At 44.8% G+C, this 144179-nt stretch overlaps 1 protein-coding gene across 2 annotated transcripts; it reads left to right on the forward strand.

The window, feature by feature from the left end:
* Positions 1-4071: 4071 nt before the first annotated feature.
* spata17 (spermatogenesis associated 17) lies at positions 4072-61272 on the forward strand. Of its 2 annotated transcripts, XM_029713863.1 has the most exons (10): positions 4072-4188; positions 4479-4568; positions 5517-5598; positions 6835-6885; positions 10866-10969; positions 16231-16354; positions 18140-18349; positions 26132-26280; positions 34904-35039; positions 61030-61272. In XM_029713863.1, the coding sequence occupies exons 1-10, from the start codon at positions 4121-4123 to the stop codon at positions 61108-61110; spliced, it is 1095 nt and encodes a 364-aa protein (XP_029569723.1). In that variant the 5' UTR covers positions 4072-4120; the 3' UTR covers positions 61111-61272. The 2 variants fall into 2 exon arrangements, with proteins under 2 accessions (XP_029569723.1, XP_029569724.1); XM_029713864.1 differs by lacking the exon at positions 5517-5598 and having other exon boundaries at positions 4093-4188.
* Positions 61273-144179: the final 82907 nt, after the last annotated feature.

A 144179-nucleotide genomic window follows, 5' to 3' on the forward strand; every position in this document is an offset into this window, starting at 1 on the left:
CTGCATGCACACACACGAACACGAACACACACACACATGCACACTGATGGACAAACAGCTCTCTCTTAGCAAGCTAACAAGAGAGGAAGACAGACAGGCCAGTGTGTGTGTGTGTATGTGTTTGAGTGTATGTATGCAAACCTGTTTGTGTGTGTGTCGTTGTGTGTGTGTGTCAGTTCTGATTGCTCATGACTTCATTAATCTCTGCACCGCGGTTATGATTAGCTTTCCCAGCTACGCTAGAGGACGTCCAACGCCTCACCTGACAGGGCGGTGGCACACAAACACACACACACACACACACACACACACACACACACACACACACACAGAGAGGTCTATGGTCGTCGCTGCCATGATCCCCAATTAGTCCTGGCAGAGAGAAATGGAGGGCTGCCACGACAGATCCAACCGCCTGCCACGGCTACATTGGGGATGGATGGATGAAGGGATGGAAAAGAGGGGAAGAGAAAAGAGGGAGACACGTAACCCTGTAGCCATATAGACTGGCTACTGTTATTGTTGTTTTGTTGTCTGTGTTGCAGCCTTTGTTCAGGTCCCGGCGTTTACTGCTCTAATACAGACTCCCTGCCATTACAGAGAGAGAGAGAGAGAGATAGAGAGAGAGCAGAGAGAGAGAGATAGAGAGAGAGCAGAGGGAGAGAGAGAAAGCAGAGAGAAAGCAGAGAGAGAGATAGAGAGAGCAGAGAGAGAGAGATAGAGAGAGAGAGGGAGAGGGCAGAGAGAGAGAGAGAGGGAGGCAGATAAACAGCATGAGAGAGGGGAGTGGAAGGAACAGACAGAGAGAAAATATCAAAAGAGAGAACAATTGATTTCTGAATCATAAAATGATATAGAGGGAAGGCAGGCAGTGGTGGCTCAGATGGAAGCTATAAGCCCGGTGGTGATCAGAGCAGGATAAGATTATTCATTTTCTCTTCGGTCCGCTGCGGAGTCAGGCCGCGCAAATATCTCTTTTCCATTAACCACCCAGGGTATTATTTTGGCCACATAAAGCCAGTCTGCTTGTGATGAAGAGAGAGAGGGAGGGGAGGATGAGGGGGGATAGAGGGTCAGTGGAGACTGGAGGGAGACTCAGACAGCAGTCCTGCGTCTCTCCTCCCCTCTGCTATCCTCTGTGAGTGACACAGTAATACAGTGAGTGACACAGTCATACAGTGAGTGGCACAGGGATACAGTGACTGACACAGTGGTACAGTGTGACCCCTCAGCTCGGGGAAACCTCAATCAGAAGCCGACTGAGCATTTTTTTGCAGACATCAAATGCAGGATCCCCCGATCTCCTATTATTGCTACCAAGAAAAATAAAAGGGAGGGAGGGGGGGAGAATGTCTAGAGTCACTTGGATGATGATGGGGTGTTCACGAGTGGGGAGGAGGCAGAGAAATAATTGTGTGTGTGTGTGCGGTGATGAATTTCCCGCTGTGACGGTGGGGCCGGCAGCAGCGAATGTCCTTCTGAGTGGGACACACACACACACACACACACACACACACACACACTGAGGATCATCATCGGACCTGCATGGCGGCGGCCATCTTAACAGATCACCCCTGTCTGCACGCACTCCGCCACAAATAATGATAGAACACCCCTACATTAAACTATTTTAAACAATGCCCAATTCATTACCCCCTCCCACCTCCTCTATGGGCAATGGTGAGCTAATAAAGATATCATTTTTCTTTTACTCCGCCGGCAAAATCACACTTTTTATCCATTAGTAGGATATTAGGGTGAGTTGAAGGGAGGGATGAGAGAAAGAGAGAGAGAGAGAGAGATACAGAGAGAGAGAGAGGTTCAAATTGGTCTAAAAGCATTGGGAAAGAATGGAAAACTAGAGGTATTAAAAAAAGTCATAATGGATTTCAATTAGGTGATCCCTGGGATGTGAGGGATGCCTAGCCACATGGATTAATGTGCTGCAGGCAGATGTTTAATAATGGTAGTCTGGTCCTGGAGAGAGCACTCCATCCACCACACCCCATGCCCCCTGGAACACACACACACACACACAGTCTGCAGACAGACAGTGTGTGTGCGCCGTGTCTGTCTGTGCGTGGGTGCATATGAGAATGCGTGCACGTGTGTGTGTGCCTGCATGTGTTTACCAGCTATATGAGCAGCCCTGGCCCCAGCCCTTGTGGTCCTCATTAAGAGACAATGGGCAGGAAGGAGGATGAGTGTTAGGATGAGTGTTCTGGCTGTGAGAGGTGACCAGAGGATTGGTAAATGACATGCACAATGTGGCCCTAGCCTGGAGCTGGCTATTTCATCTGCCTTACCTCAGTAAAGACCACGGCTTACACACACAGGCCTAATGCAGGCCTACGGCACAACAGGCAAAATAAAATGTATATGGGTTAGTTGATAAGTTATATGAAAAATAATTGTATACCGTTAGAACAATATACTATATAAAGATATGTGTGCCTGTGTGTAATTGGGCACATGGCTGTATTCACACTGTTTGGGGAGGTGTTGAGGTGTGTGTCTGCGTCTCCGGCGGTCTCAATCTGGGCAGAAGTGGGTCACCTGGCGCCGTGTAAACAGCCTGCCTCTCCACAGCCTCTCCAGGTGACACCTCATCAACGTGCGCCAGGAGTGATGGCTTACACCCGTCTGCCTTGTCAAAACAACACTTCCAGGGCAATTACCAGGGTGGCCAGCACACTGCAGCCCCCGATGGATGGGCCTGGCTGCCATGGGGTCACCCTTCTCCCCATAACTCTACCGGCCAGCACCGCAGTGGAGGGACAGCAAATTGGCCTGCGTCTTTCCGCTTGCTGAGCCCGTCCTCGCTGGTTATCTGTATTGCACGAAGGGAGGGAGTGAGGGAGGAAGCTGGCGGATGGACACCTTGCCTCTATTGCCAAGGCAGAATATTTGACGTGTGGATAGAGGGGAAAGAGGGGAGGGAGGGATGGAAAGGGGGGAAGAATAAACTGATAACTCTGCGATGAGGGGCGATAACGTCGGGATGGAGCAGGCTGAGAGTTGGTGAGCACTGACAGATCAATCGTCACTCCGACATTCTGCATCCTGGGATCTGTCAGCATTTAAAACGAGGGAAAGAGAGTAGAGAGAGAGAGTAGAGAGTAAGAGAGAGAGAGTAAGAGAGAGAGAGAGAGAGAGAGAGAGAGAGAGAGAGAGAGAGAGAGAGAGAGAGAGAAGAAGGGGAATGTGACCAAGAAGAGGTGCTCTCCACAGAGGTAGATGTTCAGTGGCTCGATGTGGTGATTGAAAACCGTCAGAACACTGACAGACTGTAGAGAACACAGAATAAGTATGACTTCGTACCTACCTGCTGTCCTCCATTTTCAGTGTTGGCCTAAATGCTTGTTGTGAGGCAGGCAGCTCAATGGCAAAGAGCTGAAGTTCACTAAAGAGTGTTTTGCTAGAAAGATTATATTCTAGCTGTATGCATCTTATTTTTCTGGATCCATTTTGTAAAATGTAAATTGAACTGCCTACTGCTATCACCTCGCTGTAGACCTAAATAAAACACCTGACTTCATCTAAAAGATGTTGTCCAGCACCTTCCTTTAACGTGTGACATGTTACTTTCTCACAGCAGGTAAATATAGGTATTACAATAGCATAGTACTATGTTAGTAATTTCAGTCAGATACAATAAATAATCCATCAATTTACCTTCATTTTTCTTGCTGTAAATATAATTGATAAAACACATGATTTGAAAAACACAGGTAACCTACACAATGCGTGCAATATTCAGATAATAGATAACTATAATTTCCATATAACATTCAAACGCATTTCCCCCATCTGATACAATTCGCTAGGCTACAAGACTGAGCAAATATGCAAGGGTGTAAAAATAAATGCACACACAACAGCGTCCTCTAGTAATTCACTGGTCCACAAAAAAAAAATCATTCTCCAGTGCTTATTCAGCCAAACAACGGCCGAACTACCGTACAAGTTGACTCTCTGACGAGAAGAGAAAAACATTTCGACAAAACGCCCGGTGCCCACGACTTTCCCACCAATAAGAGACGCGCAAATGAATAAGGAAACGGTTGTCTCTCTCGTTGTCAGGGAAACATGTCAACTCTTGTGTCTTGGTCCGGAGAGCATGGCTCGGTTGGTCAGGTTGAAGAATGAGATTGAACGAATTAAAGAAGAATATTTCACCAGGAACAGGTAGCGTTAATGCAGCTGTTGCATCATGCACGTTTCACGTGTAACCTACACTCTGTCACACGGCGAACTATTTCTAACGGTACCTGGCATAACTGTTTTAAGTCGAGAGAAAAACTAAAAATAGCTACTGCAGCTAGCTCACGTTAGCTAGTTACTGTACCGGTAGCTAGCTAGTTAGGCAGCTCTGCTAACAACAACAACAACAGATGCCTTTTATAGTATGAATAACAAACAATTGACTTGGTTGAATCGTACATTTCTGCATTTGCTGTGTTGGCGTGCGTCTGTAGGATAGCCGAGGAGAACAGACAGAGAGAGAACGAAGCAGCCATCCAAATACAGAGTTTGTTCAGGGGATGTCGGGTGCGGGCCTACCTCAGGTGAGAGATGTGTGTGTGGGAGTTTAAAATAGCTCATTTTGTTGCAAAAGGGTTTTCTTGGTACATAAATTAACTTTGACAATGTAACAATAATTATAACACAAACTCCTAATTTCATCTCTAAAATATAAATATTACCATGCATGCAATTTCAAAGAATGAATGAATACACCTAATTTGTAGTATTCTTTATCAAAACACTGCACCTTTTCTTCACTCCAAATAAAAATTGACCTTCAGCCGCGTTACCCTGAGAAGACCCCCCTCCCCCCAAAACCTAAATTATTACTTTACAGTATGAAATGACCCCCTCTTGGTGTTAAGAGAGCTGTGCAAATGGCTGAGGGAAATAAAGGCCTATTCCACTCTCTGCCTTGTACTGTGACCCTAACACCATTTTGCAGGGTCAGCTGACAAACTTCCAGACTGCAGGTTAATTCAGATTACTTTAGTTAATTGATCAATGTGTTAAGTGGCTAATTAGCCACATTTTGAGCTTCTTAAGTGCAACTCCTGGGTTACCATATCCCCCCTATAAGCATTGATTTTCTGGGCATATAAATGGCCTTTTGGAAATTGATGGCCTCGTTGAAGCTGGAATAGCAGTAGACTTGTATTTAGAGTATGTTTGATGATGAATACAAATGTCCGCTTGCACTGGGAGCCATGATCGCTGGACATAATTGAAAAGCCTTAAGTAAAGGTTGCTGTGCATTGTCCTGTGTGCAGGGGGGTGGACTATTTCTTATCGTGACCTTTCAACTCAACCAAAAAAAACTGATTTTTACATATTTCTTTCCTTTTCCTTTTTTCTGCAGATTATCGGCAAATCGAAATACTAGTCCACATACTGTACATAGTATATCCCATATTGTCTTCTACCAATAAATGAATCTCTTCATATTTCTTCTTTGTAAAAGCATATGTTTTCGTGACCATTTCTCCCAGTCACCTACACAGGAAGGCCACCATTATTCAGAAGATATGGCGAGGATTCACAGCAAGGGCACATTTCAGACAAATGGTGAAGGTACGTTAGCCGCTGAAATGCTACGGATATATTGATTATGTTATGATAGCATACATTAAAATTCAATTGCTATATTCAGAAGCCGCAACTCTGACCCGAAGACATATAATTCACCTATTACACATTTGGAAATGAGCACTTAGGAATACGAAGTCATATGGTATGGAATTGCAGCACCATTGCTTCTGGAATGCATAAACGAGAGAGTAAAGGAGTAAAGAGGGGGGGGATGGTGGAAGGGTTTAGATTGCCTCCCAACTGCTTCTTAATTGAACAGATTGTTGATACAAAATCCAATCCCCACTGCTCTCACAAATAATTTTCTCTGGATTGAGTTTTGTAAACAAATCACAACAGCTATTTATCACCTCCTAAATTGACTGTTTGGTAAAGCATAACTGCCAGGCACATTTGGGAAGCTTTCACGAGCTGGAATCTGGGGATCAACCCTGATTTAATGTTAGGTAAAGGACATGTCACCAGACACACACAGTGTCTGAAAAATAAAACGGAACTCATTGAATCTCTCAAAATGACCAAAACAATGTTTTTATGACTTGAGAGTTTAGACTTTGCAGAGTTTAACTTGCATTATTATACATGACTCAAAACCAACACCCTTATTTTCCCTCTGAACTCTCATCTCCGCATTAAGGCCAAACTTCCTCTCGTCTTTCACGTCTTTGTCTTCCTCCCTGAGCGTTCCCTCTTTCTTATGTCGTTATTAAAAAGAGACATGTTTGAGATATGAATTCCTTTTATATAGTTCTCTCAAGTTTGCTCCTGTATATGTGCCCCCAGTGGTCTGGGCACAGCGAAACGAGGCGTGAGGCGAGCCGTGTGAATATTCTGGCCTTTGTTAGTCTATCCTGGCTGGAGCGTCATTGGTTATCAAACCCAGCGGAGAGCACTGGGCCATCATACATCTCCATTAGCTCTCAGCTTGACTACCATAGATTTTCTTGGCCTTGTCTGCATTATGTATTAAGAGAGGAGCCCCGTCCCCTCAATACAAAGTCTGACTTATACCTCCCTCTCCCTCGACACACACACACACACTCTTTCCCTCCCTCTCTCTCTTTCCCTCCCTCTCTCTCTCTCTCTCTCTCCGTGGTGTCTATGAGACTTATTATGTATAAGGTATAAAGACTTCTTTATCTCCGGGCTGCTCAGGACAGATCAGAGAGCCTGGATAAGGCGACAGAGATGTAACGCTGTCTCTCCTTTTGTTCACAGGCCGCATATTTTATCATGAAGATGAATTTCTACCACGAGATGTCCGTCAGGGTAAATATCAGACTGTCTGTTTTAGCAAATGGAGTGTCCCCTGGTCTCACAATGGGATCCCCACGAGTAGTTCTGCAGTGCTGTTTCATTTCACCACCAGTGTCTCTGTCCCTATGTGGGGGGGGGGGGGGGCACAGTAGAAATACTACATATCCTGGATATTTCTACCTATATACCATACAGGAATTGATTGTAATGGAATGTTATCAGTATTATTTTGCATTGGATGGGCAAAATTCTTATTACATTTAGTCTAGATTTTAATATGCAGTTTTGATCAGACAATCTTATTTAAATTAAATTCAGGTCTTTTTCCGGATCAAAACGGTGGGCGCGGTGGTAGGCGCGGCAGGGGTGTGGCAGGGGACGCGGTCGGCCCGTCGGCGCTGCTGAATCTTAGAGAACATTTTGCACACCTCCGTCTTAGCGGTGTAGCGACATCTTAGCATTTTTGAGCCGATTCACTGCAATTCGACACATTTCTCTATTAAAGGTAGACTCCGCGGTTTTGACGTAGATGCAGAAAGTAAACGGTATAGTGGGTCAATTTACGCAAACAACTAAGAGCGTTGAAGCGCGAGGCTTAACTTCTCTGCTGTTTTGGTGCCCTGGTTACCACGCTGTGAACAGCATGAAGCGAACTTGTGCACAAGCACAGATACTGCGTGACTGTATGGGAGCGAAGTCTTGCATCTCGCTCATTTCAATATCTGCGGTGCTGCTCGTGGCAACGTCATTTCGCTGAGTCTACCATTAAGCTGAGACAAATTTGAGCAGTTTTAAAGCAAATTTCCTGCAATTCTACACATTTTGCCATGCAGCTGAGGGAAAATGTTGAGGTTTTAAAGCTAATTCCCAGCAATTATGTGTTATTTTGCTCAAACATAATAAGAAAATCTATACTGCTAAATTCATTGTTTTTGGAATTTTCAATTGTCCCTGACTGTCTCTTTTATTTTGGTAATTGTTAGTTATCAAAGATAGGTCCATTATCTTTTCTACATAACTTAAACGACTGAAACCACATATAAAGTAACGTTGAAAGCATTTTTGTCACGACTCCTACCGAAGGTGCCGCCCCCTCCTGCTCGGGTGGCGCTCGGCGGTCGTCGTCACCGGCCTACTAGCTGCCACTGATTCCCTTTTTGCTTTCCCTTCTTTTCGTTATTAGGTGCACCTGTTCCAAGTTGGGCTGATTAGCGTGCTTTATTAGCCAGCAGGCCCGCCTGCTCTTTGTGCGGGATTGTTTCTCTGTTTGCTTTGCTTGGTGTCACTCTGATTTTGTCACTCAGAGGTCTTCCCTGTGGCTCAGTTGGTAGAGCATGGTGTTTGCAACGCCAGCATGGTGTGTGCAACGCCAGGGTACTGGGTTCGATTCCCATGGGGCCAGTACAAAAAATAAAAAATAAATAAAAATGCATGAAATGAAATGTATGCATTCACTACTGTAAGTCGCTCTGGATAAGAGTGTCTGCTAAAATGTAAATGTAAATGTATTTTGCAGTAGTGCGTGTGTTTGCGCCAACAGTGTTTTGTCCCCTGTGTTTGTGGCACCTTATTTTGTTGTGCTCTTTGATCGCTGTTTTGGGAAGGCTTGTGTTTTAGCCGTTATGCTTATTGAAGCCACTACCCTGTATCGCTGCTTCCTGCATTTGATTCCTCCAGTACGACACCCAAGCTTTACAATTTTTCCATCCCAAAAATGAATTAACACTGTTTGGACTTGGGCGACCCGAAAAAACACTTAGGCCCAAAGATTTCAATGGCAGAAAAATCCCTGAAATTATATTATACCCTTTTGCACAGGCATTTATGTTGAAACTAAATGGAATAGTTGTACTCAGTTATGCTAAACCAGTCAGGAGAGAAGTTAGCATGTGTGGCCTTATTATTAGCATTTTAAGCTAAGCTGTGACAAATATCTGATTTAAAAACTTTTCTGCTGGCTTTTCCTCTAGAGCAGCGATACAGTCTCTCTGTCACGGCCCACATCGTCATAAGTCCCATTTGACCAGTTTAACAACTCCTTCCACACAACCTATAAATCAAAAGCCTTTGCATTTGAGTGATGCTTTGGCACTTTTATGCGAGGATATCGCATCGAAACCTTATATTTTACAATTCCATATAGGAGCTCTTTTCCACCCCAAGTGAAATTTTTTAAGATTTTTTTATAAGCCCACAAAATTCTATGCTTTATTGAAGAAGGGCATATTACCAGTGAGTTGTTTGGACATTCGCTGAAACCACTGAAATTTGAGGAAAAGTTTTATGACAGACAGTTATCCAAACAAATAAAGAAGTCCAGGCCCAGTGTTTGTCAGGCTCATGTTACGTGCAGCCATCTGGGTCTGACCAAGTGCCTGAGGTCACAGGGCCAAAGGTTAAGGGTCATGTCGGCACTTAGAGGAGAACAGAAGCTTCGCAGCAGGATAGACCTGCTTTATTACTCCTGTAAAACATGTCATATGTTCAGGAATCTGAATGGATGTCAAAATCTGATCAAATAAAAAAAGGAAGGATTATTGTAAAAATGGTTGTTGTAAAATGCTGGGGGGTCTTGAAAGGCCTAAGCATTTAATTCAAATTATACAAAATGTTATCCTCAAATGAAACAAATAGGTCCTTGTGCTAATGTTTTGGTTTTATTTATATTCATTTCTTTAAAAAATAATGTTTTACGTAACTACACGATTTGTATTTGTAAGTGGGAAGATTTAAACTGTACATGTACTGTACACTGCTGGCCATATCAGCGACTCTCATATTTGAGTTGTACATTTCTCAACCTTCTTATATCACGATGAAGTCGGGTTTAAACCTGGTCAAATCAATGCAGTGAATCACCAGCCCACCAACTGATGAGAGGGGTAAGGAAGGAACACCAACATGTGGATATCATAAGGTCAATGCACCGCTCTGGATAAGAGCGTCTGCTAAATGACGTAAATGTAGTACAATCATGTTTACTGAGATGCTGTTTTTAGAATAATCTACATTGAAAATGTTGTGACATTTTCATGGGTAGTGTGTCCAACCCACCGGTTTCGGTGTGTAGACGCTATTTAAAAAAAAAAAAGGGCCCAGTGAAAAAGCTGCACACACAGGTGGAGTAAACTTTGGACCAACGCGGAGTATGTTGTGTGTGATAAACTCAGTCTCTCACTCTGTGTGTGTGTGTGTGTGTGAAGGACATCTCCACCCACTGCCTCTCATTGACCAGAAAAAAAAAAAGATACAATCATCTCTGAATCCCCTTGTGGCACTTCCTTTTCAATCAATTTTTATTCTAGTCCTTTTTCTTCCTCTTCCTCCGATGTCTTTATCGTCGTCGCTCTAGCAAAGGCTAATGTATTAGCACGTTAATAGAAAAACAGTGTTTACAAGAGGCCCGAGACTTTTGATTAGATTTAACCCGGCCAATATTCATCATTGATTTCACTAGTCAAAAAAGGTCAACAAGAACTTTGAGTTGCGAGCCGGGCAATTACTTTATTTAAAATGATCTATTGACTGCGGATCAATCGCAATTCTCATTTTGGTCTTATTTATTTTCTACTGGCTCCCCTCTTCTGATAATTCTTTTACCTGCTATTGTTTAATCTTCTAATTAGAGTGAAGGACATCCGCTCCCCTCTGTTTAGAGAACTGGCCCCAGCTTAGGGGCACACTCGTTGTGTGTGGGTGTTTGCGTGTGTGCGCTTGTCCATACTGTGCATGCATACGTGTGTGTGTGTGTGTGTGTGTGTCAAGTCAAACTGACATAAATGCAAGGGACCTCTAAAGCAAGTGTTGCCAGTCCAGTTTGCATAAAGTTGTATTTTATACCATTACATTTTATTTTTTTAAATTTTTTTAAATCTGAAGATCAACTGTTGTAGTGATGTTGACACTAAAATTGTCAGTTTGGTCCCATCTCATCTAACTGGTGGATTGTTAAGTAAACTATAGATGTGTGTCGCTGTGTTTTTCTCCTACAGATACAGCAGAGGTGGAGAGGTTACTGCGTGAGGAAATACAGCCATAACTACTACGCATGCAAGAGATACATGGAGGGACTGGCCCGCAAAAACAAACAGATCAGGTACTGCACATTAAGAGGAGTGATAGAACCCATCTGTCTATAGTAGGTAACATACCAGAGATATTAACAGAGGTAAATAGTCAATATCTAGCTTTGTACGATACAAATGTCTCTGGTGAGTTCTCTATCTCTTTTTCAGTCGATTCAGTACATACCCAATTATGTATTCATTATTCCAGTTTGTATTTTTATTTCGGAGGACAAGTTGTAGGATATTGGAATAGATGTGCTTTCTTTACAGAGTGCTACATCACTCGTCCTATTGGCCAGCCTTTGCCGTGTGAAAGAAAGTCTGAGAAGGTCTGGGTGTTATGCTAATGTGTATCGTGGCACCAAAAGACTCCTATTAGTTAACGTGGAGCAGACTTTATGCTTAACAGGAATTCACTCTGGGTGCTTGGGCAGAGATGAATTGATCTGATTAATCTAGAGGAGGAGAGTATGATCGCTGTACATGTGTACCGGTAACCTGAAGGAGGAGAAAAAGTATTCAGAAGTGCCTTGGGTGGCCAGCGAACGACTTGACGAAATAAAACAATGTGTCTGTGATTTTTTTATTTTTTTTACAGCGAGAGCTCTGGCATTAATTAAACATGCTAGGCTCCAGGGGCTGAAAAATATGCCATCGTTTATTTTATACAGTAAAAAAAAAAAATACAAAAAAATGTACGCTTAAGTCACTTTTTTTTATGTCGCTAATATATTTTCGTGGGGGGGGTAAAAATATCTTAAGGCTTCAGCTAAAATGAAATGTAAATTTGTTAAGTGCTCGTCGGATCACTGACTCCCCCCTCCCTCCAGAGGTAGGCAGGCCCGGTGAGAAGTAATGAGGTTTGTCACCTCTGAGTTGTTTCACCGCATACACCTGCACAGCTACAGCAGACTTACAGTACTAGGTTACACTGTATGTGTGCAGCGGGATAGCCAGGGACATGATGGGTATGGTAGAACCTGGTCACATTTGCATTTTCGTGACGTCTCTGTATGATTCTAGCACGACGACCCACACGTCACCTGTCTTCTTTATGAGCATTTGTTAGTCCTCAAACACAGTGGTTCTGTGGTGTTGAGAGGGTAACACAAACACCAGGTAGATGACCGTTGTGACGTTTAACCTGGAAGCCTGCTTCCCCGTTTAAGGTACAGGACACACAAAATGGCCAAATACGTAGAGATTTCAATTAGGCCTGTTCCCCTATATTCAACCTCGGTATTTACCAGTATTTATCTGGACTCATAGGCCAAATATGATCTGATTCATAGACCAAATAGGTTGTTGGGAGGCAGACTATGTGTTGTGATAAACTGGCTGTGGGTGAGAGGGGATGAGAGTGGATGAGATGGTTGTGGGTAAGGGTGGGAGATGTCGGTGAGAGTCAGGAGGATGTTGCCATCTCAATGTTTTCCTGTCTATCATTCCCAGAGAGACACACACACACACACACACACGGCCATTGAGCCCCTCCTCTCTGGCTGCTCCTCTCCATGGAGAGGTCGTCCTCTCGCCAGTTAATCACTTGTTTATTTAGTGCTTCTGGGGCCGCGATCAATTAACGCAGCGCCACGTTTATTTAAAATATCCTTTCTGTGTTCGCCAGGGCCCCTCGGATCGCACACTGCCCGATCACTCACCCCGCAAAGGTCCGCTTTTTAATCCGCCGCTCCCTCCCTCCCACCCTCCCTCCACCCCTCTGTCTGTCCGCTGCATAAATTATTCAAAGTTTTACTAATGGCTCCCATTTAGTGCAGGTCGACTGGCCTGGCATGCCAATGACGGGAGACGGCCCGACGGGAGGACCATCTCTTTCTCACTCTCTCTCTCTTTCTTCCTGCTCCTCACTGACGGATCTCCCCGTACAATACCATCTGTGTCATTTCATTAACCGCACCGCCCAACGCTCTCTCTCTCTCTCTCCCTCCTTCCCTCTCTCCCCCTGGCCGGGGTTCACCATGTTAGCGTGTCCATCTTCATGGAGCTGTCCCCTCCTGCATAGCCTAATGAAGTCAGGACCTCTCGGCACCACTGTAATTCAAGCGACTACAGTTGGTGCAACACAACAATTTATCACTTGTCAGGAAGACACTTAAAGTTGTGCTGCTTAATAAGGGCATCCTGCGAGCCTGGGCAATTAGGAGGGAGCCGTTTGCATATTTACTAAATGCGGAGTGTCATTGCCACCACGGCCTGTTGCCTGCATGAATTATTATTCTATCTGCAATAAACAGCTGGGTAATTATTACTGCCATAATCAGATAAATTCTCTCTGTAATGTTCTAACGTGGCAAAATCTTTTAACTCATCGCGGGCTGAGGGAAATTTATGGACTCGGAGTGGTGAGGCTGAGGGGATTTTACTCTCTGTGTGACGTCCCGGTTCTCGGCTCAAGGACATCCATGAAAGGAGATCTGGGAGGACCGGTCCTCCAGTTAGCTCATACACACTTCCTGACGCTACACCAGGGGTGTAGAGGAGGTCACGTACACACTGGCTTTGATTGGAGGGTTTTGTCTCCGTGTGAAAAGTCTGTTGCTCTCCAGTGTTCAGTCACTGACTCGTTAGGAAGTACCTCGCTACAGGAAGGAAAGTGATGAAAAAATATTTATTTTGGTTGTAATCACACAATCAATTTTTGTGTTTTTTGTTTTTTGGGGGTTTGGTATTTTTGTTTACGTTTGACACCTCGCCCTGGAAATCCTCTGTTTCTTTTGGTTACAGGAGGGAATCTGTTGAATAAACAAACCTGGTTAACTTCTGTTTTGTGATTTATTAATTTTTTTCTGGTTTTGTGGTTCTATATAATGGCAGTAAACTTGTCTTGTTGATGGCGATGATGTTGTGTGTCCTCTGCTGTGGTCGGGTTACAGGTTGGTCAGGGTTGAGGCCTGCTCTATTAGAGGTCATAGGTCAGAGGTCAATATATTGAGTCAGACACTGGAAGTTAATGGACTGCTGAATATTCCCTCCCTGCCAGCTATTGAATTATTTAATTGGAACAATTAAAACAGCCAATCGGCTTGTACGGTCATTAAATATTTAGGAGAGCCAATTAGCTGCTCCGGTGTTGGCCTGGAGGACTGGTGGGCCGGCCTGCTACCCCACCCCGCTACCCCACAATGCACCAGGCTGCGATTTCCCCATCATCCCACTCTCCCTGTACCCAGCTCTATGCCCTAAGATTTTAAATATAGATAAAGCAGCTGTATGCATGTCTTTACGCTGTAGTACACTGTCATCATAGTTTCAACAGGGACTACAGAACAGCTGCTGGGATCTGATAGTTCACATGTACAACATGAAAAGGAGATTTGTGTTCCAATACGGATCCAACACTGTTGATTAGGAAATGTTTTCATTGAAGTAGTATTTCCTTGACATCCTATTGGATCCTTTAAACAGGTCAAATGTTGTTAACAGTATTTTGTAAATTAGTTGTATGTATACTATATGTTATATTTAATGACCTGTTTTTTTTGTTTATATGCTTTGTAATTAATATACGTGTATGACGAGGGCTATATGATTTTACAATGAAAATGTTTCATCAAATCATATCAAGCTTTATTTAAAGCACATTTAACAGTCTCGACACAAAAACAAAGATTAACAATGTCTAACAGACAAGTACAAATTCTCATAAAAGACAGATTTGTGAGAATATATCACAGATATCTGGAACATCTAGTACAAATACGTTATTGGACACTCTGACCACTGTAATATTTCTCTCCTATCTGATTTTCTTTCCTTAATTGCTAATTGTCATTAATGTGCTTCTACAGTTGAAGTTGAGCACGGGACAACTTTCCTAAAAGAGAGGTTAACCCCTAGAAAAGTGTTCCGGCCAACTTCTGCCCAGCTTTGACTGAACTTCTCTCCTGTGTGAGTTGAGTGTTGAGGACGCGGAAAGGTCACGCGTGTTGGGCCGCTTCCGTGCCCCCCCCCCCCCCCCCACCCCCACCCCCCATGACCATCAGAAGTAATGAGGGTTGTATGTTCTCCTGCTCAGCCGTGACACAGATCGAGGTCCCTTCAGCCGTTACAAATCTGTTTGGCTTTTGTCCACTACACCGCAATTAATAATAAACCTGGGATATAGGGAGACAAAGGTCACCGACACAGCCACCAGCATACAGCGGTGCACACACACACACACACACACACACACCGGTGGCCGGAGACGGCGGAAAAAGAGAGGGGAGAGAAATCTGAAACAGACTGTCCCACAACTTCATCTTTTCACATTAATAAGCAATTTCCCCTTCACCAGGTGGCCAAATGGGGGCCACGCTACTCTGCATATTTCATTTATTTTGTCATTTAATCTTGTGTGGAGGGAGGAATGAAAATGCTGCGACGCAAAGGGAAATGGTGGTGATTTTTAAATGTCAATACGGCGGTGTGTGTAACCTTACGTTAGGACGGTATGAATATTCTCCTTTGTGAGCGCATAATTGAAAACTGAGAGCAGCTTGGGAACGAAAGCCTGATGAGCAATGGTTACCGTTTCATATCTCTCGCTTTCTGATGAATTGGATGGGCTTTTCTTTTAGTCTAATGTCTTTGTGCGTTTGCGCGTGTGTGGGCGCGCATTGTCATGTCCGTTTTGTGTGTGCGCCTGTTTGACTGCGCCGTTGTGTTGGCGTGCGGGCGTGTGTATGTTTTAGTAATTGTTTCCGATTCCCCTTAAGTTATTACCCCACACAGTAACAGTGTGTGATTGTAAAATGAGATTGCGTATGGGCTTTTAATGTGTCCCATTTAGACAGCTCGGATAGCAGATGTCATGGAGCGCCTTGGCTATACTGATGGAATATATTCATCATCCCACGGCCTGGCATGCTGACGGCTTCACTCTCTCCCTCTTTCTCTCTCGTTCTCTCTCTTTCTCTTACTCTCTCACTCTCCCCCCCCTCTCTCTCCCTCTCTCTCTCACTCTCCCCCCTCTCCCTCTTACTCTCCCCCCTCTCCCTTTCTCTCTCTCAGCCCTGATTGGAGTCATTAAGCATGTGTTTTCTGCTAGAGGAGAGATCAGGGATTCACTTGTAGCAAGAAACTCCCTGATCCCTGATCACTGTGTACTCAGTCTTTCTCCCTCACACACATCCGCGCGCACACACACAAAACACACACACACTCAAGCGGGTAAATGGTCACTAAACAAACTGCAAACAATATTTTCTCTCTGTGTGTGTGTGTGTGTGTGTGTGTGTGTGTGTGTGTGTGTGTGTGTGTGTGTGTGTGTGTGTGTGTGTGTGTGTAGGAGGGATCTGGAGGAGTTTTCAGAGTTCCAGAGGAGAGAAAGGGAGCGTCTTGCCATGGAGAGAGAGGAGCAGGAGAAGACTGTCCAGGCTCAGAGGATGCACTTCCTACTCAGCACAAAGCAGGTACACACACACACACACACTGGATTCCATGCGTACTGCCACTGACAAGCCTTCATGTTCCTTTTAGCGGGGGTGGCTTTGGCAGTAATTGAGAAGGGGATGTATAATTTAGGGGGCACGTCCAGTAGCGTGTGTGTGTTTGTGTGTTTGTGGGCTGTAGGCGGCTGTAGGTATCTGCTGAGTGGGAGGTTTACACGGCTGCTCTCTCCTGGCACCCCTGTGTGCTCATAATGAAGATGAAGTAGTGTGTTGCTGGTCAGTGGGTGTGGGTGGGTGGGTGTGTCTCCACCGGGTAGTCATTTCCTTGGTGCCTGTACACTCTTTTCGTCGTCATCATCTTTCCAGCAGATTCTGATGTCTGTGTCCGTCCGCCTGTCCACTGACCTGTCCTGCTTCCATAATCACCCCCACTCCGGTAAAGGAATGTTCACACGGGCGTCGTGACAAACGTTGCCCGGGAATCACTGGGTTTGAAAAGGACCGCAACTGTGACATTTGACCGAAGCTGTTAAAGATGGGGCATAAAAGAGGCTGATTGTGAGAGAGAGAGTGAACGAGACAATGAACTCCATGGGGCTGTGCGTATGGCGGGAGAGAGGAGGAGAAGGAAAGAGAGTGGGAGAGAGATGGGGAAAAAAAGTGGAAGAGTATAAAAAAAATAGTTAGCCAAATGTCTCTCTGTGGCACTGCGCTGTGGACACGGTGGGAGAGAGAGAGCAGAAGGAAATAGCTACAAGAAAAAGAGAGTGAAGAGAGAGAGAGTTAAGTGTCTCTGGGTGGTAGTGGGTGGTAGTGGGCTGTGCATATGGTCGCGGGACTCCTTTCCTCTCCACTGTCTGACCTTGTCACCAGGAAATGGATGGGTCTCCCACAGTTCATCCTTAACGCCAGCCACTCCGCTGGACACAAGTGGCCGCTCTGACATAGATTTACTTCCCCTGTTCAGGGGGTCAACATCATTGCTCTTCCCCAGCGCAGCGCGGTGGCCAGTCGGGGTGAGTTCACAGTGTGTTACCCCCTGCTACGATGCTACACCACCCTACAAGTCCCTCTACCCACAGTGGCCAGGAACTAGCAGCTACATGCAAGCACAGACACACACACACACACACACACACATTCCACCCTGCCCTGTCCTTCTTCAGTGGCCAGGCAACAGTAGTAGCACCAAGGCAGTCTCACTCCTAGTCTGGCCTAAAAAAGGAAGTTATTAGCATATATAGTAGCTAGCTAGCAGAGCTCCTCAAAGCTTTGGTCTCCTAATTAAAGCAGAGCAGTGGATCAGTCTGATGTGAATAATTATTATTTCTCGGCCTGCCTGTCTGTGTCTGTCTGTCTGTCTGTCTGTCTGTCTGTCTGTCTGTCTGTCTGTGACCAATCTCTCTATTTAATGGGATTTGAGTCTGAGGCTAGGGCTTGGACAATACGTTCTTAGTCTGTGTGAACTTACATTGGCCCTGTGTTGGAGTTATAGCTGGAGTGGCCAACTCTAATCTCGGAGGGACACTGTGCGTGCAGGCTTTTGTTCCTGCTCAGCACTAACACACTAGCAAACAGTCATTTGTTACAAAACATTTAATCACTTGGTAATTCTCTCTTTTCCTCATATGTCCAGTGTAACTGGTACAACTATTGTAAAGCGTAAGTAATGGCTGGTGTATGGCAAAGTGTTAAAAAAAAGTTCCTGTTTATTCTCCCATACTGTATTTCTAGATAATGCATTGGTTATACGATACTGTACATTCCCTGTCTTTCCTTTCACTCTATCCTGTTCTTCCTCTGCAGTGCCCTGGAGTATTCAACTCTCCATTCAGACCTGGGCCAGATGAGATGGAGCTGAGGCTCCGGAGGACCAAGCCCCTGCCACACAGAAACTTTCCCAGGGACAGAGCCTCTCTCCTGGGTAACACCAGCCCCTCAGCCCCCTCCTTTCCGGGAGTCCCTAGTGCCTTTGGAGCCAAGCCCCTGCCTCCCATTCCCAGCAAGAAACCACAGGTGAGACATACTCAGCAATGAAAGGAAAGAGAAATATCATTGCACTATATTCCCAATCTAGTAGTGTTATTAGTAACAGTATAGCAGTCAAGTACCAGAATAGGACCAGTATAGTTGCCTTATTAGTATCATTATAGTATCATTATAGTAACAGTAGAGCAGTCAAGTACCAGTATAGTTGTCTTATTAGTATCATTATAGTAACAGTATAGCAGTCAAGTATCATTATAGTAACAGTATAGCAGTCAAGTACCAGAATAGGACCAGTATAGTTGCCTTATTAGTATCATTATAGTATCATTATAGTAACAGTATAGCAGTCAAGTACCAGTATAGTTGTCTTATTAGTATCATTATAGTAACAGTATAGCAGTCAAGTACCAGTATAGTTATGTTATTAGTATCATTATAGTAACAGTATAGCAGTCAAGTACCAGAATAGGACCAGTATAGTTGTCTTATTAGTATCATTATAGTAACAGTATAGCAGTCAAGTACCAGTATAGGACCAGTATAGTTGTCTTATTAGTATCATTATAGTAACAGTATAGCAGTCAAGTACCAGTATAGTTATGTTATTAGTATCATTATAGTAACAGTATAGCAGTCAAGTACCAGTATAAGACCAGTATAGTTGTCTTATTAGTATCATTATAGTAACAGTATAGCAGTCAAGTACCAGTATAGGACCAGTATAGTTGTCTTATTAGTATCATTATAGTAACAGTATAGCAGTCAAGTACCAGTATAGTTATCTTATTAGTATCATTATAGTAACAGTATAGCAGTCAAGTACCAGTATAAGACCAGTATAGTTGTCTTATTAGTATCATTATAGTAACAGTATAGCAGTAACAAGCAAAACACTAGTTGTATTAGTAACAGTATTGGTACCAGTATAGCAGTCTTATTTGTAACTTAGTACCAGACTAGTATGCTGCAGGGTTGGGGTCAATTATATTTCAGTTCCAATTTTCCTCAGTGCTTTTCAATGAGGAACATTTCTAATTGGAATTAAAATTGGGTTTATTTTCAGAATTGACTGGAATTTAAATGGAATTGACCCCAACCCTGGTTTGCAGTCTTATTAGTAACTTAGTAACAGTTTTAGTACCAGTATAGCAATCTTATTATTAACAGTATTAGTACCAGTATAGCACTATTATTTATAATTTAGTATCAGGATACCAATCTTATTAGTAACTTAGTACTAGTAGAGCAGTCTTATTAGTACCAGTATAGCAATCTTATTAGTAACAGTATTAGTACAATTATAGCAGTCTTATTAGTAACAGTATTAGTACCAGTATAGCAATCTTATTAGTAACAGTATTAGTACCTGTATATCTGTCATATTAGCAACAGTATTAGTACCATTATAGCAGTCTTATTAGTAACAGTATTAGTACCAGTATAGTGATCGTATTTGTATCTTAGTATCAGTATATCATTCTTACTAGTAACAGTATTAGTACCAGTATATCAGTCTTATTAGTAACAGTATTAGTATCAGTATATCATTCTTACTAGTAACAGTATTAGTACCAGTATATCAGTCTTATTAGTAACAGTATCAGTATATCATTCTTACTAGTAACAGTATTAGTACTGTTATAGCAATCTTAGCTGTAACAGTATTAGTACCAGTATAGTAATCGTATTAGTAACTTAGTACCAGTATAGCAGTCTTATTAGAAACGTAGTATCAGTATAGCAGTCCTAATAGTAACAGTATTAGTACCAGTATAGCATTCTTTCTAGTTTAGTTTGTTTGCACAAATAGAAAGACGGTTTGTAACAGTAAAAAAACAACAACAGTATGCAAGAGGGGGAAAAAAGCCCAAAAGGGCTTAAATCACACAGATTCCGCAGTGTGGACAAACAAACAAACAATAAAATAAAAACTAGACGCAAAAGAGATAAAAGAATAGAAAATCTAAACAGACAGTCAAGCTACTGCAGTGTAGAACTGTGATGGACAGTATGTGCCTCTTAAATTTGTTTTAAACAACGACAGGGATAGTTTGGCAAAATCAGGCTGGAATGAGTTCCAGATCATAGGTCATTCAGAATTGGTTGTTCTTGAATATGGGTGACATAGCTGTTGTCTGAATTATGGAATTAATATATGTGTCACAGGCGTCGTATTGATGAGACCAAGGCGCAGCGTGTAGAGTGCTCATTCTTACTTATTTATTTTAAGAGAACACTTAAACAAAGAAAAACAAACGACAGCAAACAGTTCCGTAACGTTCAGACTATACGGAAAACAACCACCCACAAAACCCAAAGGAAAACAGGCTGCCTAAGTATGGCTTCCAATCAGAGACAACGAAAGACACCTGCCTCTGATTGGAAACCATACTCGGCCAAACCTGGAAAATGAAACATAGAAAATGAAAACTAAAACACATCCCCTAGAAGAAAAAAAACACACAAAACAACCCCCCTGCCACGCCCTGACCGTTCTACTATGGCAAATGACCCTTTTTCCTGGTCAGGACGTGACAGTACCCCCCCCCCCTCTGGCTCCGGGCGTAGCCCCTTTTCTGCGCTGCCGACCGCCGCTGGAGGCCCCGGGCTGCAGACCGCCGCTGGAGGCCCCGGGCTGCAGACCGCCGCTGGAGGCCCCGGGCTGCAGACCGCCGCTGGAGGCCCCGGGCTGCAGTCCGCCGCTGGAGGCCCCGGGCTGCAGACCGCCGCTGGAGGCCCCGGGCTGCAGACCGCCGCTGGAGGCCCCGGGCTGCAGACCGCCGCTGGAGGCCCCGGGCTGCAGACCGCCGCTGGAGGCCCCGGGCTGCAGACCGCCGCTGGAGGCCCCGGGCTGCAGACCGCCGCTGGAGGCCCCGGGCTGCAGACCGCCGCTGGAGGCCCCGGGCTGGGAGGCGTCGCTGGAGGCTCCGGACTGAAGAGCGTCTCTGTAGGTTCCAGACCGGGGACCTTCGCTGCAGGCTCCTCACTGGATGCTCCGGGCCATGGATCCTCACTGGAGGCTCCGGGCCATGGATCATCACTGGAGGCTCCGTGCCACGGATCATCCCTACAGGCTCCGGGCCACGGATCAACTCAGGAGGCTTCGTGCCACGGATTAACACTACAGGCTCCGGCCCATGGATCATCACTGGAGGCTTCGTGCCATGGATTATTGCTGGAGACGTCGGACCATTGACCATCACTAGAGGCTTCCTACGGAGCGCTGGAACTGGTCTCATCAGACTGGGGAGACGCACTGCGTACCGCGTGCTCAAAGCAGGCACCGGCCTTACCGGGCTATGGAAGCACACTGGAGGTCTGCTACGTGGGACTGGCATGGGAGGCGCCAGGCTAGTAACACGCACCTTCGGGCTAGTGCGGGGAGCAGGAACAGGACGTACTGGGCTATGGTGGCGCACTGGAGGAAGAGTACGCGAAGCAGGCACACAGGGTACACTGGGTCTTGGAGATGCACTGGAGGTCTGGAGCGCACGGCCTGCACAACCCGTCCTGGCTGGATGGTCAACTGTAGCCCGGCACGGGCGGAGCGCTGGCACAGGGCGAACTGGGCTGTGCTGGGGAATGAGGGCTGCCGTGCGTAGAGCAGGCGCAGGATAAACTGGGCCGAGGAGACGCACTGGCGGCCAGATGCGCTGAGCAGGCACACTCCTTCCTGGCTGAGTGCCAACTCTAGCACGGAAACGCTGCGGAGCCCGTACCGACCGCACCGGACTGTGCGTGCGGATGGGCGAGATAGTGCGCATCACCCCGTAATGCATCGCTCGCCCCTCTGCACGCCTGCTCAGTCGTGCCCTCTCCGCCAGTACCTCCCTCCGGAATCTCGTGTCAAGCTCCGTGCTTGACTCCATTCTTGGCTCCGGTTTGCTCCACGGCTCTCTCCTGCACGCCCGGAAAGTTAAGTCAGGGCTCCCCCCTGACCTAGCCAAACTCCTCGTATGCCCCCCCCCAAAAATAAATGTTGGGGCTGCCTCTCAGTCTTGCCTTTCTGTGCATATAACGCCTCGTAGTATCGTCGCTCCTCTTTCGCTGCTTGGATCTCCTCCCTCGGACGACGATACTCCCCAGCCTGCCGCCATGGTCCTTTACCATCCAGAATCTCCTCTCAAGTCCATTCCTCCAGATACCTCTGCTGCTCCTTACCAAGCTGTTTGGTCTTCTTTTGGTGGGTGGTTCTGTCACAGGCGTCATATTGATGAGACCAAGGCGCAGCGTGTAGAGTGCTCATTCTTACTTATTTATTTTAAGAAAACACTTAAACAAAGAAAAACAAACGACAGCAAACAGTTCCGTAACGTTCAGACTATACGGAAAACAACCACCCACAAAACCCAAAGGAAAACAGGCTGCCTATGTATGGCTTCCAATCAGAGACAATGAAAGACACCTGCCTCTGATTGGAAACCATACTCGGCCAAACCTGGAAAATGAAACATAGAAAATGAAAACTAAAACACATCCCCTAGAAGAAAAAAAACACACACAAAACAACCCCCCTGCCACGCCTTGACCGTTCTACTATGGCAAAAGACCCCTTTTACTGGTCAGGACGTGACAATATGGCTAGAAAATAGTTTTTGAGTGATTTAAAGTGGCATAAACAAATTGAGCTACTTGAAAAAAACTTATTTGATAAATATTCAGGAGTCCTAATTTTTTGAAAAGTGGTGCTAAAACCAGCAGATTATATTATTCTTACAAAACGTTTCTGCAGGTGATAGATTGATGGTAGTTTGGTATGGTGTGTGCTGGCCCATATAATGTTACAGTAACTGATGGATAGGAAGATCATTGTGTAATAGAGATTAATTTGTCCAAGTATCCCTGTAATTTTGGCGATCTGAGAGGGTATTGCCTTTATGTGTGACAATTCATCATCAATCAGAATACTAAGAAAGCGGGTTGTACAGGCCTGATCAACAGATATATTATCAATATGGACCCCTATATATCTTTTCGTTGGACCAAATAATAAAACATTCTTTTCTTTTTTTTTATTCAGTGACAATTTGTTAATTTTAAACCACTTTGAGATATTACATAGGTCATCATTAACAACATTAATAAGGTCATTTAAATCTTTGTGAGGTTAAAACACACTTGTATAATCAGCAAATAATATCTGAGAGAGCACTTTGGATACATTGGGCAAATCATTTATATAAATCAGAAATAATAGTGGTCCAAGAATTGATCCCTGCGGCACACCACACTTTTTAAAATTTTATTGAACCTTTATTTAAATAGGCAAGTCAGTTAAGAACAAATTATTATTTACAATGACCGCAAACCCCGGCCAAACTCTAACCCGGATGACGCTGGGCCAATTGTGCGGTTGTGATACAGCCTGGAATCGAACCAGGGTCTTTAGTGACGCCTCTACTGTAGCACTGAGATGCAGTGCCTTAGACCGATGCGGTGGGAATCTGGTGGGAATCTATTCCTTTGAAAGTCACATATTGCTTTCTATCCTTTAGATAGCTGGAGAACCAAAGAGGTCATGCCCATAGTTTCACGTTTATGTATCAAATGCTTTTGAGAGATCCCCAAAAATATCTAATGTATGATCTTTGCGGTCATTTGCCTCATGTATTTCGTCAATTAAGTAAGTAACAGCCATGTAGGGCGAGTGAGATTTTCTGAACCATACTGATGTTTGTTGACAAAATTTCTATAGAAGTAGTAACAGTATTAGTATTGAAGTCTTACTAGGAACTTAGTAACAGTACTACTACCAGTATAGCAGTATATCTGTAAAGTCTCAGGCCTCTTAGAGGAAACAGATGTGTTCACTGACTTCCTCTGACTGGTCCAATCAGGCTCCAGAGATGGGGATAACAAAGTGTCATAGCAATTATCAGAGGAGCTCTCCCCCTGGTGAGGATGATGAAAGGGGGCGCGTGGTGCCGTGAGATGATTCTTTAAACTCCCCTTAAAAAAGAATGATATCATTAAAACATGGCGGCGTGTCTCTCGCGGGGCCACTGGAAGACGTTTAGACCCTCCGATCCAGGCAGATCAGCAGGTCCTGTCAGCCCAAGCTGCCGCTATTAAAGTGAGCCCATCAAACCAGGCCTCCGCCAGGGAATACTCCGCCATTTAAAACAGCCTTGATGAAGAATTCTTTAAGTACCCCTGGATTCCGGCGTGTCATCCCGTCCAGCTGTGAGAAAGATTTGATGAGAAGCGTTTGCCATTTGTGTTATTTACGGTCCAAGGCTTTTATGGTAACTGGTTCCTATTATTGGTTTCTATTAATGTAAAACATAAGTGAGCAGAAATGAGGCGTGGATCATCTCTTTTTATTAGCCCAGAGTCCCTCACCCCGGGCACTGAGATGGTGCACACACACACACACACACACACACACACACACACACACACACACACACACACACACACACACACACACACACACACTCTCTCTCTTATGCACACCCTGCTCCGGCTCCATCTGGCTCTTGCTAACAGGAATTCATTATAGAAGGCTGGGATGTCTAACACTGCTCCATGGATGAGATGAGCCTACATTATTTATCTGTGTTTTACCCTCACTAAGGACAGGGTTCACCCCCATTTCCTCTCCTCCCTCCGCCTCATCCCTCTCTTTATCTCTCCCTCTTCTCTCTCCTCCCCCTCACGCTCTTTCTATTGCTTCCTACCACTGCCTCTACCAACCTCTCTGTCTCCCTCCCTTCTTCTCTCCTTCCCTTTATCTTTCCCAGTCTCTCCCTTTGACTTATTGTCACCCTTTTCTCTTCACTTCTCTCCCTCCCTCTCTTTCTCTCCCTCCCTCCCTCTCACTCCCTCTCTTCCTCTTTCTTTCCCTCCCTGTGTTTCCCAGTGTTCTTGGTGTGTGTATTCTCCAGTAGTGTGAGTCCTGGCCTGTCCCCAGTGTGATAACATCAGTGGTGATGGATAGGTGGAGGTGGTTGTTTGGGAAGTGTTTGGGTCTGGTCAGGCCAGGGTGCTGATCCTGTGGTGATAGGACCAAGGACAGGGGCTCCCTGCTAGCTACTCTCCCCAACCAACCAACAGCAACAACAGCTGAAGGTCACTCCACTAAACAGCAGCTACTCAACAACACAACCACATTGAGAGAAGTTACAGGACTAAGGAAAGTTAAAGGACTACAGGAAGTTAGTGGAGACAAGGGGAAGTTACTAAACTAGACTGAGGAAAGTTACTTAACTGCACAAAGTAAAGGTACTTAACCAAACTAAAGAAAGCTCCTTAACTACACTAAGGAAAGTTACTAAACTTTAGTAACCAAGGAAAGTTACTAAACTTTAGTAACCAAGGAAAGTTACTAAACTTTAGTAACCAAGGAAAGTTACTAAACTTTAGTAACCAAGACTAAGGAAAGTTACTAAACTAGTCCAAGACTAAGGGAAGTTACTAATTAGATGAAGGAATTAGACTAAATTGGCTGTGGGTTTACTGCTAAGCCATAACTACCTGTGGGGGGACGGATCAGAGAGAGGAGAAAGAGAGAAAGAGAATGATAGAAAGAGTTGGAGAAATAGAAAGAGGGATAGAGGGAAAGAGATGGAGAAAGATGCAGAGAAAAGGAGAGAGAGCCGGGAGAGAATGAGGGAGAGACTAGAGACAAAGTGCCTCTGATTAAGACGTGATATCTAACAGATGAAAACCGGGAAAGACCACTGCAGGGCTTCTGACTTACATTACAGCATGTTTGATCAATGGAAAATGTTTTGAATGTTGGGAATGTATTTGTCATGCCCGCTAGTGTCTGTATAATGGCTTCCCCATCTTTCTCCTGTGTGTTAGGGTCCGTTCCGTGAGCCAGCGGAGGTGTGGGCTCAGAGACAGCGTGGTCTCGAGCCATCTCTGAGAGTCCAGACCTCCATCTCTGACCTGGAGCAGGCCCAGGACCAGCTACGCTCTGAAGAATGGAGGAACCGCACCATGGAGACCATGTAAGTACACACAAACACAGATGCAGCCTTTTGTCCTAATGGATAGCAGTTATATGCTACTTTTCATCACATGAAAAAGGGCAGTGTGTGTGTGTGTGTGTGTGTGTGGATAATGGACTTCATCCACCTCCTATGTGTGTGTGTGTGGCTCACACCTGAGCCTTTTGGGGAGACTGACAGCGCAACTGCAGCACTACAGCAGCACTACAGCAGCACTACAGCAGCACTACAGCAGCACTACAGCAGCACTACAGCAACACTACAGCAACACTACAGCAGCACTACAGCAGCACTACAGCAACACTACAGCAACACTACAGCAGCACTACAGCAGCACTACAGCAACACTACAGCAGCAACAGCACTACAGCAGCAACAGCACTACAGCAGCAACAGCAGCACTACAGCAGCAACAGCAGCACTACAGCAGCAACAGCAGCACTACAGCAGCAACAGCACCACAGCAGCAACAGCACCACAGCAGCAACAGCACCACAGCAGCAACAGCACCACAGCAGCAACAGCACTACAGCAGCAACAGCACTACAGCAGCAACAGCACTACAGCAGCAACAGCACTACAGCAGCAACAGCACCACAGCAGCAACAGCACTACAGCAGCAACAGCACTACAGCAGCAACAGCATTACAGCATCTGAAGCATCAGAACACATTCCTTCCACAACAGAACATAATCACAGTATAACAGAGGGTTATCATCACCCCACTTTAGACTAGAATGGCTATTTAACTCTGTAGTTTAATTACCAGCTCACTGTGTTATATTCAGACTATATTCAAACACAACCCTATTACCACAGCGTGCACACACACACATGAATGCATGATCCTACACACACACTATGCACACAGAAACACCACAGATAGTTAATGTGGGAATCCGATTATTCTCGGTATGTGTGTGTGAGTGTGTGTGTGTGTATCTGTCTGTGTGTGTGCGTCTGTTCGTGGGCAAAGAGAGACGCCATTAACCCCCTGTGTGATCCACCAGCCGCCAACACACACACACTCATTTCAACTAGACGTTTCAAGGGACCACACTGAACTTGCCTGTGTCCCCTCCTTGTCTCCCCCACTCTCTCTCCGTTTCCAGTTGAATGTGTCTCTAATGAGTTATCAGACTCTCCAGTGTAGCGTGATGATGATGGTTTTGGGGGGGGTTAAACAGTTAAAGTGGCTGAGGTGACAACTTCACATCTGAAGAGAACACTGTTACAGTACTGTAGGTCTGTAACGGGAGAATAGGGTTACTGTAACACGCAGGTTTGTTTCACAGGCAGGTTGACGTTTATTTTCATAAGTCTTGTCTTGGAGGCAGTACGGAGCGATTTCCCCTTAAAGTCAAAATTGGCTATATTGTAAAAATTCGTGTGCTTTTTGGTCTTAATTTAAAGTTAGGGTTGGGCATTAGGGTTAGCAGTGTGGTTAATGTTAGGGTTAGGGTTGCACATTTTGGGGAATATTCAGAGGTGGAAACTTTCCGTGGGAATTAATGGGAATTAACGGGAATATATGTGAATTAACGGAAATATGCAAATTAATATTAATACCATTTAAATGTAGATGTTTTTTGCATTGGATATATTTACCATATCATATGGAGACAAACATAAACCTTTTACCTTATCATAAGTAGACATAATTGCAAATGATTAAATCCTTCCAATAGAAAAAAATATATATATATATTTAGTTTACAAATTGAACTTTAACAAATTAGTTGACTCTTCACATGGGATGATTTCACTGAACAACAAAAGAAAGGGAATATTGAATGATCCCCAATGATCCATCGCATCTCCTAAAAACGTTTTCAACATACATCTGTAAAATGATAGTCTAGAAACTAAAGCTTTGGTTGTCTTCCTCTCAGGCTTCCATGTCTTGTCCCTGGACCTCCTCAATGTCCACCTCTTGATCAGACTCTGAGGCCTCATCTTCACTGTCACTTTCCAACCTGATTGAGGATGGCTCGTTGTCAGGCTCAAAAAGCCAAAGATTTGCCCGGATGGCCACCAATTTTTCAACCCTTGTATTGGTCAGCCTGTTCCGTGCTTTGGTGTCTGTGTTCGTAAACAAGGACCCGTTGCGCTCTGAGGCGGCTGATGTTGGTGGGATTTGGAGGATGATGGAGGCAACAGAGGAAAGAGCCTCAGATCCACAAAGTCCCTTCCACCAGGTGGCTGATGAGATATGTTGGCACGACTGCCATATTGCATCTCCATCCCAAAGCCCTTGCTTGGAAGTGTACTTCGCCAGACTGCCAAGAACCTTGCCCTCATCCAGGCCAATGTGGCGAGACACGGTAGTGATGACACCATAGGCCTTGTTGATCTCTGCACCAGACAGGATGCTAATGCCAGCATACATGGGGTCCAACATGTACGCTGCGGTGTGTATGGGCTTCAGGCAGAAGTCTTCACGCTTTTTGATGTATTTCAGAACTGCAGTTTCCTCTGCTTGGAGCAACAGTGAAGTTGGCAGGGCAGTACGGATTTTTTCTCTTACATCTGCAAGCAGAGTCTGAGCATCAGACAGGATGGCATTGTCTCCCTCAATCCGTGCAATTGCTACTGATATAGGTTTCAGGAGTTTCAGGCTGCTTACCACTCTCTCCCAAAATACATCATCCAGGAGGATCCTCTTGATGGGGCTGTGCATATCCTTATTCTTCTCACTTTACTTGGTGAGGTAGATTTCTGCTATAACTTGATGACCCGTCACATACCTAACCATTTCCTTGGCTCTCTTGTAGAGTGTATCCATTGTTTTCAGTGCCATGATGTCCTTCCGGAGCAGATTCAATGCATGAACAGCATGGCCAATGGGTGTGATGTGAGGGTAGGACTCCTCCACTTTAGACCAAGCAGTCTTCATGTTTGCAGCATTGTCTGTCACCAATGCAAATACCTTCTGTGGTATTTGCCCACAAACATTCGACCACCCATCAGAGATGATTGCAATACAGTCTGCTTTCTTTGCTTGACATTCACTTGAACTCTGTTGAACTCTGCATCCAGCAAATTAGTAGATAAAGCATGTCTGGTTGGAGGGGTGTATGCTGGGCGAAGAACATTCAGAAATCTCTTCCAATACACATTGCCTGTGAGCATCAGAGGTGAACCAGTTGCATACACAGCTCGAGCAAGACATTCATCAGTATTTCTCTGACTACGTTCCTCCATTGAGTCAAAAAAAACTTCTGATTCCAGGAGGACCATGAGCTGTTGCTATCGATAAGGTGTCCGATTCATCATTTTCACCTCGAATTAGAAGTAGAGGGACTTTTGTCAGAGATTGCTTGTTGTGAGCTCTGAGGGAACTTTATGCACTTGGCCAGATGATTCTGCATCTTTGCATTCTTCACATATGATTTGGCACAGTATTTGCAAATGTACACAGTTTTTCCTTCTACATTAACTGCAGTGAAATGTCTTCACACATCAGATAGTGCCCGTGGCATTTTCCTGTAAAGATTAGAAAAAAAATGTAAAAAAACCCCATACAATTCCATGTACAGATAAATAGTTAAGCAGTTAGATTAAACAACTCCTTGGTAAGATAAATGTGATAAAATGAAACATGTATGGAAACAGGTGAATTAACACTCCTCAGTTAACAGGCTCAAGCAAGCTAAAACCCACATGGTAGCAAAAACTAACTAGCAGAATTTGTTAACAAGTTAAAAAAATGATTTAAACACTCTTTGCTGTAAGCTACTATTTACTAGTTAACAAAAAAACATGTAGGTCATATTGTAATGGGCCTGTGTGTAGCTGGTGTAGAGAGTCAGGCGCAGGACAGCAGATATGAGTAATCAACGTATTTACTCATGTAATCACAAAATACAAACACGATATACCGAGCCCACAATAACGGACCGTGTACAAGACAAACAATTACTCACAAACAGGGGAACAGAGGGTTAAATAATCAATAAGTAATTGGGGGATTGAAACCAGGTGTGTAAGACAAAACAAAACAAATGGAAAATGAAAAGTGGATCGCGATGGCTAGAAGGCCGGTGATGTCGACCGCCGAACGCCGCCCGAACAAGGAGAGGGACCGACTTCGGCGGAAGTCATGACACATATAAAATATATTCACCCCGCCCAGTATTGTAATCAAAACTTACCAGAAAGCATGTAGTCCTTGGCTCAGACAGTGTAGTAGTGTGGGCTCAATAGCATCTCATTAGTGTGCAAGATCTTGAGAATCAGCTGTACATGTGATGGAAAAATGCATTGTGCATGCAGAGGGTTTGCAATTCCATTGAATTGGGGATAGTTTAAACAAAATATGCCACAAGACCTAGAATTGCCTTATGTGTATCCCACAAAAAAGGTCCACTGTTATGAGCTAACTTTTTTGATGAATTCATGCAAAATTCTCAAAATTCCAGGACTTAACTTCCCATTCTGACCACTCTGCAGTGCTGCCTCCAGAACAAGATTCATGACAAAAAAACGCTTCACGAATGCTAGTGGGTCGTTGTCTTCAGTACATGCTCAGATGGGAGTGTATACATATGGCCACTTATTGAACAGGATGTTACCAAATGAAGACTACTGAATACAAGCTATAGTACAGGACAAGTGAGCTCTGCCTAGACCCAGAGAAGACAAAGAGACTGGAGATGTGAGAAAGAAAGCGATGCAGTTCTTTCGTACCCTGGTCACACACAGCCTAAAGCATCTGAGAGTCCAGGTTTAACAGGCACATTATCAGTCTCAGTTGACTGAAACAACACAGTTTGCACACACACACACACACACACACACACACACACACACACGTCTGTCTCAGTTGACTGAAACAGCACAGCTTATGTAGTCACACACGGACACGGGAGACTGATCAACTCAACAACCTCCCCCTGCTCCTCTCTCTCTCTCTCTCTCTCTCTCATTTTCCTATCCTCACCCTCTGCCGGTTTTTGGTGGCAGTGTCTGTGTGTGTGTGCTCGTATGCCCATGTGTGTGCACGTATGCCCGTGTGTGTGTGTGTGTTGTCACCGGGCCCGGCAGCTCGGCCTCAGCCCAAAGATCCCTGGTGAGGAGTCAAACTTTCCTTAATAGCCCTGAATGAATAAAAACTAGCCTATTAAAAGGCAATCGGGAGGCAATAAGAGCTGTGAGTGGAACCAGCCGGCGAGGCATGCCCGGGCCCAGTGCAGCCTGGGACATTGGGGCCACATTAATATCACGCCGCTGATGTCCCTCCCATGTGCACATTAGCTAGGACTGCTGGGTAATCTGTCTTGTAGGGTCTCTGGTGGCCACAGTGTCTTTGGCTGTGTTTGTGTTTGTGTGTAGACGTGTGTGTGTGTGTGTGTGTGCGCGCGTGCAGGACCATCGCTTTAACTGACCAATTCCAGGCTTGTCATGCCACCTTGTGTGGTGTACACGTCCCTCTCTCTTCCTTGTCTCTCTATAAATATGTATAGTAGGAAATGAGTTCACTAGCTCTTGAATACATCACACTAGTGATAGATGCTGATTATTTATTTGCTACATGCATTATATTATTGGCAAACACAATTTCCACACAGACTGAGATGTTAATGTAAGTACTATTTTATTTAACTAGGCAAGCCAGTTAAGAACAAATTCTTATTTACAATGACGGCCTACCCCGGCCAAACCCTAACCTGGATGACGCTGTCCCAATTGTGCGCCGCCCTATGGAGGACTCCCAATCATGGCCAGTTGTGATACAGACTGGAATCGAACCAGGGTCTGTAGTGACGCCTCTAGCACTGAGATACAGTGCCTTAGAGCGCTGCGCCACTTGTGAGCCCACTATACATACGCCGACGCTACTATACATACGCCATATCTAAAAAAGTCAATGTGGAAAGAGTATCTATTGAGTAGTGTTTTAATACTAACCCAGCTAGCACATTTGGTTCCTTGACAGTTCTGGGAACGTAAGATTTTGGTCTCCCATTGGTTCTGGGAACGAAGCCATAAGTTTCGTGACCGGTAACGTTTTTAAACGCTCTGAGAACGGAAGTGATTATTTTGCCTGTTCTGGGAACATACATTTTTAGGTTGCAGGGAGGTTCTAAGAATGTTTTACTATGGTTCCCTGAGAACATTTTTCAGTAAAATGTTGAATAACATTGTTACTTTAGGTTAACTGCTTTGAGCTCAGATAGGACACTTGGAAATTAATTTGCTTAGGTATTAATCATGCAAACCTATTTCTTTTTTTATTCTGGCACTGCGTCAGTGAGATTCAAACCTTTTGAACTTCTGCTCTTTATCCATAGAATTAGTATACTGCGCCACCAGGATGGCAGGCAGGTCACCTGTAATAAAAATAAGTATTTGGTGTCCATCCATGTCTGAGGATGTCGGAAGATGACATGGAAACTGACCACTAGGGGCAACAGTGAGTAATGGAATCCAGGTGAGTTCGGTGAAGCGCTGGTGCGACTAACGATGGTGACAGGTGTGTAATGATTAGCAGGCTGGCGACGTCGAGCACCAGAGGGGAAGCGGGAGCAGACGTGACAGTACCCCCCCCACACCCACCCACCCCCCTCTAGGGGCTCCACCTGGCGTCCTACCTGGACGAGCCTGACCGGCCGAGGCGTGGGAGCCAGCCGAGGCGTGGGAGCCCGACGAGCTGGCTGAGGCGTGGTGTGGGAACCTGTCGAGCCAACCGAGGCTTGTGAGCCTCTCGGGCCAGCTGAGGCATGGGAGCCTGACAAGCCGGCTGAGGCATCCCGGTTGCTTCGGCAGCAGCACCCGGACCCAACATCACCAACAAAAAAACTCCATGATGCTTCCAATTGTGGTGTATGCATTCTGTAACGGTTCCGTAACTACAGACGCTGTGAGATGGGAAGCAAGTATAGGGTGAGGATTTAGACATGAAACTAAACAAGAACAGTGTCTGGACAAGAGAAACAAAACAACATCAATGCAGATATGGGAATGAAACTGAGGGAGTGACAGATATAGAGGAGGCAATCAATGACGTGATGGAGTCCAGGTGAGTCCGATGAAGCACTGACGCGCGTAATGATGGTGACAGGTGTGCGTAATGATGAGCAGCGTGGCAACCTCGAGCGCCAGAGAGGGGGAGCGGCGGCAGATGTGACAATCTAATTCTGACGTGAGACTATGAGAGTTTGTAAAGGATGGGTCTAGCATACCATGTTTTTTTTTTAAATCATACAAAGCTGTTCATTTTAGTCGATTCAAACAGACCCCATTTCAAAGGAAACAAGCACTCAACAAGCACCCACCTGAACAAACTTAATAAGATAGAGGCTATGGAGAGTTTGTTGGCGCTGATAACAGAATGTGTATGTTTTTAAATAACATTCTTATAACGTTATTTGAATGTTACTAATGTTGTAGTTTTAATGGAAAGTGTTCTTAATGTTCTGAGAACATTACTTTAAACAGAACCATGAGGAAACCTGTATGAAACAATATGCTGAATTACTGAAACCACCTAAAAAACATATGGTTCTCAGAACGTTATGTGCTAGCTGGGTATCCTGCACCATTCCCAGAACTTTCGTGGGAAAGTTGTTTGCAAAATAACCATAGGACAACCACACTCTCACCAAGCTCTAAGAAACATATGGTTCTCAGATCGTTATGTGCTAGCTGGGTAGTGCCTAGGTAGTGTGTTTGTTTGTTTGTTTGTTTGTTTAGTGATGTACTCAAGTTGACCCCCCCCCCCCACACACACACACACCTAGTGCACAGGATAAATATTCCCCCAAGCAATGTGTCTGGGGTGTAATTACAAAATCAACCTGATGGAAATTAACAGCTGGCTTTCCTCCTCAGCAATAGCGATTTACTCTGAACACCAGCAAGCAACAAAAAACAACCACACACACACACACCTAACTCTTATATATAGTGATAAGCTCTGCAGACAAGAAGTCCCATTTGGCTGCAAAAACACACACTATAGAGCAGGGATGGGCAACTCCAGTCCTCAGGGGCCTGATTGGTGTCACACTTTGTCTCCATCCCTAGCAAACACAGCTGATTTAATCAAATTGCATTCTAAACTGAAGATCATGATTAGGTGATTATTGGAGTCAGGTGTGTTAGCTGGGGCAAAACTGTGATACCAATCAGGCCCCTGAGGACTGGAATTGCCCACCCCTGCTACAGAGGCTCTTTTGAGTGTGTGGGGGGAATTTGGATGGAAATCAAACGCGTGTGTGTGTGTGTGTGTGTGTGTTCAAAGGGAGTAGTGATGGTGTGTTTCCTGGGTCATTTCCACTGTGTGGTCCAAAGCAGAGATACAGAGAGACATGAGACAAGGCCTACATCATTAGACTGGACCAGCAGGCATTCATGTAATATCAGACTGGGATGGAGATGAAGAGAGGACCCTGCCATCATGGAGGGAAGCGGGATGAAAGGATAGAGGGATCGAATAGGAGGCCCATACTGAATGTTGTGTCTAGGAATTGTCTTAGAGATGGGGCTTAGGTTTACAGAGATTGGACTGTATTTTGTTTTGAAGGTGCACTGGATTCTATCGAAAACAAGTAGATACCTCATGACATTATTGTCGATGTTGTTGACATGAGACTTCATAGGTCCTCTCCTTCTCTCCAGGTTCCAGCCGTTCTCTAAGGCCCATCAGAACAGGAGTTATGAGAGGATGCTCCACACCTCCTCTTCCTTCCAGCCTGTCCCCTACGGGACCAAATACTTCAGAGAGGAACACCAGGAGAACCTGCAGGGGAAACAGGTACCAATATTGTTTTCTTTGTGTATGTGTTTTCCCCCTGGGAATTCCTGTTCTTCGCACATCATCCTCTATTCATTGTGTATTATTGAAGACAACCTTTTTTGTTGTTTGGACATCCCGCTATCTTTTTGACTCTATTGTTATTTGAGATATGAGTCCGTTCAATATCTGAAGACACACACAGCCTCAGTTTTAAGAAACAACACTCGCTTTTACCATGGAGAGCACTCTAACACAACCTCCCAACTTCAGCTATACACATTTGTCAAACCTGACAGCAATTTAATAAATCCATGCACTCTCTCACGCGCAAATGCACACACACACACATACACACAATCACAACCCACACATACGCCCTGGCCACAGTCAAATCCCAACCCCCCCCCCCCCCCCCCCCACACACACACACACAATCACAACCCACACATACGCCCTGGCCACAGTCAAATCCCCACACACACACACACACTCACACACACCTGCGGGGATGCATACGTAAATGAGTGGGCTGTGGCAGCAGCAGTGTGGTCGGCCCCCCGGCCCCAGGCATTAGGTAATTGAGTGTGTCTTTGCTCAAGGCCTTTCATGGATCAGGGTTTTTTATTAGCTCTGTTCCCAGCAGCCACAGCCCCGCAGCGCACACACACACACACACACACACACACACACACACACACACACACACACACACACACCAATTGCCTGGAAACGAGGCAAATGAGAGAACACTTTGCCCAGAATGAGATAAACAAGGCGGCACGCCACAGGGTCTCCCGCCGCTGACGGCAGGGGCAGGATATGTCGCGTGTCTCAGCAACACTGGACACTTTGCTAGGGGGATGTGCGTGTTGCGATGTGTCACGCAGGGTTTCCGTCATGAAAATGTTGCGTCGGACATTTGACCGGCAGCATTTTAATTGACCAGACATTTGAGAAATTTACCGGACCCATAATGCATTGGGTGCGTAATCTGATTAGGGCGTCTACCCACGCTGCTCAGAGTGACAGAAGTCACAGTCACATGTAGATTATGGTAATTCATATTAACAGAACATGCAAGTCTAGGATGCAACTATGTACGTCCTTCTTACCGAATTCCGATGTGCACTTTAAAGATGTTAGATTCACTTTCCACATGTACTTTTCCTCAGCCAACAAGATGAGTAACGAACAGCAAATCCCAAGCATATATCAATCTACTATCCCCCATAGTAGAATAGTTAACCAATTATATTGGTCAGCTTGTCGAGAAAAAATTGCCTATACCAAACAGACTCTCGGATGGTTGTGGGACAATAGATCCCAAATGCGTACAACCAATAGAAACAGGCTACAGTAAATAAAACAAATTAAAAAGCAATGATTCTGATGCAACAGATCAGAACATTTAGCTTCAAATGTTGCAAAACGATTATTTCTTCACATTATAAGCGCAGCAATGCGCACCATACCATAGGCTACGCCCAAATTTTGGTTTCATAATACAATTAGCGGGAAAACACCATTGTCAAAATGAGAAATTTAGAAAGAGGGGAAATCTAAAGATGCAAGAACTATAGATTGCTAATATGACTAGGATTGTGCCTTTTGGCTACTGGACACTGAAGGAAAGTTGATGACCAATAGAAGCTGAGAGAGAGAGAGGGGCTACTGGTTTCAATGGCATATGGAAGTCTTTATAAAATAATTGCCTCCACGGATATGATCGGACTTTGCCAAGGCTACTTTGAAGCAACGTAAAACATGCCTCATAATATGTCGTAAAACGTTCAGGTTTCAAACAATGAATATATGTTTTCAAAATGCATTCTGCCTCCAGCTCGTTGCAAAAGTGGTGTGTGACGTGCTGATGAAGCCTTCCTTCCATTGCCTATGCGTTTGAATAGCGAATGGAAAGAGCGCATCATTTAAGATACCAGTTGAGAAATAGGCCTAGAAATCGTAGCTCTTTTTAATCGTGGCCGTCCAAACTTTTTTTTAACACACGATTGCATTTGGAATTGTTGCGCAGTGATGGGGCTTATAAAAGCGCTGTCTGACAGATTGTCAACTCAAAGGCTCTGGATCTGTATGCTGTGTGTTTGTGATAAATACGATACATAACGAATATACACACGGCAATTTAATTCCACTAAATTATGCAAATGAACCCATAGACCAATAAGCATGACCGGCCAAATGTATTTACACACGACTGGTATTTCCATCAATTAATAGGCTTAAAAGCAATATTTCGCAAAGGGATTTTTTTTTCTTCTCACGGATAATCAATCAAGTTGATTTAGAAACCCCTTTTTAAGTCAGCAGTCATTAAGTGCTTATACAGAAACCAAACCTGAAACCCCAGAGAGCAAGCAATGCGGCTGTTGAAGCACGGTGACTAGGAAAAACTCTCTAGAAAGGCTGGGGAAAGGCCGTCCCCAGTCCATCAGCACAACCAGATGGACTGGGGACGGGGACAGCCAGGAGTATAGTCAGGCCAGGTAGTCCTGAGATATGGTCCTAAGCCTCAGGTCTTCCGGGAGGGAGGGAGAGAGAGCGAGATGGGAGAATTAGAGGGAGCATACCAAAGATCACACGGAACACTAGATGAGAGAGAGAAAAAAAACAGCAAGTCTGGGACAAGGTAGCATGACTGATGAACAGGTCAGGGTTCCATAGCCGCAGGCAGAACAGCATAAACTGGATCATCAGCACGACCAGATGGACTGGGGACGGGGACAGCCAGGAGTAGTCAGGCCAGGTAGTCCTGAGATATGGTCCTAAGCCTCAGGTCTTCCGGGAGAGAGAGAGAGAGAGAGAGAGAGAGATGGGAGAATTAGAGGGAGCATACCTAAGATCACACGAAACACCAAATAAGACAGGAGAATTACACCACATATGACAGACTGACCCTACCCCCCTGGCAGACTATTGCAGCATAGATGCTAGAGACTGAGACAGGGGGGTCAGGGGACACTGTGGCCTCGTCCAAAGTTACCCCCGGACAGGGCCAACCACGCAGGATATAACCTCACCCACTTTGCCAAAGCACAGCCCCCACACCACCAAAGGGATATCAACAGAGTATAGCCCACGAAGATCTCTACCACCGCATGAGCCCGAGGACAGAAAGGCAGTGACTCAACCAGGTCGAGTATAGCGAAAAGCCTGGCACGACGTGATGCACCCCTCCTAGGGACGGCATGGGAGAGCGCGAGCAAGCCAGTGACTCAGCCCCCGTAATAGGGTCAGAGGCAGAGAATCCCAGTGGAGAGAGGGGAGCCAGCCAGGCAGAGACAGCAAGGGTGGTTTGTCACTCCAGTGCCTTGCCGTTCACCTTCACACTCCTCAATCATAGGACCTACTGAAGAGATCAGTCTTCAGTGAAGACTTAAAGATCGAGACAGAGTCTGCGTCTCTCACATGGATCGACAGACCATTCCATAAAAATGGAGCTCTATAGGAGAAAGCCCTGCCTCCAAAAAGACTGCATCTTGTGACCGTAGCGTAGGTGTTGGTATGTACGGCAGGACCAAATCGGAGAGATAGGTAGGAGCAAGTCCATGTAATGCTTTGTAGGTTAGCAGTAAAACCTTGAAAAATTGTCTTCTAGTCAAGATTCTAGCAGTCGTATTTGGCACTAGCTGAACTTTATTTAGTGCCTTATCTGGGTAGCCAGAGAGTTGGGCATTGCAGTAGTCTAATGTTAATGTGACAAAAGCAGGGTTTTTGGTTAACCGTAAAAATCTAAAGGGACATGATTAGAGAGATCATGGGAAAAAGCCACACTTGACCGTTGCACTTGAATCATTCCCACGGTGAATAGCTAGGCCTGCTACGCTATGAAACCACACAGTATTGCAGAGACTTTGATGTTACCGGCCACAATTGATATGGTGAAAACAATGCGTGGGGAGGCAGAGGCGCAGAAACTCACATCAATACCTTTGTCAGATAACACCGTTGAACAAAGAATTTATCCTATTGCTAGCAATCAAGAGGAATCTCTGACGGAACGACTCAAAAAATTCCCAGCTTATGCGCTCCAAATGAACGTAATGCCCATAGATTGACCTTTGTTTGCTACACGTGCTATTCACGAGAACATTGTTCTGTCTCACGATTCCCCGAGCATGAAAAGGCACAGGGGATGTTCAGTGTGCTCCGTGGCTATATTGGTGAAAAACAGATTCCATGGGATCGAATGGTGGGCTTTTACACAGATGGGGCTCTATCTAAAGCGGGATGGCGAGCAGGCCTCTGCACTCTAGTTATGAATGTGTGAGAGCAACTGGTGGCAACAGAGCTGAGCACAGAACTCAGAGATATACTGCAGCAGGTAACTTCGATTGGAAACTACATCAAACCACATCCACTGCACACACCTGTTCACAAAACTATGTGGAGATATGGGATCAAAGCATGCCAACTTTCTATTTCACACCGAGGCTTGGTGGTTATCGAGGGGGAGTGTGGGAAAGATTTTTCGCGTTGACAGAGGAACTGTTTGTTCTTAACTGACTTGCCTAGTTAAATAAAGGTAAAAAAATTATTAAAAAAATAAAAAAGATAGGCTAATTGACATAATTTGAGTCAATCAGAAGTTTCTTAAGCCATGACATAATTTTCTGGAATTTTCCAAGCTGTTTACAGGCACAGTCAACTTAGTGTATGTAAACTTCTGACCCACTGGAATTGTGAAACAGTGAATTCTAAGTGAAATAATCTGTCTGTAAACAATTGTTGGAAAAATGACTTGTGTCATGCACAAAGTAGATGTCCTAACCGACTTGACAAAACTATAGTTTGTTAACAAGAAATTTGTGGAGTGGTTGAAAAACAAGTTTTAATGACTCCAACCTAAGTTTATGTAAACGTCCGACTTCACCTGTATATTGTTATTTTTTACTGCTCCTCTTTAATTACTTGTTACTTTTATCTCTTATTCCGTATTTTTAAAACTTAAAACTGCACTGTCGGTTAGGGGCATTTCACTGTAAGGTGACTACACCTGTTGTATTCAGCGCATGTGACTAATACAATTTGATTTATTGGAGAGAGAATCTTTCAGAAGCAAACAATGCCCCCTTTCCCTCGGCAGTGCATGTTTCTAACAGAAAACAGCATCAGTAAGTGTCCCACACGAGTGATGACTGCTCACCTCCAGCAGTTGGAAGAGGACTTTGGGGCCTACTTCCCAATCCACTTGACTGTGATCCTGGCTCAGTTGACATGCCAGTAAGTGAAATTGAACAGCTGATTGAGCTGTCATGTGACCGAATGCTGCAGACAACGCATTCCCGGGTCACTACGGAGGAGTTTTGGTTCTTGACTCAAAGGGAATAAATCCCCTGCCATCTCCCTCTGAGATTTAATGCCGCTTTCAAAACAACTAGGACCTGGGCGCTTGGAAAACTCTGACTTCCCGACTTCAGTGCGTTCAAGACAACTGGGAAAAATGGTTTTGAACGGTCATCCAACTCGGAATTCCTTTCTAGAGCTCCGACTTTCCCACCTGAAGATCACTGACGTCATGATTTGACCTTGGATTTTTCTGAGTTCCCAGTTGTCTTGAAAGCGCCATAAAACTCATGGTACCCTTCGCCAACTCATATCCGTGTGAAGCTGGATTCATTGCTCTCGTCTGCATTGAAACCAAATATCGATCCAGGTTGGATGTGACAGCAGAGATGAGGTGTGCACTGTCGACCACGCCCCCTGACTTTGAGAATCTCCGCACACGACATGGATCAAGCACACCCATCTCATTAGTGGTGGTGAGATAAGATACATTATGTCAGACTAATTAGCAATTGACTGCCATAGCCCCATATAAAAAAAAAGTAAACATTGGCTGTTAATTACATGATTATTTTCACCCGGTTGGTGTCGCGCGAATTTTCAGATATCAAAATGGGGTCATGGGCCAAAACGTTTGGTAACAAACACCAGGTGTAGGTTAAAAGGCATTTTGGGAATATGTTTTGATGTGGGTGTATTTTATGGTTCAGGGGACTGGTTTATTCCTCTCTCTCCCTCTCTCTCTCTCTCTCTCTCTCTCTCTCTGTCCTCTCCGTCTCTCTCTCTCTCTATCTCTCTCAATTAAATTGCCTTTATTGGCATGGGAAACATGTTTACATTGCCAAAGCAAGTGAAATACATAAACAAAAGTGAAATAAACAATATTCTCTCTCTCTAGCTCCCTCTCGCTCGGTCTGTTCTCTCTAACTTTAGAGGTGACTGGGGGAATGTGTGTTTGTTGCAGTGTGTGTGTTTCTGTTTGTTGTTGTTGTTGTTATTGTGAGCCCACAGGCTGGCCTGATCAGTTAGCCTGCTGGAGAGCTAGCAGCCCACCGCTGATTAACACACGGCGTGGAGGAGACGCAGCGCTTTGACTGGATTAGGGAGCACACGCGAACATGCACGCACACATGTTTTTGAATTCAGACTTTTTTGGTGGTTTTGTAAGTGAGCACAACCACAGATGCACTGTTCCGACAGACTGCGTTTGTTGCGAGTGTTACCACATAGCTGGCTACTTGGAGATCTCGCTTACGATATTCTAGTCATTCTGTCTCTCACTTCACTTGTGTTGCGACGAAATCCGGTTCCCCCAAAACACAGGTACAACCATGGTAAGTACTCAATGTGAATGTACACACGGTGTATAACTCAACGTACAGTATGAAGCTATCAAATAAACACATGGCTCACACTTGACCACTTGGTCTGGCCATTTGTCTGGCCTACTCTGGTCGGATTGTGTTCTCTGATACTCTCTGAGGAAAACTCAACAGTCCTATTTCACCCAGACGGAGGAAGTGAAGATACCACTCACAGTTTAATCAGAAACCACCGAGTCATTACCTCACTCCAGTCTGCCTCTACTTCTACCTCTTATGGAAAAGGGCTTTTTTGACTCCTTCATTTCTCAGCAGGGAAGCTTTTTTTTCCCATGATGATGATGATCCCAAGCTGGGAAACATAAATTGATTCTAAAGAGGAAATTAGATGGTGCTTATTACACTGTCTAACTAGTAATCCTCTGTCATTCGTCTGGCGTGTGATGAATGTCCTGCTTTCTGCCTACCTCTCCTGCTTACCAATCAGGTGGCGTCAGAGAGAGCCTGCGCGCACACACACACACATACTGAAACACACACACATACTGAAACACACACACACAGTGATGCTTTGATACACACAGTGAAACAGACACTCTCACGCACACACACCTACCTGGCTGTCTAATGAATCTCTATCGGCCTGCGCTCCTCTCCCATTGACTGAGGAGAAGATAATGATGGATATGGTGATTTTCAAGTGCATTTCTGATTAAATTATACCCATTTTTCTATTCTCTCTCGCTCTCTCTCTCTCTCTCTTTATTCTTACTACCTCTTTTCTCCTCTGTGTGATGTGTGTGTGTGCTTGCACGTGCGTGCATGCGTTCGCACGTCTCTCTGTGTGTGTGTTTGTGTATTTGTGCATGTGTGTGACACACACACACACCAACCTCGATCAGTGTTATTTCCCCAGATTAGCATGCGTTAACCCAGGGAGCAGGCAGGCAGGGTGATTTATCTGAATGCAGCAGGTAGATAAAAGAGGAGATGCAGCAGGATTACAGCAGATCCACTGTGGCTCTGTCTACAGTATCTCTGATACATGGCTAGTGACCTTTACACTGACACATTCTACAGCACTCAGACCACAAACTCAGACCACAAACTCGCACCACAAACTCGCACCACAAACTCGCACCACAAACTCACACCACAAACTCAGACCACAAACTCAGACCACTAACTCAGACCACAAACTCAGACCACAAACTCAGACCACAAACTCAGACCACAAACTCAGACCACCAACTCAGACCACCAACTCAGACCACCAACTCAGACCACTAACTCAGACCACTAACTCACCCTACTAACTCACCCTACTAACTCACCCTACTAACTCACCCCACTAACTCACCCCACTAACTCAACTGTTCTGAGAGCAACCAGGGCTGAGGAAATGACCCTGTTGGATTGAAGCAACTCTTTTGTTGGGCTTTCTTTTTTTAACATAGGTGTAGTTTGCCTAGGCTGATTGAAGTCGATTTTTCTTGGAAGTCGTTTGAAATAAAAATGATTTCTATTTGGTATTTCTATGTCATGGTAATATATCATGGATAAGCCATGACAACAAACCCATTTCAACTCATTCAACAGTCTTGTATAAAAGCAATGGTTATTTTAGGGGAGCTATCCACATACCCCTAGCCCTCCATGTTCTGCCATATATTCATTGGTTTCTGGTATCAAAAGAAAAGGAAGAGTACTTTATTGATCCAGTTTCCTTACAGTCCATGAAATCTACTTTTTCCCAACCCCTCCTAGTCTGGGTCAGCGATGTTGTGTGGGTGCCATTTCTCCCGTCTCTTCTCCAGTAGGATCTTCATTTGATCACTCTGTTGCAGGATATCTTTCCTGCACTCTTCTTAGTCATTTAGCAGACACTTTTATGACTGCAATGCAGGAAATGGAAAACTTGTCGTGTATTTGAGGTTTAAAAAGGCTTCTGAAGTTTGACATTTCAGACTTGATTTTCCCTTACAAAAAATGTATCAACTCCTACAAAAATGTCCATGAATTATAATCCATATAATAATTCACATTTCCTGTTGCTGCAGGATTATGAACTAAATGACTACCGCCCTGTAGCACTCACTTTTCCTGGACTTTGACGGGCCGCCCCCAGGTGGTAAAGGTAGGAAACAACATCTCCACTTAGCTGACCCTCAACACTGGGGCCCCACAAGGGTGCGTGCTCAGTCCCGTCCTGTACTCCCTGTTCACCCACAACTGCGTGGCCATGCACGTCTCCAACTCAATCATCAAGTTTGCAGACAACACAACGGTAGTGGGCTTGATTACCAACAACTACGAGACAGCCTACAGGGAGGAGGTGAGAGCACTCGGAGTGTGGTGTCAGGAAACAACCTCTCACTCAACATCAACAAAACAAAGGAGATGATCGTGGACTTCAGGAAACAGCAGAGGGAGCACCCTCTGAGGCTGCTGTCTACATTGAAACCCAAACACCGGCTACTTTAATAAATGGATCTCACTAGTCACTCTAACAATGCCACTTTAAACAATGCCACTTTAATAATGTTTACATATCTTACATTACTCATGTCATATGTATATACTGTATTTTATACCATCTATTGCGCCTTGTCTATGCCGCTCGGCCATCGCTCATCCATATATTTAAATTGACATATTCTCATTCACCCCTTTTTAGATTTGTGTGAATTAGGTAGTTGTTGGGAAATTGTTAGATTATCTGTTAGATATTACTACACTGTCGGAACTAGAAGCAAAAGCATTTCACTACACTCGCATTAACATCTGCTAACCATGTGTATGTGAGCAATACAATTTGATTTGATTTGATGTTCCTGCTGTAGCAAATTGGCTCCAATTAAGATCCTACATCTGTATACGGCAAAACACACCGTAATTAAAACAGCAACACACTCCATAATCTACAGACGGCACCACTGCACTCCATCAATTAAAAGGGCAAGACACTCCATGTCTCTGTTGCCTGCGGTGGAGGTTGCGTTGCCGTGTGTGTGTGTGTGTGTGTGTGTCAGTGAGCACCATCTCTTCCCTCTCTCATGTGGCTGTCTCACTGTTGATTGCTGCTCTGCAGTGACAGCACTCAGCTCACCTAATGACCTCTCATCCCCCTGGTGATGCTAGCCATGATGATGAGGAGGATGATGATGATGAGGAGGATGATGATTATTTCCTGTCATCGTCAGTGAAGGTCCCCAGCTCTGCCACGTCAGGCTGCTGTCACCGAGATGAGATGCGGATAGAAAGTCCCCTCTATCTTTCCCTCGCTCTCTCCATCTCTCACTCTCTCTCTCCATCTCTCTCTCTCCTTTGCTTTCTCTCTCTCTCTGGTAATTAGTGTGTTTGCTTACCGCGTGTGTCACCGGCAGCAAACGGAGAGCACAGCCCCTGTATCAGGCTCAGAGGGCTGCTAGAGTGGACAACCTCAACCCTGGTGTCTCCCCAAATCTCCCTCACCCCTCACCCCTTCAGCCCTCACCAAGCCACCCTTCCCCCTTGCTCATCACTGTAACTAAGATGTCATCTTTCCTGATTCATTAGGTATTCCTGATATGTTGCCCTCTAAGCATCAGTAGTATTTTCCCTTTCTTACATCTCTATCATATCATTAAAATGTATGTCTAGTATTTTCCTAAATGTATATATATATATTGCCGTTACAGTTCTGTATATCCCCAGCCTCATACCAATGCGTACCCAGCCTCATACCAATGCGTACCCAGCCCCATACCAATGCGTACCCAGCCCCATACCAATGCGTACCCAGCCCCATACCAATGCGTACCCAGCCCCATACCAATGCGTACCCAGCCCCATACCAATGCGTACCCAGCCCCATACCAATGCGTACCCAGCCCCATACCAATGCGTACCCAGCCCCATACCAATGCGTACCCAGCCCCATGGTCCTTACCTTAGCCGCCAGTGACAAGGCAGCAGACCTAGATCCCAGCCCAACTTCCATTCCCTGTCCGGGTCCGCCTGTCCTTGCCCTTGCCCCAGCCCCTGTTTCCAACCTCCAGCCCAGGCTCATATCCTACCTCTAACCCAATGCATCCCCAAGCCCAATCCCCAGCCCTCTCCCTGGCCTTTGATGTTGTGACATTAAGCTAACGGTAGCTAGCGTTCTTACCACCAGTGCTGTCTAATGGTGGACGGTGGCTAATTACAGTGTCTAATGAAGTGCACGTAGTGGGCACGTCTGGCCGCCTCTCCTCTCCTTCCCCTCGCATTAGGCTTTCATCCATCAGCCCGCTCAACTGATGCCTCTACACCACTGCCTAGACCCACTGCCTAGTGCTAGACACAAACATTTGCACACACGCACACATGCATGCGCACACAAACGCACGTGCGCTGATATAAAGACATAAATACACGCACACACATTTACACACACACACACACACACACACAAACATGACCTGGCACATACACATGCTCTCATATGCACACACTTTCACGAACGCACACACACACACACACACACCGTTGTTAACGTTGCTTCAGTAATTGCTTGTTTTACTCCTCCATCCTTTCTAGTCCCCCTCCTCCAACCCTCCTCCTCTCGCCCCCCCCCTCCCAGCCACACATTTTATTAGGATCATTATTGTGGAGCCAGGCTCCAGGCTTGTGGTAGGACAGGACAGGACAGGACAGGGGGAAAAAATGTTTCATCTGAAGATGATGCTTTGCTGCGGCCTCCTCTTGTTAATTATCCTGGGCGTAATGCATCAACGTGACGTGTGTGATACACGAGCTGTGTTTAAATACCAATGATATTCATTATGAGCCATTAATAAGTAAAATAAAGTAGGCCACTGGTAAGGATGGGGAGGCGGGGAGGGGGCAGTCTGTGTATTGTGTGTCTGTGTGTGTATTGTGTGTGTGTGTGTGTGTGAGCTTTGGGCTGTGTGGTACAACGTATTTTACTATGTACCGGTATTGATTTGAATTTACCTTCTATAACGGTATTTGAATGTTTGTTTTGTTAAATGTGATACGCCATGTGTAATGTTAATTTTTATAGTTTACTTCGCTTCTTGAGTCATCCCTCTCCGCTCTTTCTCTCTATGCGGCTTTCCACACAGACCAAGCCACGCCCCCTGTCACTCAAGGAGCGCATTTGATGTTCCTCAACCACGAGACACTTGCGTTCAGTCTGCATGGTTAATGCAGCACATGCAACAATGTTGATGACAACAATGCTGTTTTCACTTGTCTTCTTAATATAAATCTACTAGCATTCTATAATGACACTATTAGTTTGTGTTTCTTACATCAGCAAACAGGAACTACCTGTTTGCTGATGTAAGAAACACAAACTAATAGTCTTTTCTTAGCAAGTTGGGCCTAAATCTTGTTAGCCGCTAATGTTAATCGCTAGTTAGCTAGCTAGCTAACTAGCGATTATAGGGTCTCCTAGGAAACACTTATCAACACTTTGGTTCCTACCCTGTCACAATAAGTCCTCCCTGGCATTTTAATTTGTTGTCAGAATAGCGAAATACCCATTGAAATCACTTGTATGTGTTGCCACCCTTGGCTCACGCACTACTCATAAAGCACATTTTTAAAGTAAACTTTTATTATTAAAAAACATAATACCGTCAAATACTGTCTTATTGTCCAATTTCTTTTAAATACCATGATATGATATTTTGGCCATATCGTCCAGCCCAAGTGTGAGCGTGCGTGTGTGAGACGGTGCCTCTGTCCCGTCCATCCCCATCCGACCCCGTCCCCAATCCTCTCTCCAGCCTCTCCATGTACATTAGCATCCAGGCAGACGAAAGAGGGCTAATTCACCATAACGGTTTTACTGCGGCGTAAAACTCCCCGACTCCTTCATTTGCAGTGTAATAAAGCATTCCCCTGACATGCTCCTTCCTTCTCTTCCCCGTATATTTATCAATTAACCCCACACGTTTCTCCATTATGTCAGCATTTCCCCCTCCAGACTTGCATACTGAGTAACCAGGCAGAGACAGGAGACGGGGAGAGGAGAGGAGGAGAGGCCAGAGGCGTTATAGCTGCCTGGTGCTTTAAAAGGGGTCCCTCTCTGACACGGGATGCACTTTTTATACACGCAGTGATCCGCCATCAGCAGCACGTAGTATAGATATCACAGCTTTCACTGTCATATTAAAATGGGTCCATGTAAAAACAGAGCTGACATTGTCAATCTGTGCTGAGAATGTCATCTTCATTTTGATATTTGATCAAAAATCACTACCATATCTACCATTACCAAATGTATTTTTAAGAATGCACTTGTTTCAATTTTGTTGATATTTGAATAGGCCAGATCATCATAATATTAACATATATTTAGGCATGGTGTTTTTGCTGCAATTAAAATGTTTTAATAATTTATAGCCCTTACTCAGCACGTCACGGTAATTTACTAATAGACGCGGAGAAGATTCACCCTCAACATTTATTTTCAAGGTGAAGCATTTTATTTACTGAACAAAAGTATAAACGCAACATGCAACAATTTCAAAGATCTTACTGAGTTACAGTTCATATGAGGAAATCAGTCAAATGAAATAAATGAATTAGGCCCTAATCTATGAATTTTACATGACTGGGAATACAGATATGCAGCTGTTGTTCGATGATAACTTTAATAAATGGGCCTCACTATGGGCCTCAGGATCTCTTCAGGGTACTTCTGTGTATTCAAATTGCCATCGATAAAATGCAATTATGTTTGTTGTCCGTATCTTAAGCCTGCCCATACCATAACCCCGCCGCCACCATGAGGAACTGTTCACAATGTTGACATCAGCAAACAGCTCGCCCACACGACACCATACACGTGGCCTGCGGTTGTCAGGCTGGTTTGATGTACTGCCAAATTCTCGAAAACAATGTTGGAGGCGGCTTATGGTACAGAAATTAACATTCCATTCTCTGGCAAGAGCTCTGGTGGACATTCCTGCAGACAGCATGCCAATTGCTCGCTCTCTCTTGTGTGACAAAACTTCACATTTTATAGCGGCCTTTTATTGTCCCAAGTACAAGGTGCACCTGTGTAATGATCACACGCTGTTTAATCTGCTTCTTGATATGCCACACCTGTCAGGTGGATGAATTATCTTGACAAAGGACAAATGCTCACTAACAGGGATGTAAAGAAGTGGGCTTTTTGTGCATATGGAACATTTCTGGAATCTTTTATTTTCCGCTAATGAAACATGGGACCAACACTTTACGTGTTGCGTTTATGCTTCTGTTCAGTGTACATAAAAGCAATTTACCCCATATTCTATGGAAATCCAAATGGCTACGTATACTATAGTACGAAATACGCAAAACTAGCTGTAGAATAACCAGTGAATTCCTGAATAAAAGCAGGTTGTTGGAGAAGTCATATGCTTGATGTTGGAGGTATATTTAGATATGGGAGATATTTCACCCAGTGTACATGCAAAACAGAGCCATAAGGATAAGACTAGGTGTGTTTTAATTGAGCCAGCAGGCCTGTGAGAGGGGCTATGCTCCAGTGAAGCTTGCAATACTAGCCTGTCTGTATCCCCTCTCCCTGGCCGGCCCTGACACACATTCTGCAGCAGCAGACACATCACCAGAACAGGAACATGACAGCCTTCATATGGACTGTGTCTATGATCAGAGTTCAGCAGGGGAGAGAGAGAGAGAGAGAGAGAGAGAGAGAGAGAGGTAGACACAGAGAGAGAGAGAGAGAATGTAGATGCTGTTTTAGTTATAGACATGCAGGATGTTGTGGACAGGATACACATATGCATACACACACACACACGCACATTAAATACACACGCATGCACACACACACACATATTAAGCAAGTGTATGCAGGTGCACACACACACGTACACACTTCTGAACACTCAAAGAGAAAAGACAGTACATCCATGTCACATTAAACAAAAAACAAACCATGTTTCATGTATTTGCTGCGTTGCTTGCGTATTTGTTCTCTTTTAAAGCACTCATTAATTGTGTCAATTATTTCCTGTGTCATAAGGACACAAGATGAGAGTGTTGCTATCATTGTGGCATTCTATATTTCCCACTTTTAGATATTGCAATGATGTAGTATTATTAGTAATGGGGGAAAAATGTATACAGTTTACATTTCGGGATATTATTTTTGCACCTGCATCAAAACTACAAAGCTTGTTCTCCATCTTCTTTTTAAAAAGGGAGGCAATTTGTTTTCACCACTTTTATTTCCATGACTGATCAACACTCGTTTTCTCATAGCTCTCTCTCTTTTCCTTCTGCAGCAGACATATGGTGAGCAATATGATTGGAACATCGAATCGCAATAAAGTCGCAGTATCAAATCACAATACTGTACATATAGAATTGTGAGAATCATAATGCAGTAAGTATCGTGATCTCCCTGGTAATTCCCAGCCTGGTAAACATTGCTGTTGTTTTAGTGTGTGACCAGAATCCTGTTGGACCTGTGTCTTCCGTATGGTAGAGTGGAATGAGATCTGATCACACACACACACACTTACACACGGCACTAGGGGGGAAGCAATCGCAAACACTTACAGCTGCAAATGGCCATTGTGTCATGCTAAAAGGTGTGTTGACGAATGAGGCCGCTAACCCTGGCTGAGAGAGCCCAGCGTTGGGATTAGATGGAGACGGCTGATCACATCGCCTCCGTTGCCGCCTGCTTTGCATGGGAATTGTGCATATTTAATCTGTGTGTTGCGGACGGGCGGGTAGACAGGCGTGTTGCGCCCAGACCAAGCCGTCTTTCTGTTTCTCATTACAGCGCTAACCGTCTGTCTGCGGAGCTGTCCCTAATAACGCCCCAGCAACCAGCCACACATCACAGAGGGTACACTCTTAGAAAATAGGTTTCCGAAAGGGTTATTCGGCTGTCCCCGTAGGAGAACCTTTTTGGTTCCAGGTGGAACCCTCTGTGTGAAGGGGTCTACAGTACATGGAACTCAAAAGGGTTCTGCGTGGAACCAAAATGGTTCTACCTGGAGCCAAAAAGAGTTCTTCAAAGAGTTCTCTTATGGGGACAGCCTGAAGAGCCCTTTTAGGTTCTAGATAGCACCTTTTTGTTCTAAGAGTGTAGCTTCAGCTTCAGTAGACCAGTAAAGCACGTGTGTCGATGTTGAGATCAGCTGGGATGCTCACATTGGAAAACAGTGTTAATCTAGCCCACACAGCTAACATAAAGAGTGGTCGGATTTTGTGGAGGAATTAGGCTAGTCAAAGAATTAACCAGTGATATCTTTATTAAAACATCAATACCATATTTCATGTGGAGCTAAGTGCGAACAGGCTTTACAATGAGGGAATAGGCTTAATGTGACTGGGATTGTTATTTGCAGTGTGTTTGTAGACATGCGTCTGGGTCTGAGATGGTAACTTAAGTTTAGTATTCTGTTTCAGTCTGCTCATTAATGTGATCGCGTGTCAGTGAACACAACTCTATCAATCCTATCCCTCTCTCTTCCTCCCTCTCTCATCTCGTTCTTATCCGTCTTACACTTCTGTTGGGAGGGGGGGATTACAATTAATGTTCTTTTTTTTCACCCTTCTTCGCCTTCTCCTTCCTCTCCCTTCTTCTTCCTCTCTTCTTCTTCCTCTCTTCTTCTTCTTTCACTTCTTCAGAGGACTTTGTATTCTCATGCATCTCATATATTACGGAATACAAAAAAAAAAAAAAGTTTTTTTTATTTTTATTTTTTACGGAGGCCCCTCGCTGTGCGTGTAATTTCTTGTTTGTGTGGCGCTCCGTCGTGTCGCTCCTCGTCTCGCTCGGCCCTCTGCGAAAGCCTCTGGTGTGGACGAGAGCGAGGGAGAGAGAAAAAAAGAGAGAAAAATACAGGATGATAACAAAGGCAGCTCGGATTTCACAAACGCATATTTCATCAATCATGTGAATGCGTGTGAGTGATTATGCATAGCCGTGGCAGGGTTAGGCCTGATTACCATGCACCATAAAGGCTGCTTTCTTATCTCATACACACTGATTAGTTTCTGTCTGCAGATAGCCTCTACCCTCCTCCACACACACACACACACACACACACACACACACACTTGCTAAAGCCAGTGAAATAGACTCATTTCCCTGAAATGACGTCCCACTCTCCCAGCCTCGGATTAGATAGTTGTAGATCCAGGGAAAGGCCTAATTCAGGTTTAGTTAATCAGGGACTAGGATATGAGATATAGATGAACCTTGGATTACAGCCCTCTGAACTACACACTCTGAGAACTTTGTTAAATGAGCCTTAGCTATATCCAAGGCTAGATTAGCACATGTCCATGATAACCTAATTAAATCAGCCATTTACCTCAAGAGCAACCTTCATCTGGAGCTGGTTGGTTTTGGTAGAACGACCTGTATTTTAGTCATATACACTGAACACATTTGATGGCCACATAGGAACCATTGTCATGCACTGAACTGAACTTGATGATCTGTTTTTCCGTCCAGGCGTTAATTTTGTTTTAAGGCCTCTCAACATTCTGTGGTTGATACGAGTGGTGTGTTGTGTCACGGAGGCCCCTCTTAAAGGAGAAATGTTCTGAGAACGCCCCGTGCGTTATACTCAAAAGAATGTGTCGTCTTTTCTGTATTGTGTCACGTTGGCGTCACAGTGTCCTGGACATGCTTGACAATCAAACAGAGAGAGAAAGAGAGAGAGGGAAAGGGAGAGACAAGAGAGGGATGAAGAGCGAGAGGTTGAGGCAGAATTAGCCATGTATGAAAGGCCTCAGTTCCAGCCTCAACCAGGAAATTAGAAATTACTCTGTCAACTCTCCCTCTCTCTCTCTCCCTCTCTCCCTCTCTCTCTCTCTCTCTCTCTCTCTCTGAGTGGTTGAAGTAAAGTAACTCATTTTGGCTGGGCCGGGGCCGGTGTCGGGGTGTCTGAATGGTAGAAGTGTGCGGGACGCATTAGGACTTGACAGGGCCCTTCGTGAAATAAGTGAAATTAATGGAGCTCTTTTCATGTTGGACAAGGCCGCGGCACCCCTTTCACGCCGCTTACAGTCACCGAAAGTCAATAGTTTTTTATTACTCCTCGGTCGACCTACATTCCACACTACAAGTGCTAGACCCACTAATTGGTTTCAGTTTGTGGAAAGGGAGAGAGAGAGAGAGAGAGAGAGAGAGAGGAAAAAAAAACTTCAACCCAAAGAACACTGAAGCAAATAAATCAATCTCATATTTTTTCCCCTGTCTTTTTTCATTGAGTTGGAGGGAGAGAGGAGGGGGAGCGAGCTAGGGAGGGAGAGAGGAGGGGGAGAGTGAAAGAGAGGATAAATGCTTGGTTAGAGCACTGGTCCCAGGAGGTAACAATATCTCGGGTGTTAATGGAGGGGTCTGGTTAAAGTGCTCTGGACTGATGAGGTGACCTAAACCTATGGGGTTTCCATTCCAGTACGTCAGGGCTTTACCTCAGGCTCAAAAGAACGTAAAGTCCTTTGAAAAACAATAAATAATCATTATTCATCATTTCAAAATATGCTGTTACCATGGTATTAGCATTTAGCCCTCATTAGGCTACACCACGTATCCTATGCCAAACCGAAACAGCACAGAGACATACAGGCAGTGAATGACAAGATGACTGAAATTCCGTCACTTGAAGAGTTGAATCGAAATCCAATTCAGGATAACTGTCATTCATTTTCAATGAACATTTAAGTGTTTTATCCTTGAATTGAGGATGGAATTGACCCCAACCCAGATACAAGTAAAAGCCGTATACTAAAGCCTTTTGTGGTAGTGATTTATCAGCTGTGCTGTGTTCCAGTGTGCGGTCAGTTCTTCTGCTGGACAGACAGACGGTGTCAAGCTAAACTAAACTGAAGTGACAGTGGTTAGCCTCTTCAAGAAATGCCACCACAGCCACAAATTGATATGACACTTTGACCCCCTCCCTCTATGTTTGTGTTGCGTTCCAGGAGCGTTGCTGTGTCTCTCTTCCTGCTTTCACAGCTCTGGTGGTGTGTGTGTGTGTGTGTGTGTGTGTGTGTGTGTGTGTGTGTGTGTGTGTGTGGGATCGGGGTACCCGGGTGCAAAGGAAGCTGTCACACGAAGCTCCAGTCATGGTCCTCTCTGCCTCAGCCTGACAAGTCCCTGCCTACTACCCACTGGTTACCACACCACAGAGAGATGGAGCCACGCACACGCACTGACACACACTCTCCACCGACACACACGCATCCACATGACACATATCTCCACACACACTGACCTGCCGTATTCTGCACTCCATCCACATGGCACATATCTCCACACACACTGACCTGCCATATTCTGCACTCCGTCCACATGGCACATATCTCCACACACACTGACCTTCCGTATTCTGCACTCCATCCACATGGCACATATCTCCACACACACTGACCTGCCGTATTCTGCACTCCATCCACATGGCACATATCTCCACACACACTGACCTTCCGTATTCTGCACTCCATCCACATGGCATATATCTCCACACACACTGACCTGCCGTATTCTGCACTCCATCCACATGGCACATATCTCCACACACACTGACCTGCCGTATTCTGCACTCCATCCACATGACACATATCTCCACACACACTGACCTGCCGTATTCTGCACTCCATCCACATGACACATATCTCCACACACACTGACCTGCCGTATTCTGCACTCCATCCACATGGCACATATCTCCACACACACTGACCTGCCGTATTCTGCACTCCATCCACATGACACATATCTCCACACACACTGACCTGCCGTATTCTGCACTCCATCCACATGACACATATCTCCACACACACTGACCTGCCGTATTCTGCACTCCATCCACATGGCACATATCTCCACACACACTGACCTGCCGTATTCTGCACTCCATCCACACGCACATTAAACACATTAACTCACCATAGTGACACCAACATGGCCACTTTGGTCAGCTTCACACATCACAAGTAACGGGAACAAAATCCACTTAGTAATCTAGTGATTGACCTTTCAGAGCCCTAAGTTAGTCAAAGATCACATCATGCTACTAGCCAAGACTTGGATGGGTTTCTGATCTCTAATGGATTTTGACTGAGAGAGCTGTCTTAGATGTTTTAACTGTATGATCAGTTTGCAGAGGATATGTGTATTTGGTGGTGACAGCATGCGCGCGCGTGTGTGTGTGTGTGCGCGCGTGCACATGTGTGCGCACTGCTCTTCCGTCGTTAGTGTCAGTGTGCGGAGGGGGGCTCCTGTTTACAAGGACAGGCTTGTCCCCGCCCCCCAGGCGTCGGTCGGCATGGCGATGATTGTCATGGCGATGGAGTGTGAGTGACAGGGCGATCACATGTTTACCCCGAGAGCAGGAAGTACACAGCGCCCCAGTCTCTGACATTAGTTTGTCCTTCCTCAACTTCTACTAACTACATATAGAAATAAATAACTAAACCCCTTCCCTCCCTCCCTCCCTCCCTCTCTCTCTCTCTCTCTCTCTCTCTCTCTCTCTCTCTCTCTCTCTCTCTCTCTCCCTCCCTCTCTCCCTCCTTCCCTTAGCGGCCAGCTCTAATTCCGAGGCGCCACTTTGTTCTGGGTTGTGGCCGCTGCCGCGCTGCAAAGGTTGCTGGGTAATCACAGGGCCTGGACGAGGGGTCAGAGTTCACACCAGGTCACTCTCTGGTGTGTGTGGAGGCGGGGGAAGGCATGGACATCAGACCACACACACACACACATGCAGTCACTACACAGGAACTCACATACATATATATATTTATATATACATATACCTACACACACTCTCTCACAGTCACCTACAGACACGTACAACTACACATACACACTTACCTGGTGGTGTGGCGTTCCCTAGCATGTAGGCCAGTTATAAAGTGGGCTCAGGCCCAGCTATAAATACCCCGGCAGCCTTTTCTGCAGCGCAGCAGAAAAGGAGGTCAGGGTTTGAGCGGAGACTCTGCATTCATCATTAGCGGGCTGCCGCTGCCGGTAATTCGCCCGTTACAGCCGTGATTAAGGGCCCGGTTAGTTTCAGCAGCCGCTCCACTCTGCTACCGTTCCTCACCGACCATAGCGCCATCGACCGCCAGAGGTTACGGCCATGTTACGGTTCTGCTCCTACAGGAACACGCGGTCGCATGGTCAGAGAGATGTAGAGAGCAAGAGACTGATTGTATCGGTGTATGTCTGTATATGTGTATGCGTGAGTGTCTGTGTGTGCAGGGTTGGGTTGGGTAGATTACTTTCTAAATGTAATCCATTACAGTTACTAGTTACCTGTCCAAAATCGTAATCAGTAATGTAACTTTTGGATTACCCAAGCTCAGTAACGTAATTGAATTACTTTCAGTAACTTTTAGATGACTTTCCCCTTAAGAGGCATTAGAAGAAGACAAAAATGTATGTTACCAATTGAACAACATCTATTTCAGGATAAATCAATGTGAAAGTTTACATAGCTGGTCATATATGGATGTTACATTTTACTTTATGGGTTGGTTATGTAGGCTTCTTCTAACCCATCGCTTTCTACTACATATAAAGATACAATTAGGCTATATTTGATTTAGATTTATTAGGATCTCCATTAGCCACAGCTAGTCTTACCGGGGTCTGACACATAACGAAAATACATTACAGACAAAAGACTTTATACAATTTATGTACATTTAAAAACATTAACAGGTAGTGTGTGTGTGCGTGCGCGCGTGCGTGCGTACATCTATCAGTTCCACATACATGTCAGTACACACAACAAATAGGTCAGGGGTTGGAGAGTTGTTGTGCCGTGAGGTGTTGCTTTATTTGTTTTTTGAAACCAAGTTTGCTGTTTCCTCATGGCTCTGAATAATACTGTGTTTTCTTGATGCAATCCATTTGGAATTTCCAACAGGTTAATGTTTCTTAAGAAAACAAGAAGCTCTTAACCAAGAGAGACTGGCATGCATAGTATTGATATTAGTCTTCTGATTACAATTTAGAGCAAGACGTGCCGCTCTGTTCTGGGCCAGCTGCAGCTTAACTAGGTCCTTTGCGGCACTTGACCACATGACTGGACAATAATCAAGATAAGATCGAACTAGAGCCTGCAGGACTTGCTTTCTGGAGTGTGGTGTCAAAAAAGCAGAACGTCTCTTTATTACCGACAGACCTCTCCCCATCTTTACAACCGTTCAGTATATTTTGACCATCACAGTTTACAATCTAAGGTAACGCCAAGTCATTTAGTCTCCTCAACTTGTTCAACAGCCACACCATTCATTACCAGATTCAGCTGAGGTCTAGAACTTAGGGAATGATTTATACCAAATACAATGCTCTTAGTTTTAGAGATGTTCAGGACCAGTTTAGTACTGACTGCAGCTCTTTGATTGGGGTTGCAGTGATTTCACTAGCTGTGGTTGAATCATCAGCATACATGGACACACAGGCTGATCTATAACAGTGCAGCTCTCACAATCTTCATGTTGTCAATTTATTTCAACCAGTCATCAGTCAATTGTCTCAGTGCAGTACATGTTGAATGCCCTTCTCTGAAAGTCTGTTGTTCATTTGTTTCTAGATAAATACCATTGCACTGGAATGACTTTGGCTTCCCTCCAGGCCTGAGGACAAATACTTTCTTTACATTCAAAACCAAAGTGTGTCAGATTTCCAGTCATTCCGATTGATTTTATACCCCTTGGTCTTCAAGAACAGAACTTGTAAATTTGGAAATATAGATTATCCAAATTGTTTTACATGAGCATAACCCAAAAGCTAAGAGCGTATCAGCCTCCTCTGTTGTTTATGCTGCTCTCATGGAATGGCATGCTTGAGCACTACATGTAACGAGGGTCGTATAAAGGGGACCAAGGCGCAGCATGTAGAGTGCTCATACTTTACTTTAATGAAAACACTAAACAAAAACAACAAAACGACAGCCAACAGTTCCGTCAGGTATACTTACAAAACGGAAAACAACTACCAACACAGGAAAACAGGCTGCCTAAGTATGGCTTCCAACCAGAGACAACGATAGACAGCTGCCTCTGATTGGAAACCATACCTGGCCAAAACATAGAAAACAAAAACATAGAATGCCCACCCAACTATCACACCCTGACCTAACTAAACAGAGAAAACACAGCTCTCCTAGGTCAGAGCGTGACAGTAGCCCCCCCCAAAGGTGCGGACGGTCCGGGTGGGCATCCATATTTGGCGGCGGCTCTGGTTCCGGGCGTAGCACCCCCCCCCCCCCCCCCCCCCCGCCCACTGATCCCCCCGCTTCTTTGTGTCCGGAGGAACCAGACCGTGGGTCATCGCCGGAGGCTCTGAAACGCCAACCGCCACTGAAGACTCTGAGCTGAAAGCCGCCGCTGAAGACTCTGGGCTGCAGACCACCGTTGCAGACTCTGGGCTGCAGACCGTCAATGAAGACTCGGGGCTGCAGACCGTCTCTGAAGACTCGGGGCTGCAGACCGTCTCTGAAGACTCGGGACTGCAGACCGTCTCTGAAGACTCGGGACTGCAGACCGTCTCTGAAGACTCGGGACTGCAGACCGTCTCTGAAGACTCGGGACTGCAGACCGTCTCTGAAGACTCGGGCTGCAGACCGTCTCTGAAGACTCCAGGTTGCGGACCGTCGCTGAAGGCTCCGGACTGGGGAGCATCGCTGGAGGCTCCGGACTGGGGAGCGTCGCTGGAGGCTCCGTGCTGAGGAGCGTCGCCGGGGGCTCCGTGCTGAGGAGCGTCGCCGGGGGCTCCGTGCTGAGGAGCGTCGCCGGAGGCTCCGTGCTGAGGAGCGTCGCCGGGGGCTCCGTGCTGAGGAGCGTCGCCGGGGGCTCCGGACTGAGGAGCATAGCCGGAGGCTCCGGACTGGGAAGTGTCATTATAGGTTCCGGACTAGTGACCGTTGCTGCTGGCTCCATGCCATGGATCATCTCTACCGGTTCCGCGCCATGGATCATCACTGGAGGCTTCGTACCCTGGATTATCTCTACAGGTGCCGGGCCATGGATTATTCCTACAGGCTTCGTGCCATGGATTATCCCTACAGGCTCCGGACCATTTATAATCCCTACAGGCTTTTTGCCAAGGATTATCTCTTCAAGCTCCAGGCCATGGATTACCTCTGGAGGCTTTGTGCCATGGAATATCCCTACAGGCTCCGGGCCATGGATCATCACTAGAGGCTTCGTGCCATGGATCATCTCTACAGGCTTCAGACCATCGATTATCACTGGAGGCTTTATTCGTGGAGCTGGAACAGGTCTCACCGGACTGGGGAGACGCACTGAGGGCCGAGTGCTCAAAGCAGGCACCGGCCTTACTGGGTTATGGATGCGCACTGGAGGGAGAGTGCGAGGAGCAGGCACAGGACGTACTGGACTATGGAGGGAGAGTGCGAGGAGCAGGCACAGGACTTACTGGACTATGGAGGCGCACTGGAGGGAGAGCGCGAGGAGCAGGCACAGGACGTACTGGGCTATGGAGGCGCACTGGAGGGAGAGCGCGAGGAGCAGGCACAGGACGTACTGGGCTATGGAGGCGCACTGGAGGGAGAGCGCGAGGAGCAGGCACAGGACGTACTGGGCTATGGAGGTGCACTGGAGAGAGAGTGCGAGAGGCAGGCACATGCTCACCACAATAAGCACGGGGAGTTGGCTCAGGTCTCACCCCTGGCCCAGCCAAACTACCCGTGTGCCCCCCCCCCAAATAAAATTTGGGGGCTGCCTCTCGTTCTTCCCCGGTAGGCTCCAATATCTCTCTATTACCTGGCCCCAAGTCCATTTTCTCCTTTCCGTCCACTCCTTATGTGACCAGGTGTCCATTTCTGCCTGGGCACGCCGCTTGATCCAAGCATGGTGGGTAGTTCTGTAACGAGGGTCGTATAAAGGGGACCAAGGCGCAGCGTGTAGAGTGCTTATACTTTACTTTAATGAAAACACTAAACAAAAACAACAAAACGACAGCCAACAGTTCCGTCAGGTATACTTACAAAACGGAAAACAACTACCAACACAGGAAAACAGGCTGCCTAAGTATGGCTTCCAATCAGAGACAACGATAGACAGCTGCCTCTGATTGGAAACCATACCTGGCCAAAACATAGAAAACAAAAACATAGAATGCCCACCCACCTATCACACCCTGACCTAACTAAACAGAGAAAACACAGCTCTCCTAGGTCAGAGCGTGACACTACACTCTTAGAAAAAAGGGTTCCAAAAGGGTTCTTCGGCTGTCCCCATAGGAGAACCCCTTTTTGGTCCCAGGTAGAATCCTTTTTGGGTTCCATATAGAACCCTCTGTGGAAGGGATTCTACCTGAACCAAAAAGGGTTCTTCAGAGGGTTCTCCTATGGGGACAGCTGAAGAACCCTTTGACAGTATGTTCTAGATAGCACCTTCTTTTTCTAAAAGTGTACCGAAAACTGCCGTATGTGAAGAATGCATGTCATATGCTGCATTTACAATAGGCCTATTGTTTACCTTTTTGTTTGGTGACACTTTGTCTCGATAAGCTGTTGAAGTCTAGCAAAAGTGTGCGAGTTTGAGCATGTGTCCGTTAGGCCTATAGAAGAAAAAAAATTATCAGCACGAATGAGATTGAGCAACAAAAGCCCCACTCGTGGCCGTCTTAAATGAAACTTGTTGTTGACATTATGGAGGACAATACCACTGAAGAGTTTAGAAGGGAGGAACTCCCTCAAACATTTATTCCATAGGCTGGGATCTGTACTATGCAGCTGTTGCAAGAGCACATTTTTCACTGGCTGTCCACAGGTCGCAAAAACAATGACAGGCAGCTTAAAATCATTTCAAAGTAATCGTCAAAGTAATCATCTAGTTTTTCAAAAGTATTTGTAATCTGATTACAATATTTGTGCTGGTAACGTAACAGATTCTAGTTATGTTTTTTTTGTAATCTGTTACATTTCACGGATTCCATGGAATCCGTTACTCCCCAACCCTGTATCTGTGTGTGCATGAAGTTATTTTCCTGAGTCTGTGTGTGTAGTTATTGTGTTCTGTGTTGGGTTGTTGGGGTGTTGTAGCAGTACGTCCATGCCCTCTGTGAGAGGCTTGGGGGGCCGATGACAGGCCTGTCACAATCACTCATGAAAAGAGCATTCACTGCCGAAGACACACACACACAGGAACACACACAGGCTTTATGAGGAGAACATGCTCTATGGGGACTTAATGCTTCATTGAATATGTTTCTGAATAATGACAGATTTATGTTATTTCCCACTTTGACATCTCTCATAGCTACTCCTCGATGACGACAGCTAAAACCGGAAGTGAGTAACTTTGTGTGTTTCCTCTCTCTCTCTCTCTCTCTCTCTCTCTCTCTCTCTCTCTCTCTCTCTCTCTCTCTCTAGCCATTCAAGACAGTCTTCACCACTTGTCATGTGTTTGATAAGTTTGGACGCCTCTACTCCAACGCTGGGAAGATTGTATGAAACTATCGTTCAGTAAGAAAACTCAACTCTACATTATCACACTGAGAAGTGTGGACTTGTATTGGTAACCGCATTACTTTGTATCCCTTTTTGTTTGTATGTCTTACTGTATCTGGACGGAAATTCACAAAATGAATTAAATTCACGATCACAAGAAATTTACATAATGTGATGATGAGCATTTTCTTCTACCTATGTTCAAGTTCAACTTAACCTAATGATAGTGTTTCATAATACCATGCATTTTATACACACACACACACACCTCTCTCTTCCAAGAAACGCCTCATTCTGTCAACCGCCATCCCAACACACAAACACACACAGCACATAAAGTCGACTACCTCATCCCTCTACTCATTTTTCCCGTCCTGGAATCAGGCTAATGCGGACGTTTTTCCACAGAGCGGGGCCACACTTGGCGGCCCAAAATAAATGTGCTTTAATTTGAGAGAGTGGAGCAACTCATCTGCCTATAGCTCCCTGATTTCATTTCCACACCTCATACTGAGTGCTTTGTTCTGTCTGGGGCGGGTGTGTGTTGTCTGGTGATGAGTCCAGGGCACCAGTGTGTAATCTGGAGATTCAGTAGAGTGATTGTTGTGCTCTGGCCTAGTCCATCACTTCCCAATAACTCAGCCTGTGCTGACTGTGTGTGTGTGTGTGCATGTGTGTCTTTATATGTGGATGTGCACGCATGTGTGTAGTCCAAGCTTGCTGGTTGGGGGGGGGGGGGGGGGGGGGTCTATTTTCTGTGTGTGTGTGTCAGGGAGGGGGGTGTAGGGATACGGGGTCAGGGGTGTGACAGGGGAGTGACGGGCTGTCTCAGCACACTGCAGCCTCACAGCAGGAGAACGTCAGAGACACACACACACACACACACACACACACACACACACGTTCCTGACACACCTGACCTTCCAGTCCACACACATGCACACACCCTTTCTGCCCACCACCCCACCTGCCTGTCTCAAGCTCACCTGTCGGACACATTCAGTTTCTAAAGTGTTTGTTAAAGTGACACTCCAGAACTTTTGTATAATTTCAGCCGGTAGTTTTAAAAGTGGGTTTGTAAGTGGTTTGTGGTCTGTTAATAATCTGTTGATAATCTGTTGATAATCTGTTGATAATCTGTTGATTGTGGAGTGAGAGAGATGGGTTGAGAAGGGGAGGGGTAAAGAGGGTGAGGAGTGAAAACATCGTTGTCAGGCTGAGACGGGGTGAGGCAACACGATCTCGTAGTTTCCGTATAATGGATGAACGTCTATTTTTTGACTCCTTTAATTCCGTGTGGTTACAGGTTTATAACAGAAACAACTCAAAGGTTAACAGTTTAGGCATCGTTTCAGCGGGGTTAAGGTTAGGGCTATGGTTTGAGGAACGCTTAAAACGAAATCATTTAAAATGACTCGCTCTTACCATCGAGTATCATCAATTATTCTCACGGATTTCTCGAGTATTTGACCCAGATCTGGTTTATAAAGCAGCTAATGGATGGGTGTTGATCAGACAACATTCAGGTCCCAGCGTCTCAGTCTCCATAGAAAGCACTTAGCATGTTTGTGTGGAGCAATGTGAATGACTTTGGACCGTTTTTAAAAGTGTCTCTCTCCTCTTTCTATCTTCTCCTTCCTCTCGCTCTCTCTTTCTCTCTCTCTCTCTCTCTCTCTCTTCTCCTTTCCTTCCTCTCTCTCCCAAGTCCCTCACAGTCCCTTGGGTCTGTGGTAGACTGTGAGGGGAGAGATGGAGCGTTTTGTAATGGTCTCTTAATGGACGTGTAGACAGAAACATTAGGGTGGGTAGTACCAGGCAGCGGGCACAGACGAGCTGGCTGCCAGCTGCCAGACCAGATGTGGGTGAGCTGAGGATCACTCACGCTCTCGTTTGTAATTACATTTCTCATGCAGATACAGCCCAGGCGTCGCGATGCTCTCTCTCTCTCTCTCTCTCTCTCTCGCTCTCTCTATCCTCCTCCGTCGCGTCCCTCTCCTCCTTCCCTCTGTCCTGCTTTCTCTCTGTTCCTTCTCTGTTCCCTCTTTCCTGTGTCATCTCCCCTCCCATCTTCCCTTCTCCCTGTTCCTCTGTTCCCCTTTCTTTGTTTTAGTAACCACTGATCTAATATGAGCCGAATAATCCCAGGGTTCTACTACATAGCTTTCATAGATCCAGTCATGTCATCAGAGATCAGTTCAAGGAAAATAATGGTTGGAAAGTATTTAGGTCTCATGTCATGTTAAAGGTTTCCAGTTGGAGGCGCCATTTCTCACCTGTTCCATTGTGTCTCTGCAAAGGCTTTCAATGCAGCAATTATGATAATGCCCCTTTGTGTGTGTGTGTGTGTGTGTGTGTGTCTGTGTGTGTTCTCACAGTCATTGTCCTCAGACAGGAAAAGGTCCCTTTTGTCTCCCCTCTGATCAGAAGTCCAGAACATGTGGCGTCTCAACCATACACACACACACACACACCTCTTCAAGCTGAATCAGCGATGACGGGAGTTGATCAGTGCGGTTAGGGCTATTGGCAGGTGATTGTTGTGAGAGGTGATGAGTACGGAGGCAGGTGTCTGTCTCTGGAGCTGCTGTATTGACAGCTGTCCCGGCCTGCCGATTGTGCTGTGGGTTGACTGGCAGCACACTATTGATGGACAGGATATGCTGACGTTCCTTTAGAACCAACTATAACCTCCACACAACGTCTGCACAACTCTCAAGGTCCTGAAGCACAATGCCCTGCCTCACATTGGTTTGCGGTGGTGAGATACACAGACTCACTTCTGATCTTGGCAACAGTCTCATATTTTCTCCCCTCTGATCATGTAGTGCAATAGCAGCGATCCAGGATCTAAGTGAAAAACCGTCCTGGCTCGCTGCGTTTGTTTTTGTAGTCTCGTATTGTCCAGGGCCAGTGGAGTTGAGTTAAACAGAGACCGACAGTAGCTCTCAGCTAGCACCCTGCCTCCCAGACACACACACGCACACATACAACACACACACACACATTATGCGTTGGCGCAGGACATGGAATTGAAATGGTATAAAATACCTCTGTGAGAGAAGAGGGTGAAGAAAGGACCTAAAAAGTCTAAATCACTTTCTTTCTTTCTTTTTTTGCTTTCGGGTTTTATCAGCGTTTGATTTTTTTTTTGTGCGAGCAGCATTTTCCAACGCTCTCTTCCCTCTGACCTTCCGCTCTATCACACACACAGACACACACCCCGTCACACACTGACACACGCAACCTAAGTCTGTGTCTTGCAGCACCTCAGGAAACTTGTGGCTAATTTCATTATTTGGGGGGGAGAGGAATGCAAATGAGCGCAGACAGCTGGTGTAGACCTGGTAGCAGGGAGTGATGGAAGGCCTGGGGGCTGGCGCCACACACACACGTAGAGTCACACACACACGGCTCATCAGTGGCCCCTATCAGACAGACACCGCTGGGTAGGCAAGGCAGGGGTTAGTGGGGGCTCCAACGGAGGACCAGATGGTCTGTGTGTGTGTGTGTGTGTGTGTGTGTGTGTGTGTGTGTGTGTGTGTGTGTGTGTGTGTGTGTGTGTGTGTGTGTGTGTGTGTGTGTGTGTGTGTGTGTGTGTGAGAGAGAGAGAGAGAGGTTTGTGGCTCATTCTGTTAATGTACTGGTCTCTGTACTGACCACCTGGGCAGCTTGGATGTGGCTAGGTGGCTAAGTAACTATTCTCAGAATGCACACACATATAAACCATGTCCGTATGGCGGGGCAGCTCACTTGCAGACAGGCATGGTTCACACACGGGGGGGGGGGAATCGGCCCTCCCGTCAATCACATACTGGTCGCCGTGACTACTGCCTTCTGCTCTGTCGCGCCGCGCCATTGGTCATCATGTGGGTTGTCGTGGCGCTGTGCTATCTGCTGTGTGATTGGTGCACGGGCCGTCGTGGCACGTGTGCCTGTCTCGTCTCACTGTACAGGGGATAGCACTGTGGTATTTCTGCTAAATTACAGTCATCATTAGGAGACAGCAAGTGGTTTCATTCTAACTCGATCTACTCACAAAGGCCCCTTTCACACTCGAGTTGTACAACCGATGTACAACGCATTTGGCTCAATGGTTGTGATTCACAGACGTTTTTCTGCAGAAAAGTTATTACACAAGCATTGTGGAGATTCCGTCCAATGGTTGGGTAAACAGTTTTGTGCTGACAAACTCTCCATTGTATCATGAAAATGTCATTTATATCATAATCATTGTGCCAAATATGTTGTAGATCAGTTCTACAGCCTGAGTGTGTATGGGGCCCATACTGTATATCTGTGTGGTTTTTATTCTGTTGGTTTGGTATTACATTCAGTGTCCCAGTCAGCCCTGTAGCAGTGTGGTCAGACATATACTATCGCTCAAAGGTTTGGAGTCACTTAGAAATGTCCTTGTTTTTGAAAGAAAAGCACATTTTTTTGTCCATTAAAATAACATCAACTTGATCAGAAATACAGTGTAGACATTGTTAATGTTGTAAATGACTATTGTAGCTGGAAAAGGCAGATTTTTTTAATGGAATATCTACATAGGCATACAGAGGCCCATTATCAGCAACCATCACTCCTGTGTTCCAATGGCACGTTGTGTTAGCTAATCCAAGTTTATCATTTTAAAAGGCTAATTGATCATTAGAAAACCCTTTTGCAATTATGTTAGCACAGCTGAAAACTGTTGTCCTGATTAAAGAAGCAATAAAACTGGCCTTCTTTAGACTATTTGAGTAACTGGAGCATCAGCATTTGTGGGTTCGATTACATGCTCAAAATGGCTAGAAACAAAGAACTTTCTTCTGAAACTGTCACGACTTCCGCCGAAGTCGGGTCCTCTCCTTGTTCGGGTGGCGCTCGGCGTCGCCGGTCTTCTAGCCATCATCGATCCACTTTTCATTTTCCATGTGTTTTGTCTTGTTTTTCCTCACACCTGGTTTCAATTCCCTCAATTACTTGTTGTGTATTTAACCCTCTGTTCCCCCCATGTCTTTGTGTAGGATTGTTTATTGGTTTATTGTAGTGCTTGTGCACGTTCCCCGTGAGCGCACGACGGGTTATTTTTGTCTCCATTTATCTTGTTGTTCTGGATACCGTTGGTTTTGCTTAATAAATCTCCGGTTATTACCCAGTTCTGGCCTGACTTCTCTGCCACCCATTACGCACCCCGCTACAGAAACTCGTCAGTCTATTCTTGTTCTGGCAGCTTCATTAAATAGTACCCGCAAAACACCAGTTTCAACGTCAACAGAGTTGCAAAGAAAAAGCCATATCTCAGACTGGCCAATAAAAATAAAATATTAAGATGGACAAAAGAACACAGACACTGGACAGAGGAACTCTGCCTAGAAGGCCAGCATCCCGGAGTCGACGTTGAGACTGGTGTTTTGCGGGTACTATTTAATGAAGCTGCCAGTTGAGGACTTGTGAGGCGTCTGTTCTCAAACTAGACACTCTAATGTACTTGTCCTCTTGCTCAGTTGTGCACTGGGGCCTCCCACTCGTCTTTCTATTCTGGTTAGAGCCAGTTTGCGCTGTTCTGTGAAGGGAGTAGTACACAGCATTGTACCAGATCTTCAGTTTCTTGGCAATTTCTCGCATGGAATAGCCTTCACTTCTCAGAACAAGAGTAGACTGACAAGTTTCAGAAGAAAGTTCTTTGTTTCTGGCCATTTTGAGCCTGTAATCGAACCCACAAATGCTGATGCTTGTCTAAAGAAGGCCAGTTTTATTGCTTCTTTAATCAGGACAACAGTTTTCAGCTGTGCTAACATAATTGCAAAGGGGTTTTCTAATGATCAATTAGACTTTTAACATTATAAACTTGGATTAGCTAACACAACGTGCCATTGGAACACAGGAGTGATGGTTGCTGATAATGGGCCTCTGTACGCCTATGTAGATATTCCATTAAAAAAATCAGCCGTTTCCAGCTACAATAGTCATTTACAACATTAACAATGTCTACACTGTATTTCTGATCAATTTGATGTCATTTTAATGGACAAAAAACGTGATTTTCTTTCAAAAACAAGGACATTTCTAAGTGACCCCAAACTTTTGAACGATAGTGTACTCTTAATACACTGAGTGTATAAAACATCTCATTCCATGACATAGACTGACCAGGTAAATCCAGGTGAAAGCTATGATCCCTTATTGATGTCACTTTTTAAATCCACTTCAATCAGTGTAGAAGAAGGAGAGGAGACAGGATAAAGAAGGATTTTTAAACCTTGAGACAGTTGGTACATGGATAATGTGTGCCATTCAGAGGGTGAATGGGGGGGCAACTAAATTTTAGGAGGGTGTCCTTAATGTTTTGTACACTCATTGTAAGTGCCTTATTTAGTTGTATCTGCTTTGTTTTATTTTTGTTTATGCATGCATGTGTGTAGATGATGTCATGCGTTGTAGATGGCGCCTGTACCATGTTTGACTATGATTGTTTGTAGTCTCTCAAAACTCAGTTTGAGTATTACACCATGTGGTTTAAAAAGAAGATCTGTATTTTGTATTACTGTATCATTGCGGAGTGACACTTTAAGTCCATTTCCTAACTCTACCTCTACGTGTCCACCATGCTCGGGGCTTGGTTCTAATCATATTGTAGCCCAGCCACTGACCACTGCACAAGTTATTATCCACACAATATCGTCCTCTGCAATCACACACTCCCACACATGCACACACACTCGCACGCTCACACACACACACACTCTCACACACACACACACACACACACCCTAGCCTTCTGAGAACAGCAGCACTCACACAGTAATCCTGTTACCTCTAACTCTTCTGGAATACAAAGGGAATTTTAAAAATGTTTTATAATTCTAATTCATTGCACCATAACCCTTTCAAATTGAGTAAATAACTAAATATTAAGAAGGTGTCCTTAATGTTTTGTACACTCATTGTAAGTGCCTAATTGTAACTCTTATGGAATTCGAAGGGAATTATTATTTTTTTATAATTCTAATTCATTGCACCATAACCCTTTCAATTTGAGTAAATAACTGTATTAAGTTGTCAAGAGAATTTTCAATCCCAAAGATATTAACTAACAATCAATAAGCTTTGACCAATCCCCGAGGTTTGTAAGACCCTGGGTTTAATAATAATTAGGCAAAGACTCAGCTTATGCAAAAGGTTCGTACAGTTTATTCACGAGAACGTTCTAAAGTCCACAATACAAAGACATGCCATTTTATAACTCACTCCCTACACTCACTCCCTACTTACGCACATACCTCCACACAAACAGTAGATAACCTACACACATACATACACACGAACAGTAGATAGAATGTATCCTTCCCCATGGTTCTCACCACTGTTCATCATTACCAAACTAGCAGTTCCATTCCCCCGAGATTAGAGGAACCTTGAAAGGACTCCCTGTCCTATCGTAAGTTTCTCAGAGTTCTAGCCAGGTCAAGTCATACACAGTTGAATTGTTCTCGGTATCGTCTTAGTCACACACACACACATTTCTCTACCGAACCTTATTGGACTTACATTTAGTACTTTAATTATTCATTATTCATGCTACATAAACTAATAATCACTAATAGTTACGTTTCAGGGTGGAATTCTTTAATCATTACCTTTAAGCATATAAATTGCCTTATCATAAGTTCATTTTTCTTTTGCTATTCTTAGCATTTCGCTGTTCTGAGTATACAGATCTACTGTATGGAAGTGTGACATGGGTTGGTTCGTAGATCTATCTCTAAGGGTTGGTTCGTAGATCTATCTCTCTAAGGGTTGGTTCGTAGATCTATCTCTCTAAGGGTTGGTTTGTAGATCTATCTCTAAGGGTTGGTTCGTAGATCTATCTCTATGGGTTGGTTCATAGATCTATCTCTATGGGTTGGTTCATAGATCTCTCTTTGGGTTGGATATTTCAAATGATAAACTAGGTTTGATCCCTGAATTCTGATATACTCGTGGTATATCAGACCGTATACCGCGGGTATGACAAAACATGTGTTTTTACTTCTCTAATTACTTTGGTAACCAGTTTATAATAGCAGTAAGGCTTCTCGGAGGTTTGTGATATATGGCCAATATACCACTGCTAAGGGCTGTGTCCAGGCACTCCGTGTTGTGTCGTGAAAAGAACAGCCCTTAGCTGTGGTATATTGCCCATATACCACACCCCCTCAGGTCTTATCGCTTAAATATCCTGGGCTTCAACTACAGTTTTAGTCACAGAGGGGTCAAGCCAGTCATTTTTTGGATACGTGATGTAGAGAGCTGAAATAGCCCATTTCTCAGGACGCCCAATTGAGCCACCCACCGTATTGAGCCATCAGCCTATCTGAAGTCTATTTAAAATGAATGAATCTCATTTTCTATTGACATAGCACCAGGTCTGAAAGCTCTTTACATTGTCTAGAGGGTAACTTACCTCACCCACTACCAATATGTAGCCCCCACCTGGCTGGTGCCATGGTATACATTTTAGGTTGTGTGTAATCATGATGATTGACAGGTAGTGAGAGGGTGGACAAGAGAGGCTGTCATGTGGTTAATTTGATAGGTAATGTCCTAAGGAGGCAGGGGTCCATCAGAACACACACACACATTTGGCTGCTGTTTTATAGTGGGTTAATCATGAGAAGAAAGGTGTGTGACCCTGTCAGGATTGTGTACCACCTGTGTGTGGGGGGGGGGGGGGGGGGGGCTGGAAGTTTGTGTGTGAGTGCATGTGTGTTTGCTAGCTTTCCAAAGGGCCACCTCTCATGTCTCAGACAACATGGGGAATCATTTCCATACTATTACCTTTAAACAGCATACCCTGGCCCTGCCTCCCCTCTCTCCCCAACAAGAGCTCACGGTTTGACCAATTTGACTTCAGATTCCAACGTTTATCCACGTTTCTCCAAACGACAACCTGGGTTGCTCCTGCTGCTGCAGCTGCACTCTGGGTTGCTCCGCTGCTGTGGCCAACGCCTCGCGGCAGGTTCCGTTTAGGCATTCATTCTGAATGGTTAAGTTAAGGGTTAAGGTTTGGGATAGGGTAAAACATCTATAAAAGAGTGCCTATCCCTGGGATTGAACACGCGACCCGAGGAGCCAGAGCCTGCAGCTTACGCCCATCCACAACACACTAGCAAAACCCAAGCCTGCTTGATGTTAATATCACTCGCCGTTGCCCCTAGTGGCTGGTTTTGAAGGCATCTCATAACGTCCTGGGTCTCTGGATGGATGTCGGATTTCGAAGTGGATCTTGAGCGACCTGGCTGCTCTCCCACTTACCTCCCTTACCCAGCTTACCCCTGACCCAGGAGTTATAGGTGTTGGGGTGTATTGGGGGAGTCCTGTCAGGTGTCAGACCACAGATGGGGTGGGGGTTGGGGGGCAGGTCACGTCTGTTACCCTCCCCCCCATTGCTACTGAGTGAATTGTTAGCGTGTCCGTGAGAAGCTTCAACTGTTTGACATCTGCCAGCACCCCCTAAACCCCATCTACCCCCTACCTCCCCTGACTCCCCTACCCCATCATATCACCCCATCTCCCCAGCCTCCTCCCTTCATAAACAACCCTTCATCTACACACGCGCACACACATACACGCACACACCGCTCCCTGTCTATCTGCCTGCATCTCCCAGAGTCCCAGTCATCAACATTTAGATACAGTTATAATTTACTGAGGCCTGCTGTCAAACAACATATGGACTACACACTCCGGAGAGAGAAGAGGGAGAGAGAGAGGTGGGAGGGAGAGGAGGGAGAGAGAGAGAGGAGGGAGAGAGAGGTGCGAGAGAGAGGGATGGAGGTAGGGAGTCTGGGAAAGAGGAAGACAGAGGGGGTAGTGAGAGGGGATGAAAGGGTGAGGAGAGAAAGACAGAAAGAAAGATAGAAAGACAGAGAGAGAGGGTAGGGGTTAAAGAGAGAGGGGGATGTAGAGGGAGAGAGAAAAGAGAGAGGGGTAAGTAACGGGGATCAGTCAGGTATCAGGAAGTGCATAGAGGATGTTGTTCCCGCTGTGATGATTACAACTTATCCCAACCAGAAACTATGGATAGATGGAAGCAATTCAACAGCTCAGACACGAGACGTATGTGGCAGGGACTCCAGACAATCACGGATTAGAAATGGAAACCAGCCACACCGCGGACACCGACACCTCGCTCCCGGATGAGCTAAACACCTTCTTTGCCTGCTTCGAGGAAAACAACATTGAGCCGCTGATGAGGGCCCCCGACGCATATGAGGACTGTGTGCTCTCGTTCTCCGTGGCCAACCTGAGTTAGATATTTAAGCGTGTTAACCCTCGCAAGGCTGCTGGCCTTGAAAAGCGAAGGTAACTTAACTAAATTACTATCGCCCCTTAGCACTCACTTCTGTCATCATGAAATGACCCTCCACACTTACCATCAACATGGGGGCTCCTCGGGGGTGTGTGCTTAGTCCCTTCCTGTACTCCCTGTTCACCCACGACTGAGTGGCCACGCACGACTCCAACACCATCATTAAGTTTACTGACGACACGACGGTGGTAGGCCTGATCACTGACGACGATGAGGCAGCCTGTAGGGAGGAGGTCAGAGACCTGGCAGTGTGGTGCCAGGACAACAAGACAAAGGGGCTGATCGTGGACTACAGGAAACAGAAGGCCGAGCGTGTCCCCATTCACATCGACGGGCTGTAGTGGAGCGAGACGAGATCTTCCACCGTTCCTCGGTGTCCACATCACTAAGGATCTATCATGGTCCACACACACCAACACAGTCGTGAACAAGGCACCTCAGGAGGTTGAAAAGATTTGGCATGGGACCTCAGATCCTCAAAAAGTTATACTGCTGCACCATTGAAAGCCTCTTGACTGGCTGCATCACCGCTTGGTACACGGCACACAGACTAGTGCGTACAGCCCAGTACATCACTGGGGCCGAGCTCCCTGCCGTCCAGGACCTCTATACCAGGTGGTGTCATAGGAAGGCCCTAAACATTTTCTAAAATTCCAGCCACCCAAGTCATAGACTGTTCTCTACGAGACCGCATGGCTACCGATGCACCAAGTCTTGAACCAACAGGACCTTGAATAGCTTTTACCCCCAAGCCATAACTGCTAAATATACTGAACAAAATATAAATGCAACATGTAAAGTGTTGGTCCCATGTTTCATGAGCTGAAATAAAAGATCCCATAAATTTTCCATTTGCACAAAAAGCTTATTTCTCGCAAATGTTGTGCACATATTGGTTTACATCCCTGTTGGTGAGTATTTCTCCTTTGCCAAGATAATCCATCCAAGAAATCAAGAAACATATTAAACAGCACGGTCAGTACACAGGTGCACCTTGTGCTGGGGACAATAAAAGACCATTCTAAAATGTGCAGTTTTGTCACACAATAAAATGCCACAGATGTCTCCCAGTTTTGATGGAGCGTGCAATTGGCATGCTGACAGTTGCCAGAGAATTGAATGTTCATTTCTCTACCATAAGCCACCACCAATGTTGTTTTAGAGAATTTGTCCGTAAGTCCAATTGGCCTCACAACTGCAGACGACGTATAACCACGCCAGCCCAGGACCTCCACATGCGGCTTCTTCACCTGCAGGATCATCTGAGGAGGGGAGGGGGGGTGGTACTTCTGTCTGTAATACAGACCTTTTTTGTGGAAAAACGAATTCTGATTGGGTGGATGGACCTGGCTTGTAAGTGGGTGGGCCTATGCCCCCCCAGGCCGACCCATGGCTGCGCCCCTGCCCAGTCCTGCATGACAGTTTGATTCATTTCATGTTTTAGAAAGGCACTGTGTATTATCTATCCTGTTGCCTAATCACTTTATTCCTAATTATATGTACATATCTACCTCAATGACCTCGTACCCCTGCACATGGACTCGGTACTAGTACCCCATGTATATAGCCAAGTTATCATTACCCATTGTGTTTTTATTATAACTTTTATAATAATGTGTTATTACTTTTCTATTATTTCTCTATTTTCTTTCTCTCTGCTTTGTTGGGAAGGGCCTGTTTCACTGTTAGTCTACACCTGTTGTTTACCAAGCATGTGACAAATACAATTTGATTTGATTGTGTTAGATGAGGGATAGACAGAACGGCCTGTTTGATATAGGAAGTGAGGAGTAGGAGAGTAGAAAAAAAACAGGAGGTCTGAGATTGGGAGAGGTGTGTGATTGGCCTGGGTGTCAGGATGGTGGTGTGTGTCTGTGTATGCGTGTGTGTGTATGTGTGAGTGGATTAGCTGAGACCACAGGCAACAGTGCAGTGAGGACCCTGGGTGCTTCCAGATAGTTCCGAATGTGATGGGGGAGACACAGTTCCATTTGTCCCACTATCATAAAAGATAATTAAGCTGTCAATCTGGAAAGTCCAACAACTTCATTAGATTGGAACAGAGGGAGGGGGGGGGGAGGGGGGGTGCAGCTCAGGGAGTCTGAGGAACCTTCATACACACACACACACAGTGCTAGGGAGCTATTTCCCCAGCCCCCACTAAGCATATGTCAAAAATATACATGTAAAATGAGTGTGAACCATAGCTCCAGCTAGCTGTGTGACATCTGAATGGCAGACACACAGAGACATGAGGACCCGACAACTCCTACATTTAAACAGAGAATAGACAGGATGCTAGTGAACCAAAATGAATTCAACCTTGAATGGCAAAACCTTGGCGACTTTTTACATTTTATATTACAAGTAAATCTCGTCTACAGCGGCACTTAACTCAGAAGAGCTTTGGAGTGGCGGGAGAGATAAAGAGAACGAGTCCTTGGTTAGAAAAACCGTGTTAAATTGGGGTTGAGAAGTCGTGGTCACATCACCGGCGGTTCATAATCACCTGGTAGAGTGGCATGTCTGGACGGTGGAGAGGGAGGTGGAGTGTGCGGTCAAGAGGAGTCTAGTTGAGAAGGCGGAGTGGCCGATTTAGGCTGGTTCGCCGGGTCAAACGGGGTATGGTCAATAGACGTGGTGATTAGGTCCGGAGGGTTGAGAGAGTGTGGTCGGGTTAGGAACGGTTGAGAGAGTACGGTCAAGAGGGGTAGTGAGTGGCTATGGCTGCTCTGTCGATTTAACACAGACACGACCGTGACTGTGGTTAAGCATTAACTGTAGAGAAGCCTCTGGACCATGACCGTAATACTGACCCTGGTCCTCTCTGCCCCTAGCTCGCTGACGACACACACACACACACACACACACACACACACACACACACACACACACACACACACACACACACACACACACACACACACACACACACACCCCTGTGTGTGGGTGGCTCTGGCTGAAGGTGAGCAGGGAGTGTAGAAGACATCTCCACCAACAGATGGAGCATCTGTCGGTGAAGTGACTGAACAGCCAATGTTGCATGGCAAAGTGATTTAGCTCTCAAGGATCTGCAGCAAGTAGTTAGTGATGATGGCATCTGTGCCGAGAGCAAACACTCCTTAGATATGATCTATCGCCTCCACACACACAAGCGCGCACGCATCCCAACGCATGCACACACACACACATATACACACACACACACACACATATATATTCTTCGCTTTTGCACAGCCTTATTGGCACCCTGGATAATAAGTTCATACTGAAACACTCACAGATATGTTTCTTTTATGAGCAACTTCAAAGTTATCTACTCTTCCCACAGTTACAGAGAGAGACGCGGGAAGCAGAGAAAGAGAGAAGCTGTGAGAGTTTGTCATGTGACTGTGCTCATTTAACTTCTACTGATATCGATCCACCGGCCACTGAAATACGAACATAATTATATCTTTGAATGTTTGGCTTTAGAGTCCTTTCTTTCTCTCTCTCTCTCTCAGTATCATTGTATAGGCCTCTCTCGCTCTTACTCTCTCTGTCTCAGCTGGAGGTTTCCCTCTAATCTATCTCTCCTCTCCTCCACAGCAGGATAATTTGCTTATTAAGTGCACTCTTGTTTTCTTCAAATAAACTCATCATGAGATATTTAGCATTGGCACCTTGAAATATTATCTCCTCGTGGAGAATGTTTTGGAGGGGTGGAAATAAAACACGTTTTTCATTCCTTTATCATTCTCACAGAGTTAATGAGGAATTACATGGGAACGGGTCTACGTGCGCGTGATGTTCATTTCCTCTGTCTCTCAGCAAGTCCTGCAGTGATGTTCATTTCCTCTGTCTCTCAGTAAGTCCTGCAGTGATGTTCATTTCCTCTGTCTCTCAGTAAGTCCTGCAGTGATGTTCATTTCCTCTGTCTCTCAGTAAGTCCTGCAGTGATGTTCATTTCCTCTGTCTCTCAGTAAGTCCTGCAGTGATGTTCATTTCCTCTGTCTCTCAGTAAGTCCTGCAGTGATGTTCATTTCCTCTGTCTCTCAGTAAGTCCTGCAGTGATGTTCATTTCCTCTGTCTCTCAGTAAGTCCAGCAGTGATGTTCATTTCCTCTGTCTCTCAGCAAGTCCTGCAGTGATGTTCATTTCCTCTGTCTCTCAGTAAGTCCTGCAGTGATGTTCATTTCCTCTGTCTCTCAGTAAGTCCTGCAGTGATGTTCATTTCCTCTGTCTCTCAGTAAGTCCTGCAGTGATGTTCATTTCCTCTGTCTCTCAGCAAGTCCTGCAGTGATGTTCGTTTCCTCTGTCTCTCAGTAAGTCCTGCAGTGATGTTCATTTCCTCTGTCTCTCAGCAAGTCCTGCAGTGATGTTCGTTTCCTCTGTCTCTCAGTAAGTCCTGCAGTGATGTTCATTTCCTCTGTCTCTCAGCAAGTCCTGCAGTGATGTTCATTTCCTCTGTCTCTCAGTAAGTCCTGCAGTGATGTTCATTTCCTCTGTCTCTCAGTAAGTCCTGCAGTGATGTTCATTTCCTCTGTCTCTCAGTAAGTCCTGCAGTGATGTTCATTTCCTCTGTCTCTCAGTAAGTCCTGCAGTGATGTTCATTTCCTCTGTCTCTCAGTAAGTCCTGCAGTGATGTTCGTTTCCTCTGTCTCTCAGCAAGTCCTGCAGTGATGTTCATTTCCTCTGTCTCTCAGTAAGTCCTGCAGTGATGTTCGTTTCCTCTGTCTCTCAGCAAGTCCTGCAGTGATGTTCATTTCCTCTGTCTCTCAGTAAGTCCTGCAGTGATGTTCATTTCCTCTGTCTCTCAGTAAGTCCTGCAGTGATGTTCATTTCCTCTGTCTCTCAGTAAGTCCTGCAGTGATGTTCATTTCCTCTGTCTCTCAGTAAGTCCTGCAGTGATGTTCATTTCCTCTGTCTCTCAGTAAGTCCTGCAGTGATGTTCATTTCCTCTGTCTCTCAGTAAGTCCTGCAGTGATGCTCATTTCCTCTGTCTCTCAGTAAGTCCTGCAGTGATGTTCATTTCCTCTGTCTCTCAGTAAGTCCTGCAGTGATGTTCATTTCCTCTGTCTCTCAGTAAGTCCTGCAGTGATGTTCATTTCCTCTGTCTCTCAGTAAGTCCTGCAGTGATGTTCGTTTGTCCCAGTCACCAGGGGTGGTTGGACACATTCATCTATGGTATATACCTATAATACAGAATATACAGTTGGGGAAAAAAGTATTTGATCCCCTGCTGATTTTGTACGTTTGCCCACTTACAAAGAAATGATCAGTCTATAATTTTAATGGTAGGTTTATTTGAACAGTGAGAGACAGAATAACAACAAAAAAATCAAGAAAAACGCATGTCAAAAATGTTATAAAATGATTTGCATTTTAATGAGGGAAATAAGTATTTGACCCCTCTGCAAAACATGACTTAGTACTTGGTGGCAAAACCCTTGTTGGCAATCACGGAGGTCAGACGTTTCTTGTAGTTGGCCACCAGGTTTGCACACATCTCAGGAGAGATTTTGTCCCACTCCTCTTTGCAGATCTTCTCCAAGTCATTAAGGTTTCGAGGCTGACGTTTGGCAACTCGAACCTTCAGCTCCCTCCACAGATTTTCTATGGGATTAAGGTCTGGAGACTGGCTAGGCCACTCCAGGACCTTAATGTGCTTCTTCTTGAGCCACTCCTTTGTTGCCTTGGCCGTGTGTTTTGGGTCATTGTCATGCTGGAATACCCATCCACGACCCATTTTCAATGCCCTGGCTGAGGGAAGGATGTTCTCACCCAAGTTTTGATGGTACATGGCCCCGTCCATCGTCCCTTTGATGCAGTGAAGTTGTCCTGTCCCCTTAGCAGAAAAACACCCCCAAAGCATAATGTTTCCACCTCCATGTTTGACGGTGGAGATGGTGTTCTTGGGGTCATAGGCAGCATTCCTCCTCCTCCAAACACGGCGAGTTGAGTTGATGCCAAAGAGCTCCATTTTGGTCTCATCTGACCACAACACTTTCACCAGTTGTCCTCTGAGTCATTCAGATGTTCATTGGCAAACTTCAGACGGGCAGGTATATGTATTCTTGAGCAGGGGGACCTTGCGGGCGCTGCAAGATTTCAGTCCTTCACGGCGTAGTGTGTTACCAATTGTTTTCTTGGTGATTATGGTCCCAGCTGCCTGGAGATCATTGACAAGATCCTCCCGTGTAGTTCTGGGCTGATTCCTCACCGTTCTCATGATCATTGCAACTCCACGAGGTGAGATCTTGCATGGAGCCCCAGGCCGAGGGATATTAACAGTTCTTTTGTGTTTCTTCCATTTGCGAATAATCGCACCAAATGTTGTCACCTTCTCACCAAGCTGCTTGGCGATGGTCTTGTAGCCCATTCCAGCCTTGTGTAGGTCTACAATCTTGTCCCTGACATCCTTGGAGAGCTCTTTGGTCTTGGCCATGGTGGAGAGTTTGGAATCTGATTGATTGATTGCTTCTGTGGACAGGTGTCTTTTTTACAGGTAACAAGCTGCGGTTAGGAGCACTCCCTTTAAGAGTGTGCTCCTAATCTTAGCTCGTTACCTGTATAAAAGACACCTGGGAGCCAGAAATCCTACTGATTGAGAGGGGGTCAAATACTTATTTCCCTCATTAAAATGCAAATCATTTAGAACATTTTTGACATGCGTTTTTCTGGATATTTTTGTTGTTATTCTGTCTCTCACTGTTCAAATAAACCTACCATTAAAATTATAGACTGATCCTTTCTTTGTCAGTGGGCAAACGTACAAAATCAGCAGGGGATCAAATACTTTTTTCCCCCACTGTATGTAGCTATTTACTTTATTAAGGTTTGGTTGTTAAAATAAAAAGCTTTTGCAGTCTGCACCTCAGATGGTTATTGACAAATTAAATAGCTTTTTGAAATGTTACAACATTAAGTGTCAATTGTTGACGACCCATCACAATATCACCCATGTAGAATACATAGTGTATTACTGTGAAGCCCATGTTGTAGTATTGTTGTCCAGAACAGAGTTAACTGTGCTACTGTACTGTCTAGATCAGTAGCAGCTGTGTAGAGTTAACTGTGCTACTGTACGGTCTAGATCAGTAGCAACTATGTAGAGTTAACTGTGCTACTTTACGGTCTAGATCAGTAGCAGCCATGTAGAGTAAACTGTGCTACTGTACGGTCTAGATCAGTAGCAGCTATGTAGAGTTAACTGTGCTACTGTACTGTCTAGATCAGTAGCAGCCATGTAGAGTTAACTGTGCTACTGTACTGTCTAGATCAGTAGCAGCCATGTAGAGTTAACTGTGCTACTGTACTGTCTAGATCAGTAGCAGCCATGTAGAGTTAACTGTGCTACTGTACTGTCTAGATCAGTAGCAGCCATGTAGAGTTAACTGTGTTACTGTACGGTCTAGATCAGTAGCAGCCATGTAGAGTTAACTGTGCGGTCTAGATCAGTAGCAGCTATGTAGAGTTAACTGTGTTACTGTACGGTCTAGATCAGTAGCAGCCATGTAGAGTTAACTGTGCTACTGTACGGTCTAGATCAGTAGCAGCCATGTAGAGTTAACTGTGTTACTGTACGGTCTAGATCAGTAGCAGCCATGTAGAATTAACTGTGCTACTGTACGGTCTAGATCAGTAGCAGCCATGTAGAGTTAACTGTGCTACTGTACGGTCTAGATCAGTAGCAGCTATGTAGAGTTAACTGTGCTACTTTACGGTCTAGATCAGTAGCAGCCATGTAGAGTAAACTGTGCTACTGTACGGTCTAGATCAGTAGCAGCTATGTAGAGTTAACTGTGCTACTGTACTGTCTAGATCAGTAGCAGCCATGTAGAGTTAACTGTGCTACTGTACTGTCTAGATCAGTAGCAGCCATGTAGAGTTAACTGTGCTACTGTACTGTCTAGATCAGTAGCAGCCATGTAGAGTTAACTGTGTTACTGTACGGTCTAGATCAGTAGCAGCCATGTAGAGTTAACTGTGTTACTGTACGGTCTAGATCAGTAGCAGCCATGTATAGTTAACTGTGCGGTCTAGATCAGTAGCAGCTATGTAGAGTTAACTGTGTTACTGTACGGTCTAGATCAGTAGCAGCCATGTAGAGTTAACTGTGCTACTGTACGGTCTAGATCAGTAGCAGCCATGTAGAGTTAACTGTGTTACTGTACGGTCTAGATCAGTAGCAGCTATGTAGAGTTAACTGTGTTACTGTACGGTCTAGATCAGTAGCAGCTATGTAGAGTTAACTGTGCTACTGTACGGTCTAGATCAGTAGCAGCCATGTAGAGTTAACTGTGCTACTGTACGGTCTAGATCAGTAGCAGCTATGTAGAGTTAACTGTGCTACTGTACGGTCTAGATCAGTAGCAGCCATGTAGAGTTAACTGTGCCAGTGTCAGAGTGTCCATGTAATCAGAGTGCTACTGGTCCATGTCTTAATGAGTCCTGCACACTAAAGGTGTTTATGGTAACTCATTATCTGGCCCATTGAACACAACTCCTCTCCACATCACAGACCCCTGTGTCCTCTAAACACACCTCATCTGGGTGTGTGTGTGTCCTCTAAACATACCTCATCTCTGTGTGTGTGTGTGTGTGTGTGTGTGTGTGTGTGTGTGTGTGTGTGTGTGTCCTCTAAAACTCACGTCTCACATAATGGTGGGGCAGTGGTTAGGTAATGGTAATTGTTATTGAGGCCTGAGCGTCATGAGGGAAGTTGTGAGAGAGTGAGAGAGTGAGCGAGTGAGAGAGTGAGTGAGTTTCTATGAAAGGCCTTCTCTCTGCTCTGCCAGGTGAGGAAATAGCATGCCACTAGCCAACTATTGTCACTCTCCCTACCTGTTCACTTGTCTGCTTTGCCCAGTTAACGCTCTTCTGACAAATCAAAAGGACAGAGGCTACATAATGCGCGTGTGTGCATTTTCCTTTGTGTGTGTTATCATTGTTGTCTGCCAAAGGAAAGTGTTATCAGGCGAGGAAGGCAAGGCGTGAAGCTCAAGGGCACATTTGTAAAAAGCTAATGGTAGGATGTAAATGGGCAAATTTCCTCTGTGAGAAGAGAGGCGCAAACACACACACACACACACACACACACACACACACACACACACACACACACACACACACACACACACACACACACACACACACCCAGTGCACCATCGTGTTGATGGAGTGCAGAATCTCATTACTGATCTAATACAATAAGGTGTGTGTGGATGGGGAGGCGAGCAGCCAACCAGATTAGCCTTATTACTTCACTATGCTGCTGGCTGAGAGACACACAGCGCAGAGCAGCTCGGAACACGCGCGCACACACACGCACGGACGCGTTCACACACACACTCCCTTACACTCACAAACACACACACACACACAGGACAATCACATTAGAGGCAGGATGAGCTGAAGGAAAGACTCAGTCTTTGAAAGGCCTTAATTGATTCCTCCCCAGATTAGCAGAGACCGCTTCAGGGAGACCTACTGTCGCTGGGTGGCGGTTGTTAGCGGGGTTCAAACGTTGTTTCTGGGTTGTTTTAGTGTTGTTTGTTGTGAGCGAGTGTTTTTTGGGGGAGGAGGTGTTTTCCGACAGTGTGTTGCTGTGTAGTAAACTGTTTCAGAGTTTTGTCATTGTTTTTTGGGAATAGGGGTGGTGGTGGCTGGTTGAGGCGGGGAGAGAAGTCGATCACATGGAGGAGTGGGTGTTGGGGAGAGGGGGTGAGCGGGCGAGGGGGGGAGGGGGTGAGGTACAGGACACATGGGGGAGAGTTTGTCTTTGTCTCTCTAGGCAGCACCAGAGGGAATTGTGGCATAGTGGAGGTTAATGAAGATCATCCTCTATGGGTTTTCTGCTGTTGTGGCTCTTTTAGCTAGCCACAGAATTTCACTGTACTTTGCCGCAAAAGTTTTGTACTTCCATCTTTGAATTTGTGTGAAACACTGGGTTTTTGTAGGTGGTCTGAGCACCATGAGGCTGTCAGGCCGTTGAGCTAAAAAAAAACAAGGTATACGCTTGCGGAACTAATGAAAACCTCCAGGTCTTTGGCAAGGTTACTCAACATGCAAAGCCAATCATGTCTGTGCTCCATGTATGTGTTGGAGTGTTAGTTGTGTGCCAGTCAGATGAAGAAATAAGCGCGTTTTGTTATCTGAATAAACCTGGAACGAAGTAGATCAACAACGGGGACGTTTCGATTATTTACACAGGCAGGTTTCATTGCGTCGAACCAAAGCGGTATAACACACAGACAAACTACAGCACCGACCTTCTCTTCCCACTAACTATTCTCCAGGTTGCTGCTGTCAATGACAATGTGTCCTCAGTCAACTTACCTGGTAAAATAAGGGTCAAAAAAGAAATGATAGATCTCACAGTTTGACCGATTTTGACTACTGTCCACATTTCTCCAAACGTCAAATTTTGAAGTTGCTCCAAACATCACATTTAGAGGTGTTTTGGATGCTGGGTTGCTCCGCTGCTGTTGCCGGTGCCTCATGGCTGGTTAAGTTTAGGCCTTCATTCTGAATGTTAAGATAAGGTTTAACGTTTGGGAGAGGGTCAAATAAATCGAGTGATTGCCCATCGCTGGGATTGAACATACGACCCTCGGGGGGGCCTGTTCTCGCTGCTTACTCACATCCCCCACGGCCAATCACAACGCCCTAGCAAAACCAAAACCTACTTAATGGTAATAACGCTCACTGTTGCCCCCAGTAGACGGTTTTTTGAAGGCATCTCCCGACGGCAGATTTCGAAGTGGATCTTGAACGACCTGGCTGAGCACACACACTGAGAGGCTGTCCGAGGTAGTCCCTAGTGGCCAATGGGTCTGATAACGGTCCATCAGTTGTCAGTGTGTGTGTGACGGTATTGTGTGTGACACCTCACCTTCACCACTGATCTCCACTGTGCTTTTACTGCCTGCCTACTGCCCTGCGGCCAGAACACACACACACACACACATTTACACACATACGCACAAGAAGGCGATGCCCCCTTCCTCTACCTCTCAGTCCTGATTTCACTCTCCAACTCCCAAAATTCCTCTCCACCTCCTTTCTTCCCATATCTTCTCCCTCACTCTCATCTTTTATACCCTGTCTTTCTCTTTCTGTCTCCCACGCACACACACCGCCGTGCTGTAGCAGCTTATCTAATCAGTGTTTGTGCTGACCCCTGGTTTCCTCCGGACACACAGATTTATTGGTCTGAACACAAGTCAAGATGTCAAAGACAACACACACTGTCTAGGGGTCAACCACTACTTTCTCTGTCTTACACACACTCTCACACTCCTTTCCTGGAGGAGGAGGATCCACAAGGAGCGGGCATGATGAGAGGACAGGATGGAGGAGATGTGAAAGATAACAGGGATGGGTAGGCAGCTCGGAGTAGATGACTGATCTGTGTAGCCGTACTAATCACTGATCTAAGAGTCTGTGCATGTGTGAATGTCCGTGTGTCCATTGTGTGTGCCTGTGTATGTGCACTTGCGAGCGCGCGTGCGTGGAGTTGCATGCATGCATGCGCGCGTGTGTGTGTGTGTGTTTGCGTGTGTGCGCCCGCATGCGCGTGAGTGTGTGTGTGTGCTAATGAGACTGGTAGAAGCAGCGCAGCAGCGTGTCCTCTCCTCCCCGGCAGGTCATAGCGACAGATGTTCCCAGCATATGTGGAGAATTAATTACCCACTAGTAAACAGGCTCTGCCATGCGTCATGTCGTTTTGTCCAAATTCCTTTCCTTCACACTGTTATTAGACTGTTATTAGGGACATCATGTTTCTTGATCAGCCCGTCCCACTCCGGCCCCAGCCATCTTTAATGGACAGGGGCGAGAGAGAGTGTGGATGTGTGATTTGGACAAGGTGATTGGCTGACGGTGGCGAGGAGAGATCCCCCTTGATGATCTAATTGGATGATTGAAGCTCTTCGGTGTCTGCCAGGCCTGGGGTTCCCAGAACTGGGCTCAGGACTGGGAATGTTTTCACAGCCTCAGAATAACTTGGCAGGACCTGGAAACACACTGAGGGGAAGTTTGGAGAGACGGAAGAGACCCGGGAATACTCTGCACAGACCGTCTGGGCAGAATGGGGAGAAGGCTATAGCATAGCCGCACGCACGCACGCACACACACACACAGTCTTGGTCCGTATACAACTAAGGCTGTCTGGGTAAGGTGTGTATTTGTATGTGCGCGTGTGTGTGTGTGTGTGTGTGTGTGTGTGTGTGTGTGTGTGTGTGTGTGTGTGTGTGTGTGTGTGTGTGTGTGTGTGTGTGTGTGTGTGTGTGTGTGTGTGTGTGTGTGTGTGTGTGTGTGTGTGTGTGTGTGAGAGGGTAATGAAGTTGTTAGTTAAAGCGGTTCCCGGCCCAAGGGACCTGGCTTAAGCTGTGTGTGATTGCTCAGGGATGGGAAACACACACACACACACAACCATAAACACACACACACACACACTCAGACTCTCATTACTTCATTAGGTACATGAACTATTGATTTCCTGTCATCGTTCCATCAGGATAAGGCATTCCTGGGAATATGGAGACTGCTTGGAAAATCCAAGTGTCACAGCTCTTCTCCTCCATTCGTTATGGAAGGACACACAGGATATGATGATAGGCCAAAGCTGAATTCTCTCTCTCTTTAGCTAGCTAAAGCTCTCACACCTCGGTGTTTAGGATTTTTTATTCAAAAAACGATTAATCATCAATCTCTTGTGTTTTCTTTTGTCTTTTCTCAGTTAGATTGAATAAAATGTTTGACCGTCCATTCGCCATAACCAGCTGGGTAATCAGACTGTCTCTCCGTGTTGATAGTGGGTTGAATCCGATCTGAAGATGTCCTTGCCCACCTGAAATAGAAATCATTCATTGATGTCAAAGGCACATTTTCAGAACGATTCTACACAAACAGGTGACAAATCCAGAAGAAGGTCCTATAACACAAATTAGAAACATACCGACATTAACGAATGTCAGTAAATCAAACCAAAGTGAAAACGCTGTCAGCCCCTCAACAAAGGAACGCTGGTGTCTCAAGACAGGAACACGGGGATTCATCCAACCCTCTGTTCTCCCTCCCTCCCCAAGTCTCCAACTTTCAACACTATCAATCAGATATCTCCAACCTCATCCCCCTGACTCCTCCTCTCCCCTCCAACCCCTCCTCTCCTCACCCCTTTCCCCCCTCACCTCCCTCTTCCCAGGATTTGGGATCAGTGATGTAAATCCCTGACAAGGGTATCTATATATAATATTAATGGCCGCTGTGGAGCCTTCCGAGTGTGGGACTCACACACACACACACACACACGCTCAGTGCCAAATAAAGAGTGATCAAACGCTGGTTGGGCGCTGTGTTGGGAGGCCCCAGGATAGATGTAGCGTCACTAGCTAGAGGAACGCGGCTGTTCTCCACAGAAAAGGCCGAGCCGGAGGTACACATCAATCTACCACCACACGCTCCCTCTGATAGTGTCACACACGAACACACACACACACATACAAGAACACACAGGTTCCTACTGTCACACAGTGCCAGCAGGGGGGTCCTCACACAAACATACACACACACATCCAGCAGGCCTTTATCAGCAGGTGTGTGCATCAGACACGTAGGTTTCCCATGCCGACACACACACATCACACACACACACACACACACACACTCAAACACACACACACCCTCACCCTTGTTCTAATTTATTTACTGCTGGAAGGGCCACCAAGGAGAAACGGACAGAGAAGGAGAAAGGTATGCTGTCATCCTCCTTTATTCCTCCTCTTCCTCCCCTCCTCATCCTCCCATCACCCAATCCTGGACCCCTTTACACGGGAGATGGGCCTTGTATACGAAGGAAGGAAACAAGGAAACATTAGTATTGTATTTGAACAGGGCCCAGCCTCAGTAATGGTATCTACAGTGATGAAGTCCTTCTAAAACATCTCTAAAAGAGAGAGGAAGCACACAGACGCACACGTGCACACACACACACACACACACACACACACAAAGACAGATGCACTGCTGTGTCGAGAAAAATCTTGAATAGCAAGCATGTGTGTGTGTGTGTGTGTGTGTGTGTGTGTGTGTGTGTGTGTGTGTGTGTGTGTGTGTGTTTCTCATTGCAGTTCATTGATCTGCCTTGTTTGTTATGTTAATAGTACTAGACGGCAGGTAAAAACAGTGGTAGTATTTAAATGAAAGCGCTGTCGGGATAGAAGCCTTTGCAGAGAATAGAGCCTCTTTCCGTTCCCTCACACAGCCTATTGGTAATCAATGGGCTGGCTGCAGGCATTGAACAACTGTCTGCCTTTCAATTGTGTTCCGTTTGAGAAACAATTTGACAATAGCGCAGGTTAGAGAGGGAGGTAGAAAGGGATTCAATAAGGGAGGCATGTGAAGGACAGTTTGGGGGAAAGGCAGAGTGTATGGCCTTTGTCTCTCTGTCTGTCTGATGTCACTGACACCGCGCCTTTGTACACATTTCAGATACTGAAGAGCTGAGTGTTGAGGACTCATTAGAATAGTGGAACACAACACTTACATAGGCAGAGAGAACACACACACACACTCTCTCCTTTTCATCAGTCTTATTAGTAAGTGAATTATTACATTATACATTTAAATACATACATGGACGTTGAGAAATGGAGATTATAGTCAGTGAGATAGCTGGATAAAATATTCGAAATATATTCGAAAAATACAGATCTGGAAATGTTTTGTTCTTTTGTTTAATGTCACTGTAAATGACGATGTTGAGAAGATGAAATTATAAAGGCACAAATTTGACTCCAATCCTTTATCACATTTCTAATCATCCCAGGGTTAAAATCCCCAGCGTTAAGACAACTGTTCACAGATGTGTCAGAGTCATTTATAGCAACTCTTCTCACAATCTAATCTAATTCTTTTCAAATTACAATGTTTTCAATAGTTCATAAATTCGCAAACACTAGCATACTATGTTTTATAACGTTAAGATATGAGGTTTGTATCACAAAATCTGATTTTTTTTAATCTAAATCATAAAACGCATAATTAATCAATTAATCAAATACATTGCTGGAAGTGGAAGTGCCTACCAGTAAGGGCTGCATTTTATAGCACCCAAAACTGTTCTGCAATTTCATTAGACTACAGGAAATGTTCCTTTATGCTAATGAATACATTATGAATTGCAGTGCGTACCTGTATTGGTTTGATTGAATTGAAACCAAAGTGTATCTTCACCCCTTTCTCTCTCTCTCTCCCTCTCTCTCTCCCTCCTCCTATCTATCCTGTTCTCTTACTGCCATCTCTTGTTCCCTTCTGTACCTTACTTCTCCTCCTCTGCCAGACAGCTTTGAGAGGTCTTCCAAGGAGAACTTTTAGACTGTGTGTGCGTGTGTGAGTGAGTGCGTGCGTGCACACGTGGGTGTGTGTGTGTGTTTACCAGCAGAGGGAGGGGTGTGTGTGTGTGTGTGTGTGTGTGTGAGCGGCATTATCTGACTTGTTAGTCCACCACTGTCCAATTTGTTGAGGGTGTGTGTGGTTGATTAAGGCAGGGGTCCCTGCTGGTGTGGCCCCCTCCCATCAATCACTGTGATAAGTCCCAGAAAGGCAACATATTGCCTGGGACAGGGACGACCAGGGATATCAATTTCACTGTCTCCCCCTGTCTCCCCACCCAAACACTACGGGCTGCTACTGGAGAGGTGTGGACCTCCGGGAAGGAGGTGAAGGGGAGGGAGGATGGAGAGACTCTCTGGGAGGGAGGGGGGGGGCTGGTGTGTAATTTGGGGTGGGGAAGAGGGGGCCTGGAGTGTCGTTTGGGGTGGGGAAGCGAAGGGGTGGTGATGTTTGGGGTCTATTCAAGTTTTTCATTGTTTTCCTCGTGCCTCTTAAACTCCTCTGGTGCTTCCTACAATAAAACTGATGTCTTGGCTGTAAAGAAGGAAAGGAACGGAGAAAGACAGAGAGAGAGAAAGGGGGACATGTTTTTTTCTTCCTCCCTGAATGCCCTTCCTGTGTTCTGGCTCTGAGTCACTTCTCACAGACAGACTCTTCCTGCCAGACAGACGGACAGACGGCTGTATTTCAACACCTCCAACACCAGGGACGAGAGGGGGAGACAGACACAACGCCAGCCCAGGATCACTGCCTCCGTCTGGGGATGTTGCGTTCTCCCAGCCCTATACCCCAAGCCTATACCCCAGGCCTATACCCCAGCTTCAGCCCTAACCCCAGTCCCAGACCTATAACCCAGCCCTATACCCCAGGCCTATACCCAGCCCTATACCCCAGCCCTATACCCCAGCTTCAGCCCTATACCCCAGTCCCAGCCCTGTAACCCAGCCCTATACCCCAGCTTCAGCCCTAACCCCAGTCCCAGCCCTGTAACCCAGCCCTATACCCCAGCTTCAGCCCTATACCCCAGTCCCAGCCCTGTAACCCAGTCCTATACCCCAGCCCTAACCCCAGCCCCAGCCCTATACCCCAGTCCCAGCCCTATACCCCAGCTTCAGCCCTATACCCCAGTCCCAGTCCTATACCCCAGCTTCAGCCCTAACCCCAGTCCCAGCCCTGTAACCCAGTCCTATACCCCAGCCCTAACCCCAGCCCTATACCCCAGCTTCAGCCCTAACCCCAGTCCCAGCCCTATAACCCAGCCCTATACCCCAGTTTCAGCCCTAAACCCAGTCCCAGCCCTATGCCCCAGCCCTATATCCCAGCTCTTATACCCCAACCCCGCCCTATACCCCCGGCTATTACCCAGCTCTAGACCCTAGCCCCGCCCTATACCCCAGCTCTATACCCCAACCCCGCCCTATACCCCCGGTTATTACCCAGCTCTAGACCCTAGCCCCGCCCTATACCCCAGCTCTATACCCCAACCACGCCCTATACCCCTGGCTATTACCCAGCTCTAGACCCCAACCCCACCCTATACCCCAGCTCTATACCCCAACCCCGCCCTATAACCCCGGCTATTACCCAGCTCTAGACCCTAGCCCCGCCCTATACCCCAGCCCTACACCCAGCCTCATCTCAGATCATGTTGTCTTGTTAGCGGTGTATACAACCATCAGGCCTGCCAATCGATAGCCATACAGGCGGTGTGGACAGCAGGCCAAGGTGAGGGTCACGGGTACCACCTCGCTTCTAACTAAATAAGTGGATAAATAGACAGATGAATAAAAATACAAATAAATGAATTACTGGAGAGGGACAGATTTGAAATGACAGAGACGGGGTGCATTAAAATGCAATTCTGATTTGCGATGCTGAGCTGAAAATAAACATTATTGTTGCCGACAGATTTAATGTGGAAGCATGAAAGTATTACTTTTTTTTTTTTACAGTTTCTTCATTATGCCATTGTGATGTGTGTATCATGTATTTATCATGTATTTATGCTAAAGGTCTTTTCAATGAATTCATGTAGTTTATTATTATAATTTAGTCATCATTCTGAGTATTACTCATAACATTGAGTTACTTCATTTTAAACCATTTTAATACTACATGATAATTACAGTAATTTATTTTCACAGTTTAATAATTGTCTCCCTAGTTATTTTAATAATAGGTAACAGCAGTGGATTTGTCTGTGTGTTTTTCAACAGTGAGTTTTGATATTGCCATTTTAATGTCCTCAAATTAATAATTCCAACCAAAATAATTGGAAAGTGAAAATATTTTGATTTGTGCACGTGATAAGCTTTTAGTTCTCTTTATGCTTCAATATTGAAAAGGATCATTTAACATCAACACAACAAAATCTTCTTGTAATATAATCATGCTAATTAATGCAAACGTTTCTAGAATACTTTTGAGATTTACGACTTCTCCTTATTTCTTAGATCTAATATCAGATTTAGCATACCATTTAAAACCCATTGAACGTTTCATAAGTGTTTGATAACCTTTAGAAATGACTGCATACATACAACACTAGAGAAGAGCAGCAAGTGAAACGACTTGGGATTCCTTTAGACTAGTGATTGTGGGTTAATTAGTCCTTGAGTTTGGCCTGTCATTCTCATAACCTCATTTCCTTTTAATTCACTCTGACTACTGTAATTAAGACAAGGGTTTGGGCACACCACACACACATGCAAGCGCGCGCGCGCGCACACACACACACACACATACGCACTAGCAGGCACGTGCATACAGACAACAGACACGACACAAACACACGTGCGCGCGTAGCCTCTACGCATTGTGCTAGGGAAATGATGTACATGTTGTAGTTTATATTTGGTAAATTACCAAATGAAGCTATTGATATTGATAATTAAATATGTACTATGCTAGTTAGATCAATAAGTAGTAATGCTGATAAAAGCATAACGGCAATAATAAGAAAATAATTTGTTTAATAGTACTACTACTTCTGATAACGATATTGATAAGAATGAAATAAACAACAATAGTTATGACAAAACAATGTATTCTAATTTGAATAGAGATAATAACAATACAATAACATTGATGAAATACTGATGAAAATGATATCAAGAAAACACGAATACTAAGACGAATATAAATGATAATTATAATAACGGCGGAATAAAAAGGTACAATAAGACAAATGCTAAATCCATTTCTACAAAATGTTGTTTATAGAACATTCAAATGTTTCATTTATTTTCAAAAATGCACTCCAACGTTATAGCTAATACATAGTCATCAGTGTGTCAACAGCAGCGTGTTGTCGTTTCCTGGGATAATTATTGACAGTATCCATATAACTATTGGGCATCTCTGTTGACAAACTCCTCCCCTAAATGATGATGACTTCATCTGTCAAAGCCACACACACACACACACACACACACACACACGCACGCACGGCTCCCCTATTCATACACTTAGGCACGTAGAGTCGCTACCAGCTTTTGCTCTCCACGTAATTGAATCAGATTCTCTCCCACCCCAAAAAACCTTCTCCGTCAGCAGCTTTGCCTCTTTCCATGCCTACGTCTATTGTCCTTCTGTGGCCTGGCTGAATGATAATGATACAAATGACTCTTCCCCTGTAATATTAATCCCCCAAATCTTACCGAGCATCCCCACCAAGACGCAGGGCGAGAAAAGTAGCGGTCGGTTTTTTTTTCTGTCTCCTAGCTCTCCCTAAGTGCTAACTTGGGATTTCCTGGTGACATTGTCATGTCAAGCGGAGCCTGGGCCTTCCATTGTGATGATAATAGATTCAGTGTTGTTGGCTCAGAGGTCACGGGGTCAACATAAGCTCCTTAATGGACTGTGAAATAACTCTAACTGCATTACCCTCCCGGATCACACAGACCGGCACGCACACACACACACTCTCACTCTCACACAGACACACACACACACACACACACACTCCCACAGACACACACACACTCTCACACAGACACACACACACACACACTCACACAGACACACACACACACACACACAGACACACACACTCTCACACAGACACACACTCTCACACTCTCACACAGACACAGACACACACACTCTCACACAGACACACACACACTCTCACACAGACACACACACACTCTCACACAGACACATACACACGCACTCACACAGACCCACACTCTCACACAGACACACAGACACACACACAAACACTCTCACAAAGACATACACACACACTCTCACACAGACACACACACACACTCTCACACAGACACACACACACACACACACTCTCACACAGACATACACACACACTCTCACACAGACATACACACACACACACTCTCACACAGACATACACACACACAGGCGCACACACACACTCTCACATAGACATACACACACACTCTCACACAGACATACACACCTATACACATGTGTGCGCACACACACACACAGGAATATATCCACTCACACGCGCACACACATACTCTCACATAGACATACACACACAGACACACATATACACATGTGTGCACACACACACACACACACACAAACACTCCTCAGATCACAGCCTTCCCGGTGACAGCCGATTGGATTGGTCTTTAATTGGCGAGGCTCTCCCACCTGGAGGAAGGCAGGAGGTTTAATCAGGGGGAGTGACGGAGCGGACGAAGAGAAACGAGGGATGGAATGAAGGGATGAAAAACAAATAAGACGGACAGAGAGTCATCAGGTGTAGGAGTCTGCCCTGCAACCGGTCATTACAGAGTGGAAAACACACACACACACACACCAGGGCCTACATTAGAGTAATGCGCTTTGCAAATACTTCTGGGCCTTTTAGAGTATATTAGAATGTGAGTCGCATGTCCATATGCTGTGGGTTATATGGACATCCTAACCAGGATGTGTTCTGGCTGAATATGGTGTCTCTCACTCTCACTATAGGCCCAGTTGTCTCCAGTCCCAAACAATCTGATTTAAACAAATATATATTTTACTATAAGTGACCAGGTGAACACATTAGGTCCAACAGCATATACCTATTAAGCCCTTCCATTCCTATGTGCTGTATCCTAAGATGCCCCTGCTAGACCAGGTTTGCTGTTGGTAATGACATTGACCTATGTAGCATGGTGGAGCTGTAATTGCATGTTTCTGCCCAATTAGGTTCAGTGCTCAACAAATACTGGAGCACAGTCATCATGATGAAGGAGCTCTACAGGTATGTGTTTCATCTCCGTCAATGAATCACACAAGTGATTCTACAAAATTCTACAGATTCCGTTTGGCCTTTATTACAACCCAGAAAGGGTTTGATACTGTAAGTGTTGATGTGTTACTTTCTTAATTGTATGTAAACGCTGTATCTGATTTCTTTTGTATTTTGCCTATGTCTGCTTATGGCCGGGATTCACAGCCAGGTCGTCCTGAGGATGTTGGGAAATGCCTTCAAAACCAGCCACTGGGGGGCAACAGTGAGCGCTACTACCATCAAGTAGGCTCGGGTTTTGCTCGGGTGTTGTGGACGCAGGTGGTGGATAGGCCTAATCCCATTGCCATTTCAATTCCACGGGGGGGGGGGGGGGGGGGGGGGGGGGTTTAACCCTATCCCAAACCTTAACCCTTACCTTAACCATTCGGAATGAGTGACTGAACTTAGCCCTTAACTTCAAAATTTGACATTTTGGAGAAATGGAACGCTACAGAGCAGCATGGAGCAACAAAAACACTTCGAACTTTGACGTTAGGAGCAACTTCGAAATCTGACGTTTGGAGAACGTGGATGAGCGTCTAATTCTGCAGTGAGACTGTTATTGAATCCCCTTACTGCGGATTCAGTCTGACCGTGCGGGTTGTCGACCAAGCAGCTTTTAAAGATGATTCCCAATTGGGGCCGACATCTGCAGCGTTTACCATGAATGCGGTCTTTGCGGGAACATTGCCTTTAAATGCCGCTTTGTCCATAACTCTGAGTCCAGACTTAAGTTTGCCTATGTCTGCTTATAGCAGTCATAAGTATCTCGAAGCTAAGCAGCCGTAAGCAGCCGTTAGTCTTCATGTAGCTGTGTAACTCAGTCCCGTGAAGAGATGCGGCTCCATTGACACCCAGTGTCTTCTTCCCCCTGCGGTGAGTGTGAAGTGTCGAGGCGAGCGGTTGAACTTGATAAAGCTGATGAGGCATGTTTCATGGGACTGACGGATAAACACATTCATTTCTGTCAATAAAGAAAGATTTGGGTTCCCCGATTGGCGTCGGAGAAGAGCCAGAACAGTTACCGCTCCATTTTGCCAAATGGGGCTCCTAGGGAAAACAGAGGATTGGGTCCGGTGTAAATCAGTCTTCATTTTGCCTTCCTCATTAAAAAGGCGCCATTAAGACCCGACGCGCCTCATTTCATCTTCCTCTTGTTTCACTTTTTCAATTTGTGCGAAAGGGGGAGTTCACTCATCATAAAATTTCACTTTGGCTGGCCTATCATTTGCATCTGAGCCAATAAATAGCAATTAGCATTAACAATTAAACCAGTGAGTGGAACCGCTGGCCGCTCCCTAGGATGGCTGATAAATGGCCGTGGAGGGGCTGTTTCCTACAGGAGAAGGAGAGGTGTGTGTGTGTGGGTGTGGGTGGGGGTGTGTGGTTGTTACCTTCAGTGGGGCCAGCTGTAAAACCCAACAGCTATCACAGAGTCTCTAGATGTCCTGTTAAATGCTGATGTATTCAGTGTCTCTGTGCTGTGCCCCTAACACATCATTCACATAGTCTGCTACGGTCGATGAGGAAAGTGAGTGTGTATGCGTGTCTGATTGTTTAACTTTGTCTTCGTATTGTTTGAGTCAAAATTGTTCCATTTCTCTCTCGGTAGATATCCAGCCATTTCACTCCAAATCCGATGCAATATTCAACGTTTGTCCAGGTCCCCAGGACGTCGGGAGATACCGTCAATACCGGCCACTAGGGGCAACAGTGAGCGCTATTACCATCAAGTATACTCGTGGCTTGCTAGTGTATGGGAATGGCGGCTGGGCGTAAGTCGCAAGCTCCAGCTCTGAGGATTGCGGGTTCAATCTCAGTGCTATATTTAAATATATTTAAACATATTTTTTAACCCTCTCTCAAACCTTAACCCTTAACGACATCCTCCAGCAATTTTTGAACTTTTACTGTTGAAAAGTGATATCCAAAGTATAAATAGTGTAAAGTGCACACACTTAAGGTTAAAAAGGTTTGGAGCAAAATAGTTTTTTTTTTTTTACACAAGTGCAAACTTCAAGGGGTAGGGCCTTCAAAGAGTTGTTCTGATGGGGATTTGTGATGTCATCGGCTTCCCACCTTGCATAAGGACCAATAGAGGAGGAAAGGCCCACCCTTCAACTTGTGCCATGTCATGAGGATACCTGAACCACCTATAGAGCCCCACAGTGGAGGTGTCAAAATACCCATAAAACCTAGAGGTCAAACAGGGAAATGGTTCCAATTTTTCTCATAAGGGTTTTTAGAAACACTTAAAATAAGGGCTGTGTTTCGTGTAGGCTTACCCTGGTGTGACGTTTTGATAACTACGTAAATCTCTCTCGGACAAGATGACTTATCGGTATATTCGGCTCTATTTACTTGCAGATTCTAAAATGCTAATTATCATCAAAGTAGACATCATACAAAACTACAAAATCCCTGCAAGCTCCTGCACGTCATCTCTAGCTAACGCCTTAGCTAACAGGTATTGTGTCAATTTAAAACTTGCACAAGTCAGTTTACAGAATTGTCCATTTAAAGAAATTACTATATTTAGCAGTCTTGTCCAGATCATCATGGCATTTGTAGTTCTTTACAATAGCCACATTAGCAGCTAATTAGCATTTCATTTTTGGGGGGTAAATACAGCCGAATATATTGACAGTCACCTTGTCCAAGAGAGATTTACACGGTTATTAAGTGTTACTAAAATCCCCCACGGGAAAAAATTATGGTGGAAAAACGATTGAAACCATTTCCTTGTTTGACTGCTAGCTTTTATGGGTATTATGACTCATACTGTGGTACTCAATTGTGTGCATTTTGTTAAAGGTCCAATGCAGTTGTTTTTTTATCTCAATATCAAATCATTTCTGGGTAACAATGAAGTACCTTAATGTGATTGTTTTCAAATAAAATTGTCAAAAATAAACAAAAATCGATTCTTAGCAAAGAGCAATTTCTCAAGAAAGAATTTTGCTAGGACTGTCTGGGAGTGGTCTGAGTGGAGAGGGGAAAACTGAAAACAAGCTGTTATTGGCCGAGAGGATTGGAACTCTTTTTCTTATTGGTCTATTAACTCATCTGGTGATGTTCAGGCTGGCCAAAACATAATCTCACCAAAACAGGCTGAAATCCCAGGCGGTCTTTTCAAACAAAACACAAAAATTGCGTTATCATAATTTTCATAATTTCACAGTATTATTCCAACCTGGAAATATACACTGACTGTAAAAACATGTTGCCCTCAGAACAGCCTCAATTCGTCAGGTCATGGACTCTGCAAGGTGTCAAGTGTTCCACAGGGATGCTGGCCCATGTTGACTCCAATGCTTCCCATAGTTGTGTCAAGTTGGCTGGATGTCCTTTTGGTGGTGGACCATTCTTGATACAAATGGGAAACTCTTTTGTGTGAAAAACCCGGCAGCGTTGCAGTTCTTGACACAAACCGGTGCGCCTGGCACCTACTACCATACCCCGTTCAAAGGCACTTAAACCTTGTGTCTTGCCCATTCACTGTCAGAATGGCACGTATACACAATCCATGTCTCAATTGTCTAAAGGCTTAATCCTTCTTTAACCTGTTTCCTCCCCTTCATCTACACTGATTGAAGTGGATTAACAAGTGACATCAATAAGGGCTTTTCACCTGGATTCACCTGGTCAGTCTATGTCATTTAAATAGCAGGTGTTCTTAATGTTTTGTACACTCAGTGTCTATAAAACACAGGGGAACTCTAATTTTTGACTGCACTGGGTCTTTAAGTAAATCAAGTGATAAATGAGCTGAAATAGAGACTGGAGTAGGAATTTAACCATTCAGAATGAATTCCTAAACTTAACCGTTGACTTGTTTCTGTTAAAATCTTAACCATTCAGAATGAATGCCTAAACTTAACCGTCAAAACTCGACATTTGGACGAAAGTTGAATACTGAAGTCAGACCGTGTCCAACAGTGAAATCTTATTGAGACATCAGCCACACACACACACACACACACACACACACACACACACACAGATAAACAAATGACTGCCTTGCCTCCACATAAACAGATGAAAAGGATGTCTCCCTTTAAATGAGCCAATAGCCATGTTACCATGCATCTTCATCTCCCAGCCTGCCCCATGTAGCTCAGACACATGAGTTGCATTCCATTCACATACTGCCCAGTCTGATATAAGGATGTTGTGTATCAGGCCACTGATGCTTCTGAAACATCGCACACACACACATCACTGATACAGGACAATAGGGAAGATAAATTCCTCTCGTCTCGACACACCCACGAACACAAACACACATGGTCGCGTCTCTCATCTCTAACTTTCACCACTCGTCTCCTGGTCAAGCTGATTGAAGTAGTGAGTGCCCACACAGGGAGCTAGCACACAGGGAGCTAGCCGCGGGAGGCTAACGGTTGGAGTAGCACTGACACCTTTTAATGTTCCCCTCCCTCTTTTCTCGCGCTTCTCTCCCTGCTCTTTACTCTAACGTTACATTTTCCTTCTGTCGAGGATGAAAACCAAAATGTCCATTTTGAAAACATTCAAACGAGAGAGAGCGAGAGAGAGAAAGAAAACTCCTTTGTTGCCACTAATCCGGTCAGCCAAAAGTTTTTGAATGAAAGATTGTCATTTTTTGTGATATTGTGAATATACTGTATCAAATAATCTAACTTGGTGATTCATGTCTCCATCTTCTAGTAGCTCCAGGATAGGCTGAATTATTATAGTAGCTCCTTGCACCTGATAGGCTGAATTATTATAGTAGCTCCTTGCACCTGATAGGCTGAATTATGATAGTAGCTCCTTGCACCTGATAGGGTGAATTATGATAATAGCTCCTTGCACCTGATAGGGTGAATTATGATAGTAGCTCCTTGCACCTGATAGGGTGAATTATGATAGGCCTCTGCGTTCGTGCATACATTCCTCTGTAGATGTGTGTGAGTGTGCGTGTTCTTGTGCGCGTGGGTGCGTGTGTGTGTGTGTGCATGCCTGAGGCATGGCACTGAAACGGCATGGAGATAGTGTGGTATTGTTGTAGGCTGATGAGCCCATCCGCCTGCATTAATCATCCAATAGAAGTCCTGACACAGCACTACAGCAGGCCTGCCTAACAAACCATGGAGCAAGGACAGAGGCACCCAACAGCAGAGAGAGAGAGAGAGAGAGGGTGGAGAGAGAGAGAGGGTGGAGAGAGAGAGAGAGAGAGAGAGAGAAAGAAAGATGTGGATGCTACTGAATGTGATCCTTCCTCTCACTCTCTCTCTCTGTCTCTCCCTCTCTCTCTGTCTCTCTCTACCCTCTCTCTCTCTGTCTCTCCCTCTCTCTCTCTCTCTCTCTCTCCACCTCTCGCAGGTCTTTTTATTGTTATGAACATCCCAGTTCCATCAGAATGCGCTCTGTTCTTCTTCACTAGAGCAATAAATGAAGAGGGCCTCGTGCTGCGGGCTCCTACAGCCTAGGCCTTTCACTACAGGGCCCCTCACACAAACACACCTCACACACCCCCGCTCGGCCCCTACGCACACACTGCCCACCCCGCTCACACACACTCTGCACACGGGGGCCAGCGGCGGGAATGTTGTAAGACGTGCGTGAAACAGATGTTCTGTAGGCTGACAATGCTGTGTTGGTGATTTATTGTTCATTTGCTCTGATCACAATGGAAAGTCTTTGGTCCATTAATTAGAGAGCAAGCAGAGGCTAGAGTAAGCAGCAGAGGCCTCATTACCACCCAATGACTTTGACACATCATCACATTGTGAAAGTGAGAGAGAGGAACACGGATAGCAGGGGCAACTTTTTACGGACGGAAGGAAGCGGAGGAGCCTTTTGGGGGCCCTAAGTGAGATTTGCTTGATTTGATATCTGAATGTAAGTGAATAGCAAAAGCAAAAGTGGCCCCCTGGAGGTCAGGCCCCTGGGCATGTGCCCTTCGTGCCCGGTTGGTAATTCGGACATGATTACTACAAGTTTAGATAGCTGGCTGGACTAACTTATCAAACAGAAAAGTGTTAGCTGAGATGGACTGTCAGTGGCTGACATAACAAGAGGGAAACTGCTGACATGCAACCAAATTTCTAAATTGCACCTGTGTACTATTCTAACTCACAACAGTAAGTTTAGACCCCAGCTGAGTCCCCCCAAAAAATCATTTCCTTATTCTGTCTCTCACACATTCTAAATCCATGACCTCTCTTTCTCTGTCTCGCTGTCTCTCGCTCTCTCTCTCGCTCTCTGTCATTGAACACCGGTCACATTAATTATGTTTACCTACTGCTTTACCCACGTCATATGTATACTAAACAAAAATATAAACGCAACATGTAAAGTGTTGGTCCCATGTTTCATGAGCTGAAATAAATTATCCCAGAAATGTTCCATACACACAAAAAGCTGATTTCTCTCAAATTTTGTGCACAAATGTGTTTACTTCCCTGTTAGTGAGCATTTCTCCTTTGCCAAGATAATCCATCCACCTGACAGGTGTGGCATTTCAAGAAACTGATTAAACAGCATGATCATTACATAAGTATTCAGACCCTTTGCTATGAGACTCGAAATTGAGCTCAGGTTCATCCTGTTTCCATTGATCATCCTTGAGATAATTCTACAACTTGATTGGCGGACAGCTGTGGTCTATTCAATTGATTGTACATCATTTATAATGGCACACACCTGTCTATATAAGGTCCCACAATTGACAGTGCATATCATAGCAAAAAGCAAGCCATGAGGTCGAACGAATTGTCCTCAGAGCGCCGAGACAGGATTGTGTCGAGGCACATATCTGAGGAAGGGTACCAAAACATTTCTGCAGAATTGAAGGTTCCCAAGAACACATTGGCCTCAATCATTCTTAAATGGAAAAAGTTTGGAAACGCCAAGACTCTTCCTAGAGCTGGCCACCTGGCCAAACTGAGCAATCGGGGGAGAAGGGCCTTGGTCAGGGAGGTGACCAAGAACTTAATGGTCACTCTGATAGGGCTCTTCTGTGGAGATGGGATAAACTTCCAGAAGGACAACCATCTATACAGCACTCCACCAATCAGGGCTTTATGATAGTGGCCAGACGGAAGCCACTCCTCAGTAAAAAACAGATGACAGCTCGCTTGGAATTTGCCAAAAGGCACCTAAAAGACTCTGACCATGAGAAACAAGATTCTCTGTTCTGACGAAACCAAGATTGAACTCTTTGGCCTGATTGCCAAGTGTCACGTCTGGAGGACTGGTAGACTAGTCAGGATCGAGGGAAAGATGAACGGAGCAAAGTACATATAGATCCTTGATGAAATCCTGCTCCAGAGCGCTCAGGACCTCAGGCTGGGGCGAAGGGTCAGCTTCCAACAGGAGAACAACCTTAAGCACACAGCCAAGACAACGCAAGAGTGGCTTTGGGACAAGTCTCTAAATGTCCTTGAATGGCCCAGCCAGAGCCCGGACTTGAACCCGATCGAACATCTCTGGAGAGACCTGAAAATAGTTGTGCAGTGACGCTCCCCATCCAACCTGACAGAGCTTGAGAGCAAAGAAGAATGGGAGAAACTTCCCAAATACATGTGTGCCAAGCTTGTAACGTGATACACAAGAAGACTCGAGGCTGTAATTGCTGCCAAAGGTACTTCAACAAAGTACTGAGTAAAGGGTCTGAATACTTATGTAAATGTGCAAAAAATGTCAAACTGTTTTTGCTTTGTCATTATGGGGTATTGTGTTTAAATTGATGAGGGATTTATTTATTTTTTTAATCCATTTTAGAGTAAGGCTGTAACGTAACAAAATGTAGAAAAAGTCAAGGCGTCTGAATACTTTCCGAATGCACAATATATTTATATTCCAGACTCTGACATTTCTAATTCTGATATTTCTTCATTTATTTCTTACATTTTTTCGGGGGGGGGATTTGTGTGTATTGATCTGTATTGTTAGGCATTACTACATTGTTGGCGCTCAAAACAAGCATTTTGCTGTACCTGCAATAACATCTGCGAAATATGTGTACGCGACCAATAAAATGAGATGTTATTTGTCTCTAACTCCATCTGTCTGTATGGCCGCCTGTCTCTGTCTCTCTCAGAAACACCAACCCAGACAGTGTGAGAGTTAGAAGTATTTTAGGGGAGACAGAGGAAGTGCTGGTTCTCACCTGACGTCTCGAAGAAAAAAACTGGATTCATTACTGACACAGACCAGAGACGCCATCAGAGGACAGATTCAATAAAGAGGGAGGGAGGGAGGGAGTGAGCGTGTGCTTGCATGTGTGTATGTGTATCTATCAACTGGCCTCGTTCCACTCATCATCCATTGCGGGCCATCCCAATGCAGCTGCTTTGTTTGGTCAAATGTTGAATGCGGTGTGCCCATCAGGCCAGGAAATTCATACCCGTCTTTCCCCAGTTATATCTCCTCCTTTCCTCCTCTCTCCTCCTCTACTGTCTTTCACCAGCGTCTCCTCTTTGGCCCACTGAAAGCTGCTAAAATGAAGTGGTGTCACTTCTCAATGACACTTTAATGATAACGCCGCTCAGTGAAAGAGATGGGGATGGTTGTGAGCATCTGCTAAAGATAGGCCCTAGACAGAGGGGAGATGGGCACACACAAGCACGTCCAAATGTGTGAGCCTCCCTTTGTCTCTGCTGCCACGGCGACCGCAGGGGACGGGTGGAGTCTAATTAAGAGGGTCCGTAGGGAGAGACACGCACGTGTGTGTGTGTGTGTGTGTGTGTGTGTGTGTGTGTGTGTGTGTGTGTGTGTGTGTGTGTGTGTGTGTGTGTGTGTGTGTGTGTGTGTGTGTGTGTGTGTGTAAGGGAAACAGTGTCATTCTGGCTTGGCATCATCATCACCTGCCTGGCACAGCCAACATGGTTGGCATCAGGTCCTAGGAGGGAGAGAGAGAGAGAGAGAGAGAGAGAGAGAGAGAGAGAGAGAGATATGAGAGAGGGGAAGAAGAACTATGCTATGGCAGAATGGTACTGTATGAAGGATGAAGATAGATAGATAGATAGATAGATAGATGGATAGATGGATAGATAGATAGATAGATAGATAGATAGATAGATGAAAAGGGAATGAGAGGAAAGGGCATGTGTGGTGCATGGTACTTTGACATGCTCTCTCCCCTCCTCTTCCCTCTCTCCCTGACTCCTGTCTTCCATCCCTGCCTTTGTGTGTGTGTGTGTGTGTGTGTGTGTGTGTGTGCTGCCAGCCAGTGGATTCTAACAGGTAGAACATGTCTTGATGGAGTCAGCACTAACTTACACCACTACAGACACAACGATCAATTACCACACCGCATCAATTAACATGTCAATAAATAAAAAGTAATTATGCTGTCTTTAAGAGTAGGAGCACAGGCTTAATGGGCATTTACATGACCACACCCCCCTCGCACACACACACACGTATCATTCTCACACACACCAGCTGCTGATATAGAGGACATGTAGAGCACTTAGGAGAGATGTGGCTTAAACAAGCTTAGGACCACCAGAATATTACAAAAGCTCAGAATCTGTGTGTGTGCAACAAGATTTCATATTTTGCCTTTAGTATTCGACATTTGTCCAGGGGGAGGGGGGTAAATGTCAAATTTCGAAGTTTAGGCATTAATTCCGAATGGTTAAGGTAAGGGTTAAGGGTTGGGATAGTGTTACAACAGAAACAACTCAACGGTTAAGTTAAGGCATTGTTTAAGGTAAGGTTTGTGATAGAGTTAAAACAGATCAAATGTAAACGAGTGCTTGCACAGGGATTGAACACCTGCTGAACCAGAGCTTGCGGTTTACACCAATCCGCCATTCCCGTTCACAACGCCCTAGCAATCCACAATCCTACTTGATGGTAATAGCACTCACCGTTACCCCTATGGTCACTTTTGAAGGCATCTTCCAACTTCCTGAGGACCTGGACAAATTAAATATTGTCTTGGAACGCGAGTGACCTGGCTGGGGTGTGTGTGTGTGTGTGTGTGTGTGTGTGTGTGTGTGTGTGTGTGTGTGTGTGTGTGTGTGTGTGTGTGTGTGTGTGTGTGTGTGTGTGTGTGTGTGTGTGAGTGAGTGAGTGAGTGAGTGAGTGAGTGAGTGAGTGTGTGCTGTTATGGCAGGGTCAGGGCTCCAGCTACAGGGCAGTGTGTCGACTGATTGCTACGGAATCTTGACCAGAGGGCTAGCGGTGGCCTGGACGACAACGCACACACACTGAGATGTCCAGCGGGGTCTGACAAGACCGAACAGGACATCAGCGTCGAGATGCGGCCCTTCACCCCTTCTGCCTGTCCCCGATCTGGCAGCTCACACACACACACACACACAGAGCCCGCCCTGGTAGTTGTGTTGACAGACACTATATGAGGAGACAAGGTAGAGATGTTCTCTTTTTACAGACGTCACTGCAGCCACTGTAACAGATCCCTGCTCTCTGATCGAATTATAATGTGTGTCGGTGTGTGTGTGTGAGGTGGAGGAGGTGGGTGGCAGGGTAAATATCTGGATAAACAGGCAGTAAGAACAGATATAATCTGGTAGAAACTGACTGTAGTGGACAGATCCTTTATAGAGCCTGTTAGATGACTTCATCTCATATCTCTGTCTCTGTGAGTAGATGTAAATTGAAGTCAATAGATGTAAATTGAAGTCAATAGATGTAAATTGAAGTCAATAGATGTAAATTGAAGTCAATAGATAGAAACTGAAGGCAGTAGATAGACTGAAATCAGTAAATAGAAACAGAAATCAATAAATAGAAAATGAAGTCAGTAGATAGAAACTGAAATCAGTAAATAGAAACTGAAGCCAGTAGATATAAACTGAAGCCAGTAGATATAAACTGAAGCCAGTAGATATAAACTGAAGCCAGTAGATAGAAACTGAAGTCAGTGGATAGAAACTGAAGCCAGCGGATAGAAACTGAAGCCAGCGGATAGAAACTGAAGCCAGCAGATAGAAACTGAAGCCAGATAGAAACTGAAGCCAGCAGATAGAAACTGAAGCCAGCGGATAGAAACTGAAGCCAGCAGATAGAAACTGAAGCCAGTAGATAGAAACTGAAGCCAGTAGATAGAAACTGAAGCCAGCAGATAGAAACTGAAGCCAGTAGATAGAAACTGAAGCCAGCAGATAGAAACTGAAGCCAGCAGATAGAAACTGAAGCCAGCAGATAGAAACTGAAGCCCATCCATACAACTTATTCAGTGCATGAAAATCTACACTCTCACGGTTGATACTGTCTTTTTTCTTCTTCTTTTAAACCTTTATTTAAGCAGGCAAGTCAGTTAAGAACAAATTCTTATTTACAATGACAGCCTAGGAACAGTGGGTTAACTGCCTTGTTCATGGGCAGAACGACAGATTTTTACCTCGTCAGCTCGGGGATTCAATCCAGCAACCTTACGGTTACTGGCCAAACGCTCTAACCACTAGTCTACCTGCCGCCCCAGTTGATTTTATCCTGATTGTGATTTACACTAACGACGTAACATTGCCTTTAAAAGCTGCATTGTTTACAAGCGCGATTGAATTGAAAGCCTTAGGGTCAGTATTTTCAAATGTTTAGTACAGAAATAGTCTCTCTCTCTCCCACTCTCTCCACATTTATGTATTCCCATCAAAACTTGTGAAATGTTCCCGAGCTCCCAGAGGCTTTCCCTGCAATGGAGGGAGTTGAGGTGGTCTGATGGAAGTGTTTTTTCCTATTGTGGCATTCAATCCTCATTTGTATTGCAAAGAAATCTGTCTCGGCACACACAGACAAACACACACACACACACACACACACACACACACACACGCGCGCAAACACCATATAAAGTAGTCAATCAAAAAAGGGAGGAATGATTACATTGGGGGCCCATTCGTCTCCTGGGGGGTCTAAGGAACTCGTAACGGCCAAACAGACCTCACACACACACACACACACACACACACACACACAGAAACCAACTTGAACTGGGACTACCTCTCCAGGTTTACAGAGGTCAACAGGTTATAGGGGTGTAGAGGAAAAAGACAGGGGGGAGAGGGAGAAAGAAAGACAGAGGGAGAGAGGAAAAGAGGGAGAATTCAAGCTAAAGGGGGACAACAACGTGCGGGGGAAGGGGTGAGAAATAGTTTGAGAGAGAGAGAGAGAGAGAGAGCTGTAAATAAGCTCATGAATGGGCAATGCCGAGGTCCTTGTTTCCACGACAATCAGGACCAGCATCCTCTCTGTCAGCCACACTTTAAAGGGGTTGCCATGAATTTGTAATAACTTACAGGTAGCTCAGTGGCAATTAAAATTCTGTATTTCATATTACAGTACACCTACTGTAATGTAAATATGGAATCAAAGAAAGTACTGTGAAATGACAAACAGTAAAACTGTAAAATGTACTGTATTATACTGTAAAAATATGTGTGCTACCATAATTGGAATGAATGGATGAATGGAAGGGGTTTGTATTACAAGGGATTGGCGCAAGCAGGTTGTCTGCTACACTTCATTATGTTACTGTAAATTCCAAAGAAACCTAACAGTACATTACTGTAAAGAAGTGCTTTCTTTACCTACACTGTAAAAAACATAACTTGTAACAAGTTCCAGTTTTTACAGTGTAGGTAAAGTGTTTACACAATACAGCATATTAATGAACATGTTGTGTTTTATATCACTTGCACTTCTAGAGGCCTTCACAATCTGTCCCCTATACATGTTCAATTGATGGGGCACTATAACCACTTAGGAGTTAAATTGGTACAGTATTCTCACTCACGGGTGCAGCAAATATAGCCTCTTACAAGGCACAACTCAAAATATGTTAATGCACCAGAAACAACAATGCCATGCACCCACTAGTGGTCAAAAGGTTTCTGGCATGCCGAAGATATGGTACGGTACTGTACTCTGGGGTCGAACTACAGCAATTCGTTCCCCGGCCACAACATTTTCACGCAATTCCCCATCATTTACAGTATGCTACAGTAAAACATTTCAGAGTATTTTATTGTTAATAACACCTAAATTAAAGTTTTCTGTTACAGTGCAGAGCACGTCACCTGACTGGGGACCAGACGTATCTCTGCCCCAGTTAGTCCCTGTTTCAAAACCCCTGTCTAACGACGTCGGTTTGTCTGTGACTATCATGATCATGGAGCCTTTATCACTACTACACTATACGTTTGTCCACACACTTGGACCCGTATAGATGTTCCACAGATACTCAAACTATCAACAAACTATCGAGTACAACTATTGTTGACAATAGTTAGTGGATCAGCTTGTTGATCGTAAGTGGAACATCTATAAACCATCTGTAGGGGACAGCTAAAGTCTAACACAGAAAGTTCTAGTCTGTTTCCTGTGGCATCTATAGAGGTCTATAACCTCGAAGCCTTCGTCGCTCCATCTCTGTCTCGGTCTCTTTCCCTCTCTCCCGACCACAGAAGAAACCAAAGCCCACCTGATTGGGGCAGAGCAAGGCGTAATGAAGTTCAACTCAGCGGACCTCTCTATAACCAGGAGAGTCCTGTGCTTGTTCTGAGGTCAGAGACAAAAGCATGAAATTAATTATTAATTACAGATTGAAATATTGTCAACCTGCTGCAGGGACTTGAGCCTGTCCATTTGCTTCAAGCTAAGAGACGATGCAGGCCAGGACACAGACACACCCGCACAACATCCTGTACATACCAGGGCAGCTTAAAAAGACATTTCAGGAGGGTAAATGACCAAATAATCCATCTCTTCACTTAAGGTTGTTGTCTTAATACAGCGTTACTTACTGGACGTGTGAAGAATCCCAATTGTTGATTTATCCTTTTAAGAGCCAAATGGAATCAATTAAGTGACTATTCATTTAATGCCCCTGTAATTAGGAACAGCATGCTCGGTAAACAAGGATATGCCAAATGCACACAAGTAAACCCACATTAATTACAAGTACACACACGCGCGCACACACACAGTCTATAGGCAGCTCATTTCTGTTGCAGATCGTATTCATCTTTCCACAATATTTTTTTAGATTTGTTTAAAGATCTATTCAGGTGAGTCTGCTTTCATACGCTTTTGAATTGCACTTTTTTATATAAACGTACAGTATACTGTATGCTTTATACTACCGTATTTCATGTATACTTTTGTTACAAAATGTCCTATACTTTACTTTAGCAACTTCTGTCAGTTCCTGTTGTAAAACTTTAGTAGTAGACTAAATTCCCCCCCAGCTCCATTAATCTCCATCAACTCTGTGTATAGCGCCTTTCCTTTGTCAGAGGGCCAGGGCGGCGCGGTACGGCGCGGCACGATACAGCATGGCGCGGTGCGGGCACAGCGGCATATGCTCCTCTTTCTCTCTGCGGAGAATCAAATCAAATTTGTCTGTGATGTCAGCTTGTCATCAGAGGCATCGTGGCAACAATTAGATTAACATTTAGTCAAGCAGCTAACAGACGGCTGGAGAAATGAGACAGGGACGGATCACACTCTAGGCCTCCATTAACCCTACTGAGACGGAGGGATTGAGAGGAGGAGAGGGGTAGGAGGAGAGGCAGAAGGGGGAGGAGATGGAGAGAGAGAGACAGAGAGAGGTAGAGAGAGATGTGGAAATTCTTCATCACCTCAACCTTCAAAGATGATGTCACACAGAAGATGAAGCTATTTCCAAAGCCATGATTCCTTGGCAGGTAGACAGATGTCTGTTCTCTCAGGCAGAATGAATGTTCTAATTGTACAAAGTCACCACATGTCACGATCGTCGTACAGAGCGGACCAAGGCGCAGCGTGAGTTGAGTTCCACATCATTTTAATTCACAGTGAAAAAAAGAACAAAAAAACATCCAATGAACGTGAAGTACAGCGCGCACACAGGCACTAACTGTAACAATATCCCACAAAGCAGGTGGGAGAAAGGGCTTCCTAAATATGATCCCCAATTAGAAGCAACGATTACCAGCTGCCTCTAATTGGGAACCATACAACTCACCAACATAGAAATAGAAGGACTAGAACACCCCCCTAGTCACGCTCTGACCTCAACACCATAGAGAACACCATAGAGACCCCCCCCCCCCTCCCCCCCAAAGGTGCGGACTCCAGCCGCAAAACCTGAAACAAGATGGGGAGGGTAAGGGGGTGACTAGTGTCGGTGGCGGCTCCGGTGCGGGTCGTAGCCCCTGCCCAGACCCAGGATCCAGCCATGGCGCCAGGCTGAACGCCGTGCCTGGACTGGTCATCGGCACAGAAGAAGGCTCCGGCTTTGGAGCGGTACTGGATGCCGTGCCTGGACTGGGCACCGGCGCAGAGGAGGGCTCCGGCCATGGAGCTGGGTTGGCCGCCGTGCCTGGACTGGGCACCAGCACAGAGGAAGGCTCCGGCCTTGGAGCGGGACTGGATGCCGTGCCTGGACTGGGCACCGGCGCAGAGGAGGGCTCTGGCCATGGAGCTGGGTTGGACGCCGTGCCTGGACTGGGCACCGGCACAGAGGAAGGCTCCTGCCAGGGAGCGGGACTAGACACCGTGCCTGGACTGGGCATCGGCGCAGGTTGCACCGGACTGATGACACGCTCCTCAGGTCGAGTGCGTGGAGCCGGCACAGGACGCTCCGGGCTGGAGAGGCACACTGGAGGCCTAGTGCGTGGAGCCGGTACAGGTGGCACCGGACTGTTGACACACTCTTCAGGGCGAGTGCGGGGAGCAGGCACAGGATGTACCAGACTGGGGAGGCGCACTGGAGGCCTGGTGCGTGGAGCCGGCACAGGACTCACCAGACTGCTGACAGGCTCTTCAGGTCGAATGTTGTGCAGAACACACCTGCACAACATCTCTCGCCTTTCTTTCTCCTCCAACAGCTCCATCAGCTCACCGACGGTTTCTGGCTCTCTCCGAAGCTGGACCGACAGCCCCTTGTGCCCCCCCCAAAAAAATTATTGGGGTTTCTGTGGCATCGGACTGAAGACACGCTCTTCAGCACGCCTGCGCTGCAGCATACTCCTTGCTAACACATCTCTCTGGTATCCCTCATTAAACTCCTCCACCGACTCCCATTCGGGATCTGGCACTCTCTGCTGCTCGACCGACAGCTCCATGTGCCCCCCAAAAAAACATCTTGGGCTTTCTGTGGCCGCGGACCCCGGCATCGTCGCTGTCCTACCACCTTCCTTGGTGTCTCCTTCCAAGGAAGGGTCTCACAGCCTCCCATGATTTCCTGCTATGTCCAAAACTCCTTAACCTCCATAACACGCTGCTTGGTCCTGCGTTGGTGGGATATTCTGTTACGATTGTTGTACAGAGCGGACCAAGGCGCAGCGTGAGTTGAGTTCCACATCATTTTAATTCACAGTGAACATTTTTTTTTTTTTAAACATCCAACGAACGTGAAGTACAGCGCGCACATAGGCACTAACTGTAACAATATCCCACAAAGCAGGTGGGAGAAAGGGCTTCCTAAATATGATCCCCAATTAGAGGCAATGATTACCAGCTGCCTCTAATTGGGAACCATACAACTCACCAACATAGAAATAGAAGGACTAGAACACCCTACTAGTCACGCTCTGACCTCAACACCATAGAGAACCAAGGGCTCTCTATGGTCAGGGCGTGACACCACACAACATAATACGATATGTAATAGGATCTGAGGCGTTTGACGTTCATTTCTACTTCACAGTACGGCCATTTAAAAAATATATATAAAGTGCCTTCAGAAAGTATTTATATTTATTAAATCTCACCCATCTACACACTACACCCCATAATGACAAAGTGGAAACGTGTTTTTAGACATGTTTGCTAATTTATTGAAAATGAAATACAGAAATATCTAATTTACATACAGTTGAAGTCAGAAGTTTACATACACTTAGGTTGGAGTTGTCACGCCCTGACCTGAGAGAGTCGTTTTTCTCTGTTTGGTTAGGTCAGGGTGTGACATGGGGTGGGCATTCTATGTGTTGTATGTCTATGTTGTTTTTGTATTTCTTTGTTTTGGGCCGAGTATGGTTCCTAATCAGAGGCAGCTGTCTATCGTTGTCTCTGATTAGGAATCATACTTAGGCAGTCTGTTCCCCACCTGTGTTTGTGGGTTATTGTTATTTCTGTGTGTGTACGGCACAGTGCGTTACGTTTCTTGCTGCGTACCTGTTTATTGTTTTGGTTTCGGTTTCCTACAATAAAGATGTGGAATTACCGGCACGCTGCGCCTTGGCTCCTATATGACAGGGAATTTGAAGATTCAAAACGTGACAGGAGTCATTAAAACTCGTTTTTCAACCACTCTATACATTTCTGGTTAACAAACTATAGTTTTGGCAAGTCTACATTGTGCATGACACAGGTAATTTTTCCAACAATTGTTTACAGACCGATTATTTCACTTATAATTCACTGTATCACAATTCCAGTGGGTCAGAAGTTTACATACACTAAGCTGACTGTGCCTTTAAACAGCTTGGAAAATTCCAGAAAAAAATGCCATGCTTTAGAAGCGTCTGATAGGCTAATTGACAACATTTGAGTCAATTGGAGATGTATCTGTGGATGTATTTCAAGGCCTACCTTCAAACTCAGTGCCTCAATTGCTTGACATCATGGGAAAATCTAAAGAAATCAGCCAAGACCTCAGAAAAAACATTATAGACCTCCACAAGTCTGATTCATCCTTGGGAGCAATTTCCAAATGCCTGAAGGTACCACGTTCATCTGTACAAACAATAGTACGCAAGTATAAACACCATGGGACCACGCAGCCGTCATACCGCTCAGGAAGGAGACGCATTCTGTCTCCTAGAGATGAACGTACTTTGGTGCGAAAAGTGCAAATCAATCCCAGAACAACAGCAAAGGACCTTGTGAAGATGCTGGAGGAAACAGGTACAAAAGTATACATATCCACAGTAAAACGAGTCCTATATCGACATAACCTGAAAGGCCGCTCAGCAAGGAAGAAGCCACTGCTCCAAAACTGCCAGAAAAAAGCCAGACTATGGTTTGCAACTGCACATGGGGACAAAGATCGTACTTTTTGGAGAAATGTCTTCTGGTCTGATGAAACAAAAATAGAACTGTTTGGCCATAATGACCATCGTTATGTTTGGAGGAAAAAGAGGGAGGCTTGCAAGCTGAAGAACACCATCCCAACCGTGAAGCATGGGGGTGGCAGCATCATGTTGTGGGGGTGCTTTGCTGCAGGAGGGACTGGTGCACTTCACAAAATAGATGGCATCATGAGGCAGAAAAATGATGTGGATATATTGAAGGGAATTCCTCCTGGCAGAGCTGGTGTAACTGAGTCAGGTTTTGTAGGCCTCCTTGCTCGCACACACTTTTTCAGTTCTGCCCACACATTTTCTATAGGATTGAGGTCATGGCCAATCCAATACCTTGACTTTGTTGTCCTTAAGCCATTTTGCCACAACTTTGGAAGTATGCTTGGGGTCATTGTCCATTTGGAAGACCCATTTTTGCTCCCAAGGATGAACCAGACTTCAGAGGTCTACAATGTTATTTCTGAGGTCTTGGCTGATTTCTTTTGATTTTCCCATGATGTCATGCAAAGAGGCACTGAGTTTGAAGGTAGGCCTTTAAATACATCCACAGGTACACCTCCAATTGACTCAAATGATGTCAATTAGCCTAGCAGAAGCTTCTAAAGCCATGACATCATTTTCTGGAATTTTCCAAGCTGTTTAAAGGCACAGTTAACTCAGTGCATGTAAACTTCTGACCCACTGAAATTGTGATACAGTGAATTATAAGTGCAATAATCTGTCTGTAAACAATTGTTGGAAAAATTACTTGTGTCATACACAAAGTAGATGTCCTAACCGACTTGCCAAAACTATAGCTTGTTGGCAAGAAATTTGTGGAGTGGTTGAAAAATGAGTTTTAATGACTCCAACCTAAGTGTATGTAAACTTCCGACTTCAACTGTATATATATATATATATACACACACACTCAGCAAAAAAAGAAACATTCCTTTTTCAGGACCCTGTCTTTCAAATATAATTCGTAAAAATCCAAATAACTTCACTGATCTTCATTGTAAAGGGTTTCCCATGCTTGTTCAGTGAACCATAAACAATTAATGAACATGCACCTGTGGAACAGTCATTAAGACACTAATAGCTTACAGACGGTAGGCAATTAAGGTCACGGTTATGAAAACTTAGGACACTAAAGAGGCTTTTCTACAGACTCTGAAAAACACCAGAAGAAAGATGCCCAGGGTCCCTGCTCATCTGCGTGAACGTGCCTTAGGCATGCTGCAAGGAGGCATGAGGACTGCAGATGTGGCCAGGGCAATAAATTGCAATGTCCGTACTGTGAGACGCCTAAGACAGCGCTACAGGGAGACAGGACGGACAGCTGATCGTCCTCGCAGTGGCAGACCTCGTGTAACAAAACCTGCACAGGATCGGTACATCCGAACATCACACCTGCGGGACAGGTACAGGATGGCAACAACAACTGCTCGAGTTACACCAGGAATGCACAATCCCTCCATCAGTGCTCAGACTGTCCGCAATAGGCTGAGAGAGGCTGGACTGAGGGCTTGTTGGCCTGTTGTAAGGCAGGTCCTCACCAGACATCACGTGCAACAACGTCACCTATGGCCACAAACCCACCGTCGCTGGACCAGACAGGACTGGTAAAAAGTGCTCTTCACTGACGAGTCGCGGTTTTGTCTCACCAGGGGTGATGGTCGGATTTGCATTTATCGTCGAAGGAATGAGCATTACACCAAGGCCTGTACTCTGGAGCGGGATCAATTTGAAGGTGGAGGGTCCATCATGGTCTGGGGGCGGTGTGTCACAGCGTCATTGGCCTGAGCTTGTTGTCATTGCAGGCAATCTCAACGCTGTGCGTTACAGTGAAGACATTGTCCTCCCTCATGTGGTTCCCTTCCTGCAGGCTCATCCTGACACGATCCTCCAGCATGACAATGCCACCAGCCATGCTGCTCGTTATGTGCATGATTTCCTGCAAGACAGGAATGTCAGTGTTCTGCCATGGCCAGCGAAGAGCCCGGATTTCAATCCCATTGAGCACATCTGGGACCTGTTGGATCAGAGGGTAAGGGCTAGGGCCATTCCCCCCAGAAATGTCCGGGAACTTGCAGGTGCCTTGGTGGAAGAGTGGGGTAACATCTCACAGCAAGAACTGGCAAATCTGGTGCAGTCCATGAGGAGGAGATGCACTGCAGCACTTAATGCAGCTGGTGGCCACACCAGATACTGACTGTTACTTTTGATTTTGACCCACCCTTTGTTCAGGGACACATTATTCTATTTCTGTTAGTCACATGTCTGTGGAACTTGTTCAGTTTATGTCTCAGTTGTTGAATCTTGTTATGTTCATACAAATATTTGCACATGTTAAGTTTATTGAAAATAAACGCAGTTGACAGTGAGAGGACGTTTCTTTTTTTTCTGAGTTTATATATATTATTGTATTTTTTGCTTAAATGCGTTCTTGAACATGTGAACTTTAATGTGCCTTAATTACAAACTTGTATTGGATCCATAACTATGGCAAATAAAATGTATTATTTGCCTAGTTTAGCCAAGGAGAAAGCACTGAGCTATACAGGGAGAATGAAAGGTTCCTTCCTGGCTAGTCATGAATGGCTGAGATAATGGGGTAGCCTATAATAGAATGGGGGCTTCCCTGGTCAGAATAGATAGATCATTTTATTTTGCGCAGATTTTTTTTAAACATTGCTGCCCTGAATTTAGCTCAGTTTAAGTAGAGAGGGTTTCTGGAGGACAATGCCATGCTGACTCACGTGTTTACATGTGGGGGTTGGAGGGGCTAAGGCTTAAGGTGTGAAAGATGCTGAATGGGTGTGAACAAAGAAGATCTCTGTAGGAAGTGTGAAAATCTCATCAAAATCTTTCAAATGGTATTTTCTCCTACTTGTCTCTTAAAAGGGATAACAAGTGAACCATATTTTAAAGCAGCATAACTTCCCAATGCTTCCTCCCACTACAGTGTATGATATGCCATTTTGAAGCTCTGATTCGGTGCTTCCACAAAATGTCAAAGTAAGTCAATCATTTACATTTAACAGAAGCCTTGATAGAGAAATCTGGACACGTGAATATGAACATTTAAATCATGAACTGGTTGTTGCATTGGGTAAAATACCTTCTGTTGATCTTCAAGTTCTCACTGCTAATCAGGGAGGCAAATGGATGTTGTGTGTGTGTGTGTGTGTGTGTGTGTGTGTGTGTGTGTGTGTGTGTGTGTGTGTGTGTGTGTGTGTGTGTGTGTGAGCAGGTCTCTTGGTGGCGTCAGGCAGGCTGGTGTGTGAGGACCAAGTTGGTTTGAGTGACAGTTTAAAGGAGGGTTCATTAAACCATCTGATCGCCCTGGTGGCTACAATTCCCAGCTCCCCCTCTCCTCCCCTCCTTCTCTCCATCTCCCCTCTTCCTCTCTTCCTCCTCGTCTTTTACCTGGAGTCTTCAAGGACACAGCGGAGGCAGCGGCCCTCTGTCTGCACACCGACGCATTCTGCGCTGCGGCGCGTATGGCTTCAGGCCAGAGAGACGCTGGTGGAGCTCCCCCCGAATAAACAGATTAAGAGTGACAGCTCTTTCTCTCCCTTTCTTTCTCGGTCCGTCTCTCTCTCTCTCTCTCTGCGGAGTTTTCAGCGTTACAGGCAGCACTATCTGACCACACAACACAATATGACACAAATTGTTCCATTTAGTGTGTCACTTAAAAGAGGAGAAAACATAGTTGAGGGAAAAGAGAGCAGAGTGATAGAGGAGGGGAAGGGAAAACAGAGAGATGAGAGAGGGGAGTGCTTGGTAGTCTGGGTTAGACATGACAGGGTTTCTGTGATTTGTTCCTGAAACACAGCTTTGAAAAAAATAAAGATTTCAACAAAAGATACAACAGGGAAAACATTAAATAGCAAAGTTTTGACAAAGAGTTGTTACAATGTTTTTTGTATATTCAAAATGATAACTTGAGGTTATGATATGTTTTGTTGTTTGATGTTTTAGGACAAATCGTTGCAGGCAGTCAGCGTCATGTATGAGGCATCCACAAAGTGTTATCAGACAACACAATACAACAACAATTAGACAATACAATACTATAACATCATTCTAATATGTAACAGAAGCATTGAAAATGTATTTGACTGAAAAAGTTAATGGCTTGATATAAATGATGTTGTTTCTAAGCAGCACATGAATTGTTCAGTGAGTCATGGAGACCTCTCTCTAGTGAGCTCCAGTGCAGTGATGCATGGCTACTTAACCCACGACCGCTCATGGCTATACAGTAAACTCTGACCCTTCATGTTGCCTAGTCTGTCTGGACCAATCAGCTCAGCCCTACTGTCTTACAGCCCTACTGTCTTACAGCCCTACTGTCTTACAACGCTACTGTCTTACAGCCCTACTGTCTTACTGCTCTACTGTCTTACTGCTCTACTGTCTTACAGCCCGACTGTCTTACAGCCCTACTGTCTTACCGCCCGACTGTCTTACAACTCTACTGTCTAACAGCCCTACTGTCTTACTGCTCTACTGTCTTACAGCCCTACTGTCTTTCTGCTCTACTGTCTTACTGCTCTACTGTCTTACTGCTCTACTGTTTTACAGCCCTACTGTCTTACAGCTCTACTGTCTTACAGCCCTACTGTCTTACAGCCCTACTGTCTTACTGCCCTACTGTCTTACTGCTCTACTGTCTTACCGCCCGACTGTCTTACAGCCCTACTGTCTTACAGCCCTACTGTCTTACTGCTCTACTGTCTTACCGCCCGACTGTCTTACAGCCCTACTGTCTTACAGCCCTACTGTCTTACTGCTCTACTGTCTTACCGCCCGACTGTCTTACAGCCCTACTGTCTTATAGCCCTACTGTCTTACAGCCCTACTGTCTTACACCTTTGCTGTCTTACTGCTCTAGTGTCTTACTGCTCTACTGTCTTACAGCTCTACTGTCTCACTGCTCTACTGTCTCACTGTGCTACTGTCTTACTACTCTACTGTCTTACAGCTCTACTGTCTCACTGCTCTACTGTCTCACTGTGCTACTGTCTTGCTGCTCTACTGTCTTACAGCCCTACTGTCTTACACCCTTAGCGTCTTACTGCTCTACTGTCTTACAGCCCTACTGTCTTACACCTTTACTGTCTTACAGCCCTACTGTCTCACACCTCTACTGTCTTACACCTCTACTGTCTTAGACCTTTGCTGTCTTACTGATCTACTGTCTTACAGCGCTACTGTCTTACACCTCTACTGTCTTACACCTCTACTGTCTTAGACCTTTGCTGTCTTACTGCTCTACTGTCTTACAGACCTAATGTCTAACACATTTACTGTCTTACACCTCTACTGACTTACTGCTCTACTGTCTTGCTGCTCTACTGTCTTACACCCTTACCGTCTTACACCTCTACTGTCTTAGACCTTTGCTGTCTTACTGCTCTACTGTCTTACAGCCCTACTGTCTTACACCTTTGCTGTCTTACAGCTCTACTGTCTTACAGCCCTACTGTCTTACTGGTCTACTGTCTTACAGACCTAATGTCTTACACCTTTACTGTCTTACTGCTCTACTGTCTCACTGCTCTACTGTCTCACTGCGCTACTGTCTTACACCCTTACTGTCTTACAGCCCTACTGTCTAACAGCCCTACTGTCTTACTGCTCTACTGTTTTACAGCCCTACTGTCTTACTGCTCCACTGTCTTACAGCTCTACTGTCTTACTGCTCTACTGTCTTACTGCTCTACTGTCTTACACATTTACTGTCATACTGCTCTACTGTCTTAAAGGAGACAGTAGAGCAGTAAGACAGTAGGCCTGTAAGACAGTAGAGCAGTAAGACAGTAAAGTTGTAAGACAGTAGAGCAGTAAGACAGTAGGGCTTACTGTCTGACTGCTCTACTGTCTTACTGCTCTACTGTCTTACCGCCCTACTGTCTTACAACTCTACTGTCTTACAGCCTTACAGTCTTACACCTTTACTATCTTACTGCTCTACTGTCTTACAGCTCTACTGTCTCACTGCTCTACTATCTTACTGCTCTACTGTCTTACAGCTCTACTGTCTCACTGCTCTACTGTCTCACTGCGCTACTGTCTTACTGCTCTACTGTCTTAAAGCCCTACTGTCTTACACCTTTACTGTCTTACTGCTCTACTGGCTTACTGCTCTACTGTCTTACAGATCTACTGTCTTACAGATCTACTGTCTTACTGCTCTACTGTCTTACAGCCCTACTGTCTTAGACCTTTGCTGTCTTACTGCTCTAGTGTCTTACAGCCCTACTATCTTACACCTTTATTGTCTTACAGCCCTACTATCTTACACCTCTACTGTCTTAGACCTTTGCTGTCTTACAGCTCTACTGTTGTAACGGATCTTCTTAGAGAAGTGGAGGAGTCAGGCGCAGGACACAGGGATGAAGGTAAACCAAAACGTGTTTACTAAAATTATTAAATCCATCTTCTCTTAAAAATACATAGTCTGGAGAAAACACCTCCAACTACACTAAACGGACAAACAATCACAGACAAGACAAACAGGAAATGTAGAGGTTTAAATAATGAACATAATTAGGGAAACTCAAAACAGGTGTACACAATAAAGACAAAACCAAACGAACAGTGAAACATCGATCGGTGGCAACTAGTAAGCCGGTGACGTCGACCGCCGAACACCGCCTGAACAAGGAGAGGGGTCGACTTCGGCGGGAGTCGTGACAGTACCCCCCCCTGACGCGCGGCTCCAGCAGCTCGCCGACACCGGCCTCGGGGACGACCCGGAGGACGGGGAGCAGGGCGATCCGGACGGAAGCGATGAAAATCCTGGATTAACGATGGATCCAGGATGTCTTCCGCCGGTACCCAGCTTCGCTCCTCCGGGCCATACCCCTCCCACTCCACGAGGTACTGAAGGCCCCTCGCCCGACGTCTGGAGTCCATAATGGCTCGTACGGTATATGCCGGGGCCCCCTCGATGTCCAGAGGGGGCGGAGGAACCTCCCGTACCTCCGACTGCTGGAGCGGACCAGTTACCACCGGCCTGAGGAGAGACACATGGAACGAGGGGTTAATATGATAATCAGGGGGAAGTTGTAACCTATAACAAACCTCGTTAAATCTCCTCAGGACTTTAAATGGCCCCACAAACCGTGGACCCAGCTTCCGGCAGGGCAGGTAAAGGGGCAGGTTTCGGGTCGAGAGCCAGACCCGATCCCCCTGTGCATAAACCGGGGCCTCACTGCGGTGGCTGTCGGCACTCGCCTTTTGCCGCCTGATGGCTCGTTGCAGACGTACATGGGCAGCGTTCCATGTCTCCTCCGAGTGCCGAAACCATTCATCCACCGCAGGAGCCTCGATCTGGCTCTGATGCCATGGTGCCAGGACCGGCTGATACCCTAGCACACACTGAAAAGGGGTAAGGTTAGTGGAAGAGTGGCGTAAGGGATAAATGATGCCCACTCTCCCGGCCGGTCCTGGCAATAGGACCGCAGAAACCTACCCACCTCTTGGTTGACTCTTTCCACCTGCCCATTACTCTCGGGGTGGAACCCTGAGGTAAGACTGACCGAGACCCCCAGGCGTTCCATAAACGCCCTCCAGACTCTAGACGGAAATTGGGGACCCCGATCAGAGACTATATCCTCAGGCACCCCGTAATGCCGGAATACATGGGTAAATAGGGCCTCCGCAGTCCGTAGGGCCGTAGGGAGACCGGGCAAAGGAAGGAGACGGCAGGACTTAGAAAACCGATCCACAACGACCAGGATCGTGGTGTTACCCCGTGACGGGGGAAGATCCGTCACGAAATCCACCGATAGGTGTGACCACGGTGGTTGCGGAACGGGAAGGGGTTGTAATTTCCCTCTGGGCAGATGTCTAGGTGCCTTGCACTGTGCGCATACCGAACAGGAGGAGACATAAACCCTCACGTCCTAGGCTAACGTGGGCCACCAGTACTTCCCCGTCAGGCAGCGCACCATCCGACCTATACCAGGATGACCAGAGGAGGGTGATGTGTGGGCCCAACAGATCAAACGATCGCGAACATCAAACGGCACGTACACGCGCCCAACGGGACACTGGGAGGGAGTGGGTTCTGCACGTGACGCCCGTTCGATGTCCGCGTCCACCTCCCATACCACCGGTGCCACCAGGCATGAGGCTGGAATTATGGGAGTGGGCTCTGTGGACCGCTCCTCTGTATCATACAGCCGGGACAGTGCGTCTGCCTTGACGTTCTGGGAACCTGGTTTATAAGAAAGAGTGAAAGAAAAGCGTGTGAAAAACATAGCCCACCTAGCCTGGCGAGGGTTCAGTCTCCTCGCTGCCCGAATATACTCCAGATTTCGGTGGTCAGTCCAAATGAGGAAAGGGTGTCTAGCCCCCTCAAGCCAATGTCTCCACGCTTTCAGATCCCCGACAACAGCTAACAACTCCCTATCCCCCACGTCATAGTTTCGCTCCGCCGGGCTGAGCTTCTTCGAAAAGAAAGCACAAGGGGCGGAGTTTTGGTGGGTTACCCGAGCGCTGAGATAGCACAGCCCCTATTCCAGCCTCGGATGCATCCACCTCAACTATGAACACTAAGGAGGGATCAGGATGCGCCAGCACTGGAGCCGTGGTAAACAGAGCCTTCAGGTTACCAAAAGCTCTGTCCGCCTCAGCCGACCACCGCAATCGCACCCTTCAGTAAGGAGGTAATGGAAGCCGCCACCTGGCCAAAGCCCCGGATAAACCTCCGGTAGTAGTTGGCAAACCCTAAAAACCGCTGCACCTCCTTTACCGTGGTTGGAGTCGGCCAATTACGCACGGCTGAAATGCGGTCAGTCTCCATCTCCACCCCTGACGCGGACAAACGGTACCCAAGGAAGGAGACGGACTGTTGAAAGAACAGACATTTCTCCGCCTTGACGTAAAGGTCATGCTCCAACAGTCGGCCAAGCACCGTACGCACAAGGGACACATGCTCAGCGTGGGTGGTGGAGTATATGAGAATATCATCTATATACACCACTACACCCCGCCCGTGCAGGTCCCTGAAAATCTCATCCACAAATGATTGGAAGACGGATGGAGCATTCATTAACCCATACGGCATGACGAGGTACTCATAGTGCCCAGATGTGCTAAATGCCGTCTTCCCCTCATCCCCTCCCCTGATACGCACCAGATTGCACGCGCTCCTGAGGTCCAATTTTGTGAAGAAGCGCGCCCCGAGCAATGACTCTGTCATACTGGCGATCAGAGGTAGCGGGTAACTGTATTTCACAGTAATCTGGTTCAAACCTCGATAGTCAATGCACGGGCGTAAACCTCCATCCTTCTTCTTCACAAAAAAGAAGCTTGAGGAGACAGGTGAAATGGAGGGCCGAATGTATCCCTGTCCCAGAGATTCAGCGACATATGTTTCCATAGCCGCCGTCTCCTCCTGTGACAGAGGATACACGTGACTCCTGGGAAGTGCAGCACCCTCCAGGAGATTTATCGCACAATCCCCCGGTCGATGGGGTGGTAATTGAGTCGCCTTCCTTTTACAGAAAGCGATTGCCAAATCGGCATATTCGGGGGGAATGTGCATGGTGGAAACCTGGTTTGGACTTTCCACCGTAGTGGCACCTAAGGAAACACCTAAACACCTCCCTGAACACTGACAGGACCATCCCTTGAGAACCCTCTGTTGCCACAAAATAATAGGATCATGAGAAGCCAACCAGGGAATCCCCAATACAACGGGAAACGCAGGAGCGTCAATCAGAAGGAGACTAATACTCTCTTCATGACTCTCCTGCGTCACCATAGCAATGGGAACTGTGACCTCCCTAATCAGCCCAGACCCCAAAGGACGACTATCTAGGGCATGTATAGGGAAGGGAACATCAACGGGAACAATAGGAATCCCTAATATATTGGCCAAAGACCGATCTATAAAGTTCCCAGCTGCGCCTGAATCTACTAGCGCCTTATGCTGGGAATGCGGGGAAAACCCCGGAAATCTTATAGACAACCACATGTGAGCAACAGGGGGGTCTGGGTGAGTCGTGTGCCTACTCACCTGAGATGAACCACCAGTGTTCCGCCTACCACCTCGACGACCTGGAAAACCTCCCCAGCACCGACCAGCAGTGTGTCCTCTGCGGTCACCTCTGGTGCATGGAACGGTTTCCCCTCCGATCTCCCTAGTACCAGCCCCGCCCAACTCCATTGGTGTTGGGTCTAAGGGACTGGAGGATGGAACCAACAGACCCCGATCCGGATGTCCGCGGGAGGCCAGCAGGTTATCCAGCTGGATATATAAGTCCATCAGCTGGTCCAGGTGGATTGGGGTGTCCCTGCAGGCTAGCTCCCTACGAACGTCCTCTCGCAAACCACACCTGTAGTGATCGATCAGGGCCCGCCCTTTCCATCCTGCACCAGCCGCTAGAGTTCTAAAATCCAGTGCGAACTCCCGAGCGCTCCTCATCTCCTGCTTTAGATGGAACAAGCGCTCTCCCGCCGCTTTTCCTTCTGGTGGATGATCAAACACTGCCCGAAAGCGGCGGGAGAAATCTTCGTAGTTTTCCCGAGTCGGGTCTTCCACCTCACAGATGGCGTTGGCCCACTCTAGGGCTTTACCAGTCAAACAGGAGATGAGGGCGCTCACTCTCTCGCGTCCCGAGGGTGGCGGCCGGACAGCCGCCAGGTAGAGCTCTAGCTGGAGTAGAAACCCCTGACACCCGGCAGCTGCTCCGTCATACGCTCCCGGGAGCGAGAGCCGAATCCCACCGGATCCAGACGGCGGTTGGATAGGATCCAGAGGTGTACCGGGCGGTGGTGTGGCTGGGTCGACGGGACATCCTTTCCTCTCCAATCTCTCCATGGTCAGCAGCACGCCCTCCATGGCCGTCAGTAGATCCTGGATCATTTTAGCCTGCTGCTGAACGTGCTCCTCTAGCTGATTAGGAGAACTGGTTGCTCCTGCTGACTCCATTTTTGGTCGGTGATTCTGTAACGGATCTTCTTAGAGAAGTGGAGGAGTCAGGCGCAGGACACAGGGATGAAGGTAAACCAAAACGTGTTTACTAAAATTATTAAATCCATCTTCTCTTAAAAATACATAGTCTGGAGAAAACACCTCCAACTACACTAAACGGACAAACAATCACCGACAAGACAAACAGGAAATGTAGAGGTTTAAGTAATGAACATAATTAGGGAAACTCAAAACAGGTGTACACAATAAAGACAAAACCAAACGAACAGTGAAACATCGATCGGTGGCAACTAGTAAGCCGGTGACGTCGACCGCCGAACACCGCCCGAACAAGGAGAGGGGTCGACTTCGGCGGGAGTCGTGACAACTGTCTTACAGCCCTACTGTCTTACTGGTCTACTGTCTTACAGACCTAATGTCTAACACATTTACTGTCTTACTGCTCTACTGTCTAACAGCTCTACTGTCTTACAGCTCTACTGTCTTACACCTTTACTGTGTTACTACTCTACTGTCTTACTGCTCTACTGTCTCACTGCTCTACTGTCTCACTGCTCTACTGTCTCACTGCTCTACTGTCTTACACCTATACTGTCTTACTACTCTACTGTCTTACACCTTTACTGTCTTACTGCTCTACTGTTTTACAGCCCTACTGTCTTACTGCTCCACTGTCTAACAGCTCTACTGTCTTACAGCCCTACTGTCTTACTGCTCTACTGTCTTACAGCTCTACTGTCTTACTGCTCTACTGTCTTACACATTTACTGTCTTACACATTTACTGTCATACTGCCCTACTATCTTACACCTCTACTGTCTTACACCTTTGCTGTCTTACTGCTCTACTGGCTTACTGCCCTACTGTCTTACAGATCTACTGTCTTACTGCTCTACTGTCTTACAGCCCTACTTTCTTACACCTTTACTGTCTTACTACTCTACTGTCTTACTGCTCTACTGTCTCACTGCTCTACTGTCTCACTGCTCTACTGTCTCCCTGCTCTACTGTCTTACACCTTTACTGTCTTACAGCTCTACTGTCTTACAGCTCTACTGTCTTACCGCCCTACTGTCTTACAACTCTACTGTCTTACAGCTCTACTGTCTTACACCTTTACTATCTTACTGCTCTACTGTTTTACAGCTCTACTGTCTCACTGCTCTACTGTCTCACTGCGCTACTGTCTTACTGCTCTACTGTCTTACTTCTCTACTGTCTTACAGATCTACTGTCTTTCAGATCTACTGTCTTACTGCTCTACTGTCTTACTGCTGTACTGTCTTACAGCCCTACTGTCTTACACCCTTACCGTCTTACTGCTCTACTGTCTTACAGCCCTACTATCTTACACCTCTACTATCTTACTGCTCTACTATCTTACTGCTCTACTGTTTTACAGCCCTACTGTCTTACAGCTCTACTGTCTTACTGCTCTACTGTCTTACTGCTCTACTGTCTTAAAGACCTACTGTCTTACAGCTCTACTGTCTTAAAGACCTACTGTCTTACTGCTTTACTCTCTTACATCCCTACTGTCTTACTGCTCTACTGTCTTACAGCCCTACTGTCTTACTGCTCTACTGTCTTACTGCTCTACTGTCTTTCAGCTCTAGTTTCCTACAGCCCTACTGTCTAATAGCCCTACTGTCTTTCAGCCCTACTGTCTTTCAGCCCTATTGTCTTACAGCCCTACTGTCTTACAGCCCTACTGTCTCATACCCCTACTGTCTTATAGACCTACTGTCTTATAGCCCTACTGTCTTATAGCCCTACTGTCTTACAGCCCTACTGTCTTACAGCCCTACTGTCTCATACCCCTACTGTCTCATAGCCCTACTGTCTCATAGCCCTACTGTCTTACAGCCCTACTGTCTCATACCCCTACTGTCTTATAGCCCTACTGTCTTACTGCTCTACTGTCTTACAGCCCTACTGTCTTACAGCGCTACTGTCTTACAGCGCTACTGTCTTACAGCCCTACTGTCTTACAGCCCTACTGTCTTACAGCTCTACTGTCTTACAGCGCTACTGTCTTACAGCCCTACTGTCTTACAGCCCTACTGTCTTACAGCCCTACTGTCTTATAGCTCTACTGTCTTACAGCGCTACTGTCTTACAGCCCTACTGTCTTACAGCCCTACTGTCTTACAGCTCTACTGTCTTACAGCGCTACTGTCTTACAGCCCTACTGTCTTACAGCCCTACTGTCTTACAGCGCTACTGTCTTACAGCCCTACTGAGCTCTCCAAGGATGTCAGGGACAAGATTGTAGACCTACACAAGGCTGGAATGGGCTACAAGACCATCGCCAAGCAGCTTGGTGAGAAGGTGACAACATTTGGTGCGATTATTCGCAAATGGAAGAAACACAAAAGAACTGTCAATATCCCTCGGCCTGGGGCTCCATGCAAGATCTCACCTCGTGGAGTTGCAATGATCATGAGAACGGTGAGGAATCAGCCCAGAACTACACGGAAGGATCTTGTCAATGATTTCAAGGCAGCTGGGACCATAGTCACCAAGAAAACAATTGGTAACACACTACGCCGTGAAGGACTGAAATCCTGCAGCACCGGCAAGGTCCCCCTGCTCAAGAATACATATACCTGCCCGTCTGAAGTTTGCCAATGAACATCTGAATGACTCAGAGGACAACTGGTGAAAGTGTTGTGGTCAGATGAGACCAAAATGGAACTCTTTGACATCAACTCAACTCGCCGTGTTTGGAGGAGGAGGAATGCTGCCTATGACCCCAAGAACACCATCTCCACCGTCAAACATGGAGGTGGAAACATTATGCTTTGGGGGTGTTTTCTGCTAAGGGGACAGGACAACTTCACTGCATCAAAGGGACGATGGACGGGGCCATGTACCGTCAAATCTTGGATCAAAATCAAATCAAATTTATTTATATAGCCCTTCGTATATCAGCTGAAATCTCAAAGTGCTGTACAGAAACCCAGCCTAAAACCCCAAACAGCAAGCAATGCATGTGAAAGAAGCACGGTGGCTAGGAAAAACTCCCTAGGAAAAACTCCCTAGAAAGGCCAAAAACCTAGGAAGAAACCTAGAGAGGAACCAGGCTATGAGGGGTGGCCAGTCCTCTTTTGGCTGTGCCGGGTGGATATTATAACAGAACATGGTCAAGATGTTAAAATGTTCATAAATGACCAGCATGGTCAAATAATAATAATCATAGAAGTTGTCGAGGGTGCAACAAGCACGTCCGGTGAACAGGTCAGGGTTCCGTAGCCGCAGGCAGAACAGTTGAAACTGGAGCAGCAGCATGGCCAGGTGGACTGGGGACTGCAAGGAGTCATCATGCCAGGTAGTCCCGAGGCATGGTCCTAGGGCTCAGGTGCTCCGAGAGAAAAAAAGAAAGAGAGAAAGAGAGAATTAGAGAGAGCATATTTAAATTCACACAGGACACCGGATAAGACAAGAGAATACTCCAGATGTAACAGACTGACCCTAGCCCCCCGACACATAAACTACTGCAGCATAAATACTGGAGGCTGAGACAGGAGGGATCAGAAGACACTGTGGCCCCATCCGATGATACCCCCGGACAGGGCCAAACAGGCAGGATATAACCCCACCCACTTCGCCAAAGCACAGCCCCCACACCACTAGAGGGATGTCTACAACCACCAACTTACCGTCCGAGTATAGCCCACAAAAATCTCCGCCATGGCACAACCCAAGGGGGGGGGGGCGCCAACCCAGACAGGAAGACCACGTCAGTGACTCAACCAACTCAAGTGACGCACCCCTCCCATGGACGGCAGGGAAGAACACCAGTAAGTCAGTGACTCAGCCCCTGTAATAGGGTTAGAGGCAGAGAATCCCAGTGGAAAGAGGGGAACCGGCAAGGCAGAGACAGCAAGGGCGGTTCGTTGCTCCAGCCTTTCCGTTCACCTTCACACTCCTGGGCCAGACTATACTTAATCATAGGACCTACTGAAGAGATAAGTCTTCAGTAAAGACTTAAAGGTTGAGACTGAGTCTGCGTCTCTCACATGGGTAGGCAGACCATTCCATAAAAATGGAGCTCTATAGGAGAAAGCCCTACCTCCAGCCGTTTGCTTAGAAATTCTAGGGACAATTAGGAGGCCTGCATCTTGTGACCGTAGCGTACGTGTAGGTATGTACGGCAGGACCAAATCGGAAAGATAGGTAGGACCAAGCCCATGTAATGCTTTGTAGGTTAGCAGTAAAACCTTGAAATCAGCCCTTGCCTTAACAGGAAGCCAGTGTAGGGAGGCTAGCACTGGAGTAATATGATCAAATTTTTTGGTTCTAGTCAGGATTCTAGCAGCCGTATTTAGCACTAACTGAAGTTTGTTTAGTGCTTTATCCGGGTAGCCGGAAAGTAGAGCATTGCAGTAGTCCAGCCTAGAAGTAACAAAAGCATGGATTAATTTTTCTGCGTCATTTTTGGACAGAAAGTTTCGGATTTTTGCAATGTTACGTAGATGGAAAAAAGCTGTCCTTGAAACAGTCTTGATATGTTCTTCAAAAGAGAGATCAGGGTCCAGAGTAACGCCGAGGTCCTTCACAGTTTTATTTGAGACGACTGTACAACCATCCAGATGAATGGTTGTACATGGATGAGAACCTCCTTCCCTCAGCCAGGGCATTGAAAATGGGTCATGGATGGGTATTCCAGCATGACAATGACCCAAAACACACGGCCAAGGCAACAAAGGAGTGGCTCAAGAAGAAGCACATTAAGGTCCTGGAGTGGCCTAGCCAGTTTCCAGACCTTAATACCATAGAGAATCTGTGGAGGGAGCTGAAGGTTCGAGTTGCCAAACGTCAGCCTCGAAACCTTAATGACTTGGAGAAGATCTGCAAAGAGGAGTGGGACAAAATCCCTCCTGAGATGTGTGCAAACCTGGTGGCCAACTACAAGAAACGTCTGACCTCTGTGATTGCAAGGGTTTTGCCACCAAGTACTAAGTCATGTTTTGCAGAGGGGTCAAATACTTATTTCCCTCATTAAAATGCAAATCATTTTATAACATTTTTGACATGCGTTTTTCTGGATTTTGTTGTTGTTATTCTGTCTCTCACTGTTCAAATAAACCTACTATTAAAATTATAGACTGATCATTTCTTTGTAAGTGGGCAAACATACAAAATCAGCAGGGGATCAAATACTTTTTTCCCCCACTGTATATTGTCTTACTGCTCTACTCTCTTATTGCTCTACTGTCTTGCTGCTCTACTGTCTTACTTCTCTACTGTCTTACATCCCTACTGGTTTACAGCCCTACTGTCTTACATCCCTACTGTCTTATAGCCCTACTGTCTTACATCCCTACTGTCTTACAGCCCTACTGTCTTACAGCTCTACTGTCTTACATCTTTACTGTCTTACTGCTCTACAGTCTTATAGCTCTACTGTCTTACATCCCAACTGTCTTACAGCCGTACTGTCTTACTGCTCTTTTACAGTGGCAGCCTGAAGGTCCAACTGGAGAATAAGAAAGGAGAGGTAGTGAACCAGGGACAACATATGTCTCTCTAGTGTTGTTTAATCTCTCTTTTATTTGATCTTTCTTTCTTTCGATCTCCTTCCTCTCTCTCTCTCACTCTCTCTCTCTCTCTCTCTTTCTCTCTCTCGCTCTCACACTTCTCTTCTCTTCCCCCACCCTCCCCCTACCTCCCTCCCCCCTCCCTCCAGCAGCTCTAGTGGTAGTGGAGGCCACCCCTCTGAAGGGCAGGTCAAAGTCGTAGTTAGTGTGGGAGTCTGGTGTCACAGTCTGGCGGTATACATTGTGGCAGATATGTGGAAAAGCCTGTGGGTCTGGCTGCAGAAAAAGGCAAAAATAGACAGAGATGTGAAGCCCTCTCTTCCTCCCTCTCTCTCTGCCTGCCTGACTGGGCTGTGCCAGTTCTTTCACATGCATTCTGTTATTGTGTTCTGTTTGTTTTTGAAATTATTTCTGTGGAGAGGGTGAGAGAAAAAGGGGGATGTCTCCAAAAAAAAAGAAAAAACAGAGGGGGAGAGAAACATTTGTACACACAGAACCAGGAGGAGGTGGGATTGAGTCCAATTTCTGTCTGTTTTGTTTCGTGTAGAGACTGCAGTTGACGTGGAAGTCAAAGCCGAGGGAAAAGAGTGGGCAGATTCACACCTGTCTCTGTTGTTACCCCAAACAGAGACATCAGTCCTCATGAATTATCCTTCATATCCATGGACACAATCACACATCCGGAGCAGTAACACCTTTTGAACTCTGTGAAACTATATTTAACGACCTGCTCCTGGCCAATCAGAAGCCACCTCACCTCTCTATCACCCCACACACACACACACACACGCACACACACACAGGCACTCACATTCACATCAAACACCCCTTGCTCGATTTATAATAGTTTGGTGACCTGGTGACCCCGCTCAGGGAGGAACTAAACGAGTTCAAATCGTGGCCTAATTACAGGGTGGTGTGGAGGGGAAGTGGAGCGCTGCGCTGCGGACCAGGAAACACGCTGCGCTGCTCCGCTTCTCACAGTGGCCTGTTTCAGAAATAACTCCCCTGCTACTCAAACGCACACACACGCGAACACACACACACCTCACCAGGTCCCCTGCCTAACACACACACACGTATATAAACCTCACCTGGCCAGGTCCCCTGCTCCCCTCAAACACACACACATTGTCTGGTGAACCATCCTTACAACCTGTACATTACAGACAACTCAGCTCCAGACTGTGAAGAGACACACATACAGGCACACACACAGGCACACACACATGCTAACACACGCACTCTACACACATGTCCATTGTAATATTGTTATGTTGCTGTATTATAGATGTTGTATTGTAGATATGTAGTGGTAGAGTAGTGTGTAATAATGTATTGTATTGTATATATGTAGTGGTAGAGTAGTGTGTTATAATGTGTTGTATTGTAGATATGTAGTGGTAGAGTAGTGTGTTATAATGTGTTGTATTGTAGATATGTAGTGGTAGAGTAGTGTGTAATAATGTGTTGTATTGTATATATGTTGTGGTAGAGTAGTGTGTAATAATGTGTTGTATTGTATATATGTTGTGGTAGAGTAGTGTGTTATAATGTGTTGTATTGTAGATATGTAGTGGTAGAGTAGTGTGTAATAATGTGTTGTATTGTATATATGTAGTGGTAGAGTAGTGTGTAATAATGTGTTGTATTGTAGATATGTAGTGGTAGAGTAGTGTGTAATAATGTGTTGTATTGTAGATATGTAGTGGTAGAGTAGTGTGTAATAATGTGTTGTATTGTATATATGTAGTGGTAGAGTAGTGTGTAATAATGTGTTGTATTGTAGATATGTAGTGGTAGAGTAGTGTGTAATAATGTGTTGTATTGTATATATGTTGTGGTAGAGTAGTGTGTAATAATGTGTTGTATTGTATATATGTTGTGGTAGAGTAGTGTGTAATAATGTATTGTATTGTAGATATGTAGTGGTAGAGTAGTGTATAATAATGTGTTGTATTGTAGATATGTAGTGGTAGAGTAGTGTGTAATAATGTGTTATATTGTAGATATGTAGTGGTAGAGTAGCGTGTAATAATGTGTTATATTGTAGATATGTAGTGGTAGAGTAGTGTGTAATAATGTGTTATATTGTAGATATGTAGTGGTAGAGTAGTGTGTAATAATGTGTTGTATTGTAGATATGTAGTGGTAGAGTAGTGTGTAATAATGTGTTGTATTGTATATATGTAGTGGTAGAGTAGTGTGTAATAATGTGTTGTATTGTAGATATGTAGTGGTAGAGTAGTGTGTAATAATGTCTTGTAGATATGTAGTGGTAGAGTAGTGTGTAATAATGTATTGTAGATATGTAGTGGTAGAGTAGTGTGTAATAATGTATTGTATTGTAGATATGTAGTGGTAGAGTAGTGTGTAATAATGTATTGTATTGTATATATGTAGTGGTAGAGTAGTGTGTAATAATGTGTTGTATTGTATATATGTAGTGGTAGAGTAGTGTGTAATAATGTGTTGTATTGTAGATATGTAGTGGTAGAGTAGTGTGTAATAATGTATTGTAGATATGTAGTGGTAGAGTAGTGTATAATATTGTATTGTAGATATGTAGTGGTAGAGTAGTGTGTAATAATGTGTTGTATTGTAGATATGTAGTGGTAGAGTAGTGTATAATATTGTATTGTAGATATGTAGTGGTAGAGTAGTGTGTAATAATGTATTGTATTGTAGATATGTAGTGGTAGAGTAGTGTATAATATTGTATTGTAGATATGTAGTGGTAGAGTAGTGTATAATATTGTATTGTAGATATGTAGTGGTAGAGTAGTGTATAATATTGTATTGTAGATATGTAGTGGTAGAGTAGTGTGTAATATTGTGTTATGTTGTAGATATGTAGTGGTAGAGTAGTGTGTAATAATGTGTTGTATTGTAGATATGTAGTGGTAGAGTAGTGTGTAATAATGTATTGTATTGTATATATGTAGTGGTAGAGTAGTGTGTAATAATGTATTGTATTGTATATATGTAGTGGTAGAGTAGTGTGTAATAATGTGTTATATTGTAGATATGTAGTGGTAGAGTAGTGTGTAATAATGTGTTGTATTGTATATATGTAGTGGTAGAGTAGTGTGTAATAATGTGTTGTATTGTAGATATGTAGTGGTAGAGTAGTGTGTTATAATGTGTTGTATTGTAGATATGTAGTGGTAGAGTAGTGTGTAATAATGTTGTATTGTAGATATGTAGTGGTAGAGTAGTGTGTAATAATGTGTTGTATTGTATATATGTAGTGGTAGAGTAGTGTGTAATAATGTGTTTTATTGTATATATGTAGTGGTAGAGTAGTGTGTAATATTGTGTTATGTTGTAGATATGTAGTGGTAGAGTAGTGTGTAATAATGTATTGTATTGTATATATGTAGTGGTAGAGTAGTGTGTAATAATGTGTTTTATTGTATATATGTAGTGGTAGAGTAGTGTGTAATAATGTGTTGTATTGTAGATATGTAGTGGTAGAGTAGTGTGTAATAATGTGTTGTATTGTATATATGTAGTGGTACAGTAGTGTGTAATAATGTGTTGTATTGTATATATGTTGTGGTAGAGTAGTGTGTAATAATGTGTTGTGTATATGTAGTGGTAGAGTAGTGTGTAATAATGTGTTATATTGTAGATATGTAGTGGTAGAGTAGTGTGTAATAATGTGTTGTATTGTAGATATGTAGTGGTAGAGTAGTGTGTTACAATGTGTTGTATTGTAGATATGTAGTGGTAGAGTAGTGTGTTACAATGTGTTGTGTTGTAGATATGTAGTGGTAGAGTGGTGTGTAATAATGTATTGTAGATATGTAGTGGTAGAGTAGTGTGTAATAATGTGTTGTATTGTATATATGTAGTGGTAGAGTGGTGTGTAATAATGTATTGTAGATATGTAGTGGTAGAGTAGTGTGTAATAATGTGTTTTATTGTAGATATGTAGTGGTAGAGTAGTGTGTAATAATGTGTTGTATTGTAGATATGTAGTGGTAGAGTAGTGTGTAATAATGTCTTGTAGATATGTAGTGGTAGAGTAGTGTGTAATAATGTATTGTATATATGTAGTGGTAGAGTAGTGTGTAATAATGTGTTGTATTGTATATATGTAGTGGTAGAGTAGTGTGTAATAATGTGTTGTATTGTAGATATGTAGTGGTAGAGTAGTGTGTAATAATGTGTTATATTGTAGATATGTAGTGGTAGAGTAGTGTGTAATAATGTGTTATATTGTAGATATGTAGTGGTAGAGTAGTGTGTAATAATGTGTTGTATTGTATATATGTAGTGGTAGAGTAGTGTGTTATAATGTGTTGTATTGTAGATATGTAGTGGTAGAGTAGTGTGTAATAATGTGTTGTATTGTAGATATGTAGTGGTAGAGTAGTGTGTAATAATGTGTTATATTGTAGATATGTAGTGGTAGAGTAGTGTGTAATAATGTGTTGTATTGTATATATGTAGTGGTAGAGTAGTGTGTAATAATGTGTTATATTGTAGATATGTAGTGGTAGAGTAGTGTGTAATAATGTGTTGTATTGTATATATGTAGTGGTAGAGTAGTGTGTAATAATGTGTTGTATTGTAGATATGTAGTGGTAGAGTAGTGTGTAATAATGTGTTGTATTGTATATATGTAGTGGTAGAGTAGTGTGTAATAATGTGTTGTATTGTAGATATGTAGTGGTAGAGTAGTGTGTAATAATGTGTTGTATTGTAGATATGTAGTGGTAGAGTAGTGTGTAATAATGTGTTATATTGTAGATATGTAGTGGTAGAGTAGTGTGTAATAATGTATTGTAGATATGTAGTGGTAGAGTAGTGTGTAATAATGTGTTGTATTGTATATATGTAGTGGTAGAGTAGTGTGTAATAATGTGTTATATTGTAGATATGTAGTGGTAGAGTAGTGTGTAATAATGTATTGTAGATATGTAGTGGTAGAGTGGTGTGTAATAATGTATTGTATATATGTAGTGGTAGAGTAGTGTGTAATAATGTGTTGTATTGTAGATATGTAGTGGTAGAGTAGCGTGTAATAATGTGTTATATTGTAGATATGTAATGGTAGAGTAGTGTGTAATAATGTGTTGTATTGTATATATATAGTGGTAGAGTAGTGTGTAATAATGTGTTGTATTGTAGATATGTAGTGGTAGAGTAGTGTGTAATAATGTGTTATATTGTAGATATGTAGTGGTAGAGTAGTGTGTAATAATGTTGTATTGTAGATATGTAGTGGTAGAGTAGTGTGTAATAATGTGTTGTATTGTAGATATGTAGTGGTAGAGTAGTGTATAATAATGTGTTGTATTGTAGATATGTAGTGGTAGAGTAGTGTGTAATAATGTGTTGTATTGTAGATATGTAGTGGTAGAGTAGTGTGTAATAATGTATTGTAGATATGTAGTGGTAGAGTAGTATGTAATAATGTGTTGTATTGTAGATATGTAGTGGTAGAGTAGTGTGTAATAATGTATTGTATTGTATATATGTAGTGGTAGAGTAGTGTGTAATATTTTATTGTAGATATGTAGTGGTAGAGTAGTGTGTAATAATGTATTGTATTGTATATATGTAGTGGTAGAGTAGTGTATAATATTTTATTGTATATATGTAGTGGTAGAGTAGTGTGTAATATTGTATTGTAGATATGTAGTGGTAGAGTAGTGTGTAATAATGTATTGTATTGTATATATGTAGTGGTAGAGTAGTGTGTAATATTGTGTTATGTTGTAGATATGTAGTGGTAGAGTAGTGTGTAATAATGTGTTGTATTGTAGATATGTAGTGGTAGAGTAGTGTGTAATAATGTGTTGTATTGTAGATATGTAGTGGTAGAGTAGTGTGTAATAATGTGTTGTATTGTATATATGTAGTGGTAGAGTAGTGTGTAATAATGTGTTATATTGTAGATATGTAGTGGTAGAGTAGTGTGTAATAATGTGTTGTATTGTATATATGTAGTGGTAGAGTAGTGTGTAATAATGTGTTGTATTGTATATATGTTGTGGTAGAGTAGTGTGTAATAATGTGTTGTATTGTAGATATGTAGTGGTAGAGTAGTGTGTAATAATGTGTTGTATTGTATATATGTTGTGGTAGAGTAGTGTGTAATAATGTGTTGTATTGTAGATATGTAGTGGTAGAGTAGTGTGTTATAATGTGTTGTATTGTAGATATGTAGTGGTAGAGTAGTGTGTAATAATGTGTTGTATTGTAGATATGTAGTGGTAGAGTAGTGTGTAATAATGTTTTTTATTGTATATATGTAGTGGTAGAGTAGTGTGTAATAATGTGTTATATTGTAGATATGTAGTGGTAGAGTAGTGTGTAATAATGTGTTGTATTGTAGATATGTAGTGGTAGAGTAGTGTGTAATAATGTGTTGTATTGTATATATGTTGTGGTAGAGTAGTGTGTAATAATGTGTTGTATTGTAGATATGTTGTGGTAGAGTAGTGTATAATATTGTATTGTAGATATGTAGTGGTAGAGTAGTGTGTAATAATGTATTGTATTGTATATATGTTGTGGTAGAGTAGTGTGTAATAATGTGTTGTATTGTAGATATGTAGTGGTAGAGCAGTGTGTAATAATGTGTTGTATTCTAGATATGTAGTGGTAGAGTAGTGTGTAATAATGTATTGTATTGTATATATGTAGTGGTAGAGTAGTGTGTAATAATGTGTTGTATTGTAGATATGTAGTGGTAGAGTGGTGTGTAATAATGTATTGTATATATGTAGTGGTAGAGTAGTGTGTAATAATGTGTTATATTGTAGATATGTAGTGGTAGAGTAGTGTGTAATAATGTATTGTATTGTAGATATGTAGTGGTAGAGTAGTGTGTAATAATGTATTGTATTGTAGATATGTAGTGGTAGAGTGGTGTGTAATAATGTGTTGTATTGTAGATATGTAGTGGTAGAGTAGTGTGTAATAATGTGTTGAATTGTATATATGTTGTGGTAGAGTAGTGTGTAATAATGTGTTGTGTATATGTTGTGGTAGAGTAGTGTGTAATAATGTGTTGTATTGTAGATATGTAGTGGTAGAGTAGTGTGTAATAATGTGTTTTATTGTAGATATGTAGTGGTAGAGTAGTGTGTAATAATGTGTTGTATTGTAGATATGTAGTGGTAGAGTAGTGTGTAATAATTTGTTATATTGTAGATATGTAGTGGTAGAGTAGTGTGTAATAATGTGTTGTATTGTAGATATGTAGTGGTAGAGTAGCGTGTAATAATGTGTTATATTGTAGATATGTAGTGGTAGAGTAGTGTGTAATAATGTGTTGTATTGTATATATGTAGTGGTAGAGTAGTGTGTAATAATGTTGTATTGTAGATATGTAGTGGTAGAGTAGTGTGTAATAATGTGTTATATTGTAGATATGTAGTGGTAGAGTAGTGTGTAATAATGTATTGTATATATATAGTGGTAGAGTAGTGTGTAATAATGTGTTGTATTGTAGATATGTAGTGGTAGAGTAGTGTGTAATAATGTATTGTATATATATAGTGGTAGAGTAGTGTGTAATAATGTGTTATATTGTAGATATGTAGTGGTAGAGTAGTGTGTAATAATGTGTTGTATTGTAGATATGTAGTGGTAGAGTAGTGTGTAATATTGTATTGTAGATATGTAGTGGTAGAGTAGTGTGTAATAATGTGTTATATTGTAGATATGTAGTGGTAGAGTAGTGTGTAATAATGTATTGTATTGTATATATGTAGTGGTAGAGTAGTGTGTAATAATGTGTTGTATTGTAGATATGTAGTGGTAGAGTAGTGTGTAATAATGTGTTGTATTGTAGATATGTAGTGGTAGAGTAGTGTGTAATAATGTATTGTATTGTATATATGTAGTGGTAGAGTAGTGTATAATATTGTATTGTAGATATGTAGTGGTAGAGTAGTGTGTAATAATGTATTGTAGATATGTAGTGGTAGAGTAGTGTGTAATAATGTATTGTATATATGTAGTGGTAGAGTAGTGTATAATATTGTATTGTAGATATGTAGTGGTAGAGTAGTGTATAATATTGTATTGTAGATATGTAGTGGTAGAGTAGTGTGTAATAATGTGTTGTATTGTATATATGTAGTGGTAGAGTAGTGTATAATATTGTATTGTAGATATGTAGTGGTAGAGTAGTGTATAATATTGTATTGTAGATATGTAGTGGTAGAGTAGTGTATAATATTGTATTGTAGATATGTAGTGGTAGAGTAGTGTGTAATAATGTATTGTATTGTATATATGTAGTGGTAGAGTAGTGTATAATATTGTATTGTAGATATGTAGTGGTAGAGTAGTGTGTAATAATGTGTTGTATTGTATATATGTAGTGGTAGAGTAGTGCATAATATTGTATTGTAGATATGTAGTGGTAGAGTAGTGTATAATATTGTATTGTAGATATGTAGTGGTAGAGTAGTGTATAATATTGTATTGTAGATATGTAGTGGTAGAGTAGTGTATAATATTGTATTGTAGATATGTAGTGGTAGAGTAGTGTATAATATTGTATTGTAGATATGTAGTGGTAGAGTAGTGTATAATATTGTATTGTAGATATGTAGTGGTAGAGTAGTGTATAATATTTTATTGTAGATATGTAGTGGTAGAGTAGTGTGTAATAATGTATTGTAGATATGTAGTGGTAGAGTAGTGTATAATATTGTATTGTAGATATGTAGTGGTAGAGTAGTGTATAATATTGTATTGTAGATATGTAGTGGTAGAGTAGTGTGTAATAATGTATTGTATATATGTAGTGGTAGAGTAGTGTGTAATAATGTGTCAACAGAGTTTCAGACAGCATCACGTCTTATGGAAAAAGGAATTCTATAATAGTAGCATTCAGTAGGGTTATTATGGAATTAGTGTGTGTGTGTGCGTGTGTGTGGGTGTGTCTCAGTGTGTATATGTGTGTGTTATATCTCATTTACTGAACACACAACTACTTTATATAGTCACACACAAAACTACCATCCTTCTCTTTGAAAATCAAAGGAAGGTTTTTGATTGGCCAATCTGAATCTGGGGGATCTAGACTTTTATTAGTTGCAGCAGAAATAAAAATGACATTATTCTATAAATAACATGTTTTAATCTCCAACTTGAAAAAGCTGTTGGCCCATTAAACCAGGGCAATTAAATGGTTCCAAACTCCCCCCTCATGCTATTAACTGCAATATCTAATTAAAACTCAAAAAGGGAGTCATCTTTGATGGATAGGATCTCTTTTCACTATTTTGCATTTTAATGTTCATTAATAAACTTTTATTGTTTTGTTAATTATAATACCCCCTTTAGATAATGACTGGCTGCAGTTTGGACTCAAAGCTACATGTGGAGACTGAGATGGAGAGACAGAAGGAAAGAAAGGGAGGGAGGGAAGGAGAGAGAGAGAGAAGCATGTTCCACTTTTCTTCCAGACAGCTTTTTTTTCATACGCAAACAAACAAAGTGATATGGCTGTGTGTGTTTGTGCCTTGCTTTTAATGAATAGTTTCAGCTTTGCCTTTGAAACTCTGAGTGTGATTGAAATCTAGACTTTCTCTTATTCGAGTGTTCACTCCTCTCTCTCTCTCTCGAATGTGTTTGAGTGGCCTTGAAATGCACCAGCTCTTCAACATAAAGGAAACTGCGACAGTGGCTTAGCAGAACTCATCTTAGGGTCCCTGTCGCTAAAACAGTTAGGGCTCTGCCATATCATTTAGCAAAGTGTGTGTGTGCTTGTGTGTGTGTGTGTGTAGAAGGCCTCTGGTATCATTAGGCGGTAGTCAGTGATTATGGTTCTCAGGGCCCTGCTGTTTAAAACATCTTACATGAATATCACCCATAGACCTGCCATTATACCCTTAGTAGTTCTCTCACTACTTCTGAAACATAATAACACAACAATAATAATACTTTTTGGGGGGTGATTCCCAGACACATCAATAAGTGCACACAAAAAAAATACATTTTGTAGTAGTGAGCCTGAATATGAAAACTCTTTTTTTCTCTCTCTCTCTCTCTCTCTCTCTCTCTCAGGTTACACAAAGCACATTAGACCCTGGTAAATTGCCAGATATTGATCATGGTTGGTAGCAGATGTGCAGTTTTGGCACACAACACAATGCCACAGGGGCGGCAGGTAACCTAGTGGTTAGAGGCAGGTAGCCTAGTGGTTAGAGGCAGGTAGCCTAGTGGTTAGAGGCAGGTAGCCTAGTGGTTAGAGGCAGGTAGCCTAGTGGTTAGAGGCAGGTAGCCTAGTGGTTAGAGGCAGGTAGCCTAGTGGTTAGAGGCTAGTGGTTAGAGGCAGGTAGCCTAGTGGTTAGAGGCAGGTAGCCTAGTGGTTAGAGCGCTGGGCCAGTAACCGACCAGTAGCTGACAAGGTAAAAATCTGTCGTTCTGCCCCTGAACAAGGCAGTTTAACCCGGTGTTCCTAGGCCGTCATTGTAAATAAGAATTTGTTCTTAACTGACTTGCCTGGTTAAATAAAAAAAAATGTTTGTAACCTTGTTCAGTACAGTACTTGTTGCATGACCCACCAATTGAGGTGGGTCAACCCCCAGCATAAGGGTTGAGCAGCGAAAAAACATACACAGACCAAAGAATAAAGTTAAAAATATTATCTGGGCAGTGGAGATCAAACGTTGTACAATGAACAAAAATAATAAACGCAACATGTAAAGTTTCGTTCCCATGTTTAATAAGCTGAAATAAAAAATCCCTGACATTTTCCATACACACAAAAAGCTTTTTTCTCTCAAATTGTGTGCACAAATTTTTTTCTATCCCTGTTAGTGAGCATTTCTCCTTTGCCAAGATAATCCATCCACTTGACAGGTGTGGCATATCAAGAAGCAGATTAAACATCATGATCATTACACAGGTGCACCTTGTCCTAAGGACAATAAATGGCTACTCTAAAGTGTGCAGTTTTGGCACACAACACAATGCCACAGATGTCTCAAGTTTTGAGGGAGCGTGCAATTGGCATGCTGTCTGCAGGAATGTCCAACAGAGCTGTTATCAGATAATTGAATGTTCATTTCTCTACCATAAGCTGCCTCCAATGTAGTTTTTTAGAGAATTTGGCAGTATATCCAACCGGCCTCACAACCGCAGACCACATGTATGGCATTGTGTGGGCGAGTGGTTTGCTGATGTCAACGTTGTGAACAGAGTGCCCCCATGGTAGCGGTGGGGTTATGGTATGGGCATGCATAGGCTACGGACATCGAACACAATTGCATTTTATCGATGGCAATTTGAATGCACAGAGATACCGTGACAGAATCCTGAGGTAGCCCATTGTTGTGCCATTCACCTCATGTTTAAGCATGATAGTGCAAGGCCCCATGTCACAAGGATCTGTAGATCATTCCTCGAAGCTGAAAATGTGCCAGTTCTTTCATGGCCTGCATATTCACCAGACATGCCAACCATTGAGCATGTTTGGGATGCTCTGGATGGACAGCACTCCTGCAGCCTGTCCTCTGTTCTCTTTCTCTTCTGCAGCCTGTCCTCTGTTCTCTTCCTCTCCTGCAGCCTGTCCTCTGTTCTCTTTCTCTCCTGCAGCCTGTCCTCTGTTCTCTTCCTCTCCTGCAGCCTGTCCTCTGTTCTCTTTCTCTCCTGCAGCCTGTCCTCTGTTCTCTTACCCTCCTGCAGCCTGTCCTCTGTTCTCTTCCTCTCCTGCAGCCTGTCCTCTGTTCTCTTTCTCTCCTGCAGCCTGTCCTCTGTTCTCTTTCTCTCCTGCAGCCTGTCCTCTGTTCTCTTTCTCTCCTGCAGCCTGTCCTCTGTTCTCTTTCTCTCATGCAGCCTGTCCTCTGTTCTCTTTCTCTCCTGCAGCCTGTCCTCTGTTCTCTTCCTCTCCTGCAGCCTGTCCTCTGTTCTCCATTCTCTCCTGCAGCTCCTCTCTTAGTGAGGTCAGATCGTTATTACTGTTCTGCCTGTCTTTTTGGAGATCTCTCACCTCCTTTGTTAGATCAGCCAGCTCTCTCGAGTCCATCTCCTTTGCTGAACCTCTTTCAGCTGTGTTGCAAGTTCCAGTTCCCGCCAACATCCAGCAACTTCGCACAGCCATTGAAGAGGAGTGGGACAACAATCCACAGGCCACAATCAACAGCCTGATCAACTCTATGCGAAGGAGATGTGTCGCGCTGCACGAGGAAAATGCTGGTCACACAAGATACTGATTGGTTTTCTGATCCACGCCACCCTACTTTTTTTTAACGGTATCTGTGACCAACAAATGCATATCTGTATTCCCAGTCATGTGAAATCCATAGATTAGGGCCTAAATCATTTATTTTAATTGATTTCCTTATATGAGCTGTTAGTTTTACATTTGCCTTCAATTCTATAAATTTTGCCATGGAGCTAAGAGAAAGTTTTGCAGATTTTAAGCTAATTTCCTGCAATTCCACACATTTTGACATGGCTAGTACTGTGTTCTTATGCTCAAACATGATAACAAAATCAGCGGGGGCCTGATTGTCTAGCCTGTATTTTGTGGATTGTAAGTTCTCAAAGATTATAGGCTATTACTAAAAATTATAGATAGGTCTAATATATTTTCTACACACTTTCTATTTGGTTTCAGTCATTTCAAGTTTACACTGAAAGAGTTTTTCCATCCTGAAAATGTATTTCAAAAAACAAAATGCCATCACGCGACCCACCTGGACCCCTGCTGTGACCCACAAGTGGGTCCTGACCCACAGTTTGGGAACCACTGCAGTAGACTATGTTGTGTTGCTGCTCTCAGCATCTCGCCCTGCACTGTGTGTGTGTGTGTGTGTGTCTCCTGGCTGGTTGGACCGGGCTGCGCTCGGCCAGGGACGTGCATGATCGATCGCGGCGGCTGGCTGATAGTCCTATTAGTCACTGACACACACACCTGACACCTGTCCCCAAAGGGTACACCTGCCCCCCGGGTTGCAACCGTCGAGACCACCCCCAAACTATTCTGCACACCAGCAAATATAGAGAAAGTTAGCGTGAGAGGAGTAGAGGTAGAAACTAATGGCATAACTTATTTTTGTAGGACATCCCCCTCTCTTATCTCTCTTTTTGTCTTACCCTCTCTTTCTTTATCTCTCTCTCTCTCTCTCTCTCTCTTATTCTATTTGGATGTTCGGGGGAAGAGAGGTTGTGTGTGTGTGTGGAGGGGGGAGTACAGAAGGAGGGTAAGGAAGGGGTTAGACAAGGATGAAAAGGTTTCTGAGATAGTTAGATCACAGAAAAGAGGGCCCCGATTTTTTGCGTGTGTGCGTGTGTATTTCTGCTTCATATGGAGGAAACTCAAGTAAATGAGTCAGACAGAAAATGAGTCAGACAGAAAAGGAAAACTGCTTACTTGACTTCAAACCCTCCTCACTCGGACATTAACATATGTCTCTCTCTCTTTCCCTCTCTCTCCATCCCTCTCTCTCTCCCTCTCACTCTCTCCCTCTCTCTCTTCCCCGTTCCCTCTCTCTCTGTCTCTGTCTCTCCCTCTTTCTGACAGACCATTTTGAAGTGTAGCTCCAAAAGCCTGGGCAGTTAAAAGCTTGTCTGCTCCGCTGCCACATACTACAATCCCTCTCTCACACCACTCTCTCCCGCTCCCCGCTCCTCTCTCCCCTCTCCGGCATTAGCATGCTTGTTTTAATCTCCCTCCCAGGCCGTTTCCCCGCTCCCATTGTGGGAACGTCAAGCTTTCCCTTTTTTCTCCCTAAATGGAGAAGAGCAACGGCAATGTGTGTCTGTCACGAGCCTGTCCGGCCCGGTTTAGCCAGATGTAACGGCATTTTCCTGAATGAAATCCTCCTGGCTCCGAGTACTGAGCTCCGGAATAATATCTGTCATTCCGGGGGAAAATGTATTCCAGCGTTATATCCCTATATTTCACGGCTGTCAACTGGAATGCACATTGTGATGACCTTAGGGACCAGGGGAAAGGCATTAATACACAGAGGATAAAATAAGGAAATGTAGTAATGTGAGATCTAGTAATGTGAGATTAATTTACTACCGGCGGCTAGACGAGGCTTGTCATCACTTAGCAGCGAGCTCAAAGACTCAAAGACTGAAAACACAAGTGACACACATAGGAAGTAAGTATCAAAATGACTTTGGTTCATAGGTACATATCTAAGCCTGGAGGCTAGGGAAGGAGCAGTGTGGTTGGTTTCAAATCTGCAGTTTTCAGTCAGAATGTGGGTAATGAGGGAAGCGCTGTGTCTCCATAGCCTGTTGCGAAACAGCTCAGTGTAAATACATGTTTGTGTCCTAGAGAGGAAGTGTGGCTGGAGTTGTTTTGCAGCTTCGCGACCATGCCGTTTCTCAGTTTACACTCTCTCTCTCTCTCTCTCTCTCTCTCTCTCTCTCTCTCTCTCTCTCTCTCTCTCTCTCTCTCTCTCTCTCTCGATCGTCAAATGTGTTTGTTGTTTTATAATGTGTGTTGTTCTCAAAATGTGAGGCATTTATGTGTGTGTTAGCAGTCAGCCACTGGTAGACAGATGTCTGTTGATTACCTCTCTTGAACCTAGCGATATTTGGGAGCAGAACAATTCAAATAGGAAATAACGTGACACAAATTGAAGTTTAGTGGCTAATTGGCACTAAATGGGGCCCTTAATTGGTGTGTAGAATACGGTGAGACAAACAGCCATATTTCACTTCGTCTTCATTAACCGAGCTATGAGGAGCTGGTCGGGTTTACTGTAATGACGTTAAATTGTGTGTGTGGTGTGTGTGTGTGTGTGTGTGTGTGTGTGTGTGTGTGTGTGCGCGCGCGCAATCACAAAAGCAAACAGAATTTAAAAAACATGCTAACACCTCCAAATGAATAATCGCCTTGTTTTTCCACTTTCCTTTCTACACACAAATGTGTATCAGGAAAGGACAGAGAAAGAACTCAGTCAAACAACAGCACATCCACCTCCTCCTCCTTTCAGATGTCTTTTACCTGATGACAACCCAGACCGCTATCAAACATCCATCAAGGCCCAAACAACAGCACATCCACCTCCTCCTCCTTTCAGATGTCTTTTACCTGATGACAACCCAGACCGCTATCAAACATCCATCAAGGCCCAAAGCACTTAAACAATTCACAAATGGTTGTGACCAGCCTGTTGGGACCTGGGCCTATCTTCAGCAGGCAGGCAGCGGTAATGGCTGATATTTAAAGAGAGGTGTGTGTTGGTGTGCGTATGTGTTTCTCTCTCTCTCTCTGTGTGTGTGTGTGTGTGTGTGTGTGTGTGTGTGTGTGTGTGTGTGTGTGTGTGTGTGTGTGTGTGTGTGTGTGTGTGTGTGTGTGTGTGTGTGTGTGTGTGTGTGTGTGATGTTGAGCAGCACCAGGCCTCCAGACAATAGGCTGAGTACAGGAGAGCACCTAAGGGACCGGAGCCATATGTTTAAGCTTTGTCTTGTCCTACAAAGTTAGTCTGCCCTTCACATGATTTGTCAAAGGGCTCCGTCAGTGACAAGCAGGAGAGGGGCCTGTGCTGGGGAGGTCCAGGAATCAAGAAAGGAAGGGAGGATGGAAGGAGAGGTGGGGGGGGGGACAGGGAGGGGGGAGGGGGAAGAGAAGAACGTAGCTTCTGGCTTCTTTTTTCCCTCCCTCCCCTCTTCTCTCTCCTCATGGAGGGGCCAGGCTCTGAACTGATTATGGCGTAATTATGGAGGTAAAGCCGGGAGATTATCCACCTGGCCGTGCATTGGAGTCGCTAGCCGAGTGGCTAGGCTAATAAGGCAGAGGAGGGTGTGGAGAGGGAGAGAGGGAGGGAGGGGTACAGCTCTCTCTCTCTCTCTGCGTATATGCAGGTCTGGGCCTCCATCTCACCTGATTACGTGTCTTTATTGGGATGTGTTAAAAGCATTAAGTGAAGGCAGGGCCGGTGATTCATCATGTTTAAGGGCTCCCAGAATTAAATCAGGGCCAGGCAAATAAGTGGTGCACGCTGCAAAATCCTCTCCCTCTTTCCGCTTTTCTCTCTCTCTCTCTCTCTCTCTCTCTCTCTCTCTCTCTCTCTCTTTCTCTCTCTTCTACTCTCTTTTTTCACGTTCTCTTTGTCTCTCTCTCTCTCTCTCTCTCTCTCTCTCTCTTCATCTCTCTCAGAGGTTACATGCATGCAAGATGAGGGCTTCTACTCCCCCTCTCTCCCTCTCTCCTTCTCTCCCTCGCTCCCTCTTGCCCCTCGTGGAGCCCCCCCCCCCCCCCCCCCCCCCTCTAAGTGGTATAATTGAGAATAATTGTGCAGATAGTAAACAGAATTGAGTGAAAGGACAGAGCGTAGGTAGCTGGGAGAGTGGATGAGATTGGTAACAGTACTAAGTGAGGCAGAGCTGGGAGAGCTCCTTCTATAACTGATCTGATCTGATCCTCTGACTCATCTATTTATGGCTCCTTATAAAATACAGTACACAACAAAGAACTGCGATTAAGACTCAGTGATCATGTAATCAGGGATAAGTAATGGAATGATGGTTAGACGGTACACTGTCTCTTACGGTCTGCTCGGATCGGGGATCTACACTCTTTCCTTATTTTATGACAGGAATGTTTTTCTATTTCAGTTTAGGATATGTGAACAATGGTACACTAATGGAATCAATACGGAACTATTTATTGACTCAATTATTTTTACACAAAAATATGAAAATATATTAATTGAATGTATTGATGATGGAATAAAACATGAAATGAATCTATTTAATTTCATACTAATTTAATTAGGTGGCATATATATATATATATATTATGTATGCACAGGGTGGCTGGTACCCTAGCGGATAAGCGTGTTGGGACAGTAACCGTAAGGTCACTGGTGCGAATCCCCATGCTGACTAGGTGAGAAATCAGTCGATGTGCCCTTGAGCAAGGCCATTAACCCTAATTGCAAAGTCGTTTGATGATAATCATTTGATAATACACATTTTCATATTGAAACTTTATAAACAATAACGACTTATTAAATGCACATCGTGAATTATCGTTTTTAAAACATTGTATTTTTTATTGTATGTCTCTTATGATATTCATGATTTTATAAAAATACAATGCTCATTTTTGTTAGTATATTTTATTCCTTCATTTGCTTTTGGTTTTTGTATGTCATTTGTGTCTTAAGATGACTCTTAGAAGCCTAAACGTGATCCTAATGACTTAGCTACAAACAATTCAGAAAATAGAATGACGATCAATAAAGAGGCAGTAAATCAGAGAGGTTGTTCAGCATATGGCTGTGAGTGGATATAGAATTGTCGCACCATTCACGGACTCTCCCGTCTCAAACTACTGTAGGACACACTCCAAATCAAAACCTGCTATTTTCTTCCTTTTAATCACAAGTTCAATTCTATTATTCCGATTTATTTGGTTATGTGTTTTGTCTTATTGTAATAGTTGCATATGTTTTACATTGCCACTGGATGTTTTGGCATTGTTTGTTGTTAGGACACTTTTACAGTAAGCATAATTTGCAAGTATACGCTCCCTATTACTCAGCACAATTACACTTAAATCATCACTTGATGATTTCATTTGGAATTTAATGAATTATTAATTCACTGTTTATTCTCAAATATTTGTGCCTTTAAAAAACACATTT

Source organism: Salmo trutta, chromosome 25 (assembly GCF_901001165.1).
Source record: "Salmo trutta chromosome 25, fSalTru1.1, whole genome shotgun sequence".
In the NCBI taxonomy this organism is placed as follows: domain Eukaryota; kingdom Metazoa; phylum Chordata; class Actinopteri; order Salmoniformes; family Salmonidae; genus Salmo; species Salmo trutta.

Bases quoted from the DNA above. Each gene is read 5' to 3' on its own strand.
- spata17 (XM_029713863.1), top strand. From the start codon at position 4,121: ATGGCTCGGTTGGTCAGGTTGAAGAATGAGATTGAACGAATTAAAGAA. The intron at 4,189-4,478 runs GTAGCGTTAATG...GTGCGTCTGTAG, and splicing joins GAATATTTCACCAGGAACAG to GATAGCCGAGGAGAACAGAC. The intron at 10,970-16,230 runs GTACTGCACATT...GTGTGTGTGTAG, and splicing joins CGCAAAAACAAACAGATCAG to GAGGGATCTGGAGGAGTTTT.